The sequence below is a fragment of the Cyclopterus lumpus genome, chromosome 12, assembly GCF_009769545.1.
Source record: "Cyclopterus lumpus isolate fCycLum1 chromosome 12, fCycLum1.pri, whole genome shotgun sequence".
Taxonomy (NCBI): domain Eukaryota; kingdom Metazoa; phylum Chordata; class Actinopteri; order Perciformes; family Cyclopteridae; genus Cyclopterus; species Cyclopterus lumpus.
Genome location: NC_046977.1, coordinates 7,959,214 through 8,103,392, shown reverse-complemented (window position 1 = coordinate 8,103,392; position 144,179 = coordinate 7,959,214). Strand labels below are relative to the sequence as shown.

Below are 144,179 nucleotides of genomic sequence, written 5' to 3'. Positions count from 1 at the left end.
TCCTAAAATCAGAGCTAAAGCAACAGCCTTCTGAATCAATCTAATTGAGGGAGAAGGTCTTTGCTTTTGAGCCCTGGAGCACTTCTAAACATCGCTCCAGTGCCAGCATTTAAAAGAGTGCTTCTTGTGGTCTTTTCTCAAACCAATCCACTCCACCCTCTACCAAATCCCCGAGCTATAGTGATGAACTGGATTCATGGAGGCTTTATAATGAAAGGTCACAATTTTCTCAGACCGAAGAGGAGGTAAAACTCCGTTATGTCAAATTATGTTGTGGCCTTTGGCGGGCCGAAACAAAATTACATGGAGGATGGGAGTCAGCTGAAGCCTTTGCTGCTGGAGGACCTATGCTTTAAAATCTAGATAGATTTGAGCATATGCTCAGGAAAGCAAAACACAATGTGCCACAAAGTGACAGAGAGTGTCAAATCCTATGCACTGTATCAGTCATCATTTAATGACAGGCAGTGTACCATCTTTCTGAAAATAAATCCACTTGATTTCAGAGTACCTGAGCTAAGCAGCTATTACAAGAAGATAAAAATGTATCCAGAAACCTGGAGTCTCTTTGAAGCTGTGTGGATGATATCTATGCTATGGTGTGTCTGTTACGTTAACATCCAGTGGAAGGTCCGCCGTACTGATTCCTGAGATTGATGCCAAAGTAAAAGATATCATCCACAAAGGGCAACCTTCAAAGGCGGATCCTTACATGTAATTGCCCATCTTCCTCAGAGTGGGAGTCAGAAAGACCGTTTTCTAGGTTGTTTTATCTCGTTTTGTACCAGTCATAAGGACCAGATTGTACTGCTTCTTGCCGTTTTTAATCAATTGAGGCTAAATTATTAATTACTTATGGCACAAATTCATCCATGTTGAAATATGTTTCTCTGAGAGGTTCAACACATTTTCTTGGAAGTTGGTTTCTTTGACTAGATCCTGAGGCAAGATCTGCATTCTAAGCACATTTGTTTCATGGACAGTTTGATTTTACCCATACCCATATTTTTTTACTGTTGAAATGGCAAACACTTTAATCGTGAATATACCTCTATTGGAACTTTAATGTCTAATAGAGATGAAATCAACAGACAATAAGCCGTGTCAGCACCAAATGACAATATTGTTTTTGTCACCCCTCTCTTTGAACACATGCTTTCCTTTTAAACCACCACTCCTGTGAATATGGTACCGCTGCCAACATTTACCAGGGTCTGTAACACACATGCCAGAAAACCCATAGGCTCCTCTACTGTTCTCTTTTAACAAAAGTGACCAAAAAATAATTAAAAAAACAATTTGACAAATCAAGGCTTTGTACTCTCAGATGCATAAAAGAAACATGACTGCATGGAAACAGTGAGCTGGGGCAAACATAGTGCCAGATCTACCCTTAGCTTAAGAACAATCGGATACCTTTGAGATCACTACTTGTCATTGAAAGTGGTTTGGATTTTTGCACTTTAGTTATAATATAAGTGCAACTGTGTCAGCTCAGGTGGATTTTTGTGATGACGTCCGAGAAAAGCAGCATTTTTTATTCCTGCCTGTCGACAACTCTGCTGGACCTCCGCTTGGTCTCTTGTCAGGTGAAATATGTTTGTGAGACCACACATTGCTGTCACAATGTACAATGAAAAATACCTAGACCTTTATGACCTTTGGTCTCGGCATTACAAAGCAAACACTAAAAATGTCATTAGCGAGAGAGGTTTGGCTGAGAGGCTGACTCTGCAGGTGAGTAACATACAATAGATTTTTGAATAGGCTGTGCAGGCCTGTTTGTACTAAAGGCTTCAAAATGATGGACTTCATCTCTGGCACAGTGAGCATTCATTCTTCAGGCTTTCATTTATTTATTCTGCCCTGACATCTCCCATGGGAAGAAAATATGTACTGTATGTGTTCGCTTTTCTGTGAAAGAGCTCCTTCCTCTTAAGTCGAGTTGTGTGATTAGCTATCCACAAAATGCCATATTGTATGTGGCGAAGCCAATTAACTTTTTTTTCATGGCATGATTGTTCCTAGTGTAACTTGTCGTCAATTGTGTTGAATCATACTGCATTTGACTGTGAGCAGTAGTACACCGGTCCTCGAGTTATGGACAAAATCTTGTATGTTTCATTATGAGGGAAATAAAATGCGTGTAACCTACATCTGAGTGCATCGGTGTGTAAGATCATGTTTCACTTTTGTGAGTGATTAAATAATAGTGTCACTGAAAATTTGCTCTAAATTAAAGAGTTTAGCCTTAATCATATGCTTAGTAAGCCTCCATGACAGAGCCTTAACTAAGAATTGGGAGACATATACACAGAAACTCACATGAGGCTTCCCCTCCACTTTTATGTTGTTCTCCCACGACACCATTACGACGTCACAGAACATAAAATGTAACTTATAGCATATAGTTTAAGGCCTAACCATCAATTACATAACACTTCAGAGAGGTAGCTTTTCTAAATTCTTAAAGCCTTCAGACTGAATTCATCCAAGAAATGTACCTGTTGACTTAGTGTTCACTTTATTTATTGAGCTATTTACTTCACCAGCTATACTATCTCTGTTCCACTCAAAAGATAGTGTGAGACTTGACAAGCTGAGTAGTTATTAAAGCCCTTTGACCTGGCGATTGTTGATGGACTATTAATTTGGTATTAAACCAAGAGAGTAGGTGCAAAACAACTAGTAACAAGTAGTTCCAAAGAAAAATAGGCCACAAGAACGTACAGAACCTACAACATACAGCGTGTTGAGTGACAATACTCAATTCATGCTTCTCTACCTTTTTACACACAAATGGATGTTCCTTTCACCCTGAAAATGTCACCCTACATCTCAATTACTTCCAAAAGGGAGGATTTTTCATTTAAAGCTTGGATGTAAAAAGTACAAATATTCCTCACTGTCTTAACCTACTGTCTGGCTGAACAAGAATTGCCGTGTCTTGTATAAGATTCAAAAGATGGAAGGTTTTTTATTTTATTTTTATTCAACCCCTAATAAACAAAGAAACACGAGTCATCACTTTGCTTTTATTAGGTTTTATGCACCTGATAGCTAAGCAAGATGCAGATTACTTTGGACATGATATGCGCTGCATTATTCTTTTTAATTAGGGGGCTGATGTTTATAAGCCCCAAACAGTAACTCTAGATAATAGTGTATTCATGTCCAGTTAATCAAAATCCTGTTGGCAGATAATGGCTGCCAGGGGCTCCACCAGGTTTGCACAAATTTAATTAGCAAAGCCATGAATCTCTACTCTACGATGCTTGCTCAAGGGTGAGAAAGGACTAACACAACATCAAGTTTGTGGTTGACCGGTTTAAAAAGTTAAGAGCAGGTCTTGCTTAGACAAATAGGAAGATGTCTTTATTTTTAATTGCAAAACTAGACACATAAATGTATCTTGTATATATGGAATTGTCATGTGTACACCAGAGCTTGAGTTGAGGTTTTTATTGTCATCATTGAATAGCTTAGCTGTAGTGGCTCTGGTTGTAGATGTGTGGACTTTGAAGTAGAACTCTGATAAGGTTACAATGAGCTTTCCTCAATCTTGCAACAGGCAGTCAATCAGCAAAGGCAAACAACACAAAAAAAGCAGCAGGCAGGCAATAAAATCTAAAACAGATTGGAAACAAGAACAGAGGCTGGGAAGCTGAATGGCTAGAGGGGAACGATAACCGATCTGGCAGTGATTAGGTGAAGGGCTGCTTCATATACTAAGGGACTAATGAGCGAATGAGGAGCAGATGAGCAGGAGGGGTGGAGTTCAGGTAATGTGAGAAGGCCAGAGCACACTGGGGAAAACTGCTGGAACAGGAGGAAGCGGCACATTTTGAATAGGGGAGGGAAATGAGAATCTGAGGCTGAGGGACTCTTAGAGGTGTAACGGACCGTAGTTGATCTGTGATGGATCGGAACCCCCCTCACGGTTCGGCACGCATGCGAACTGCGGATTAATTACGCAGTCTAACCATCATAGTGTGAAATAAAGTTTTACTACCCATCGTTGACGGTTGATATTGTGTACAAATATGTGATCAGGCGATCAGCATTAATACAGTCTGTAATACTACATTGTGAACAACAAGTCTGTGTTGAAATCAGGGGGAGCAGAACATATATTGGCAGCACCGGAGCTAACAGCTAACGTACGGAGGTTCCAGTCAGTTACATGATGATGCATTCATGTGGATTTCAGTAAAAATGTGTTTCTGGCAATGGTCAATTTTAACGTGCTCATGATGGGTTCAAATTAATCTTATCAAATGTATTTGCAATATAAAATTGATATTAGAGAGGGAATTATGAACCGTTTAAGTTCCTAACCTAAGCAACCTTTAATACGTAATTTAAACTAATAATTCCAACATAGTTTTTCCTAATCAATTCAATTGACCACTATAGATAACAATAATAATGTAAAAAGTATAATATTTAGAACCTTTGATGACTTGTAATAATAATAATAATTGTAATAATAATTTTTAAAAAATCTAAGTCTAATCAATTCACTTGTGTGTTTTTGCAATTGACCACTATAGATAACAATAATAATGTAAAAAGTATAATATTTAGAACCTTTGATGACTTGTAATAATAATAATAATTGTAATAATAATTTTAAAAAAATCTAAGTCTAATCAATTCACTTGTGTGTTTTTGCAATTGACCACTATAGATAACAATAATAATGTAAAAAGTATAATATTTAGAACCTTTGATGACTTGTAATAATAATAATTGTAATAATAATTTTAAAAAAATGTAAGTCTGAAATGTTATCAAAGGCTCTATAAGGCAACATGCTAGATCGCTATCCATGACAATGGTATCAAACGTAAAGCTCAAACTGGTCTGCACCGTTCTGTGCGTGCACCCTCAAATAATAAATAGTGACAGTGCTAAAATGCTAATAGTCAAATAGTACAAATGTACCTGATGATGGCCCTGTACGGTCTGTAGGCTTCACCCTCTCAGCCCTACCGATATCTACTTTCATGGCAATCAATCCAAAAGGTGTCAAGACATTTCACAACAACAACAAAAAACGTCAACATCCTAGTGACACTACAGGAAAAGTGAGTGGGATCACCAAACTAAGTATAGGTTGCATCCGCTGGGGACCACGGATGTCTGTAAAATAAGTCGGCAATCCATCCAGTTGTTAGGATATTTCAGTCTGGACCAAAGTGGTGGACTGACTTACTCTCCAACCTACCATCCCTAAGGCCATGCTACCAGCGTGGCTAAACACTTACCCAGGAGCATTTTATCTTCCTCAAAATGTATTTTACTAATGCAAACAAAATTATGTAGTTGCTATTAATATTAATGCGTATTAGATACACTGCACACAGTGTTACTAAAGTCTTGATGCTCATCAAACCCCAAACTACAGCGCCATTGTAAGCACTTTGCCAGTCTGGTAGACTAATGGAAGGAGTCAGGGCTTCCTTCTTAAGATTTCTATGACCTTTTTTTTACCTTTATTGTTATCACCTACAGTATTAGTATGTATGGGGCCCTGTACAACTATCAAATTACAGAGTGGACTTTAAAGCATGCTTCTCATGGGCTTCTTGTTTCTGTAGAAAAAAAGGGAAACAGAGACCCCATATGAACAATAAAATGAAAGGATGTCCGCAACACTGAAGGGCTCATATATCAAAAAATAAAAAACAGTAATAATATTCAGGAATTCACTTCTGTGTACATAATTTACCTTTTATTGTTTAAAAAGCCTTCACAAGTCAAATTTCCTACCAACATTATTGTCTCATAGATGTTGAAACTTGTATGAAACCTTGCAATAATTAATTGCACAGCATGGAGGTAACATTTCAAGATTCTCCGACTGCATTCTGCTAGAGATCAAATGAGTTTGGATTCAGATCTTTGCTTGCACCCAGCTGCCATCCAGACAAACAAATGGAACCAGAGTCCAAGCAAAGCCTGGCCTAATGCACCACGGAGAGGACATTAGAAACACATATCCTGTTTTATTAATGTGGTCAATACAGTCCATTAGGCCAGGGATTTAAAAGCCACAGAGCTCTTCCACCTCCATTAATATTTCCCTCTGACCCATGGTACACTTTTTCTTTTTTTGTCGTAGAGGGCCAGGTTGCTTTCCATATTCACCCAAGAGCATCAACATCAATTGTTATGTTGCGTATCTGAAATGTTTAAAGCATCTGTATGTTTTATATATATATTGGTCATGTGAGTTAAGCTGTGAATAAAGGAAGGTAACATTGAGATTACAAGTTTAAAACATAAATTTTAAGGTGCATATGGTAACAAAAACGATTTGTGGCCCTTTGTTCCATGTCGACCCACTCGCTTCCCCCTTCCATGTCTCTCTTCAGCTACTCAAAGGCAAAACGCCTTAAATGTAATCTTTAAAATAAAAGGGCATGCCAGTTCTGAGTAAATTGAAGAGTTGGCACTGGAAGGCAGTTAATATTTAGTGGGCTGCATTACTGTTGTACAATGGTACTCTATAATCAGATACTGTGCAGTGTCAAATACACACAAATGGATGTTTATTAAGTGATAATCCTTCGCACAAGGACAGCCATAGTTTGTCTGAATATATGTTACTATGAAGTCTATAAATTGCTTATTTAAGACTTAAATCTTTCAATCGCAAACGCAGTGAGAAATGCTTGAGAATGCTTGTGGACTATCCACAATCCTGCAGAGGTTCAGAAAAGGACACAAACAGGGCCAAGGGTGTCACAAGGGGCTGAGTTATACTGATGTCAAAATGTAAATAGTTAGATAAGCTATTCAATATACTATGTATATTTTGTATCCGTTTTCTTTTCTTCTTTTTTATCAGCTAAGAGATTACTGACACCATATATTTCTGGCACCATTAGAGCATATCTTCGTCTCTTCACTATACAGCCATGGTTGTCAAGTTATTTGTCTCTGTGGTCCTTTTCATAGCCTGTGTCAGGCCACTCCCTATGACAGTAATGGTTCTTTAAAAGCTTGGCAGAGGTGTATTCCCAGAGCTGTCTGACAAGGTTGAGCAGCAATGGTCTGAGCCCACCTTGTCCCACACCTGCCCTCTACAGCCGCCCCTCTCACAAGAGCACCATTTCAGGTGTGTTGATGCAGAGCTTGTCCTGAGTCACTGAGACATTATGCCGCACAGAAAGGTTCATGGGTGCAGTGTCGTGCCCTCATTCCAAGGATCTGTGGTTTGCAGTTGAGAATGTTACACTTTTCTTTTCGTCCGTATTGTATCGTGGATCCCAGGGAAGAGTGGGACAAGGCAGATCGCATAAAGTGATAAGACACAAAACCCTTTTTATTCACCACCTGGTTTTGAAACAGGGAAATTAATTCAGTCTTATCATTCGACTCTTTCAGGAGCCAAAAGGACAACTGAAATTTGAATGCCGTTGGCAGACATTTTCCTAAACGGTGATCTAATGCAGCGACAGTATATCATTCAATTTCCATATGAAAAATGAAAGTAGGACTCAAATGTAATAAACTTGAGGACTTCATAACTGGAAAGATAATGGAGGTATTTGATGCATCTGCTCCAATGATTTCTTTGTTTTGTCACATAAACAGACAAATGAAATGGAAATAAGTTAGAAAGTCTCTCAGCATGAACATTGTGCTCCAAAGAAAAAAAACAATACAGGCTGCAGAGTTTTCAGTGTTATTGTAAAAATGTGCTTCCTCGGCAAAATATCCGATATGGGTAAGGTTTGACCCCGAACAGTTTCCCACAAGGTTAGCATGCCCTCCCTACCATGTTCATCCACTACCCCCATACATCAGCAGTGACACCGAGAAAATGAATGTCGCCGAGATCCAGAGACCAGCGATGCTACTGATGGCATCTTGCTCAGTGGCCAGAAAAGTCAGCTAAGTTCATCCTCAACATTGCATTATATGTTACAGTTAACAGGCCTTCTACCTCTGGTTGTGTCCAACTAGAGTTTACCCTAAAAGCAAGAAAAGACCTATTCTCCACAATATTCAAGAGCACCACATATTCTAACTGTTATTGTTAAAGATCTTTGCTGCGTTAAAAATATAATAGCTCTGTAAAGCAGTGAAATTAATAGTAAAGATGAATATATGTTGGGAGCAAACTCTGTATTTTGCATATAAAGAACATCCTGTTTGAGGTTAGAATAACTGAGTAACAATATGATGATTTCTCAGTGAGAGGCCCCACATTTTAATTATGTGATCATTAATAACACATTGTAGATCCATCTTAAGGAGAGACAATTTATCATGTTAGTTGAAGGGTCACAAACATGATGAAGTGATTAAAATACAATGTTTAGTTAATGATCATTTCTATACTTGGGATACACGCGCTCCTCAGCCATCTTGGCAGACTAGTATAGGGAAATCATGACTTAATAATACACTAAATTTAATATACTAAACTAATATAACCAAGTTATTAAAATAATGCAAATATCTGAGGTCTTGCATATATTGTGCACTATGGTGTTGTGTCCATTATTGCACATTCATGATAATATGTTCTATCTCCAACTGATGCAGTGTCTTTCATTATATTTCAGTAATCACTGCAGGTGGTGTCTTTTTAAAACTCAGATTTACCTTAAAATTCCTTGGATTTCCTTACACTTCGGTTTTACTTCGTATAAGTCGTGTATATTACCTTTTAACTAAGTGTTACTCTCTAAATACAATCTAAATGATAATAAATACAGTTAATTACATTACCGAATGTTACGTATGCCAGGTAGCCTAACTACTGCTACTATTAATTGAAACCCTTTAAATAGAAGCATTCGTAGTTTTATTAGGGATGCTAAATTGGATTTCTATTCCTGATAGCCGACTCTCGTTAACCGATCATTAACCGTAAACCAACAAGATCAGCTCCACTGCCTTGCATGCAGGGGTGCTGTGGTTGCCTGGCGTACACCGTCAGGGTTTCCAGCTTAACGGTTAGCAAGTGCCCGGTTGAGAGAGAGAGAGAGCATGCGTGTGTGTGTGTGTGACTATGAGTGTGAAAATAGTGTTAACATTAAGTTCCTGTGTCCTGCTTACCAGCCAGTGAAGCGAGCGGGGTTCGTCCCGAAGTTAGCAACAACTCCGGTTCAGGCTCTCTTAAGGTGGACTGACATATAAGGTGGATCAGCTATTCTCCTTTCATCTTTTTGTGCTAATTTAATATTCATTTTAACTGTTTAATTGATAGCATTAATCGGTCAAAATTCGTAGTGTGCCTCAATAATTTGGTCAAACAAAAATGCAATACAGAAACTATACAGAAGATATTTAGTTTACTTCTGTCTTCTATTCCGAATCAAAAGCAAGTCATTAGTGCTTCAAACTAGTAGTGTTCACTGCAAGTGGATTGATAAGATTTCCCAACTACTAACTAAAACCAAGCCCTTTACATAAATGATATACCAACAACTGGATTCTCACACAGAAAGACAATATGTGCTACAAGAGACGGTAATGAGGGATACAGGGGCAGAGCGAGGAGGAGGAGCGGCAACATTCCAGCCTGCAGTAACCTTGATGACACCCTTCATTACTATGTGCAAGCTGACATCCTGACAGAGGCATGCGGCACCAGATGGAGGGGAGGGACCAAGCGCCATTCCCACCCTCCACTCGTCCTTTGTAGTGGGGCAGCAAGACTGTAAGTTCTGGGTGGGGAAGGAAAGGAAGGGGTAGCAGTAACGTTGGTGCACAGCTTGACTGACACTGCACTGGCTCAGCTCTGCAAGGCAGACCTTGTCCTTGTGCTTTGACAGCAGGTGGCCTAAACTCTGGCCCGACCTTGCCATATCAAAAACCTTAGCCTACTACTCTGCATGAAGCAGGAGGACCCTCAATCCAACCCCCGTGCAATTTCCGTACATCCCCCATAGAGACGTCAACACAAGTCAGAAATTTAAAATCACAGCAGGGGATAAAAAGTTCCCCGACTTAAAGATGATGTACAGCTAATTATGTGAATATTATTAAAAACTCTATAAATTATCTTTTTTTTATTTTACGTTGATGGTCATAGTTCAATATAAAAATCCTCCTCTAAGCGTTTCAAATGCGTATTCCTGTTTCACTCATTTTAATCCAGAATTCTTACCATAAAAACCAAAGTGCTGTCGCCTGACATTGCCTGGTAATGGCATCATCTGTGGGATATCATCTGTGGGATATCATCATGTGACGTAGCGCTGAGCAACCAGTGACCTGGTCCGTTCACTGTGGAGATCCAATCACAGCAAGGTAGTGCCATCCAATCAAAAGAACACTACAGTGTGACCTGGGCGGGACAAAAATATAACGCTCGAGTGATGGATAAAAATAACAAAACATACTACAGCGTGCATATATTAGCTGGTATACTACAACTTGATATATTAAACTTCAAATATTGTCGGAAGTTGGCAAACATGTTTTCCATCTCAAGAAAAAGTGCACTTGATCGTTTCTATTTGTGCAAAAACTTCCGTCCAGTTTGTTCAATCCCGACGCCATAATGGCTTCAACATTAAGTTCCACGTCATCTGCAGCCAAGTCAAAAATGTCTCAACAGCGCTCCTCTTTACGGTCTTCATCTCAAACACTTCGAACAGTTGTGATTGGCCTGGCACATTTCAGGCTGCTGGGATTTCGTCCACAGAGGATGGGGACCAGATGTGTCTGCCATAAGAAATTAAACAGAAGCTTGCAGATTTGTCCGGTTAACAGACAAAAAGGTGCTAATGAATAACACCGGAACTGACAAGCTTCATCCAAGGATATAAGGTGTTTCCATAAGAGGCTACTTAAACTGAAAGACATAGTTGGTTTGAATGCTAGAGCAGGACTCAGTACACTAGCCAACAGTCCGGATGCTGTGGGGAATACAGTCATGGTGGACTGATCAAAGGTGGCATTGCCAGAAAGTCCCCTTTAAGGACATTGGCAGTTAGCACAGGGCAACCCAGCCTCTTTGTCTTCCTGGCAGCCTTTTGATGAGAGCCCCCTGGGTGATTCACTCTTACTTACAGAAGTGCACACGGCTGTTAAGAATTGGATCAAAACAGATTGAAAGGGGGTTGAATGCACAGAGAGGAAGAGTGGAGCAGAGGATTCAAAATGGGAGATAGATGGAGGGGATAGAAAAACAGTGTGTAAAAAGTCAGAGATGGAGCATGGTGCAGACAGAGGGTGACTTTAAGATGGAGGATTATAATGTTGAAATATTCACTTCTTGTCCTCGGTTCATTGTTGTCACATTGAAAGACAAAAGGTCACTGTATTTAATGGCCTTCCTGTCCTGGGGTAGGCGACCCGGGTTAGGCAATCAACTCATCAATTTGAACAGTGAATCAGTCACGCTCATCTTTGCATCGTTACAAATCTGATGCAGATAAATCTCTGCCCTACTTAACTCATCAGCCTTGACAGTTTTTGCGTGGACTTTGCCAGTCTCTGTTAGTGTGTGTTGCTCGAATTCTGGGATGAATCCAAAACGCTTTTCTGTTGTATCCATTAAATGGAGATCCATGCAAATGATGATGAGTGAGAAAAGTACAGAGGGTAGATTTTGGAATATTTCAGAAATATTTTAACAGCTGTGATGGGGTAATTTTGACAACTTTCAGCTCAATGTGCTTCATGATAATTTACAATAAGTTGCCGCTTTTAGCGGATGTATATTTTATAACATTTTATGCATTTGAGTAACACATTGCACACATACTGGCATTACTAATTACTAACCATTCACTAATACAAACAGTGAATGGTACCATTCCCACACAATAAATTGCTCAGATATATATATCTGAGCAATTTATTTGTAGCTGCACTTTGCCATGATGACTCACGAGGTGGAAACAATACCAGCGTCTCTGTCGAGGCTGGCATTGGTAGGATTACACATTTTTGTAATGATGCAAAACATTTTAATTCATCATATGAGGACAAAGGGTTGTGCAGTGTTCAGCCTTGTGGAGTCTTTCACATTACCACTTTGTTAATTTTAAAGCTGTATTAATTGATTATTTTGACCATCATGGGATATAAGTGCATCAATATATGCTGACAGACACACACCACATCAGATCAGCTTATAGATTCTATCGGTAATATGTTCGTAAAAAATTTTTCACTGACAACGGCTTCCATAAGGGGTCAATAAGAGCTGCTTTGGCTCAACCATAGAGTCAATACGGTCGGATAAAACCAAAGGGCTGCAGAGTTGGATGCTTGATTATCTGCAATCTCCACAATATGACGGGTCTTTTTACAATAGCCAGTCATACACATCATGGCAACATTTTTTATTAAATATACATAGGAAATGCAGCATAGTCTGTATCCTCGGCTACGTTTGTCAGTGGTGTAATATCTCATTATATCATTGATTGGCAGCAGCATTGGTTCCTGGCTGTAACTGCAGTGGCAAGAAGCACATATTAGACCCGCTAAATTTTGGTGGCAGATGGCAAAACTGTTTGCACTCCCATGGGGTGGTAGACAGCTGGCCTCTCGTTGCAACTGTGACTAGGGTGAGCAGTAAAGTTGCCACTTTATGTACATTGAAATTTGAAAGATGTTGCTGCTTCCTAAAGGACACATGAATAGACACTTGCACTGTGTGATATATGCAGGTAATGTCACGGTAAGGGATTTAATATGGTTTATTTGTCATGTATTATTGTTTATTAAAAGTTATATTTAATGTTGTTTATGTGATGCAAAGTTCAGTTGTATAGATGTTCAAGGATGCCTGTGGGGGGGCTTTGCTCTAAAGAAAATCTATTATCATTGATATTATTCAGTCTGCTTGAACAAATAAGCTTTAAAATGTCTAAATACATATTTACACAAATCTTTTCTCAAAATGGCAGCTTGTAACAAGTGGTGAGGCTCGACGATACTCTCTCCTTATTTGTTGTCATGTGGTAATTTCAGTTTCTATATAATGCAAATGAAACCAAGAAGTCCTCATAAATAATGCAAACGACCTAAAGACCTAACACCAAAACTAATGCACATGGTTGAGGTTGCTAGGAGACAGTCCCGTTAGCTATGGTGTACAGCATGAAGGTAACAGAGTGATCCCACAGCCATTTACTGTATGCTTCAGCCACAGAGATTTCATAGATGCAACAGTCTGGAGGAGGTGATGTAATGATTGCGGCCTGAGTTAAAGTCTATTGGTACTGTAGTGTGAGTGAACTAAGCACGACAACATGAATGGCACAAGAAGACATGTTTCTGATCTGTATGCATTTCTATTGTAAGCAGAGAGAGGGAGACAGATGCAATAAATGATAAAAAATAAAATAAAATGTTCAACTAAAGCTACAGTTAGACCAGTAAAAGTGTGGTCCATCCATCCATTTTCAATACCGCTTATCCTCATTAGGGTCGCGGGGCGCTGGAGCCTATCCCAGCTGACATAGGGCGAAGGCAGGGGACACCCTGGACAGGCCGCCAGTCCATCGAGGGCAAAAGTGTGGTGTACAGTCTAATTAATGGTGATACATATACTATTATAACAAATTCCCAATTTTAAAATAAAGTCCTCATTAAATCCCACAAAAGAACTGCCACAAACAAATCATCTGGTGTATGAGTTTGTATTGAAAGCTGTCTCAAGTACATTCTGCATTTTCATAATTAGTTTTTAGTGTCATTTGGAGTATATTGCATAGATACAATTTAAAAGCCAAAAAACAAGCTTCTCAGCCAGTATTACTTCACACAGGATAGCACATCACATCCAAAATGATAAATGATCTGCCTTAAAAGGCAACACCCATAAAGGAGCAACACACCATAGTTGAAAACTGTCTAGGATGACAATCAGATTGAATTGTCATTTCATTTTCACATTGTAATTAAGACTGACGTTGTGCTCACGTTAGCCATTTTTTCTTGATACCAAAAAATGTTGCAGTAGTGGTTGTGCCGCTAACATGGAAAATATTGGAAAAATTGGCATGTGTCCATCATCCAAGCTCAATCTGAGCAATAACTAATGCTGATGGGATGTGGGTCATCTTACTGAGAGCAATCCTCTGCATTTTAAGAAGTGAAGTCCTTTAATTAATGAAGCATACACATGTGTATGCCTTTGTGTTGTTCTTTAGATATATCACTTGGCAGCAAGACTGCAATGTCAAAAAATGACACATTTTCTCATTGTCTCACAATGGTGGGTAGTGTGGTATCCTCATTGACTAATTACTTGTCCTACAAATCATAATTTGTTTTGCCAACGATTCCTCTCAGTGGCATGCAAAATAAGGCCAAAGGTAATCCCATTGATTAGTGTCGTGTGAACTCAGCACCTTTCAACAATGAGGTGAGCATGCCTTCCCATTAAATTAATTAATTACCTTTTGCCATTTGGGAACCATTTAAAAGTGTGCCTGTGCCAGGCAAGGTTAATTGGGCATTTAGCTCTCAGAGCTCCCCTCAACACCCAGGAGGAGCTTGTCCCTAAAACAGAAGCAGGTCCTTAATAAAAGTGGAACAGTGACCCATCCAACAGACAATAGCTGGTTTCTCGTCTTTGACCCCACCCATCCTGATACTGATAAATGGGTGCATAAGAAAGTGTCTACATTATCTCACTCCATTCCACTACAATCCCAAGGAGAAGGCTAGAAAGGTGTTCCTGGCTTGTGTTTTAAAACTGTGATCACAGGATGTGTGTGCGTGCATGTGTGTGTGTGTGTGTGTGTGTGTGTGTGTGTGTATCTCCCCCCTGACAGAGACAGATGGAGTGGGAGCCACCAGATTTACCAGAGGAAGCAGTTTATAGAATATTGTCAAGGGAGAGCAGGCGGTTTCTGAAATGCAGCTTTCAAGTCCCAGCCATCAATCTCACCAGTGCCTGTCTAGATCAAGCAGGCTGGAGAGCTAGTTTGTTAGAGTTCACAAAAGATGAGTGTGTTATGCCACGCTATTCCGATTCCTCAGAGACTAAACAGCCGCTAGCAGTTTCAAGCAAAGAACTAAGTGGTGAAGGTGAAGCTGTCGGTCATCAGTATGTAAATAAATTGCCCCATTCTGTCAATCAGAGAGGGAAACTGGGGCAGTGAAACTGGAGGTCCTGAGTTAATGAACAACCTCTTAGGACTATTTGCAGTCACATATAGTTTGGGGAGTAGCAACATGGTAAACTAATTTGACCATCCATATTTTGACCCTGTTTTAAGGACAGTCCATACTAAGAAAGATCTCTATAATGATAACGATGTGAGCCTCCACACTGATGAACGATCTGTTAAACGGTGACGTCAAGCACCTGCTGTGTCGGAGCCCCAACACGGGCATTGATAACTAGTTACTGCTGTACAGTACCACAGAGAAAAATAAAGAAATTAAAACTAATGTTGTGTTTTTTACCTCAATGATCTGCAGTGTCATCTGCCATGTTGAACATGACATTTTGTATGTGAGGCCCAGTAAATTCAGATGAAGTTTGATTTGACTGTCAGTGATTCTGTCGTTCATTAAATCGCTCTGAAAGTGATCCAAGCGATGTCGTTACCGTGGTCATTGCTGTTATAATTGTGGCATGGAGGCCATCATCCTATTGCGTGAGAACAATTTTTAAAACAATACATTCATAGTTTTCTGCCAAAGATCTTAAGACCCTATTAACCCCATAAAAATAAAACAAATCCATGCTAACCCAATGGACGGACTGATATTCTTCCAAAGTTGTAGAATTATCTTGTTTTTTAGAGAGGTTGTTTGAAAATCAGAAGAAATGCAATATACCACTCAGGATAAGTGGAGACGAATGGGCATAGAGAGGAAGCACTATTTAAACTGGGATTAACAAAGTCATAGAATAAAATATTTGGTGGCATTACATTTTTTTCATGTCAACTCAAACTTATTGTTTATGTAAAATGGCGATAATTAACAAATTTGCAATGACAAACTCCAAACAGACTAGTACAACAATCCAAATAACATAAAAACATTATGCAACCCTTCAGACGTAGTAAGCAGAGTGTTATGTGACTTAAAAAATGAGTCAGACTTTCATGAGGCAGCACATGATACGACATATTTCACCATTCATCATTCGCTAACTCGGGGCTACTCAGAAAAAGAGAGAGTTGGTTTCCTTACGAACACCAAGCTGCACGGCAGTAACACTGGAGACATCATCCGTGTCTCCATTTCTTTACCACCAATGAGCTCTTCATGGATTGAACCACTGAGTTCAATATGGGACAACGGGAAAGTGTTCTCTTACAATGAAATAGAAATTTAAAATTCCATTACCACCATTATGTTCCTGCTGTGCAATATCCCGCTTATGTCAGCCACTTGGATCACCCTCCTACTATGATGGGACCATATGGTTTGTAAGGCTACCACAATAGAAGTTATTCTGGAAAACGAATGTTATGTTAAATATGCAATATAAATGTACACCAACCGGGGTCCAATAACCTTCGTAGTTCAAGTCGGAAACCATGTGTTACTACCACTGTGTGCTTGCAAAAGAGTCCAAATCCAAAATGTATTTTCATGCAGCAATTGAGACGCTCAGGAACACCATCAAAATGAAAGAAATAGTGTATTTGGTTCAAAAGAGGAGATCATATAAGCCCATCATATGGGTCATTCTGTAAAGATCTTTCATCTTCATCTTTCATCCGCCTCAAGTTCATTAAATTTGTTCCCGCAAAGAAAGGAAATGTTCACAACTCAGAACATTAAACAATGTAACATCACAACAATAAGAACATATGCAATTATCACCACCCAAACCGATCATTCCTACAGTTACACAGAAACATTCACAATTAGCATGCAGGAGCTAAAGCGTTTACTTTTTTAATTGAGCAAATTATTAGCTGGCACGTGATTATTCATGTTTACCGCACAAGACTGTGTAATGCTTAGGACTCATTGTTTCTTAATTCTGCACCTAAAAGGAGAGAAACACTGATCTGCTCAAATCTTGGTCAGGTTTTGCAGCTTTATATGCTGTTGGATTAATTATTTACCCGGCACTTGAAAATGTGATTCCTGACTCCAGCAACTTTGCACACGTGGTGTCATCGTCATAAAGCACCCAGGACATAACACTCCACAGAAGGTACTGAATCACAGGCTTTCATTTTAGTGCTCAACAATAGTAAGATGGAGCCAATGGCAGAGAAACAGAGGCTGAGATTGTTGTTGCTAACTTGGGCAAATAACTGCCTACTAAAACTGTTGTTAGTTATCAGCCCCCTCATCCAAACCCCACTATACTGTATGTGACAAGAAAACCAAGTTCAGCCATGGTCACAAAATAGTAAATGATAGATAATAAAACACTGGTTTGTGGTCTTTAAATGAGGAATTGCAGGGCTCAAACCAAAGCTTCTATTTTGCATGTAGAGATGCATTGTGCGCCAGAACAGACAAGGAGTTGAGAATAAACAGATCAGATCTGTGGTCTTAGGAGGCCGGTTTTAAATTCCACTCTCTAAATTTAGGTAAACTTGTTGTTCTGAATTGTTTGATTTTGAGTGCAACTTTGTATTTTCTGATTAATTGTTTTAGTCTTGTGCCTTTGTATTTTTTGTACAACAACACTGCAGTGTTAGTCGGTGATTTATTGTGCTGCTGTGCTTTGAGGTTTGCTTTGACTCATTATTTTATGTTTTCCTTGCAAATGTGTGCTTTTCCTCGGCACCTGAGGGCCATCATAAATAACACCAAACATAAACCCAAAACATAATAATATCAAGACAGATCCTCAAACCCCACTAGCTTTCACAGTGCATGGCACAAAACTGCATTCAGGTGTTTCAAGTCATTTTTTTTGTTCTAACTGTGAGCCAAATGACAACATTTTTGTACCTAAAATACTTCATGCCATTATTTTTGTGTGGCTTCACTATGTAAAAATGCCCGTAACATTTGCACTCACACACTTTTGTCATCCACAGCTGTTAACAAGATTCGAGAATAACAACAGCCTTGAGGTGTTTACAGTGTAGTGTCTTCCATTATCAGGAGAGCTACCTGCCAGGTTGCCTCTAATTCCTTGCAAGGCAAGAGTGTACACTAACAAGTGTGTTTATTCCTGTCACCTGTTTTTCTTCTCAGGGGAAAGTACATTAACAGTTCCTTGTTAATGGGCTTTATGTATTTGACATGTACTTAACTGAGACTGTATTGTTTCCTCCAGTTATCCATTATATAAGGGAGTGTGGTTGCATTGTCCCACTGTTTATCTTTCTAGTTGGCTTTCCTGATGCCTGCAGGCTCTGGTTTTGTGAAATAAAAAAAATTAAAATGTCTTTTCTTTTTTCTGTCCTTCAAAACATAATCAGTTCCTGTGAATCAGAGGCCAGAGGGGGTATGTGAAATGAAGTGCGTAGTAAAATGGGGATCAAAGTCTGATATTGCACTTCCCATGTACATTTCAAATTTAGATCTCCAATAAACCCTGTGACATATGCTGTTGCCACCTTCATTCTTTTATTTGACTTCAGTTAAAGAAGGTCAAGGAAAAGTGGTTAGGGTTAGAGGTTAGGAGGTCATTTTTTGACTATTCGACCGCAGCCTCCGTCTCTGGAAGAGGCATCTGTCTCCGTTAGTCTTCCTGTTCCTGTGATTCACTATCCCAGGTGTTGCCAATGCAATTCAAGACATAATAATCAAAGAGGCAACTTTTGCTCGTTTAATGAAACAAATATGTATCTGTGCCTACGGGAGACTATTGTTAACTGCTTGAATTCTTTTTTTTTTTTTACATTTTTCCTAGGTGTCAACATAATTACAAATAAAGTTAATTCTGGTTTTATTAGTTACTGTGAGACACTAGTTCACAGGATGCATCTTAAAATCAAGGTCCTTCCTGAAAGTTAGCTGTTTCATTAGTTTTCAAAACACATAACGCTGCACCAACGTAGCAGGAATACCAATGTTTAGGGTGCGTAGTATTATGGCTAAAGCTGTAAAAATGCAGTCCTGTTCAATGGAACAAATCCCTCAGGTTTACATGAATTAGATCAATGTAAACTATTTAAATTATGCTTGTAATGTATGATTTTAATATAATATTTTGTTAACGCAGTCATTCAGTGGCCACCTGCCAAGGTGATTTTAACTTATAAATAAGCTTTCGTTTGACTTTGGCAGGGAGCGGGTTGAACAGGTAAGATGTTGGTTTAGCGGCATGGAAAACGTGTCTAGTGAGCCTGTCTCTTTCTCAGAGAAACCGCTAGCACCGGCACTAAAGAAGTAGGTATGCATTCTTAGAGAGACTAGAAACTTCATTAGGTAGATTGATAATTTCATGTCTGATTAGGTCAATTATTTGCATTTGAAGAAGATTAAGAAGTTCAACGTGTCAGACATAATTTGCAGTAAACGCGTACAAGCGCAGGAGGTGGTCACAGAGAAGGTTTTGAAAAAGCTATCATGTCAAAAAGAAAGTAATGATTATCTGTATTAGCATTGATGAGTTCTGAGGTGGGAGGAGGGGAGGGCTCACATTTTCAGCTCTCACTCGATAGTGAAGCAATTATCATGAGCTGCACAGTGGTGCAGTGGCTGGCACTGTCACCTCACAGCAAGAGGGGCGTGGGTTCGATCTCCGATCTTGGGCGTTCCTTCTGTGTGGAGTTTCCATGTTCTCCCCGTGGCAGCGTGTGTTCCCTCCGGCTTCCTCCCACAATCCAAAGACATGAAGCTTAGGTTAAATGGAGTCTCTAATATTGCCTGTAGATGTGAGCGTGAATGGTTGTCTGTCTCTATATGTCAGCTGGGATCGGCTCCAGCGCCCTCGCAACCCTAATTCAGATAAGCGATTTGGATAATGGAATGATAAAGTGACCCGTAGACTGCCTATCCAGTATAGAAAATGTGATACAGTGTCTTCTAGGGCAGTGGTTCCCAACATGTCTTTCTTTGAACCCCCCCCCCCCCCTACTTGTTTCTATGAAAAGCTGAGGCTACGACAGCCTTCGTCCACCACTGCCATGAGTATTGGTGCTGTGAGGTCTTCTAACAGAATCTGCTGACATCCTTTATCAGTATCTTCATCGTTGTCTTTGTATTTTCAATGCTTTGTGTGGGCCATGTGCCTCATGTGGCTAATTAGCCTCCTTTGTCTAATGATGGGACATTTGACCTTTGATTGACAAAAGATCAGATTCAATGGAATTGAAAAGGATTGTCAAACTGGTCACCATCTTTACAGAGGTGGACTAACCTTCAACTACTCCAAGAGCATTTTCACATGAAGTCTGGAGAGCGGGGGGGGGGTCTCCTCATATTACAGGGGAAATGTTAAGGCAGTCGTTCTCTGCTCTGTCTTATCATGGATTTCATTTTGGACTGGTAACAGAAAGTATGTCTCTCCTTGTATAACCTTTTAATTATCTTGATCTTTAAGCTAAGCTGTTGTCTTTGTCCATCTCTGAGACGAACGAATGATTGAGATCTTTCCCCTTGAAATCACCTCTGTCTGCTGCAACGTGCGTCACACAGTCAGGTACGGCAAACAATCGTTTGCACAACTGACAATTTGAATTATGAAATGTGGGTTATCAAAGAAATGTTGGATCAAAAACAATCCGAAAAAAACTGGAACCCAAAGATTATCAAAGTAATGTAAAATGCAAAAAAAAAAGTGATATGCATCCATAATTACAGAATAAGTGTCTGTATTGCCTGTGTTTTGTATGTGTATCTCATTTATGGTTTCCGATTCATATATATGTTCTTTGGTCTTTCTTTGAGTTTCCGACCTTGGTCTTTACGGAAATTGTGTGTGTGTTCTATTCTACCAGGAACTTTGAAAATGATCACAGAACACTGATGCTAGCAATGGATCAGTGCAATTGAAATGGTTCCCATTGTCTATTTTTATTACTTATTCATGAAACCCCACTGCTGACAACGAACAATTCATTTGTCCAATTGTAGAGACCAAGCTCAGTCTCTACAGTAATTAAAGACCGAGCTCAGTAACTCCCATCAGATACCATCAGTTAAGGTGCCACTGTACTCCAACAAGGGGGTTTATAGATTTACTAACCGTTTTGTGTCCTACTTGAGATACTGGGATTACAATAGCTATTCAGCTATTTCATTATCTTAGTTGGAGTTTTGGGCTGCACGGTGGTGTAGTGGCTAGCACTGTCACCTCACAGCAAGAGGGCCGAGGGTTCGATTCCCAGTCGGAGCGGTCCTTCTGTGTGGAGTTTGCATGTTCTCCCCGTGGCAGCGTGGGTTCTCTCCGTGGCAGCGTGGGTTCTCTCCGGGCTCTCCGGCTTCCTCCCACAGTCCAAAGACATGCTGCAGGTTAATTGATCTCTAAATTGCCCATAGGTGTGAATGTGAGAGTGAATGGTTGTATGTCCCTACATGTGCCCTCGATGGACTGGCGGCCTGTCCAGGGTGTCCCCTGCCTTTGCCCTATGTCAGCTGGGATAGGCTCCAGCGCCCCCGCGACCCTAATGAGGATAAGCGGTATTGAAAATGGATGGATGGATAGTTGGAGTTAAAGAGAAAAAAAGGGGACGCCATACATGTTTTTCAATTTCGGTTGAATAATGAAGGAAGTTAGGAGAAGAAAATGTGTTTCCTTTTTTAGCTGGACCTGGATCTTTTATGGTAGTGTGGTAAATTAACAATATGGCAGTCAAGTAAATGTCAGTGAAGTAGCTATTTGAATGGCTGCTTCATTTATATTGCATTTAAATCAAATTATCCTAAAAGCTTTTCCTCAATTTATTTTTGTTAAACTTTTCCCTTCAGTGTAAATCACAGCATGGGATGACAGAACCATTTGGTTTGAAAGAAAAGGAGCTCTGAGGAACCAAGCAGTCAATTATGTCTATCAAAATAAATGTTTAAAACCCTTTAAGAATACGAAGTTCATTTCTCCTTTGCTCTCATATGATGTTTTTTAAAGTGTAGATGTCCAAAAATCTACTCGATGTGTGGTCTGCAAATAATGTAATGATTTAGTGAAGTAAAAATACTACTGTTACTGAAACACTTTTTTCATGATAACATTTTGCTCTAATATTTTAGTGCTATCACTTGACGGATATTGTTAACAAGTGATAACCACATACACAAGAGACATTTTAAGTTTTTTTATATGAATGTTTGTCGTACTTAAACTGCTTGTGCTAAATCAAGGACGCCCAAACAGAGGCAGATACGTGTCCAGGTGGCACAACACAACATACATCTGCTGGTTCAATTCCTCATTTCTTTGGCATGACCTGGCATTTCAACCAACACGACTGGAGGAGTTTAGGGGAAAGCCATTGAAGGATGACAGTGATGTCCAGGTTTTGTCATTTGGGAGCTGATGGTTCAGTCAAAATGTGAGGGTTGAGACAAAATCATATTTTTGTAAAAATGCAGGAATGCTATTCATGCTGATGCAAGACAGTTTTTTTTATCACAATTTGAAATGACCATTTCCCCATGAACCATAGTTTTAATTTGAGCAAAAAGACGATGAGGAATATCCAATAGACACGCGACACATTTACTGAACACTCCTTAAATGACACGATATTGTGTTAGATTTTGTAAAGAGTGCATATGATAGCACTGTTGATAGTTAATGTAGAATATTTCCATCTTTAATCTAATCTCTGTTTAAAGATTATTTTTAATTACTGTTCATAAAACATTTTGTTTATAAGCAATACAGTACACTGTATATAATACTGGTACAAATAATGTAGTTAAAAATGCTCAATTCTCCTATTCATCACTAATCATAATGTTAAAATGTCTATAAATAATTGGTGTAATAGTAACGATCATTGTGAATCAATAGATTGCCCTGTGTCTCCTCACTGAAACATCTTGTCTTGTTGGTCCTCTGAGCATCATTAAAATAACTACAATGCTTTTAATAATTCATAAAACGCTTGTAAGTATTGGATTGTTGTTTTTACAATATATGTCATGTGATTTTTGCGTAAACTGGCCATCAAAATCATATTGAAACAATAGTTCAGTACTCTAAATCTTACGCAGCATTTGGTATATACCCTATCAACAAAATATTAATAATAGTTTCTAGAATGGGAAATGGTACAAACAAGCCTTGCTCTTCTTATTAAATATAGCCTTTTAATGAGAAATAGATTATTATATGAAACATTCATTTGAAATAAGCTGATATAATGATGTCAACAGAACAGCAAAAAAGTACATAGGCAAGGTATTAGGTGTAAAAATCTTCAGACATATCCATGGATACATGTAAGCAACACTGTGGTAGCATAATGCCATACGAGTAAATGTGCTTGTTTTATGGACCTTGCGGTGGCTCAAAACTAAATCGTAAAGTACAGAATGTTTTGACAATATAAAAAGAGTCATACATTGTCATGAATCTAATTAGATACATTAGACATGAGTGCCCTGTTCTTTGTGCTGATGTACTCAAATGGAGGGCTTTTTAAGTAGTCTTTTTATTCCCTTTCAATACTGTTATATTTTATAATAATGTTACTGTAGCAGAGGCTGCTACTGTAACAGAGTGATTATTTACAGATACATTGTACAACAGGGGACAAAAAATGTCAACCATAACTTCAAGTCATCCTTTGACCCTCTATCTGGTGGTTGATTTCCCCACATGCACCAACCTCCTGAAAGGGGTAGATCTCAGGAGGACATGAAAAGTGTTTATTAGATCAGCATTTATGGTCTTAAATTCTCAAGCTAATTCAGTGTCACTCGTCTGTGTAACATCTAAAAGTTTTCTCCAGCTCTGAATGTGTTAAAGGGATAGATAACAGGCACTTAATAATAATAATAATAATAATAATAACGTAACAATTCATTTGGATACTCCAATGTTAATGCTGAACAATCAAGTCCCCAATTTACTGCATATCTATTGACTGCAAGCTTGTGGCCATCTCAGGCATCTTAAAAGGATCCATTAGGAGATACCGTTAGACATGCAAATGTTAGAATGGCAACGCTATGGACATATTTGCAAAAGTGTAAAGTCTACCTTATTATTATTATTAGCATGCTGAAAATAAGATCAACATTCATAACTTGGCCTGATAAACAACAATACCAAGAAGCTTTTAGACAGCTTACAGTTACCATCTACACCCAAGCAGATTGGTCACAGATGGTATACAATACATTTAAAAGGTATCCACTGGTTCAGATGCCCTCTCTCCCCTTGCTGCTGCTTTCCTAGAGGCGGTGCTGCCATCCTATGCAAATTTGAAACAATAGCATTGCAGCGGCAACTGCTCACTCACTAAATGCACCTTAACAGATGTATTGACCTGACAAAGGAAATAGATAGTAAAAGTATTGTACTGTGAGACTAATTTGACAACACAGAGCTGAGCCTGATAACCTGAGCCTCAGTCATCCTGAACCAGCCACCACATATGTGCTAACCTCTACATTTGTAAATTGGTCAATTACTTTGCAGATTACAGCATCACCTGTAATTGATTAGATTTGTCGTGAAACATTATACCTACATATCTGACTAAAATTGCTGTTTATAATGCACCTCGGAAGAGTCAAAAGGGCGTCACGAAAAGAATGACAACAGTAAAAAAAAAAGAAAGAAAACTATAAGAATAGTCATCGGCCAGAGATGATTCTGTCAGTTGCTTCATGGCCAGAATGCACATCAAAGATGTGATTGTGGAGGCCGTAAAATCTGCAGCTGACAAAGATACATCCATTAGAATCGGAAACAGGTTTCATTCCAGGGCTGCTGCAATTTCTTGCTTAATTCATGCCCCAAATATAACCACTGTTTTCAAGACGTGTTGGATTGGTTGAGGAATTCCAGCATGGTTCATGTTTATGTCACAACTCAACATGGTTGTTCCCATATTACATGCCTCTGCTTTCAGCTGACTGCACAAGACGAGTGACATCACAATGTAAAAGAACAACAATTATTTAGAAGAACACAAAATTAAACAGAAAGTACCAAGGGAACCAAACTATAGCTACAACAAGAGACCAACAGACATAACAAAACAATAAAACAATCGGAAAAATAGAAAATGTGTTAGATGTTAGTCTAAATGCTTGCAACTAGGCTGGCAGCTTTTACACTGGGAGGAAGGATTTTCCAGAGTTTGGGAGCCATGGCAGCAAATATGAAATCTCCTCTTTTTTTAAGTTCAACCCCACCAATGGCTAGAACAGCAGGGTTGTATGGCATTAGTGACCTTGCCTTTGTTGTTGTTAACAAACATGCCGATAATGGACTGGAACTACAACAACTAATCAGCATTAGCAATGTTTCAGCATTGGATTACCCAAATAAAGTGTGACCAACAATACATAGGTAGTGTTTCATATTTCAGTTTGATGATTTAGTGTTAAACACGGTTCCAGCTCTGTTGATGTTTCCAGCAACATGCAAAACAAGGTTAAATCTGGAGAGAAAAATCTTTACACGTGGTCATAAAAAGCTTACAGATTAAACACTGCCAAAAAGGTATTTTAAGCTTTAATATAACCATTTCTTTTTTTTCTTTTTTTTTTTCCTGTGGCACAACAGAGAAATTCAGTGGCTTTACAACACGATTCTTATCCAACATAATATGCCTTCCCTTGTCATCTCACTTTTTGCTGTGCTCTTATCTAAAAACTGAGAGAATAAAATAAAACCATAAAAATTTAACATTTTTTGAATTTTTTTCATGTACGGACTTTTGTGAAACAGGGATGAACTTTATGTCGTACTGTATGTCTACCTCAGGGAACTGTATGGCTTTAAGTTGTCTTGCAAATGTGCCTGAATGATGAATGTTTACATTTTGCTCTTGGTGCTGAATAGCTCCACAAATCAGCAGTCACAACATGTACATTTTGCAAAGCTGTACAAAATAGCATTGATTGTTAAATCTTCAGACCACAATATTGCACTCACGCACCAGGAGGTACTGCCTTGTGAAAAACACAGCTTGAATTTCAAACACGGGAAGAAGCGCTCCAAATGCAAAATGTTGCTTAGACTGGAGTCAAATCTCAAATGACACATTCAATTAACGAACAGCAAGAAGCATCAAGCCAAAAAAATGTACACGCACATTTGCACACGCACACACACATATACATTCACCCACATATATATGTATATATATAAACAGCTGGCTTTTGTTATTTGACATGACTATCCATTACTGCCCTGCTGTGTGCCTTATGTGTCAGAACTATGACAGAGTGCCTCATAACTCACAAAGAGCAATGCAGATTTGCTGTGGGTTTGAAATGTAGTAAAGAGTCTATAAGTAATGTGTTGACTACTTACACACTAGGGCTATTTAATCCTTACAATGTATAAACTTTTTTTTTTTATATTAAACTGTCCATTATGTCTGAAATATTTTGCACATTAGCTGAAATAAAAGGATATCCGGTCTGCCCTTGTGTTATATCATTATTCCTTTTAAAAATGTTTTTCTCAGTAAACAATGGCAGTTTCAGATATAACCTTTGATCCCTCAGAGTAAAATCAAGGCCTCTTTTTCACCAGTACATAGATTTTATATTTCTTTTTTTTCTCACTCTTTTAAGTTCTTTTAGGGAATGACAGACATGCTGGGACAAATATGATACAGTCTTTTTATAGTGGTTCCATTGATTTTCGTTATCTTATCTGAAATGCTTTTCATCAATGCCTTTTTCCTTTATCTCTTTAAGAATTATGCTTACAAAGTTAATATTACATCAAAAGGCAGAAAAGGTCCAAAAATGAAAAAGAGAAAGACAAATTAAGATTAATTTCCCCTCATAGTTCATTTGTTGGGTTTCAGGTTGCTGTCCTTATGTTATTATGTTCAACAGAGTTTTGCAGTCAGGTGATCTGATTGTTTTAGAATCTCTGTGCTGTACATGTCCAAGGCATGATTTACTCGAATCATCTCACTGTTGTTGAGCTTGAGCCTATGCTTTAGCATACAGGAGAAGAGGTCCAGCTGGGGTTTGCCAGGTGCAGACGGAGGGGCAAGGCGGTTAATTCGATCCCGAATGTCCAGTAACAGGAGCATAACAGATGAGGATGAGTAGAACTGAGTTCCTTGTGTGTACGACTGGTTAACCTGCTGCACAGCACTACGGAGCAGGTCGGCATTAAAGCGCAGGCTGTAGCCAAACACTTGAATATCAGATATTTTTATGTAGATCTGGCGCTTGTTTGGGTCTCCGAGATCCACTGGACCCTGCCCCGTGTCATTGCGTAGGCCGGTTGGGATCTTAGCACGGCTACGCAGGTAGATGTGCACCGTCTCAAAGAAGGTCTTCCACCGGTTTCCGAGCAGGAGAGTCCAGTTGAAGCACTGGGAGTTCTGCAGTCGCACTTTTTCCCAGCGTGGGTAACCATGTTCTCCAAAGGGCATGCTCCAGCCTTCTGAGTGACTACCACTGAATGGGTTGACATAAACAAAGAACATGGGGTCAATGCTGCTATTTCGCATCTGGCAGATCTTCATCGATAGGCCGATTATCATGTGGAGGTAGTCCATTCGGTTTTTGTTACTCTTGAGAGTCAGGGACATGCGCTTACGCCATCGAGGATCAAAGAAGGTCTCTAGTCGGATCTCATTACTGATAAAAGTAGTGTGAATGTACAGTCGGGAATCCATTTTCTGTAACAGGTATTTGAGTTCCAGGTCCTGAAAGTCCAGATCAGTTTCAAAGCTGATGAACTGCTCACTACGTTCTGAGTCCACATTCTGGGGCTCACAGCGACCACGGTACAGCTTATAGCCCTTGTTGCAGGAGCCACATTGGGAGATGTTTGCGAGGCTGCACATGGCACAGCTGTTGTTGCCCCCTATGACACAAGGGATGGGTCGCTGGCACAGGGTGACACCTGTGTGGCACACGCATGTCCTTTGGCTTTCCAGGAAGGTCCCCCAGAACCCATTCTCATTGCAGTAGAGGAAGGACTGAACCCTGTTGAGCCACTGCATCACAGATCTACAGAGAAAGGAGAAAGAAAATCAAGAAAGAAGAACAGTGGTCAGATTGAAAGTTCAGAGGCTTGTCATATTAGCACTATTTGTTATCCCATTTATTAAAATGTCTGTATGCAATACATAACTGGTGACGGATTTGACCAAAAACCTTTCATGCATCTCTATACATTCTAACAATCTACTTTAAACAATTTTTTTAACTCGATTTGATATCTATTATTGTGGACATCATGTTTGGTTTTAATTCTGTTCCATTATCTTTTAATTGGGTGGTAATGCACTTGAAATATTTAGGAATAAAACCCATCATTAAGTTAACTGGGGTGCATTACTGTATCTCAAGTAAGCTTGTACCTTGTAGTCAGTTGACTTAGCTTACTGAAATGAATGGACAGCAATGGTTCAACGATATAATACACATACAAGAATCAAACAGTCAATCAAATGCCTCATTAAAGGGTTGGCAGCAATGTACACTTGAAAATCATCTAGTCAGGATGGTCTGGGAATAGGATAATGTATTCCCTTTAAGGGGGAGGAGTTGCGTTATTCCCCTCAGGTGGAAGGCATTACTTGCTATTCTTATCGTGGCTCTTCTTTTCCCCTCAGGCATCTTTCCCTGTCATCTTGACATTTCAGGAACTTCTTTTCTGAGTGTAGGAGGTGCATTCTGAATCCTGACGGGCTGATGAAGGTTAGCTTGACATGTTAATGAAGCTAAGGCTTAACTATGATGGATGACAATGCATTCTCAGCAGGCCATAGAGCCCCCAAGCTATACCCAAAACGAACCTGGAACAAATCACCTATAGAGGACAATGGAAGCACAACGCTTGATTCCACTAACTTTGACTTCAAATTGAAGATGTGATAAAGTAAAGGTATGCTATAAATTATCCCATATTCCCAGACCTGCATTTTACGAAATGTAAAAATCAACTAAATATGTACTTAAAAGCAATCTGTCCTTTATTCCCCCACACAACAACGTTGAGACATGCAGTGGTCACTGAAAGGCTTAAATTTAATTTTGATTATAATCGATTTTAATAAAAATAATATTTCAATATTTTCTTAGAGCATTTCCTAAAACTATAATTTAAAATTAATTAATTCCTTTATTGTATTTTCATCCATTGTCCTCATCTGACACCTGAATATTTGAAATGGTCTAAAATTGTTCAAGAAAGGTAGCAGGATGTCTAGTGTTCTGCAACATATTTAAAATGACAAACTCTTTAAAGGGTTAATCTAAAAAAATAAAATTAACCATAATCAATAGGATAAACAGCTTTGTGGAATTTAAACTGTAAAACAATAAATCGTCAGCATACAATTAGACATTTCTTTTCTTTTTGGAAGGAACATTACATGAACAGAGATCACAAGTAGCTCAATGAAAGCATTAATAAGAGAAGGAAAGGGGCCAACCCCATCTGAGAAAACAGCTTGGTCAAGTGAAGAACTGGTGCTAATTAGCTGGTTGGCTATTAAAATAATGTCTCTTATAATCTTAGACCAGAAAACAAGTTATCTAATAAATGAAGTATTGGAAAACTCTAAACTATACAGTTATAACTTATATTGAACTTATATACTGTATATAGTTCAGGAACTTTTTTTATTGTTTGAATATCAAAATTCTCAACAAAAAAAAAAGATATTGATAAGTCATTGACGGGTTCTGAAGGATATAAATTCATATTGCTTTTCGAGATTAAGTGTAATCTGGATACAGTCATTGTTGTTTTCAACGTGAGGTAACAACTGAGTCGGAAAGCTTCAGTGTCATGTCAATCGTGAGAATGTGGGACCCTTAAATATAAGCTATCATCAGTTTCCTTTTACTCGTTGGCTTACATTTTCAAGACCTGTGTATTTTCTAAAGTAAAAAAAAAAAAGATCCACGTGGTCTTTCAAACACTACAACCCATCAGATCATGTCAATCACTGGTTTCTCTATTTGTTTGTTCTATTGCAAACTTAATATGTGCCCTGTCCTTTTTGAGCGTGTTATGTGCACTAGTGGGCTGATGTCTGCTTTTGCCTCTGCCCCTAGAAATAAGACATCTTAATCTCCTGGTGCAGAAACTGCGTTTGTGATTTTTATATCATTTTCCATTGCCTCTCTGTAGTATTGCAGTTTGGCTTGGAGTGTCTTGAGAGAGAAGAATGTATCATGTTAGTTGCCTCCAGCTTGTTTTTCCTGTCCATCGCAGTATGAATACTAAAGAGCCTGCAAGCAGAGATGTGCCAGGATACTGGTTTTACAATATTGAATTGAAACATTCTGATGTTAAATCAACAATTTATATTACCATCAATAATAATACGATTATTGCTATTTTCAGAGGGCATGATAAACACACCACAGCTTTTCTGCCTTTGTTAGCAGTTATATTTTGATTCGCTCTAAGGGCTAAAGAACAGTCACGGCAGGGCCAGCTAACTTTGCTGCATGTCTGTTTAACTCTGAGCTAAAGCTACTTTTGGTCATAACTTCCTATGATTAACCCACTGAATTACAGCAAGTTTATGTGTTTATTCAACCTGTTCTTTCTCCTGAAATGTTCAATGATGCAGCTTGTTCAGTGCAACTCAGTGTCTGACACAACGCTCATGTAGCGTGTGTATTGGGCGCACCTATCTGCAGCATTGCGGGCAGAATTACTGACGATATAAAAAAGTGCAAGAATGTGTTGGTGCATGCATTTGGGCTTTTACAAAGGAAACTCACTGCTTCAAAATTGTGCACATTCTGTTCTTCCTCACGGTTGAGCTTCACCTGTGGCCAATGCTGGCAAAAATAAATCCTTCACTATTTACATCTAATAGAAATAAGAATGTGTATGAAGACACGAATGGTCCATACAGTACAAATAAACTAATCATACAATCTTGGTAGGAATTTTTTTCTATACCTCATTTTTAATAGTTGTGTTTCAGGAAAGTGCCATTTTCAGGAATTATTTGGCCACAATAACCTTAATATTTAAATATGATAGCGACACAACCATATTACTGAGTAACACATCTTTGGAGGACTTTAACCACATCTTCATTGTCGAGAAGACCTTTGAGTTGCAAAGGTTTTAAAGCTAATTCAATTAGTGTTTTTTTAGGTTATTGGATTTAGGTATAAGAGATCAAACATACATATTTATTGTTTATCAAGTTATTGGCAATTAACAATGGATTTGACACAATAGATGTTTAAAATGTCAGATAGTGTAGAGTCCACAACCCTTTTCAAACACTGATTTTCTTTAGTTGATAAAAAATAAAAAAATAAATCCCAATTGGATTTGGCATACAGAAGATATTGGTTTTACAGATCCCTCAAATATAATACCATTCCCGTTATTTTTTTGTTGGCTATATGTCATTGCATTAGACACAAGCACAGTAATAATATCTAGTCTGATACATTGGAATGGACGTTGTTTGTTTTTCAAGCCTCAAACAGCATCGAGTAGAACTCAAACGACTATGTTATATGTTGGAATAAGGGGGAAAAAAAGAGAGAAAGAAAAAATCAGAGCAGGATAATGGAAACTGCCTCCCACAGATAAGGCACACCAATTAAAAAACAAGGGATTTATATTTCGTAATTTGAGTTGGTATCGTTATCTCTCACTACGTTTTCTCTAATCTAAAGAGAGACGTGTTATGGTACAGGTTGAGTTCTATTATGATATATTATCATGTATAATAATGTAGTGTAATTGTGGCTGGAGCCATGACTGTGCTTTGGCTGTTATGATCATGACGTGGACACAGTTTTTAATGCGGGACTTGTACGTGTGTGTGTGTGTGTGCAGTGAATGGAAATGGTTGTGCTGTCTGAGCTTTGAAGCTACTGGATTCCTGAACTCCTGTGGTTTGTAACACATCTGTCATATCTGATATAAGCAGCATGGGTTCCAATCCCATGTGGCTTAGCTATGCTTTCTTGGCGAATGTTAATAGGAGCAGCAAAGAGTAGTCATATAACAAAGCACCATAGTAACAACCTCAAATGCAGCAGCAGTCCGGGCAATTACAATATCCTCAGCGACAGCTTCAACCACATCTGCAGCTGTACACTGTATATTGTCAGAGCTTGGCCTTGTCAAAGGAGTAATGAGTAAAGTCTCATATCATCTCTCCTTTCTGGAGTATCTGCAGAGCGTTATCCTTAACTGGCAGTGTATCATAACACACTTCCTGTTGCTATGGATTGAGGGGAAAGGGGTGTTTGGGAGCTCCATAGGAAAGAGATCCTTTATGATTTCTAGTGACAGGGTATATGTTGTATCAAACTAAATGCAAAATTGAATTTGAATATGTTCAAGCAAAACTTGAAAAGCAGTGTCATGTCAAAATCAATAGAAATTAGGGCCAAGTAATTCATCACATGGAAAGCCTATTCATATTTGTAAATATGCCTGACTTGACATGAATAATTAAAGCCAATGCAAAGCCTGGATGCAAATGATTTGGCTGGGAGTTAAACTACTTCATATCTGTCACAATTAATCTTTCATACTAAAGACAAACGGCTATGTTTATCTACTTGAAGCAAGCTGCTATATTCATTACAGGAAATGCAATAGCAAATCCAATATAGTCCAGCTATAAGTTTGTCTGGGGTTTCACAACAGGAATTTACGATGCGTTAAATCAATGGATGCCTTGCAGTGAGGTAAACCTGGAAAAATTATAAGTTGGTGATATGCAATTGTAATTATGGCCAGGTAACAACGCATCTGATGTCTGTCTTTCATTAGCTGATATAAATGTGTTTATTGACTGACCTTTTGCAATATGCAATGGTGAAGGGGCAGCATGATTTAAAACTTAAAATCTTTTTTGGATAGGTTGAAGTTTATATGAATTTGACATTATAATAATTGCAATTAATAATAAGTAACTTGCCCTTACTTTGCATCCATAATTTAATCAAACTAAAAGCATTCTAGGAGTAGAACACTATGAATGCTTTGAGGCAGCATGTAAGAATTATGAAATAAAATGAAACTAGGAGCTGGTTCATTACGAATGCATCACTCTACTGCGTTGTATTGTCAGTCAATACCTTATTGGATAATGAATACCTCTATTTTTAACTTATCTATGAATATACAGTATTCATTCACATTAACATTTATGATAAACATGATTTACTGAGCAGCTATAGTACGAAGGTCATCTCCATGAATGAACAATCTTTAGTAGCTAGGTTGCCAAGACAACAAAGCATCACAAAGAATATGTTTCTTACCTTTTCAGCCCTTTACAAATGGCTTCAGCCACAGCCTTCTAAGAAGGTATCACGTTTGTATGTCCTCTCTTTGTCTTGCATATCAGTATGCAGTCCAGTTTTCTTATTAGTGTTAATACATCTGGGGGATGATTTCACAAACCAGTAATAGTACTCCACCATCTCTCTTATCCTGGTTACTATGAGTACTTGTATAGGCTTTACTCCTCTGATCCACCCTACTCTGCCTCCGATTGGCTTAACTGACACTTAATTGACACTAACTCTAACCAATCTCACTCCTTATGCCTTAACCTAACAAAGAGCATGCAAAAAAGAGGACAAATGAGAAAAATCTTGACAAATATACAAATATTTAAAATGTTAAAATGTTAAAATTCTGATGGTCATATAATGGTTCTTTTTAAAAACCACAGATCAAACTATTTCACAATAATATCAGCCAATAGCGTTGAGTGGCCGATGAATCGGTACACCCTTGTGACCTGATCAAAATATGGCAATAAACTTCAGCAAAGCCAACAGAAAATAAAATAAACGGCAAGACATTTATGACACAAAACAATTAAATTCCAGCACCTCTAATTAGTGTTTTGAAATGCTCTCTAAAGGTCATTGAGCAAAATTACATGAAATACAAGTGACATTCAGCTTTGTAATTCATGTAATTTTGCTTTATTTATTCATTATTAACCAAACTGACATCCCTAATGGGTGGGGTGATCTGTGTTCCAAGTGATCCACATGCATAGCTCGGGGAAATTCTCCAGCAGAGGACCCTGACTGGCGTTAAAACCACAGGAGATATCATTGAACATGGTTCTTACAGTACCTGTCCAAGTATGCAGAGTAACAGGTGGTTGACACTATCATCCTCCCCATTGTGGGCCTTATGTAGGATCTGGAGGGAATCTAAACGGTCCCTTGCAAAGGAGCTGGCCTGCTGTCATTTCGAGTCCTGGTGTGCCCATTCTTGGCCACTGGGGCCAGGCAGGATGTTTTTCACATCATCATCAGCACCCTCTGCAGCTTTACTGACAGGTGGAGTATGTGCTGGAAGGCCTCCCTGAGGTGGTTGGCACACACCTTGAAACCACTTGGGCTGATGGTTTATGGGCATTCAGCTTTACATCAATTACCTCATCCCCTGATCAGCTGTTATAAGCTGCCCAGAGGAGAGGAGAAGGTTGGAGTCCCTGTTGGAGATAGGGGCACTTTCCTTAAGTTGCCCTTATCGGCACTATACTGACTAGACACATGCATATGGCCGTTTAACATAGTTTTCATTAGATGTTAACATTAGACAATATAAGGAATGGATGGGTTGAAAACAAAATATGTTTTTTGTCCAACAGTTAATACTAAAATTAAAGCATAACAGTGTTTAGAACCCCTGGGTGAGCTAAAGACCACATCAGTATATGTACTTGCATATATGCAAAGCACACACACACAAAGAGACGTAATGAAAACAAATAAGTCCTCCATCTGATGCACACCTGTCTCACCCAAGCAAGCAAATAAACACGCTGCTCTTGTTTCCAGTGCCATCAGGCACCCTTGATGCATACGCCATGGAAGAGGAGGCGCATATCCTGGGTCTCTTTGATAACACTTCACAACAAACCTTTGCCAACTCTCACACTCACACTCTTACACACACACACACACACACACACACGCATGCACACACACGCTCACACACATCCACGCACACACACACACACACACACACACACATACAGTGCCTTTTCTGTCAGTGACAGTTGACAACCGCTCATTTTCAGACCACTTTAATAAATATTTAACGGATTCTGTTTCCATTTGTATAGCGACATTCTCTACATGGAACAGTTTTCAGGATGTTTCATGTGGCACCTGGGAGCATATTTTCCATAGTTTTTTTCTATATTTGCTATGGCGGAGGGGGACATTCCTAGCATCTCGGGGAATGCTCACACCATGGCACATCTGCAGCAAGGCTCTTGCTGTTAGCTGCAACTGCAGTAGGTGGTGACAGATGTGTGCAATGACCTATCGAGAAAACTCCCACAGCTACATTTCTTTTCAGACTGCAATGTGAAATACAAGAGTGAGCAAAAGTGCTTTGGGCATGTGCAAACCTCAGCACTAAGTTGGCTTGATGGACAGAAACAACAGAGCCATAAGTTGAAATGTATAATGGATGACATCCTTACTGTGCATGCTTCAAGAAGAAACAATCCAACAAAAAAAAACTCTACATCATCTCAAATGAGACATTTACGTGAAAGATGTCATTAAATTTTCACATCCCGTTGCTTTCCTTGCACTTGGAAAAGCAGATATCCAAAAATATCACCGCCAAACAGCACCGTTGCTGCATGTTGCTGATTAAATCCACATCTCATTTCCACTATGATGTGGAGGTCGTATATCTACCCACCTCTCCCTAGGCATCTGGTGGTTGGGGTTGTGGTGACAACGGATGCTGAGGCCAAAGAGCTTGCGGGCGGTGTGCTGGATCTTGAGCCGCTGGATCTCCAGGGAACTCTGCAGGAGCCTGTAGCGGGCCTGGAGGTCCCAGTCGCTGCCCCACAGGAGATGCACACTGCTGATGGGCAGGAAGTGAGTGGAGGGCAGCCTCTTCAGGAAGGACTTGAACTCATCTGGATGACAGAGAGGGGTGGAGTGAGAGAGCAGATTGCAAAACAGAGATGAGTGGAGAGAGAATATGAAGGTGCAACAAAAAAGTGAGAAAAAAAAGGAATTAGTGGAATAATCATTCGGACTAGAATGCTTCCAAGGTGCTGAGTTGGATATTTTAAAATAGTTATATTGTCCTTTTCAAACATTTAAGCAAATACGGTACACAGGTAAGAAGCAGGAAACTACACTGACTAACATGAGCTTACATTTCTGCCATTTGTTCCATTTGGTTGTAAATATTTATTCAAAGAATCCTATCAGTGAACCAACCGGTGGTTTTTCAAACAAATAGATAAGAATGTTAACAATGTTGGCCTATGGTTTAGTTTTACAAAACACTCATTTGTTCAACCCTAATCCAGTTAGCATCCTGGGTAGAATTACAAATAGCAACAGTAAGCAGCCGACTGTATGGAGGATTCATAAACATGAGGACCTTTTAGGACACAAAACCAAACATGCTCAGAATGAACTTTTATAGAATTATTATTATTTTATTTTATTTGTTGGTGCTGTGTACGATATTTTGTCACCTACTTTTAGATGTGTGCTTACAATCTGGCACCCCGTCACTACGTTTTTATAAATTGACGCCCAAATAACGTCTTGAACACAGCGAAATGAAAAAAAAAACAAGATAAAATGCACGCAAGATTGTAAGTGATAATTGAAAGGGATGATTTTTGTTCGAGTCTATACATCTTTTTTTTTTTTTTAAGGAAAATCCAATTAATTGTCCCTGTTGAGGACAATGATGGTAAGGTGGCAGTGGACAATGAGCACCCATAATTCTGACCAATCTGTTTCATATGTGGTTGGATGTATTTGGTTTACTTTTGGATTGCTTCTGTTTTGAGCATTTACAGAGCATTGAAACCCTCAGTTCAGTAAACACCCTTTTACTCTGTTCACACACACTTTCGCGAAAAAGCACCGCCCAAACAAATTTGTGTCCACCAGTGTTGATTATTGCCCTTATGTTCCTGCTACTGCTTCTGATATATATTGCTTTTCTCCTCCCCACACAAGCGTGAGCCCGGCTCCATGACCCTTGTTTTCAACACTAACTCCAATGTATTTATTTTTTAGCAACAAGGGGCATGATGCTGTTACTCAGACTCGAGCAGCAAATACACAAGGGCAGTGAATCATTTATTTGGTGTGCTAATTAACAACATATTGAGTTCGACTCAGAGTAGCTTATTACTATTTCTGAAGATAAATGTAAGCACATGATTATAAATAATATAGTTAACAATTGAATGCCTACAATGTCTCCTTAGCATTGTCAACAGTCAAAAAGCTACACACAATCGAATGCCCTTGATATGGCAGAAATCTGCGGTACTGAACAATATTTTTGTGAGAAATAAAGAAACACAGAACGAAAAGCTTCTCCACACTCAAATCTAAAAGGAAAAAATCCCCATATTCAAGAACTGCTCAGTAAGCCAGTCACCTCCTACAGACCTTTCCAAGACAGTTTAACAGCATTATAGTTGAGAGCTCTTTTTGAAGCACATCCGAGAAATGTCAGAACTTCCTCCACTCTCCTCCCAGACATGTCAGAGCTCCATTCCCCCCCATTTTCTTCAAAGACACACGATTTCTTCTCCACCCTTCTTTTGAACTTGCCATATTCCCCCACCCAGATGTCAGGCACCTACCTCGCCTTTTTCCTAGAAAAGCTGGGTGTTTCCAGCATCCAATATTTAAAATTGACTGATTTCCTCACCAAATTATGATCTCGTCATCCCTTCATGCCAGTTCAACAGTTGCCAAGTCCTTCTACACAGGCTTCAAAGCCATCAAGGATCTCTTCCTTGATACAGCTTCCAAAGAGTCCTAGTCCCTCGAATGACTCTTATCTCATCCAGCACTTTATCTAGAGATTACAGCTCTCAGAATGTAACCCCACTTCACCTCTGGTGCCATTACATCTCATTTTGTTGGGTCCAGGATATCTAATAACAAATCTATTTGATGTAAAAACAAAAAAATTCTGCATGTAGAACCTCAGAAAGGTGTATGAAACCAAACTAGCGCATATTCTTGTATTAGCTTTTCCAAACTTGTAATAAATAAATGTGTACATGTCTATCTGACGGGATCACTTTTTGGATAGATGCACAAGTGAAGCAATATTGATAGTATAAAATACATTATCTGTCGGAGCCGTGGATAGTGATATCGTTTGTCATCAATCAAATACCCTATTTTCCTTTCCTTTAAAAGGCAACTGAAGGGGTAAAAAAAGATTCTCCCAAGAAGAAACAAGTCTTTGTACAGGAGGTGCTGTACATAATTGCAATACGCGTATAGAAGGTTTCTCCTATGATTACCTTTTTACTTTGGTAATAGGTTAATTTTGTATGTATCATCATATTCCATTTACTGTTATTAAACACTAATTGTTCCTTGTTATGGTTATATGCAGTACATTATACAATATGTCTGTTTAATCCCTTTTTGGTGTAAAGACAAAGTGATAATTTTTTACAAATGCTACACACCCTGCCAAAGTTATCGATTCCTTAATGTCTTCTTTTGCTGAGTGTGTGAAATGCATTTTGTTTTCTGGGACGGTAATACATTTATGTAAATATCTGTGCCCTGTTTGTGTGTACTTTCCTTGTCCTCTTCACAGACTTGCTGCACTCAGTGACCTCCATGACTCACATTAACTTTCTTCTATCGTACATAAATATATTTATCTGTAGCTGGCAGGTTTTATTGGGACACTTTTATATCATTTCAATAATAGATAAACATGGTGACTTGCATGGTAACAGCTTGGAACTATCTGTGTGTGTCCAATATTTTAGCGTCCACTTTTAGGTCTTGCATTTGCATTCAATAAAAACAGAGACATTTGTATGGGTGAGAATATTACATGCCATGACTTTCAAAAGTTGTCATTTTGTTGCCATTCATTCCTTATGAATAACAAATAATAAAGTAACTAAATTGTGATTATTATATCCGCGTATCATGTGTGGCTTGCATGTGTGCGCGCTTGCATGTGTGCGTCCATCCGTCCATGAATGAGTGACTTTGCATCTCTGTGTTGCCCACTGCTAATCTGGCATTATGCGGCAGCAAACTGCAAAATAGTTATGTCTGCATGTTCAAGGACATCTTGTGGTAGCGGTGACTCACACTTGTATTGCCTGTTTTATACTGATATTGACAGCCTGCTGACTTCTTATTTTGCCCCCGGCCGGTAGGGGCCGCGAGTGATCCCACAGCTGCTACTCTGGGGCCAGAGACACAGTGGGGGAAATCACAGACTGTATGTCTGTGGGGAAAAAAGCTTGCTCACTTTTATTGTGTTGGACAATGTGTTTGGCTATCAGCTAACAGCCAACAGAACTAAACACACAGCTAACTGCATCATCGCACCTGCTGTTCTGCGGTCAGAGACAGTTATTCTGTGCTGTTTCCATTGGGCATAAACCTCACGTTCACATGTGTATTACAGTAAAAATAGTGTAATTTGTAAGTCCCATATTAGTGTTTTCTCAGCTATTGTATGTACAACGTTTGGTTACAGTTACAAAAAGACCACCCTGATGGTAATAGGAAATAAAAGATATCCCATGTGTTGGAGACAGGAAGCAAACACCGGTCTTTGGTATCAGAAAAAGAAAGTTGTATTGTCTGCCCATCCATTAACTACAACCTATATTCTATAGCATTATGAAAGTTTCACACTACTTTCTGCAGTGAACATTACAAGAAAAACATAGTTTTCTATTTATCATGTATATTTGGTAGTGAATAAGGAAGGACTAAGTCTGCCAAACTAATAAATATGTTTTTAAATGATCTTTGAGCAATAAGAAAATTGAGAGATTATGAGATTACCTTAATTTCCTGAGCTCTGTATGTGTTTCCATGAATACACTCTTAAGATGTAAGATGGCTAAATGTGTCAGGAAGTATTCCCTTGCAAAATAGTAAAACATAAATGCATTTATACAATATTTTCCTAACTTACCAGAGTTCTCAAAGTCTTTATAAGAGGATACCCAGGACTCAGACATCCCCAACAGGGTGTTCTCCATGATCTGGATGTCGGTGATGGGACAGTTGCATTGGGGATAATCGTCGGCACACTGACAGATGCACTGGTTGTTACTGCACACGTACTCCCCCTCTCCATTGCACATGATGTAGCTTAGGGCTGACTGGACAAATTTCTCCTGCAGGTAATCTGGGAAAATGACCTGAAGACCTGAAACGAGATAAATGAGTGCATAAATTAAACAGAATATGGGAAAAAAACAGAAAATGACAAAGTACAATTCAAGAAAAATACAAAAATGTTACAGTCCTTGTTCAATTTTCTTTGTGTTGTAAATCGTTGAAGCATTTGGGCAAAATCTGGAATGTGAAGCTTTCATGCTTTTCCTTGACACACCAATTTTTTTCAACAATGCCTGCATGCACTATGTTGATTTTTTTAATCACAGAATTTCACTTTTCTATCACATGCATTCCTCTATTCAATAAGTGTGTACCATTTGTATTTGATTGTGGTTTACAGATCCAACTTTGCAGCATTCTGCTTATTATATGCGAATGGAAGAATAATTTATAAACGTGAGGGCAATTTAGTGCTGAAGCTGAAAGTACCTCTTCACTCTCACCATGAACGTGGTATTTCTATTTGTTAGACTCCAAGACAATCCCTTTCTCATCTTGGGTGTCTCAAAGAACTGAAGCTTGATTAGCTAACAGTGAAGCCTTTTTCTTCAGTCCAGGCACAAGAAATAAACCCCAAGCTGCACGAGCCACTGGATTGGAAAAGAACTAAATAGATTTTTGTAGGATACGGCATTATGGGGAGGCAATATTTTCTTAATAGGTTTTACTTGAGCACAAACTGTGCTTCAGCAGAAAATAGGCAACCAGGAACCAGAACATAACAAGTTATTGAATGATGAATGATTGTATTATTTTTTTCCGTACACGTTTTATTTTCACCTTTGGGTGAAAATAGGAATCCATTTATGCAAAATCAACATGATCTAGCTGAAATGAAAGGGAGAATAAGCCTACAATGTTTTACTGTACACATTAATCATTTTGGGGGTATTGTCATAGAGTTGAATGGTATTTCTTATTTTGCATATGCATGTGGCAATTAACGTTCCTTATTTTCACCCACAACACACGCAAGAATAAAAACTGAGTGTGATTTTGAAGCAAATAAAGATCTTAATAGATGCCAAGTTTTGTGTCTGACATCTAGGACAACTTCCAGATTCATCGTCATGGTGACACCCTTTGAAACGCATTGCTGCATTAATTATCCAAACACATGCTGCAGTTTGGATGTGTTTGGATATATTGTTATACAATCATGTCAGTTCTAATAAGGACTGAAAAAAACCCCACTTTCAACTACGTTTTATTCTAAACAACCTGCGCTTGTGTACCTCTGTTTATGGATATCAGTCGATTCCCCATCAGGGATGAAGAGAACAGAAGGAGGGAGGGATGAAGGGCGTAAAAAGGGATGGATGGATCATGTCTGACCACAAAAGAGTTGGGTTGCACGGGGCTTTTTCTCCATCAAGTCTGTCTGCGGCCCCTGGATCCAATATTCATTTAGCTTGATGTATTCCTGGGTTTGAAACTTTAATGTGATTTGTGGGAGAATCCAGATGGCAAGTTCACGGATCAACGCTGCTCACTGACAGTGCTGCTGCCAGCGGCCGGGTGCACAATAACGCCGAGTGCTTCAGCCCTCCCTCTTTCCCACTGCTGTCGGACCATACCCCATACCCTAAACCCCCCACCCCACACACACACACACACACACATTTCCTCTCATATTATTGTGCTGGTACCAGCAGATTGCAGAGGGAATCGTTTGGGATGCTGACATTCAGTACACCGCTATCAGTCTCGCAATCTATTGTTTTCCACTTTCTTTTCCCGTCGATGTTTCTGGTACATCCTCCTTCCATGCCTCGTTCTCTCCACCTCGTACTCTGTCTCTGTACACATCTCTTCTGTCTTACTTCATTACACTCACTCCTACTCCCGCCACACTCATGCACATGCCCCTTGACTCGTCCCCCATCATCCTTTGGCTCCCATTCACTCAATCACTCTCCTCATTCCTGTTTCTTCACCTCTCCTGCTCTCCTCTACGTTCTCCCCACCGAGCACGTATTCAAGTATTGGAAATTTGATGTCTTGTCCTCCCACTGCAGTGTAGAAATGATGTCATGCAATAAAAGCAAATCAATCAACATTTGTTAGTGCAGTGGGGAATGAGTAAGAGAATTGGAGCCCTCGGGCCAAAAATGAAATGAGAAACTAATCAGAGAAAAACATTTATCCTTGTGACTTTCCTGGCTTTGCCGTGTTGGTGCAGTAGCATGTGGGCACATTGAGAATGATTGGGCAATAAAGCTCCAGTGTATGTGGCTCTGATGCAGGTATTGTTGAGGAAAACACTGGATTTTGGAGCAAGAAGGTTACACTTACCATCATTAAAGAGTTACTGATGAAATGAATAGGTGCATATTGTAATTCCCATGCAGCCATTTGATAACCTCCAACTTCATGCTCTGTCAGTGCACATAATTCCCAGGCAACCAGTATGCCTGACTTGCTCTAAATAAATAGCACCTCAAAATGGCAGTTAATCTAACTGCATACATCAGAGGCTGATATATTTCCTTCACGTACGTTGGAGGATATAGGCCTTCACACATTCCATGAATGCTAAAAAACGGAGACGCTGCAACTGTGACTTTTCCTTTTTATTGTGTCTCTTTCGAGAATGCTCTATTTTTACATGGTGATAGATGGGGAGTGTAGGCCACAACTGAGGCTTGTAACTGCCTTGGCAAGCATTTGCCTGCTTATTGCAATGCCACGCTTCGCCTCATAAGTTTCAGTTTCATTAAAGATTAATTGACCATTGTGTGGCTGCAATTTCGCAAAATAATCATTACTTAATCCAGTGGTGCAATAAAGTGCATTACTTGAATGGCGGCATTAAATTACCATTGGAGGTTATCGTTGCAGCCATGATACAAAAGCAAAGACCTCTGAACTGGATGATTGCCTGTTTCTCTTCAGTCCAGGTCTGCCCAGTCTGCTCTGCTGATCCCTAGATGCTTAAAACAGAAGGGGCACACAGCCTTATGATTTGCTGTGTTGGCCCATTTCACAAGAGAGCTGTTCTTCTACAACTATAAGGTAAAGGTGCAGCTAAAGCAGCTATTATCCACTTTTCATTTCTTTACATAAAGCGCTTGAGGTCTCTGACAGTGTGTGTGTTGGGCCTGACAGAGATAACACGTTCCACTGGAGCTATTTTCAGCGCTCAGAATATGTTAGCATTTTTTAAAGTTCTGAATGAGGTGTACTTAGCATTCAAATGGATAATGTGTTGCTGTGTCTGTGCTGAGTAGATTATCGTAGATTACCATAAGTGTTCCCAGCACACTAGAAGGCAGCAGCCTGTGTTTTCAAACAGGACTGTCGATGATTTTGTTGTACAATCCTACTGTAAGTATTTGTGTGTGGGAATAATTGCTCAGGACAATTTAATCAATATTTCCATCTCAAATATGTCCAAAGTGCTGAACAAAGAATGCTTTTAGTTAGTTTTTTTTCATCCCTGAGTGATCCACTGAGGTATGTGGAGTTTTTATGGTGCATTCATATTTAGGCATGCATATATTTGAAAAAGCAAAACAACGGAGAAGTGTCAAATCCTATTTTCTGAACATATTAACATACAAGCACTTGTGAATGCATATGTGGTACATACTGCTGTATCTATGTGGAACAGAAATAATTGCATAACACAATGCTTTCCACACAATGCCTCTATATGACGTTAGCTTAGAATAAACTCACTTATTCGCATTGTTAACACAAAAAGCACCACGGATGAAGGTTCAGTAATCACTGTAAAAGCATAAATTACATTTAAAAATGGATTTGGTATTTAGTGCTTGCCGCTTCAGCCTCTTGAAATTAATGAATTGCTGAAATTGCACATTGAAGAAATTGCTGGATTGAGAAGGGCAGGCAGTCTGGAGAGGTAGGCGAGCTAGCCATGGTGCGGAGTTATTGCTAGTTGCCCACTGGACACAGGCACACAAGTTGAGTCAGAGTATAAATAAGCTAGTGATGATTTTTCTTCTCCTTTGGCTGTGTGCGGGATCAAAGTTCGGCAAATGCTAATTTGTATTTTCTCTTTTTTATTCGGAGGAAGTATGCCCTCAAACTATTGCAATTTATGTACGTAATGTAATTTAGTTTTGAAACAAGAAAATACTCAAAATATTAGCCGTGTTTCAAAATATGTCTTGTGGTTACTGTTGGCTGCTTCTGCACTACAGTTGCACAGTTCAAGCTGTTCTGTCATGTGCTACCGTGTGTCCCCGCACAGCAGTCTCAGTAGGGCCTCGGCTGGTGAGATATACTGGTGTCACACTTTCTAATGCACGCACACACACACAGAAAGAGACACACGTCTAAGCACATCTACACACTCTTTGCAGGCTCTTGCAAAAATCACATGTTTTACAAGAACCCCGGAGAGAGAGAGCAGAGAGACGTATGACAAGCTTTGACATTTCCATTTCTGCTATAAAAGATACAACTGTCCTCAAAGTGTCAAAATGGTCTGTATAAACGTCTCAGATCAGAAGCCCAGATTCATCACAGAAATTACATCAAGCATCCCTAAATACAGCAATGTTAATCTATTTGTATTGGGAGACACATATTTGCCCTCGACTTTGCAGAAACAGTTGTACAGTAAACCGAAAGTGAACGCCTGTGTGGGTTATTTATTATGTTATTTGAATATTTAACATTTTCAAAGGTATGGTACACATCATAATTTCAACTACCTCTGAAATCTGAAACCATTATGATGCAAATGTATTATAGTTTGTGAGTCTACTGTAGTAGTGGTGAATGGATTTCTAACTAGTAAACTACACTCAGGAGAGTGCAACTCTCCGCCAGGTGAGTCTGCAACTTCCACTGCTGTATTGGGAGATTGAATGGAAACAAAGTCACTTTATTCAAACTCAAAAACAATCATTGAGCATCAAGTAATGGGCTCAAAGTCTTCATATATTACACGTTATAGAATCGTGCTAAAACACAAAGGTAAACTCACCCAGCTGTCTGCCCGCTTAGCAGCGGCTGAGTGGCGGAGAGGTACTTTGCGTGTGCACTGGTAGTTCTGTTAGATGTTAGCTGTTAGCCAAACATATCTTCCAAAAATATTTGAAATAAAAATACTGCAAAGTAGCCGTAGAGAGGTGCTCAAAAGTGCTTGTACTGGTAGTCACGTTAGCTGTGTCCCAAACAATTATAATGTGCAAACTGTTTCCGCCACACTGTTTCTCTGGTTGCAGAGTAGCGGCTGGGCCAAGCTATGTGATTACTAGCGCCCCCTACTGGCCGTGGTCTGGTTAAGAGTGGTGCTTGAGGAGTAAGCAGGCAGTAAACACTTGAGGTCTTTGAACATGCAGCCATAAATGGGTACCAGAAATATTGAGCAGTTTGCTGCAGCAGAATGCGGGATTAGCCGAGGACAAACACAGAGGTGCACACACACTCAGTCACGGGCAAACGGACTCAGTCACACACAACCAAACAATCACGTAAGCGCTGCCCAGGTTTACACCTGGCGGAGATAATAATGGCATCATAATACCTGGAAATACTATTTGTTCTTTTTTTTTTTTTAAACATAATCATCTTCTTTTGTCACAACAATTAAAGTAATGTGCAACACAAAGCGTTTTTTAAAAAAAAGAAAAGTTGAACACTACAAGGGCCCTTTTGAATGAAAAAAAAAGGACAAAAGTAAAGAAACCCCCAAACAATTTATGAAACAGAGTCTGTCAGAGATAGAAAAAAAAGACTGAGTGGAAAACCTGAAATGCTGAAATGGCAGCCTGGAGCTGGCACGAGTGAGTGGAAGAGAGGATTTATGGTTACGCTGGCTCAAATAGAAACTCACTCTTGATTGACCACTTCCAATTGAAAGCTGACCTCCAGGTCAACATGGGAAGATTTCATCAGGTTCTGGGTTTTCCAAATGTTCGAGAGAATTGAAAAAATATGTCCAGCTATCCATCTTGATGGAAATGATCCAGTGTTATCATTTCTCCGGGCAAAAGGACGCATGCTTTCATCAAGGAAATGGTTGGCCCGTGCATGGGCATGTCCAGGAGCTGGGTCAATACCTCCGAACACTGCTGTGACATGAGATATAGCACAAGCTGACCCTGATCTCTCTCGGTAAGAAGATTAAAAAAGATGAATAGTAAAGACCAGACTGTGATCTGTGTCTGTGTATAGACAAATATGGAGATTAAGGGAGAGATAAACTGAGCAAAAGAGAAGATGATGAAAATGCCTCTGTGTGTTTACTGTGATGCTCGACCAACATTTGCTCTCCGTGTTTTTCAGGAAATAATTATCTGGTAACCAAGGACATTGCATTTACTAATATACTTTAGTCTTCTAATATTTATTTTTTTAACAAGTCTGTCATCAAAAACAACTTAATTGATTTGTATGTTTGTTTGTCTTCCCATTAATGTTTGCAGCGCTTTCACTTGAAAAGAGGGACAGGCATCGAGCGACCGAGCAATGAGTATCTAATTCATCACTCTCCGCACGACTTGCCTACAGGGCCAGTTTAAATTATTTTCAATTCACCACTTTGAAAACTGTTGGCTCAGGCTATTCTAACATATTCATAAATCTTCCAAGATGGGCTCATGGCTCTTCAAAGATAGGCTCTTCTGTTGAGGAAACTGCAGAAATAGAAAAGAGAGACAGCATGTGCCGGTGATTGAAAGGAGCAAATTAGTTTGCTTTTGTTTTGGTGCTAATTTATGAACGCCATATTGGAGGCGATTGGGTCCTTACAAGGTAATGGCTTGTGCAGGGCCTTGGTTTGGCCCAGTTAAAATATGTAATCATTCTTTTCTTCCATTACCAGTGTGTGTTTTCTTTATTTGTATTGGCTATCAGATTACACCAATGATTTCTGCCCATTACATTGAAGGCCCCTGCGGTTTTGCTTTACAGAAATACCTCCGATTCTAATTAGATAATCAATGATGAATACTAACAGATGGAAGGAATTATGGTGTTATGAGAAAATAAAAAAGGGGTGGCGACTTTCTCCTTGCAACCTGAAACCTACTGTTTATTAAGAGTTCAAGTAAACAATGGCAATTCACACAATGTGTCTACCACACGCTAATATCCTCTTTCATTTTATTCTAACAAGTCAATAAGCTGTTTTTACTTGCAGGTCCCAGTGGAGGCAGAAAGTGAGAATCAAGCCAAAACAAAATATCATCGGGTTACTAAGCTTTAGCCTGGAGAGAGGACAAACAACTAACAAATTAATGTGGGAGAACAGAAGTGTATTTAAATCCCAATTGTAGTAAAGCTAAATAGTGTGGATCTTTCATTGCGATTTAATTCAAGAGAATAAAGAGAAAAAGAGTTCTTTTAAAAAATGTCATTGTTCTAATAAATCACAAAATCCATAAAAAGAGTGTGTTTACATTCACGGCTTTTGCTACTTATGCACAAAATGCTTTTGACACAGCCGATAATTCGAAATGCAAAACAGATTGATTACATAATGTTCAGAGACATAAATGTGTGCAAGGTTATAATATAATTTATGTTAGGTGACAGAGGAAGACTGGGCCAAAAAGAATGATTTCCTCTTGCATGCCAACAAATAGTCTCTCCTAATAACATACTGTATTATGATGCCTTCTTTTACAGTGTTTAGCTGCCAATAAAATTGGTCATAGAGAATGCACTTTGGCACTAAACGTGCAGAAATGTATTACTGAAACCTCCACAGTTTGTTTCTAGATCAAAGCTGTGCTAAGTTGTGCATGACATCTAATATTTAAAAAAATGTTCCAGTGACATCTCTAATTCTGATGATTGTCGGTGGATAAGGATAACAAAAAAGAGGGGAAGGGCGAGGGAGCGTTACATTGCCAAAACATTTCACGAAGAAAAACTGTGGGAGAAAAGGGGACTGATTAGGCTTTGATAGCTCCCTTGAGAAGATAACAGCATTTTAATCCGCATTGTGTTATCTGTGGCTCGCAGTCCTGCCGGCTCACAAAGACCAGACCGCAGTGGTTCGAAGGAGAGGGAAAAAAAATAAAATATTCTCTTTTTGAGAATTCTGTTATTTCAGGGAGTCAGTGTGAGGTGTCCCCAGGAAGTTTGACCACATCTTAATTCCCTGATGTGATATTTTAAACCAGAATGCTCTCTCAGACTGTTCTAAAACTAATTCCACCAAAGTGATTTGCTCAAAAAGCAGTTAGTGTTTGGTTACAGGTTTTATAGAATTTTCTTGTATATATTTTCCAACAAAGTTGTGCAGTTACACTTTTGCCTCAAGGTAGATAAAGTGCTGAGGTTTGGAGCGGATGAAATACAAATGGGAATGAAAAAGACATGATTAAAAGTTTAATTAGAAGACCGAAATGGAGTGGGTTTTCTATTACTGCATCCTTGTTGTAACTCACATGGCACTGCATACTAATATGATCCCCTTATTTAATTTATAAGCGGTTAAAATAGCTAGATTAAGTTTTTTCATGAATTTATTCATTTCCAAAAAAATTGAATTATACATAGGAGACCAGGATTTTTTGAAAGACAATCAGAAAATACATGGTCAGAGTGACTAAAATATGATCTGATCATAATATGGACCAATCTGTACACTGTAGACAGGGTGAATTCAGTTCAGTGAAGAGTAGAGTGGAAAAAGCAGAATATCAAAAGACCGTGGAAGAAAATGACAAAATAGGAGGAAAAGACACATGGACGGAGGAAGGGAAAGATAAAGCAACGTGGTGGATGTGTTTAAAAAAGAACAATTTTAGAAAGATAGAAAAACTGGATTTTAGATTTTTTTAAAAAAGTCTAAAAAGGAAAAGGCAACATGAAATTGCTATAAAACCTGAAAAATTAAAATGTTTCAGGTTGTCGTGTTAATACATTTACACATCTCTAGTTTTTGTTAGCCATTGAATATTTTAGTTCCGATTTAACAGATCCTCTGGCTGAAAGCTCGAGCAATTGTGCTGCATTATTTTCCTCGTGCTGATAAATGAGGAAGAATTCCAAACCTTTCAAGTTTATGAGTACAAAGCTTAAACACACAAGAGCAAAGAGGACAGAGATGCATTTTCATAGCTTCGATGCAATTTTGGTATTTCATGTTCTATGAATCAACATTTTTCAGTCTCAGGAAGAGAACTACAAATCATCCGGGTGACATATTGTCGCTGTCCTGTGAAAATGTAATTCTAAGAAGTCAACATTTCATGAGTGATTGAAAAACAGCCTTGTTTACAGACAATACACTTTTTAGGTAACCTGGTTAACCCCCAGCCATGTTTTCTCCAAAATTGAGAATGGTTTGCATACCCATACTAAAACCAGATTATCTCCTCAACCACAAAGGCTATTAGAATAATTGCAATGGTATAATATAAAGAAAACACTTGTGAGATTATTTAAGAAGTGTATATAGCAGTATATGTGTTACTGGTTTTTAAATGTAAACTATATCATAGCACAATATATTAACAGTCCCTCTGCAAAGTTTGACTTTGATGAAGTGATTTCTAGATTATTTTCTAGTACAGTGAGTTTAGGCGAATATAATCTATAATTTGTGTGTGATATTTCCATTTTCTCATATATTTATTTCCCTTTTACACAATGGTGTTCAATACATCCACATACAGCAGTAACATACAATAAATAAACCAAAATAATGCTCTGTGCCCTCAAATCATCACACATTTTGTCGGATGAATTCTTTCATAACTGTCATTTAGTGACATAAGAGACATATATTTTCCTCTGGAGTTAGTGGAGACCAAACATTTTCAGTCTAAGACCCTTCCTTTTAATCGTGCGAGCCTATGGGAGCAGTCTAAAACCATCCAAATGAAACTGCTGACAGCACTTCAATGTAAAAAAATGCCTCAAAGACAGTTCATGGGTTAACAGGAAGTTAGACTCACATGGAGACAACAACATGGCGCGTGTGTATAAGCCGATAGCCCAGTTTTTCATCACAAGGTAGGCCATTTTTCTGTACATTTTTGTAAAAAGAAAAGGTTTGTCTGGATGACATAGTGCTGATGCTTTGTCTGAGAAGAGATTGGATGGTACGTCTGTATCCGTAGGTTGCTGGCTTTATGGAGATGTCCGCGGTAGCGTGTAGCATTCTATTAGCGGAAATGACGTCATTTTTGGACAGTTTTGTTCATTTTCATCTATAAATATTTAGTTTTGTGTCGCTTTGGTTGTTGAGTTGTGTCTTTGTAGCATGTGGAAATACTTTGTATTGTAGACTGGGCGTTTCTGTTTAATTTGATATATGGCGTCATTGTATTCGTTATTGATTCATGAACACATGAACACAGTTTCGGCAAAAATCTTTGGTTTGATTGCCAAATGTGGATATGCATGGGTTTCACAGGACAGTGGAGATATGTATTGTGTTGAGGTGATTCAAATCTGTGAGCTCACAGTGCAAAATGAACACAGGACAATAACAAAGTCATTAATTCAGGACAGGCTGTGATTCAAAATAAAAATAAAATAAATACATGAATGCATCTCCATTAAAATAGCATATATGATTAAAAATGTTAAGGCAGGCATGCCTCGTCTTTTCCACATTGCAATTTTATTATCTGATTCCTAAGATGTGGACATATGGATGTTGGTAACCTTTCTAACGAATCTATCTCGACTGTTATGCTATGTGCCCTGTGATCTTACTGCTTTTATGCACCCTTCCTACGCACTACATACACAGAAGAGGAGGGGGTTTTAATCATAACAAAATATATGCGCAGAAGAGTTAATAGATTAAATTGCATCAGAATTAAAAGGGGTTCATCTCTCTCCTTCCTTTGATGTCTACCTGTGAACCATTACCTCACAAGAATAGCTGTGCACTTCCCTTCACTTCTTTATTTATTGAACCCACCAAACATTCAAAAATAATGAGTTGGTTGAGCACTGGGGAGTCGTGCCACACAAGTTCAGTGTAGGTTTACTTAAACTTTTGTAGGAGGTGAAAAATATAGAAAACACCGTCTTTTTTTTTTTAGGCTAAAATTATATTTTAACTGAAATGTTCCATGATTTGCATATTTTGCTATAAGATGCTGCTGCCAGTGATATGTGATCTTCTAGATTTGACTTCTCCCCACAGTTTAAATGCCAAAAGTCAGCATTTAAGCTAATTGTCGGGTAAAAATGAGACACATGGTGGGTGTTTATTAAATGTGCTGTGAGCTGCTAGTGCTTATAAGAGCAGTCCCGGGCCCATTCAATGTCCTCCTTCTCAAGGGATAGTTTGTGAAGTCCATTTATGGCTTGTTCTCAAAGACGTGGACAATGCTGTCAGAGCTGTTATTTTTCGGGCATTGACCAGTTAAGGGATTCAGTAAATCTGTCAGGGAATACAACGGTTTAAGAAAAGGCGATAAAGCTGCTTTTGGAACCAGTATGAGGTTCACAAGTTGTTCCAAATGGCTCAACCATTACTTTTCTACATATCCAATTTTTGCACCCAGATAAAAGAAAAACATCATTTAAACACACGCTGTTATAATGGTGCTTTATACCGTTCTTCTGTGGAGAGTATGTTTTTTTTCTTCTTCTAATCACAATTACAACAGTTCTAACTCTAAATAGCCTTGCAATCACAGATTAGATGGCAGCAACCACTTAACAATTCACTTAAGTGGTCAGAGGCACAGTATCGACCACATAGTGCCGCCCTAGTGGCCACAAAAAAAGCAGCTAATAACAACTATCTGGAGATGTCCCCACCCTGCATCGAACACCCGAGCAACCATCAAAGCATGCCCAACCAAACATTCACGCCACCATAACAACCACCTGCCAACAACCTAGCAATTAACCTGGACAGCAAGAACATACCTGCCAACAACCTAGCGGCTGCTTACCACCTACCAAGCAATGCCCTGCCAACCAAACCAAAGCCACGCACGGCTTGAAGTTTGATGCAAAGGCCATTTAAATATCTAGCGACAACTAATACAATTTACTTAAAGTAAAGAAAATAATGTCATGCAATATTCCTTTTTTTTGTTATAACAAATTGACGTTTCACTACTTTATAAAATAATTTCTTAATCGATACATGAACAACTCCACCAATGTTTTATAATCGAGAGCTTTCAATTGCATAACATATTGAACATCCAATTATTCCGACATTCTTTACAAATAAAGAAACCTAGATATCTAGAATAATATGTGTATATTGCACTGCCAAGTAGAGGAAGCTGATTGAATTCAGTGTTAACAATAGACAAAATCAACATGAATCCTACACAATTGGGGCTCGATGGAGACCAGAGCCGGTGACCTGACTGAATCAAAATGTTTAACCTTAACCATTTTTATCGGCGTAGGAGGACACATTCTTTATACATGCACATAACTAGTTTGATCTGAGAGGAAAATAGTATTTACCGGGGGATGAAATAAGACTAAATGTTACACTTGAGAAACTGTGAGGTAAATCAAATTAAAGTTTGAACAGCATAAAACTATCCTCTAATATTTCGATTTACCAACATGCCTCTCAATGAGCTGTGTGAAGTGCTATTGCGGTGAAGAGCACTATGATGGTTAAAGAAGTTCCACCATCAGTTGTCTTTCTAATTAAAAGCAGAAACGATAATTGCCTCTTGAAAGACCGTTTTTTCACCTCCTATAACACTTTGCCCACATTCAAAATGCATAAACACACACTAATATATTTTGGCTTATTGCAAAACTCTAAGCCAGAAACCAATCGGAAAAGCTTTTCCATTATATTGTGGTTATTATCAAGCCAAAAGAACAAATCTTTTCCAGGCCTGTCATCTATCAATTGTGTGTCAAAACAGTCTTCAAAGCAGAAGGCTATTACGTTTGGTGCGTGACAATAAAGCTTTTCCCAAAACCTATAGAGTCCTTTGAGTAAGTGGCAGCGGAAGACTTAAAAGTGCTTCTTTGACAAACCACTTAGTTCTCTGATTTTAGAGGACGAGAGAGAGGAAATAGAGGCAGGGGGATGATAAAATAAGCCTCTGTGATTTTCAGACTGGTTTTAATAACTTGCGTGAACTCCAATAAATAAAAGAAACCATCACTCTATTCAATCACTTGACCTCAGTTACACAGGCTTTCATCATTCCTTTTCCACCGGGTGGCTGTCACTGCAAGCATGCTTCTCTTATGCTAATTATTAGTTTCATCAATGTTTAAGACGTAAACGTTTTCCCTTCAAAGAACATTACCACTAATGTGTAAAAAATGCTATTCGCTTTGAAGACATTCTTGACATACATTCTGGTGGACTGCAAATCAGAGTTCGATATAACTTTTAATATACATTTTACCTTCATGGAGAGTGTTGGTTTCCACGCTTATGTCTTAATGATTTGCACACTTAATGCAACTGTTTTGTATTCAGGCTGGGCTTTGAACAAAGCTTGAAGAGACACTTAAGAAAACGATTAAGACAGCAAATATCTATAACCACAGATAATTGTATTGCAGTCCTCAGAGGATTGGGGAACACATCTATCCTAGACCCAATTAAAAATAATGCATTGCCATTCATTCTTGAGAAGGCACAAGTTTCCTTTTAGCAACTAAGAGTATTGTATGTATGACTATAGATGCCCATTTACTTTTTGAGGGTCAAATGGAAAGTTGACCCCTGTTGCCCTGTTATGTCCAACAGCACCCTCGGCAGCATGTGGACAATATTGATATGCTGGGATTGTTTACCTTGCAGATGAAGCTTGCTCTCAGGGCTCTGCAGGAGGATTGAGCTGACTGAGTCCAGATTGTCATAGCTACTGCATCCCAGTGGCCCCGTCCGTGTCTCTGTCACCTGCAATAGAATTAAGACTAACATTAAATTGATGACTATTTGAAGCAAACAAATAAACGTGTGCCATTTGTTCCACTGTGTGTGTGTGTGTGTGTGTTTCAGAATGCATGCACATTATGTGCATATAGAGGTGGACACATTTTTTCCATCTCAGTCTTCAGTCTTCTGTACTGCTGCACACTACACTTTAATACAACATATGCAAGGCCCCCCCCCCCAACACCGAGCCATTATTAATGTCAGGCGATGTGAACATCTGCTCATTACTGCTGTCAGTGGATAATGTAACGGTATTAGCACAGACTTAGACCACATGTGCTAATTGCACTGAGTTCACACAATATTCCTGTGGCTCACTGACACAGGTATAATGTGCAGTGACAGAATGTCTTGCTACAGGTTTTCACACATGTAGCCTAACATGATTCAAAATCTCAGTAGCTTTTCCCACAAGTGCTAACTCTTACATGACGCACCTTTTAAAGATACAGTGTATGGCATTTAGAGGGATTTATTGGCAGAAATAGAAGATCATATTATTTAGTGTATCACCTGAAAATAAAAAGCAATGTGTGTTTTCGCTACTCCAGAATGAGCCGTTTATATCTACATACGGAGTGTGTCCTCTTTACAGAGTCGGACGGCATGTTTTCTACGGTAGCCCAGAAGGGACAAACCTACCCTAGTAGTTGTTGTGTATTTGACCACCGTATCTCTCCGACACGCATGTCGCACAAGAGAAGTTTCAGTTGGTTGAGAAGTTTGCTAGAAGTTAGAGAAGTTTGCTCGCCGCCGCCAGATCCTTCACACTAGACCTTTAATGTCGCGGCTGGTGACATTTACAACGTGTTGCGAGGATGTTATTTCTTTAAGAAAAAATGTAATTTGAAGGAGAAACATGAATGGGAATTTTTCTGGAACTATGTCCTTGTTCTGTTCCAAACAACAGCTCTAAGACTATGGCAGTGGTTCTCGTTCCCCGTTCACAGACCTCTGTCAAATGAAATAATGACGCTATTCAGTTGAGAAGACGCTCCTTTAAAATCTACAGCTTCCACATTTGAGACCTTGAAGAGATTGCGCTTGAAAAGAGAGAAATATCTCCTCTTTTCAGTTGCCTCTGCTCATTAATTTGTTCACACTAGCTCCGTATAATACTTTTACAAGGTTCAAAAAAGCTTAAAGAGATCAGCAAAGGAGATTAAGGAAGATACTGAATGAATCTCACAAAAAGCCTCAAGTGTTTTATGCATATGCACAATAATGAAGAAAGAGTCGCAGACCTATAATTTGAACATGCCTGCAGACTTTTTTGTTGACAGCTGTTTTGTTAATGTTTAAGTACAGACATAAATATTGTGTCTATAATAGCAAGGAGAAGTTTCTTTAGTATTGTATTGCATTGTATTTAGTACTGTCGACAGACGGTGGCTCATGAGCTTTATAAATAATGTGTGATCTGCCAGGAAGACTCGGAAGTTCAAACCTCACTAACGGATTTTCTTGGCCACTCGGGGGCAGCGGAAACGAGCTGTTATCACATTTTTGATATTCGGTGTTATCATCTCTATTTTAGGTTGATATGGTGAATTTGTTAGCAGCATTATCATCCATTTAGAGTCTTTTTTTTTCTCTAGCTACTTCAATGTAAGTCTAATATTAACTCACATTTTTGCTGTTTTTGGTCTCCACTAACTCCAGAGGAAAATATATGTCTCTTATGTCACTAAATGCTTCACTATGTATAACGGCTACATTTTGTTTGTTAGCCATTTGGTGATGGTAGGTAGCGTACAGTGTTTTTACTTAAAATATAACCAATGAGCTGAAAGGCATAGCTATGTTCCACCATACAGAACTGTAGCGATAGGTGTTAATTGTATGTGCACGTGCGACCCACTTCAGATGAAAAAGTAATGTGATTCTTTATAAATATAAATCATTTCATCTAGCTGCTTTGAATTTGAACAAGAAATCCCAGAAGTGGGAAGGAAAATAGAAAGGATTACAAAGATAATTGTAGAAGTAAATAACACATTAAAATCTCATCTTAGACCCTTACTAATGTTCCTAAAATATATGTTTTAAGCTTTCTCTAGGAAATTACCATTACACTAATATGATTACAGGGCTTGGGTGCAGTTAGAGGGTGTTCCAAACAGAGGGAAGTGCAGCCATTTCTTACACAGGTGATCGTTTTATACTTCTTTAATAATAATACTTATTTACTTAAGGTAAGCCATTAGGCTCTCAGTACATCAGCTGTTAGAGCACCCATTGACACCAACACCAACAATTGACCAGCCTATTGTACTTGAAACTAATTACTGAAATCTGCTAAAAACATAATTGGGGTGTTGAAAAAAGGCTTCACGTCCCAGGCTTCACCTGACAAAAACATCACTTATGATAGGTAAACAAAAATGACCAATGTGAGTAAAATGTCCACTTCCTGTGGCCTCAGTAACTTGAGCATTCTACACGAGTGTGTGTGCGGGTGTGCGTATGTGTGTGTGTTTGTGAATGAGAGTGTGAAACTATTTTTCCTATCTTTAATGTTGATACTGCACCAGATGGTGGGCTGACAAGCAAGAAATTAGACGGATGTATATAGTACCCTTGGCATCAGGCTGTTGGGGGGGGAAAGCAAACTCATGGGGAGACAAACTCATAGGAGAATGTTACAATCTTAGTTTCAAGAATAAATTCACAGACACATAGTATTAATATGACAATGCTGTAACATGATTGCTGTGTGATCTTTATTTTAGTGTCATAGAAACACTAGTTACAGAAATATTTATCAATACTAATGTAATGTTATAAACAAAATAATAAAGTTTTCCCGATGCAATTTTGAACACACCCACTGAATTAATAGACTAGAATGCTGTAAAGTTCAGCCCGTTCATTTTTCTCTAAAACTTGTTAGCATAAACAGGCCTATATATAAGTGCAATTTAACTCAAATAAAAGTACATATTTTTCCTGGTTTTAGAACAACTATTGTGAATTATTTCTTGACAACGAGTTCATCGCATTTGACTGAAAACTGTATAATGAGACATTAATGAATATGTCATTGCATTTTTCACTAGATCAACAATTTATTTCCATCCAAGCAATGGACTTTTAAATGCACTGCATGGCCTTGCATAAAGTGCATGTGCAGATTGATTACAGAGCTAGACTAGCCTATCACACTCTACTATCTTGATGGCTGCTGACGGTGTTCTTTTTCCTCCATTTTTGTTGTTCTTATCGCCAAATGAATTACTTCCTTCCAGAGATTGTGTTGCATGATCCATGAGGACTGAGACAAGTGACTATCTGTCCTCTGTCACCATCGGACATTTTTCCAGGTGGCAAAGCAGGCATGCTCACAAACCACATTAGTCGTTGCGCACAAATCACACACTGAAATGGATGTGCATAAACATAAGTGCAGCTTGCCACATCCAGTTTACCATACAGTAATTTTTCTCCAAGAATTATTATTCCAAGTTGGGAACAGACATCCCCAGCTTTATGGATTAGAGACTGACCCTTGTAATCTGAATGACTTTAGGAGGGCAGTATGCAATGCTTGTTCGGCACTCTCTTTTTCATTCTCTCCAGCACACACCAAGAGTGCTGTGCACCAGATTATGAAAATGGAGTATAACGCAATAAAAATACAAGGAGCAATCAAAGGACCAAAGTGGGCCAAGGGGGACTTAGAGGATTTGGATTATTAAGCAGAACATAACAGTGGAATCCCAGTGGGCCCAAACTGTATCACAGCCCACAGTCAGAAACCAGGGTTCTGGAACATCCTCTCTAATTGTCATCTGTCATCAAGAAAATCATCTAAGCAAGTAAATAAGAGATGATGCACATGAGGTCCTGCGTTTTCTTGTTTCTATATTTTCTGTTGGCAACCAAATTGACGATTCCCCAAACGCCAAATGTTGGAAAACTAAGTTTCTCCTCTCTGGAATAACTTCTTTGTTTTTCAAAATGCGAAATTCACCCCGGTGACACACATGCAATACAGCTGCAGTGGTGTGTAGGGGGAAGATGTGAGTTGTGGACATTTTTTTATGAAGATTAATCATATATGAGCTTCTCAGTTACATACATCATCAGTAGTACTGTCGTAGAAGTACACAAGCTAGGCATATTATTCACTTCTCTCATTATACATATCCTATAATAAGAGTATGTTTATCACTTCAAGTGGTTCAAAGCGGCTCAGTGTATCCAGTCTCATTAGGAACCCACGAGCAAGCAACATACTGAATGCACCATATACTATATTCATCTTACATTCGATGCCAGGCCTGTGAATGTGTTTTTAACACACAGGTTTATTCACTTGTATGGATGACCTTTACGATGCAACTGCCTTCAGTAAAACGGCAATTAAAAATCTCATTTGAATCCTGGAGTTTGACTATTTAAAGCTCCTTAAATGCAGAGTTTGGAACTCTCAACAGCCAACATGGGAGGCAAAGGTTGACTTATGACAGAGAAAACACAAGCTGTTGTTTGTTAGACCAAGCAATGCAAATATTGTAACAGAGTAATCGCAAAATAGACTTAGATTATCTGTGAATCATCAATATGTGTGAGTCATGTAAATCATGACTCACACATGATTCACATGGCGCTGTGAATCATATATTTGTAGGCCTCTCAAAACATAAATTGTCAGACCAATGTCTCTTCATTGTGCTTAATCAAAATATTCCCAACAATTTCCAAATCAATACATGTTTCATGGAACTCTTATGCAAGTCTTTGCACATTTGCATATATATAGACCCATGTCTGAATAAAGAAACTCAGTAATAGACACTAAATAAAAAACATTGTCCTATAATGTACTATATTGTAAAAGCAAAAGGCTCTCCATTTCTATAAACTAAAGTATTGCAGCACTGTGAGAATGGAGAAGGAGAAAGTGTGTGCGTTAGAAATTCCGCTTGGATGTGTATTGACTGTCTCAGTTGTGCAATAAAACCACTTATCACCAAATTCATTAAAAATATCACATCATATGGAGCTCTCATTTCTATAATTCCTGCAACTTGTGATGGGAGGAGTGTCTCCTCACTTCTGATTTTCAAACCACACTGAGAGGAGCACACTGCATCTCCCGGCGAGCAAACCTCACATTATACTGTGTCCCCAAGTTGCATTTCAACTTGAAAGACCGAAGAGAATAAAAAGGTGGTTTGAAGCTATGTGAGATAAAGAAAACAATGGATGAAGGGAATACGAAGTGTGAGTGGGACGGGGAAGAATACTGTAAGGTTGAACTGTCTTCATTACAGCTTGCCTCTGCTGAGCCCTCCTAATACGCCCATCACCTGCCATTCTCTTAATGACCTGCTATTTCTGGATACGTAGAAATGAAGAGACGTGCTCCTCAGTAATTCTCAAAGCCTGATAGTAGAATATCTCTGAGGACATTTTTTTCTGCCTTGTTCATATCATATATATGGCTACAGTGCTACTGTAAGTCCCATTAGAGGGATAAGGCCACATTATTTGAGGAACACATGTAATAGCTCCTTGCTCTGATATTTCTATAGCCTTTCTTGTAATTTGGCATTCTTTGGAGAAGACATTTATTATTTAACTCATTTGTTTTGAATGATAGTAAGAAAATGAGCAATTTTGGGGCATTCTGAATAACTGTGGCACTCTCAAAAGCACAATTGAAGCAACACCGCACGTCATTCTGCTTGCTTGTGGCAAATGAAAATTGCTCCAAATCTGTCTTCAGCAGTGGATACAAATCTGGATCATATACATGTTAAATTTCCCTTTCACATTTCACATGAGGCTCACTTGACTGTGAAACCAGAAACAGGATAGTATGGCTGTGGCAACTCCACAACCAGCACCCTCAGCACTGCAGCATCATCAGGAAAAAAACGCATATTGAGCGTGGGTGTAAATCAGAGTAACTGTATGGATAGGTGACCTTGCGAGGGATGCAGTGCGCACACTCCCAAGTAGGAATGCACACTTGCACACTTCATGCATGACTGAATATACAGTTCACACGCCACATGCACACTCATGTGCCGCTGTGATAGCATGCAAGCCCGTATACAATTCCAAATCGTACTTCATCTTGTATATTTCCACATGAAGGCACACACTCGTGATTTTTTTATTTAATTTTTCCATTAAAATACCCCGTCGGGTATCTTATTTTCAATCCCAAATGACCCTCCCTCCCCACTGGAGTCCTTGCTTGCAGCAATCATGTTCAGCCACACAAAGTAAAACAACCACATGCCATTTATTTCTATCAGCAAGGTATGATATTGTTCTCAGTGGGAAAGGACCTCGCTTTGTATCGACAATATTCTTTCTTTTTATGTTTGAGAAGCCTACTGATGCAAAGTGGAGGACATTGTCCATATTATTACTTTTTTTTTTTTTCTAAATATTTGCTAAATGAAGGCACAAGGACAAATTGGTACACTAGTGGGAACATCATCAGAGATGTGCAGCCCAGTGGTTGGGTGTAACAGAATTTAAGTATTTGATTGAACACAAAGGGGAACTGAAGAGTGATTTATGAATCAGTAAGTCAGCATAATAACCCTATGTTAACGGATCTGGGATTTCTTTTCTAATGAAAGAGCTGCATTACATTCGTAAATAAATGATGGAAGGAATGTATTTGTTAATTACCTTTTGTTAAAATGTATATTTGCTCTACTTTTGACTTTTATGTAGTCTTCAATACGCAGCTGCGGTTTAGGTTAAGTTTTTCATCCAAAAGGTGAGCAAAAGGCATTTATTTCTGTCAATGTTTTTCTGGATAGGTGGGTCTCAGGTAAATAACAAGACTAAGATTCTGCTCAAGGCGCCAGCAGCAAAATGGGGATATGTCTTGGTTTTGATTAATGTTCACATGAAGCTAAGACCTCTTAAGTAGTGCAAAGGCTCAGGGAGACAGAACCGAATATCAAGGATGAAAGGTTTGATAAATTCAACCAGCCACTATGCACGTAGTCTATCAGCCCACACATTTAGTGGCAAACAAAGCATATGCACATGTAGAGAAAGCTATTCTCTGCTGTTCAAAGCATATTTCATGTTTGACATTTTGCATATAACTGATTTTGATTCCTAATGAATTTTCTTTAGCAATAAAATCAGAGCTCCTTAGGGACCAATTTTATATGTAGCACTCTATAAAGTTGTTTTCAGTATTCAAACCATTGCAGCTTGCACAGCATGTGAAACCTGTAGGAGTCCAATAACAATCAAACACTTGTTTGTATTTCTCACTGATGAAAAGACGACTGAGTTTATAATGAGAACACTTGGCATTACTGCCTGCACAGATGTCTGATGTCATCAAAGACTGATTGTTATATGTCCTGCTGGTTGCCCTGATGTTCACGTACTGTTTGGCTGCTTCATTAGTAGTTTGATAACGACACAGTTAATCAAATAATGCTTGCAAAAATTTGACAAAGCATGAAGGTTTTGAAATACTGCAAATACGCAATTAATCAAATTTTCAGGCGCATTGAATATGGTCTGACCACACGCTCCAAACAAATAAGGGGCAAAATTTGACCAAACTGCTAGATTTCTGAAAGCCGGTCCAAATAACTATAATAATAAGTGGTGTACCAAACCATTGTTGATCTGTGATCCATACGGAGATTAGAGATTAATTAAGAGCTGTTTATACTAGCTCTAAGCAGCTTATAATACATCATCAAAACTACTAATGACAATATTTGTTTTAATCAATAAAAATACAATCTTTTATTTCCTTATCATTTGAATTATTTGTTTTTATGAGTAAAAACACACTATAAATGACTATAACAAAGTAAAAAGATAACATTTAGACATTTCAGAGCAGTTAAAATGATTTTTGGGATGATGGCAACACTATAAATAGTCTGGAGCCTTGTCCACCAGCTGCTATAATCAAACAACAAAGAGATCTGTATCTGCCCATATGGATCATCAGTGATCTGCATTTAGTATTGGTGGCAAACAATCGTGATCAGGGATCTCTAAAAGTTTAATTTGCTCCCTTTTTGTGCTGATCCGATCCGTGATCTGATCCAAACCGCGATTTTCAGCTTTGGTAGATGGACAGACCTTCAGTTAGCAGAGCCGTAGCAACTCAGAGCTGTAGCAACTCAGAGCATGTAGCAACTCAGAGCATGTAGCAACTCAGAGCTGTAGCAACTCAGAGCTGTAGCAACTCAGAGCTGTAGCAACTCAGAGCATGTAGCAACTCAGAGCATGTAGCAACTCAGAGCCGTAGCAACTCAGAGCCGTAGCAACTCAGAGCCGTAGCAACTCAGAGCCGTAGCAACTCAGAGCATGTAGCAACTCAGAGCTGTAGCAACTCAGAGCATGTAGCAACTCAGAGCATGTAGCAACTCAGAGCATGTAGCAACTCAGAGCTGTAGCAACTCAGAGCATGTAGCAACTCAGAGCATGTAGCAACTCAGAGCTGTAGCAACCAGCGCTCCCTCCGCCAGCTATGACGACCGATGCTGTGGTTTCCCCTGCGAGGTGCCACAGCATTGGTCGTCATAGCTGGCTGATGGAGCGCTGGTTCCAACCGGCTGCAACAGAACATTTGCTGATCTGGCGGGGGGGTTGGGCGGTTCTGTCCTTCTCCCGGAGCCACTGCCCACCCTCCTTGTGACGGAGTGTCCTGATGGTGGGAAGTAAGAAACAAGTATGACTGACTTTGTTTCTTATGAAGCGTGAAGGTGGTTTCTGTATTGTACTGCTAGTTGTTGTGTGTTGAAAGTGAGACAGTATCACTAAAAACATAAAGCTTGCTGGATCACAAATTGTGTGTTATCTATAATTATATTAATGTTATATTAAAGTCTAAATACAGTTAATATTCATAATAGTAATCCTTCTTAATATATGACAGATTCTGTGTAATCTATTCCCTGATGTTTGTCTCAGGCTGATAATTATCTTTGCTGAAGAGAACATACAAATGTCAATGTGTTTAGTGTCAAGTGAAAAATATCACATCATTCATTCATTCATCTGCATACATTTGCTTATTTCTGGGCATACAGAAAAAATGAATAAAAGAAGTATTGTTGCTCATTGACGCCCTCGGGCTTCAAGTGAAAGAATACTGGCTTGTTTTAAGATTCTTCTTATTTAACCACTCGTCTTCTTTATCATTATTATCATCATATAGTATAGTTATATTATTGTTATTAATAATATTAAAATGTACTACTACAGTAAATGTACTGAATGTAATACTCCTAAATGAAGACATGTTAATTTTTCAGAATAACATGAAGCTATTCCAACATGTTTAATGAACATTGTTGTCTGTGTTAACTCTATTTGGTAATATGTTACTCTGGCCTCACAACATATTTCAGTCAACAAAGTGGCGCTGACTTTCAACATCTAAATGTATAAAACATTTCTGCTGTATTGACACGTGTATTTTTATCCTGATTGTAAGTTTGTACTCCAAAGCAGGTCTCACATCCATACTGAATCAATATTGGAGGAGCAAAGCCCCTGTTCTCTGTGTTTATAGATCTATGCCTTTTGCTGGACTTTTCCTCCTCTGCACATTCTGATCACTGTCTGACTGCTGGAGACGTGACCGGAGAACTGCAATTTATGCTGCCATTATTTATAGTTGACAGATAGGAGAGTGCAAGTTCAGCCTGAGACTATTTTGTATGCACATTTACACAAAATGAAATCAAATTGAAGATATCTTATATATCTGCAAAACGTGTTGCACATCATCTGCCGCTACTGTTTATTCTGTCAACTTTCATTTCATCAATATTGTATGCTATTTAAATTCTCATTATGGCGCTTTCTGAAGACATAATGATTACACAGTATGTACATCAATAAAGTGACTGTAATTTGAAGGTTGTGATATTTATATATTTTAAATGCGGCACAATTGCATTCCAATTACGGGCGTGCATTGAAATCATCTAATACAACTAGTACCAGCCTTGCTAAAATTTTTTGTGTACATCAAAATTGTCAATGCATTTGGCTCTCAAGTTTTAGGGAATGTAAATTATACTAGAGAGGATAGGGGAGAGTTATTTTTGAGAGGAGGTGCCCTGGACTCTAATCCCAGCGTATTACAAAGCTGTCTGTTACTTTTAAATGAGATGAGAAGAGTTAATGTGATTGGCCATTACTGAAGGTTGCGCCAACTCTATTCTTGGATAATTTATTCCTGAACAATGTGTTTATGCCTATTTCACCCTTTCCCCTATTTTTCACATTAGTATTCTGCCTGTAGTCACCAAAGTATGTTTGCACCCTATGTAGAAGGATATATTGTATCCTGGCGCTACAGTGACTGAGATTCACGATCACCTCGATGTACAAGTGATATTAAAGGAATGCCGGGTTGGAGCTAGCTAGTTAGCATTCTCAATTCAGTTGAAATCTCTGCCACGCAATCAAGGCCGCATTAAAGAACCATTGGCTCCGAGGCTATGCCTTTTTCAAGGCCGTACTGCACCATCACAACTCAACTATTGCCCCGGCCAACCTGCACAAACATCATCTGCCTTTAATTTTAATACATAATAATAATAATAATAATACTGCATCGACAATCACTCATGAATGGAGTTTATGTTTATGACTGTCATAAAGTAAGGCTGGGCAAGGGCTACAGACTACTTTGACATAACATCACAACTGTAACCTCTTCACATTATTATGATAGTAAAAAAGTCACTAAAAGTCTAGTCGGACAATATATATTTTACCTTTTCATTGCGCTGTAAAAAAATAAAATAAAGAATAACAACAAAATAATGACACGCACTGAACCTGGAGCTTTCAGGGACCCTGGGCCAGTTGGCCAATTTGATTAGTCAGTAATTGAGACTAAAATTGTACATTGTTAAAGACAGAAAATGTGGAAAAACTTTAATTCAATGTAAGAGACATCATCAACATTTATACCAGTATAATGATGTATTCTTAATCCCACTCATTCCTAGGTTTTCTAAACCAAGTACGTCTTATGTATAGGCCAATATCACATCCTCCCCCCTAAAATGGAGGACACAAAGCTAAGCTAAGAGGCTATGTGTGCAACTATTCCTACTGTAAAACCTACTTTATGCTATATGTGTACACAGTCATGTTTGTTTTGCTTGAAAGGGCAAGCACATTACATTGCTATTTCTTCCTGTTAGAAGAGTAAGAGAAAGTAATTGTGAGTTTCAAACAAGTCTTTACTAACTCACAGAGGATGCTATACCCGATAGCTGAAAGCTATCTTGCATGCCTGCATTTCCATTAACTAAATCACTAATTAACTCAATCACCAATCCATTCCCAGCCCATTTTCGAAACTCAAAGCTTCACCTCTTGACATCTGCTTCAGTTCCATCGGCCCTGATCAGCAGACATGCAGTCCATTCAGCTTTGCAGTAACCTTGTGTGTGTGTGTGTGTCTGTGTGTGTTGTATGGATACACTCTCCTCTCAACAGCTTCCGCCTTCCTTTCCTCAGAAACTGACTCAGCAACCACTGTCAGGTCTGCTTAATTTTGTCATGGTTGACTTCCTGCTACCTGGAGTCTCATATGCCAGAGCCCCTTAATCCACTTGTCACTCACAACAACTAAAAGCTAAGAAGGTGTTCCTTGAATGAAGACAGGGAGGTAGAGCATTGGTGGGTGTATTGGAGACGTGTGGGCATGGCAGCAGCATGTGGGAGTTTCAAACTTATGGAAAATATCAACACGATTCAAAAACTATACCAAGAGGAAGCCAGTAAATCCTTCCAAAGAAATAAAATGCATTATCCTACCATGTGAGCAAAAAGTTGCATAATACTAAACCTGTTTTAAAAAATTGAGCAATGAAAAAAAAGCAAAAGCTCAACTTTAACTTATACTTCCCTTTCTCATACTTGTCGTGCAAATCACTGTAACAGTAACACGTTCCCCGTTCCATTGCTATCAAATGCAGTTAAAAAATTTCACTGTAATTTAAAATTAATTTTATGAATGCTACTTTGCCAGACCCACTGCAGGAGTGCAGCGGTTGCCCTGGATGAAGACATGGAATGAGGAATGGCAGAATGGGCAGTCCTGAGGATGTTTGGTGATGTAGAGAGAAGAGATACGTTTAAATTAGTTTCCATGGATCGTTGTAGTTCTCTAGGAAGCCTGCACCCCTGCTGTTGTGCACTGCAACAAAGTAGCCGTTTGGGTGGAATAACAACGCAGTTTGGATAGTGCTCAGCTGAGAATGTAATGGCATTATTGCACATTCAAATGGTATTTTGAAGCTAATGCTAACAGTGTAATATGTGTGAAAAATACCAACATTCTTGTCCTGCACTATATCAACTAGATAAAACTCCCAGTCCTCAGATCAGACACATATTTAACCACATGTCAAAATGTCATTGAGGCCAACATTTTCTGTCATATTACTTTAAGAATGCTGGACATCAATTGAAGGCCCACATTGTAAATTCAGAAAAAAAGTCTGAAGCAAGACTCAAGTAGTAAAGTTCAAATGATCTTTTCTTTACTGTGATATTTCCAGCACCGGAGGTGATTGTTATTGGGATATTTACTGGAGGTGATGCACTGCTGCAGGATGTCAGTCTTTACAATCCTGTAGCGTTCCAATTTCTCTGTGGTGCACCTTATTTTGCTCCTGCAATCTGCTTTCCGCCAGGAATTGTGTGATTGGAGAATCGGTGAAGAAAACCACTAAATAAACATGCTCACCAGGGCTTGAAATCCACATCAGCTAACTCACTCAGTCTAGCTGAAATTTGAATGTGGCAGGTAACACAATTCTACCTGGAGCATGGCTTTCTGCGTTCCTCTGACTCTGTTTTCATCTCAACATAAAGCCCATCTGGTACTGAGGCTTCCACTGTGTGTTATTTAATCTATCTTCTCCCACTTACTCATTTTAAAATATTTTGTACTGCCTTATTGTCCATTCCTGTGTTTTGTGTTTCTGATTGTGAGGTAGAGTGACATGTATGAAGTGGTATGCGTTCAACTTTTTCATTTGCAGGTGTGTTGCAAAAATGTTTGCTTGTAAGTTAACATAGTTTGGTAGAATAATACCAGAAATAGACGGTTACATTTCAGAGTTAGTAATCAACGCTTGCTTCCTCTAGGTTATCCGGGTTCCTACTGCTATACTGGGAGCATAATAGAAGCAAACAGTAACTGCTGCTGAGCTCCTGACTTGTTAATCAAGTTGACATCTTCACACAACAAAACATTCCAGAAGCATAGCTGCACACCAAGGTTCACTCCAACTTTCATTCCGGCACATGTATTGCCTTGCGAACTAGATTCATACGACCAAGGTCATAGCAGACAGGGAATGTTGTCCAGGCCAGTATTATTTATTTGTCATACAGGTACACACATGGAATCATAATGCGTATCCCTGCCAGTTTGGTAAAGGAGTGATTCACTGTCAGGAGCTATGCGCGGCCTTGGTTGTTGCTTTGTTTTAGTACCTTGTGAGCAAGCATTTGACGAAATGTATGGTAGATATGATAAATAAGTAATTACATTCCGACATTATGAGAGTGGCTGTAATAATTAGCTTGCAGCAATAATTGCGTGTGTTTACTTTGCCATTTCATAATGTGATAACAAGGGCAAGTCCAGTTGGCAGGACGTAGAGCCCAGCTCAATGCAGTATTATTATTTTAAATGTTATGATTTTTATTATAAATAATTAATCAATATAGAGAGTTGTTTTGTGTCCAGCTCTGTATTTGCAGGAGTCTTAAAGCTAAACCTTATTCCAAGCTGATACCACCTCCCTCATCACCTGAGACAATAATTAACATTCGGCTAATTACTGAAACACGGTCACAAGAGAGGGATATTCCAAAACTGTGACCCGTGTGGTTTTACTTGATGTTATTTATACTGTACAATTACTTTACCAGGCCCTCTCACCTCAATGTCCCTGGGTGAATGAGCATGTGAATGACCACAACTGGAAAGCAGTCGCAGGCAGTAGACTCACGCAGCTTAGCTTTTTTTTCCCCAAGTCGTCTGACAGCCAGAACAGAAAGAAAAAACAACTCGAAGGGTTATCTTTTTTAAATGCTAATTGTTGTCCCGGTTCCTGTTGTCTATGTTCACGGTATACTTATTTTCAGAAACTTCTATTGGCACATTTTTTTAAATCGGCGCTCATATGACACTGGCATGTGATGAATACACATACAGGGAGGATGTGATCAGAATCACAGAGACTGCCATTCAGTATGTACATCAATGTATTGCAATGCAGCTGCTCATATCCTGCATATCCTGCGGTCTGTAAAAGCATCGGTTTCTTTTCATCATACCTACTCCTCTGCTCGAGTACTTTTGTGAAATGTGTTTGTGTATAAAAAACTATCTTATTTGTGTAATGCTACCTCACAACGTATGCTAATGTGGATTTATAGGGATGCACTTTTCTAGATATTGCTGTTTTGCAGTTTCATTTATTTCTTTTATATAGTCTGCCAACTGTCTCTGGAGGATGTGAAAGAGCCGTTTATCTTCCTCTCAAATCACATGGTTGGTGGGGACTGGTCTGCGTACACTGTTTTTGTTTCACAGAAAAGAAAGCTCTTTCTTTTATTTGTTGTCTCTCATTAGTAAAAGTGGAAGTGGAAGTCGCTCTACACTGTAGCCAGGAATCTTTATGAGGAATGAGGGCATACAAAGACAGTACTTTAAGGGATCACAGTTTACGAGACACAACGTGAAAGTGTTCTTTCCGTGCCTAAAAAAAAAAAAAAAGAGCAGGAAATACATATTTTTTTGTCGGACTTATTATGTACACAGTTTGTGTTGGAGGGCGCTCAGAGAAACCTACTACGTTGTTTTGTCTAACTAAGGTGAAATAGCAAAGAATACTGAAAAAGGTATCGATGATAATAATAATACATATTATTGTCCAAAAAAAGCATTATGTATTTATTCTGAAATCCAGTTGTCAGGTGTGTGTATATCATTGACTGAATACAATTTGTAAAATGAATACCCAGCATATCAAAAGAAATATAATTTATCGGGTCGCGCATCTGTGTTTCATCGTTCAGAAATATTACTCAATAAATGTGTACATGTTTAATACGCACTGACCTTGATGGCATTGGTGGAAATTTGGATCTCATGCAGCTTCCTCATCGTGCCGTCACGGTCAATGAAGTAGGATGAGGCCAGCTGATGAAGGGCTTCCACGTTCTGAGTAGCGTTGACAAGCTTCCTGTCCAGCTTGTTTTTGGCCAGGTACATAGTCAGTGCCTCCTCTCCTACAGGTAGCACAAGGACATGGACATATGATTAGGATTATACATACTTACTTTCTTGGAAGTGCTAGAGAAAAATAAAGTATTTAAGGTCTCAATTGAAGAAATGATCTTGATTCAGGTTCAGTGAATAAATAACGTGAGTGTACTGTAGATATCTGCGAATGGTCCGTTATCTCAGCAGCCAATGGAGCTCTTAAGGATAAGTCAGAGGTCTGAATACCAAGGCAAGCAGTTTTAGCTTGAGAAACCAGATGCCCCAGTTTTCCAGGAACAGTGTCTGTATTCACTGCTTTATCCCCAGCTGGCACCATCCCCGGAAATGTCCCCAGATTTACCCCTATTGGGATGGCATTATTTCCAGGAGAGGTCTAGGGATATAGGATTTTGAACTCAATACCACAGGAATTTTATCCCGTGGAGAACAAATATATCACATCCGGTATTTTCCTTTTTTTTCAGCCACCCCAGGCAGAGAAAAGTCAAATTGAATATGAAAAAGACAAATGCCAAATAACATTACCGATTGCAGATATTTAATTAGTGCAGAGAAAATTGGTCAAATCTGAATGAGTATAGGATTACACCTGTTGTTATGTCCTGTGGCATTTTGTGGCATGTTCCCTGATTATCACAGTCCAACTGTTTTTATTCTCTCTGTCTACTGGATGAAAAAAAAAAAAAGAATTACCCATGCATGGTTTAATCAAATTACTGACCCTGTCTGGTGATACTAACACTGCCTAGAGAGGTGGTAGAACATGTTTTTCTTTTCCTTTTCCCACTGTTTTGTACTGAATACTTCTGCTTCGATTGTTTCCAACGATGCTTTTAAACCACAGAAGAATACTCCACATAGCAAAGCTGTTGTCCCTTAAATCAACAACCATCTGTTTGGTGTCTTGCTGGCATAACTATCTGCCAGAATTAAGCCAATGAATGAGCCATTAGTGTTGTTGTTGCTGTGTTTTCTGAGATAGTTCGCTGCAGATTTGGGTAAAGTGTAATTTCGTACTCATTTGCTGAGGTAAAGAGGTCGTGCTACCACCTCTAGTGTAAAGTGATAGTAAAAATCCTCTCCCCTGTCAAAATGTTACTACTGTGAATGCACACAAAACAATCTGCATGTCTCTAATCTCTCTCTATAAATGCAGTGTGCTATGCCCAGCATTAATATTTGAGGGGTGATAAATGAAAGCACATAACACGCAGCCTCACTGTATTTGTGCACAGTATGTACTGTATGTCAAGTTTGAATGTCCACAAGAAAACAGGGTGGGGGAGATTGTATTAGAGTGAACCACTGACCTTCCTGTAAGTGTCTACCACAAAACAACACTTTAATCAGTAGATGGGCCAAATATTTACAGAGCACCAGACAATCTCCCTGATTTGCATATCATGTGTTTGTTGACTCGTTTATAAGGGTTGAGCTGCTCATCCTTTACACATCCTATTTTTCACATCTCGCATTCCTAGAAGCAGAAACTGACGCATACAAAGCAAACAAGCAAACACCAATTTGCTGCCGCAAGCTCACACAAACTTGCCTTTGAAGATTACTGTTCAAATGGCAAACCATATGCCTGGAATTCATTCACGAGCATGTCACATATGTTCAATTTTCTAGTGATGTGAATGGTTATTTGGCCCCCAGCGTTGCATTGGAATTGGTCACTTAACTTGTGGTGACCATGACTAGGGGTGGGTGGCAGTCGGGGCCAATGTCTCATGCCTGGTTAGAGTACAAGCACTGAGGGGACGAGTCCCCATTCTCTGATGGTACCATGCTCTCTCTCCCTCAAGGTTTAGCAAAGTTACTTACAAACACTTGACTTACACTACTGCACAGGAGTAACACTCCTACATTAGGCCCTTGATCTGCCCAGTTTTCTAAAATCTCCATTGAGACTTAGTGTGGCATTAAGGAGGTCCTTTGTACATAAACACTAAGTGGTTATTGCTTCTGGTCAGGCAAAAACCATAACCTCTGTGGCTTTAAAAAAATCATCTGCGTGCACCTTTCTGTAAGTAATACATTGTTTTACATTATCACGGGGCGCCTTGCTGGCACTCTGCCAGAATGAATCAGCTCACACAGAGATTCAGTGTTTGAGGCGGAGAGGTATTTAAAAACAATGAACTGTTTCACCTAAAAGGAGGATGTGTGAAAAGGCATCTCCTACGCATGTACTTCTTATTTTTCTCCTTTGTAGTGTGTGTGTGCAGGTGGATGTCAATGAGGGTTAGGAGTGCAAGTAGGGTTTTATAGAATGGCTGGGAGTGCTCAATTTGGTATATTAATGGTACATGTGTGGGTCACTTTATGGACAATGGTAAAACTGCGCTGTCGCTAATTGAATTGTTTTTTTTTCAAAATACCCTTAGAAGCCACATTCATAGCATAAATTCACAGATCCAATTGAATGTGTTACAACATATCCTGCTTTATTATTTTCTGCAGCTAAACTGTGTATGTTTTAGATATCACGTGTATTTCAGAACCAGCAGAGAGCAGTAAAACCCAAGCAGGGCAATATATATATATATATATATATATATATATATATATATATATATATATATATATATATATATAAACTATACACTTATTGTTCTTACCTTAAAAGAGAAAACATATGATAAACATCACAGATAAATGAACACTCATTGATGTATTAATATATCCTTAAACATATACTTTCTCAAATGAACATAATAACTGCATACACTCATTAAAATTTGTAGAGAAATTATTATCACCAATTTTTTCTACTCAACTATAACACGATTGTTCCTGCTTTATGCAAGAGATATTCTAAAAGTGGGGCTGTTGCTTTGAGATAGCCATGCTCTCAGTGCCCAATTGTGCCCTGTGCTTGTAATGTTGGCAGCAGAACAACAGCGACTACTAAAGTTTCGTGGCAAAAGAGGTATCATTGACAGCTTACACAGGGCAGCCTTCCACCACAACCTAAGGAACAGCCAGTGTTCTGCATGGACCCCAGCCTCAGGCTTCAGTGGCCACAGGGCATTTCAATAAACTACTTCTTCCTCTTCAGTGCTAAACGCATGAGACTGTTGCAGCGAAAAGGTCTCCGATCCAGCCATAAAGAATGTGTATTCGCTGTGGAGGACGAGGGCAAATCAGTTCTCCCAGCTAAGACAGTCCCTCCTCCATGTGGAAATCTCAATCTAGTCGGTTAGTTGTGGTTCAGGTCTGCCTGACCTAGAGGTGCTAAATTATGAATTGAGAGCATATCTCGTGCCTCCACAAGGCTCTTAACATGGAGACGGCTGAGCTGGTGGATGGCAGCTAACAACGCTAACAGCGCAAATAAAAGGCAACAGTGCTGACAGAGCTATCAGTGTCAACCAGAGGCCTTTTCAAAATTGTATTGGCTTTACAGCTTATTTTTCTTCCTACAATTTCATGCACATATGCATCTCCTCTCTCGCTCTCGACCCAAATGCTCTGGCCCTTCTGTACAAATACCAACCGGATTCACAGTGAAACAGCAGCAGTCTCACTCCAAGTGTAAAACTGTAAACATGTCAAACATGTGAAGGAGAGGGGATGACACATGTGGCAAAAAATGCAAATCTGCCCTTCACACTTTTCTTCCTATGCAGTCAGTACCATCCTCTTGTATTTATAGACAACACGGTTTTGAGTTTTCCATGCACAGCGTGAACCCAGGTCGCAGTCAGTTTCTATGTTGCACTTCAGAAAACACATCCCTTATTGCCCAAAGACACCACATATGCCAGAGACCTGACTACGAGGTAGTTAAAATGTTCAGACAGCTGAAAGGCAGCAGGCGATTTATAATTATTTCTTCAAACATCCTTAGCAGACGCTGTCAGTCAGTAATGTCAAGAGAAAGTACATCCTAATCTTCCTTTTCCTCACATTACAACAGCTTTTTATTTACACACATTTAATAACTCCTAGAGATAGAGTTTTGAATTAACATGGTCCAATTTACTAATTTAAGCTAAATCTGGTGTTATTATTGTTTTTTATAATTGTATATACACATCAGATATGATCATGTTTTACATTGAATGCAGACAAAAAATATACAAACCTTTAGATTCAGTAAAGTGTATCTCCATAAATCCAGACATAAACAACGGGTATTGTCAGAAGGTTTTCGCTGTTCTCTGAGCACGGTGTCCAGAGCTTTCAGGCTCCACAGAAAGCATTGTTTTTGACTTGAAAAGAAGCCAACGAACAATAAATACAAACAAAAAGATTCATTGAAAAAGGTCACGCTGTACTTTTCGAATCCAAAAGTAATACTCCTCTGAACTCAAAGGCTTTTGTTATAAAAATGGACTCAGGGACGGGGGTTACATACTCAGCGGAAAGGATTAAATGAGAGTGTCCTCGCCCACAAAACCACAGCACCGGTCAGCTGTTTAAACAGTGTCGGTCAATTGGCAATTGCAAAGGAAGTGAAAAGTTTTACTGTCGCAGTCTTATGGAAAAGGAAAAAAAATGATGGTTGGACATAAAGAGTGCATGACATCAACACAGGAGTCTGGTACATTCTTTTGTGTGCTACCCGCCTGATGTTTGTCAAAGGAATAACACAACCAGCAGCAGGACGGTATATTGTGTGATCTTGGGTGTGTTTGTGTGTCCTTTTACACATTCACAATACAAAGACATCAGGAACCCACTCGTAAACATCGCTCCATACCACGACTACCGGTCGAACACTACACCTGTCAGATCCCAAAACAGATTCAAGATTAATCGGAATTTTGGAACGCCCTGACAGCTGAATTAATTTACAATTCAAGTATGTGGACTTGTTAGAATTAAATATGCTTGTGACGCTGTGTATTTGTCACTTTTCCATCAATCAGATATCAACAGCAAACTATCCAAGTGATATATGGCAGAATAAAATAGAATAAAAAATAACGAGCTAGACGTGTAAGATGAGATGGCGGCTTTTATCTTGATGCTTCCCAAATATGTCCATTAAGATTTATATTTTTTTAAGAGTTTATGAGCTCAGACAGTAGTATTTCACTCAGTTAGATCAAGATGTACGTGGCACTTAAAGAAAACCACCATCCCCACAATAATGCACATTATCTGTATTACAAAAAACATTAGGCAAAAAGAAAAGAAAAAAACATTTCTGAAGAACCATTTCCACTCAGTTCAGAGGAGAACACCTTTTAATGGGACTCTTCACACTTGACCACTCTACTCTATGTTGGATGCGAAAGGGAGCATTCGATTCTTTCCTCTCAAGTGTAGAATGGAGCTGGAGACTGGAATGTGTAGGTCGCTAAAGAGAGAATTAGCCTCTTCTTCTTACTTTATCACTAGACGGATGTGCACATTTACTGCTTCATATAACTGTGTTCTTTAATGGGCAATCCCAAGATTGAGATAAGAGTGTACTGACCCATAACTTAAAACAAGATGGCCTCAAGGTTATAGATAATATGGTGATAACTCAGAGGCACATAAGAAGAGGCAGAGGTTAAAACTGAATGAAAGGCAAGACATGTATGACAAATATAAGGTGATGGAATACGATCAGATCAAGGAGGATGCTGTGGTTGAAAACGATACCGGGATAATTTTTGTGGCTCATTTGCCCCATTGTTTTCATCTGTGGCAGTGGCATCTTCCCTAACTGAGACAAACTTAATTTAATTTTACCTCCATATTATCTTTCAGGCCAATATTGTATTTCCAATTTCCAAAATGAGTGTCTCAGTATGAATTACCTTGCAGAGTAGTGGATGTGACATTGCACCTCTAACCCTTCACACCTGATATTCCTCTGCACCGTTTAGCTCAATTATTACCACCTTGTCTGACATTAAGTAGATTGTGAGATTTTTAAATAAAAGAAATGTCCTCCTGGATTTATGTTCTCTGCCAACAGTTTAAGCATCAATGGTTCTGGGTATCTATGTATAGGTTAACATAAAATAGCTGTTTTAATTTGTTCTGCAATTATTCATAAAGAGAACAGGACAATTAGGATTGACTCTTTTCTTAATATCTTAATACAAAGGATATCCATATCCTTTTGTTTAAAAAAGGTCTTCAAAATTAACCATAGTTTCCACACTCATTGTTAATGAGTGATCTTTCTTGTTAAATGTTGGAACAAATATACCCCAATTAAACAATTGTTAGCATGTGTTAAGGTCCAAGTTCCAATTATGCTTTGTACAGTTGTATACTAAGGAGAAGAAAAACATGATAACAGCATTATCAATATTTTTTAAAGGCATTTGATTGTGAGATTACAATGTGACAACTCTCCTATTACACAACTAGAGTAACTACTTGGCTGGTTTTCATGTGTATATAATACTGAGTTTGACTAAAAGCAAATAATCATTCTAATTATATCTTTAAAATGCAATTGGCAAATAAATCACAGTTAGTTGCCTTCATGTGTCCCTCAGAGCCCGAGATAAGATACGAGATTCGAGGGAGAAGCCATTTATATTTAGACTTCGACAGCAGGGGTGCTTTACTTTTATTTTGGGAAGCACATCCAAAATACTGAAATCATCAATTAGAGGCATTTATTTCTCATTTCTACAGTGAGTTTTTGTACTTAGTAATTTGACTAAAATATATTTCCCAACTGCGTCAGGGTTTTTAGTTGTTGTGGTTTATTAATCCCAAAATAAACCTTGTGGTTGTAAGCCTACGGCAACCAGACAAGTAATATTTTAAATCTATGTCTGTCCAAAATGTCATCACTTCAGAGTTTTAATTAATTAGGCAGTTGTGTGAAATTGTCATTATTAGCATATGAACTAATGGCCAAAAATATGTTTAGTGAGGTCACATTGACAATTGACCACCCAATTCTAATTAACAATGAGTCCAAAATGGATAGTTGTAGCAATTTTGTAGATATTCTGAGATATTGCTTTCACAGGAATAGGATGGACGGACAGACGGACGGACGGACGGACGGACGGACGGACGGACGAACAGAAGGATGGACAGATGGACAGACGGAAAGATGGACGGACAAACGGACAGACGGACAGAGGGACGGGCGGATGGACTGACGGACAGATGGACGGACGGACGGACAGATGGACAGTCGGACAGAGGGATGGACGGACGGACAGAGGGATGGACGGATGGACTGACGGACGGACCGACGGAGAGAGGGATGGACAGATGGACAGATGGACAGACGGACGGACCGACGAACAGAGGGATGGACAGATGGACAGATGGACAGATGGACGGACCGACGAACAGAGGGATGGACAGATGGACAGATGGACAGACGGACGGACCGACGGAGAGAGGGATGGACAGATGGACAGATGGACAGACGGACGGACCGACGAACAGAGGGATGGACAGATGGACAGATGGACAGACGGACGGACCGACGAACAGAGGGATGGACAGATGGACAGATGGACAGACGGACGGACCGACGAACAGAGGGATGGACAGATGGACGGACGGATGGACGGACAAACGGACCGACGGACAGAGGGACGGACAGATAGACGGACGGACGGATGGACGGACAAACGGACCGACGGACAGAGGGATGGACAGATAGACGGACGGACGGATGGACGGACAAACGGACCGACGGACAGAGGGATGGACAGATGTATGGACGGACGGACAGACGGACAGACCGACGGACAGAGGGATGGACAGAGGGATGGACAGATGGACGGACGGACGGACAGACGGACGGACGGACAGATGGACGGACAAACGGACCGGCGAACAGAGGGATGGACAGATGGATGGACGGACGGACAGACGGACAGACCGACGGACAGAGGGATGGACAGATGGACGGACAAACGGACATACAGACAGAGAACCGGACAGAGAACGGGACAGAGAACCGGACAGAGGGACGGATGGACGGATGGACGGATGGACGGATGGACGGATGGACGGATGGACGGTTGGACGGACAGAGGGATGGACGGATGTACAACCGCTTGGTGGAACAGGAGCACATAAAAAAAGGCTTCATAACATTAATGAACCGTTTCTGTTTCTCTGATTAAGAAATTGTGTATCTGTGCACGCTAGTTTCTAAAAGTGCTTCTCTAATATGAAATGTGCTCTGCTATTCTTCTCTAATGAGTCGGCGCTTGTAGATTAATCAGAGCAATACATATGATAATCACGCTCTCCCATCTACCTGAAAGCTCTGTAAATACTCATGAAGTAGATTATCTTCCGGTATTATGTACAACTATAATGGTCTTGGTGTGTTGCGAATGGAAGTAAAGCTGTGTCGTGCATTCAGGGAGCTGATTCAGAAAATGAATTCCTAAAGCATCCTGGATTCAGCATTTTGTTATCACAGGTGGTCTTTCTAACCAATATGCACAACATGTACATGTAAAAAGTAAAACTACTAATTTCATTATGCTCTTATCTGCATGCAATATTGCTTGGAGCAGTACATATGGTGGTGAATAAGGTACATGTATTGTCTGAGATACACACTGATCACTCCTCACACATTGTGAGTCCTCTATATTTAAAACCTCGCTTCCACGGTGTTTACGTTTGTGAGAATTCACATTATTTCTCGTCCGTTCAAGTTTGTCTTGCCTTTTCACTGATCAAATGTCCCCGTGTGTTCAGTGGGGATGGATTTTAGTTACATGTGGAATTACGATAGTCCTGTCGTAGCTTTGATGAACGTTTTGGGTCCCTGTCCTGCTGTAAAATCCACTTAAACCAGATGAGGTGGAGTACCTGTTCAGCATAGAGTTGTGCTTCACTTCAGACAGAGTGGAGTCGATCCTGTGCAAGTCACCAACCTTGAACAGCTGACAAATCCACACACCTGTGTGTAGCCATCGCTAAATATTCAAATGCAGGTCGTATATGCGGTTGCATTAATTTCTCATGAAGCAGACTCATCACATTAACCATACAATTACTATCATCTTTACAAACGTGAATCTGATTAAAATTGTAGCTTCTTAAATCTTGCGATCGTTTAGCCAGACGCACAACTTTCAGACTCACTTTATCATCAAGTAAATGGATTGGAAGCTGCTACCCCATTCATCAATGCAGTTCACTTGGCTTCGTTTTATGGACGCAAGTGCTGCACTGGTGCAAATATGTCTCATGAAATGGTTCAACCAATCTTTAACTGTGGTCACTTTAAATTGCCCTTATCTTGCTGAGAAGAAAAAGTCATTTGGTTCGTGAAAATGTATGGAGTATGCTTTGTCCTGCCCTCTTGTAAAGTAGCTGAATATTTGCTGTGGGAGAGGTTTTCCATCACCCTGGAGAGAAACATGGCCCCAAACTGCTTTACTTCGACTTTGTTGCAAAAAATGAACAATCCAGAACGCTGTGATGTTGCAGTTTCAAAGCATCATCATAAGGGGGTCATTGGATAGTGATACTCTTTTGTACAAATGAAGATATAAATATGTCTTCCTTAACTCGTTGAAAGGGTTCTGTCTTTTTTTTTTTTTATATATATGAAACGTGTGAGCAACCAACAGCCCATGTGTGGGATTCATTTAGCGCCGTGTGCAAAAACAGTTCATCAAACGTAGAAGTGAGCAAATGAAACCTCTCTTACCTCCAAGGGTGGCTGAGATGAGAATGTGGGTTCCATATTTTTTAATGATGGTGTCGATGAACTGTTGAGTCGTGGGTCTGCGGCCCAGCAAGCGTACGCTGTGCTGGAACTCGGGCATGAGCGGCACGGGGTTCCGGATCAAGTCCCTTCTCTCGATTGCCGTGTTCCTCACCTTCCAACGTGCAAATTCCCTGACGATGAAAACAAACAACTGTTCACACCAAAGCGAAGTAAAACCACGCTCTCAACAATGACAGTAGAGGGGTCACACACACAATTCGCTCGACCCCATCTCACCAAATGCATTTGAAGGGAAAACAATACTCATTTGGTTGTGAAAACTGTGGTCTAACCCAACAATAATGAATAATATTCTGTAATAAAGTAATAAAGACTGTAGTTATTCAATAATGTATTGAGCAGATCTGAAAATCCACTACTAAAGTTACTTTAAAGCAAAATGACACACATCTGAAATGAGGTGATGCAGAAGCTTTGCATTCAGCTGTGCTCACTAAACTCTGATTATATATTATAAAAAAAATATGGATTATATGTTCTGTGATGTTTATTGTTTTTCATTTAATATTCTCAAGGTCTTTTGCTCTGTATAACGCTCTTTCTTGTACAACAGTACAATCTGCTCAACTGCCCATCATTCCACTCTTGTTGTTTACTGCTGCAGCTAAAGATGCACTTTGCAGCGTCATTGTAAAAACATATAGTGAACATATTTGTGTTGATGTTCATGATGTTTGCTTCTGTTCCCACTGAGACGTACATCAAGAAGACATTCCCACAGACAGATGTTAAAGGCATCTCTGTTTCACTGAGGGTTCCAGAAAGAAACACATATCACTGTCCTTTGGGTTTTCTTGAAATGCAAAAAGATGGCACTATGTTATTGAGTCGGTGGCTAATGCTTGGCATACCAAGGTACTGAAAGCCAGCGATTAGGTATACATGCAAGTAGGTGTCTTTGTGTGAGAGAGTTTCATACAAATTGTGTTATTGTTATTAAAAAAAGCCATTCTTGGATGTAATTCAATGTATCATTTTATACACAGCACAAGAGGATTTCTGATGTATTGGTTCAGTCAAAAGAGGCATAATTTAATGCAAATTAAGTTGAAAACTGCAATTTGTATTACCATCTGTTCTTTCTGACAATCACAGAAATGTTTCTATTTCCATATGGACTGTGCACATTCTCACACAGCACTATCAAACATGAGTATTTGCATGCTGATCTCTTATTGCAGTTGGATATGTGATACATATGTTCACACTTTTACCTGAAAACATTCAGATGCCGAACGTGGTGTACACTCTCCACACTGCTGAGATGGCTTTGTTTTTAGACGGGGGGGAAATGTAATTTCCAAACTTAGTTTGAAAAGCATTTCCTCACAATTGGATTTAGATTGAATTTAGATAGGTGTAATGATGCAGACTTTATATGAACGATGAGCTTGATTACAGTAAGTGTGTGATTTAAAGTGCAATAAAAGATCCATCGCGATAATAAGGGTTTTTGTTTGTGCTAGATGCACAAACAACATTCTTTATCATCTCAATAATGTCACCCTAAAAGCCAGCTCTAATTGAAATCTCATTTCTGTTTAATAAATGCTCATCCAATCTTAAAAAATGTCTGCAATACACACCATCCATGTTTAGAAGATGTTAGCTATTCATTTGGCTTTTTAGATAATGCAAGAGAACATTAAAATCTCTAAGAAATCGAATGGGGTTTTGCTTTACTTTTTGAAAAGAATAAACCGTAACAATACAATAAGGGAAAGAGGGATTTTACTTTCCTTGTTATCAGTATGTAAATAGAAGAGAATGCCTTTTTTGAGATAGACCCTCAAGGTTGTTTTTGTGCACAAATCCTGAATCCGCTTCCGATGCTCTGACTTCCTTTCTTGTGATAAAAAGTGATGTTTCAGGGAAACATTTTAAAGAATACGCACACTGATATTAAAAGGAAGTCTACAACTTCGAGTTGAATGAGATTAACTCCTTGAATCAGTTAACTGAATAAGTAAAATATCTGTCGCGAAACAGTTTTTTTGTCATAGATTCAATGTCCGCATAACTCTTTTTTTTTGTTGCCATACAAAACAAACCAAGAAACACACTAGAGGTTTTAGGAGCTTGTTCAGCCACATACAGTACCATACATGTCAAGCTCCTATTATACTGTATATAGCTTACTGCAGCTAAGTGACATTTCACATCTTAAACAGCAAAACATTATAAAGGTTTGTCGATCTCGTTGTTTTAGGACCCAAAAGTGCTACAATCACATATAAAAGCTTCATCTTCATAAATGCTTCATCCTCCAAATTTTTTCCCTCACAGCCCTCAAGAAGTCCTAATGAATGATTTAGCCGTGAATATGGGTCCCCTCAAATAGATCATCGGATAGTTAATTTGAATTCTCTGACACGCAGTCAGCAGTGTGTCAGTCTGCCTGCGCGCGGCTTGACGGCAGCACTTGTTAATGCTCTATTCAGCACTCTTCATTAGCATTGAAAGTTGAATTCCTTTTGGCCAGTCGGCCGTTGCGTGATTACACAACTTCATAAAGTAGCCAACATTTCAAAAGTAATATCTTGACAGCTTCTTTCTAAGAAGAGGGGAATTTACACATTTACACTATCAAACGAGTGAACGAATGCCAATATTATGACAGTATATAATGTATAATTGTATAATATATAAATGCTTTCTGGCAGATTTTGCAGGGGCCTTCCTTCTTCCTTTGAGGGAAGGCCTCTTCAACATGGAAAAAAGAACACAAGTTCTCATCCGACGGGGGGGATGGTGGTGGGGGGAGGGGGGGGGGGGATATTCCATGATCTAGCCGTATAAAAACCACACTTTGGCAGGTATTTCTGAAATCTGGAGCAAACATTCAAGAGACACTGTCAGATTTGCAGCAGATGTACTAAAATGTCTCCCTTTTCATTCTTTGCCCATGCTCTCTCACTGTATCCTCGTGCTGCCATCTTGGATGAACGGATAAACTCTTGGATAGCTATTCATTTTTCAATCCTCCTCATGGCTTCGTCACTGCCAATTTAAATATGAAACTTCATATGGCAGCCATATGTACTTGAGCCCTTCTGCCCCAGATTAGGCATGCCAGATGGAAGCTGCAACATGATTCAGTGCTTTACTTCACAGCTCCAAGACCGGTTTAATGACCTTTCAAGGGAAGTTAAGAGGAGATAAATGGCATTGCAGCTGCATAGGAGCAAAATGGGAACCTGGGTGATTATTGCTTTATGGTGGTCAAGTAACGTGTGTGGGAGGTTGGGTACATTACATTTCCTTCTGTGGAAGTGTCTATGAGCTACAGTAAGTACAGAATACGTGATATGGACATGGAGGGCCTTAAATAAATACGTAATTAATTCATAAACACTTACTGTAAATGGTACTGTCATCCTTTTACATCTGCTGAAGCATTTAATGGTTTGGGAGGCCCATAGGACGTACTGTACACTCCTTAATTATCCTCGTAATTTGCAGTCATCGATTCCCACACACATACATTCATGTATTTACGAGTAACATTTTGGCATTTGGAGTTTCCTCGATGATACAGGAGTTTGTTTTTCTTCTGGTTAAATCCCCCTGGGCTCTCACCATTGCATCTGATTCCTTTCCAATGTTCATCACAGCCCAGTTTAGTCCAATAAACACGGACAGGAAATAAATCATTGAAATTGTAAAAAAAAAACCTTGATTAGCTAAATTACTTGGAAGGCATTTTTTGAGAATTAAAATGCAATGTATGACTAGGATGGCAGAATGAAAACAATTTCAAGGGTGTAACAAATCATTCTTCATCATGTATTAATTATGCCAATTCAACTGCACCACTATGCTAAAAGAAATAAACAAGACAAACTAATCTGACAACAGTAATTAATCTGAAATGCTTTGAACCAAACTATTTGCCAATTCAAATAGTTGGTCATGCTGGTAACCAGGAGATTAAAAAAAACGGTGCTGCTAAACATTGAAGTTGTAATCCATCTGATTGAACCATGTTTTAATTAGTATTTGGTAGCCATTGTAATTTAAAGTCAGTAATTACCTCTCTGTATCGTAGTTTTCATTATATTCCTGCGCTGGATTCCAGCGTCACTGTCCGGTGCCCTAACACTTTAGCTGTGTCACATGAATAAATCCACATCCCATTGACACTGCTTCAAATTAAAAGCATTCAAGGTGTTTTTTTTAATGTTATTGTGTAACAAATCCAATGCAGTTTGAAATATTGCAGGGAGTAATGGAGCAAGATGGACCAAGCGACTAAGCCACCAAGCCATTAAGCTGTGACATGAAATAGCCCAACCTCTCAGCATGGTGGCCACCCTGCATGCCGTTGCGTCGAAAATCACTCTTCCGATTTGTGCGGCAGGAAGTCAGATTGTGGTCCGTTTGTTTGGCTGCAGTGACGCATCCACTGTGATGGCAAAGTTGTTCTTCTCTTACATTATTGAGAAATCAGCTAGACATATCTATGTCTGACAAATCACCTAACATTCACGTTGCGTTTTTTTAACCAGACAATCCACAGCACTGTTACTGCGTATTTAAAAAAGCTACCTAAAATCCTTTCATCATTCTTAGTCACCCAGAAAAATATCAACTCCCAAATACAAACAAAACCTGCCATGCATGGAGTCCCCCTATATGAAGCCAACATGTATATCACATCATATAATCATACAAAGTGCATTTTCATACATACAGCATTGTCGTGAATACATCCGTATAAATCTGACAACGATGTCTTATAATTCCAAGATATCGCAAATATGATCACAATACTTTTCCATGTTGAGCATGATTGCTTAGACAGCAATTATTTGACTCATCCTACAAGGTGTAACCACATTGGCTGTAAAGTGTTGCTATGGCATGTCAGCACACCTTCCAGGCAGCATGTTGTCTGCTTCAATAAGAATTGGGTAGTATTGACTTTGAGTGAATATTCCCTACAGCTCTGACAGGGGCAGGAAACGACCATCATACAGTGTGTCACCACAGGCACTTTGTTGATCCTAGCACTAAAGCCCAGATTAAAAACCTTGAGAGGGCATGACAGACATTCAAAGTGGTAGTGTGGCAGCCCAGAGGAAAGAGCAGCGCAGTTTTGCTGAAAGACAATCTCGAACTAATTGAGTGGGAAACTGGCTGAGCAGGACCGAGAGACAACATGTTCTCGGATGCGTCAGAAATGACACCAGAAGATAATAAAAGCAGGAGTGTCAGTACATTTTGTAAATTACAGAACTTGGCTTTTTGTTCACCTTTGTCCTCCTTTCATACTGAATCAAAGTCCTTACAGTTAAATAAAATACATATTCAGAAGGCAATGTTGTTCAGATACAGCTTGACCTTTGTCAGCTTGTGGTAAGAATCATGAATATCTGTCAAAAAGCCTGTGCCATTTTCTCTTAACTTGAGGCACACAAACACCTCTTTATGATGAAACAAACTAAATGTAGCTGTTACACCTAGCTATCAACATGTCAGTGTTATCGAAATACGCTCGCTTTATTTGAAGCAGACAAGATGCTGTCATAAAGGGCAACAGTGTGGCACAGAGCATTTTACAAGGAAAAAGTAAAGGATGCACTGGCTGTAACGCAACAAAAAAACGGCCCAAATAATTATTTTATCTATATATAGCAGTGCAGTCTCTAATAAGACATCTGCACAGTGTTAATAAAGCAGTGTTTTGGGGGCATTTAAAGCACTGAACATACAGCAGTATCACTTAATTATAGTTCATGATATTGCATAATAATATGCACTTATTTATTCATATTTTCATCTCCGGTGCTTTAACTTGTAAAAGACAAATGATGGATCTTGGTTAATTGCACATTTCTTTTAATTGATGACTAATTTCTGGCTATATTCTGGCTAATTACTGAGCTGAATTTTTTTTTTTTTTAAATGATTAAATTGTAAATACAATTGTAAATACAATTGCGCTAAAATAGTTTGAGGTCATATATCGGCAGGCCTAAGCAGTGTGTGATAATAAATTCAAATAAATACCCTAAAATACGCTTTTTTCTCAGCTTCAAGGTTTTCATTTATAAAGATAAAGATACAATAATCAAAATTCTATGTTCTAGAAGTCTAAATATATATATATATATATATTTACATTACCATTATTATTTAATCTTAATTAATATTCCATTTCTATAGTTTCCACTGAATGCTTGAGCAGCCATGGGGCTTACCATACAGTACTCCCTTCACCTCCTTCACATTCACTCCACAGTTATCATGTCGTGTGTGTCATCTTTCACTCGCTTCATGTTTCAGATCTAGTTCTAAGTTTGTTCTTTTATTCTTGCCCATATTCCCATGATACATATTTAGATGAAAGGACTAAATAGGAAAAATAAATGTAGTATATCAACTTGGCTTTGCCTGTATCTGAAAACTAGTAACCTAAACTCATGAATCCAGAAATGGAAGCATGGACAGGATGCTCTCTATGACACGTTTTATTTTAGTTTAATGTTGGACTGGAGCAGACATTACAAAAGCTGTATCTGAAACAAAGACTTAAATTAAGATTTCTTTCAAATTAAACTTGAGAATTTGTGTTTTCCCCTCAAGATGTATGTTGTTTTCATGGACCCTGTGAAATACACAACTTCAAGGAATAAGCTATGTGTATTTGGTGCCACTGTGAGAAGAAAGCATCGATTGTATTGCTTTGATGAAGAATGAACCTTTTATTTTTAGTCATTTGTTCCACCATTTGTTTGTTCGGGATGACTTGACTAATACTTCAATTGCTGGTTGAAAAGGATACAAAACAACAACATCAACACTCGAGAGGGTAAATGTCCATTTCAAACAACCAATCAAAGGAATGGATACATCAACCTTCAGCTGAGTTTGGGCAGCTTCACGCTAACATGACCCCGATGTTACACAGGTACAACTAATTGTAGGCTTGCTTACAGTTAGTTCTGCAAGGTCATTTACCAATTCCAAATATCTGAATTAATTTATTTACTTCTAAAGCTACATTGTAACATAACATTGTGACACAGAAGCTGTGCTTATGCTAATGGCCTATTGCTATGATTATCATTAACATAATGATCCATCAAAACAACCATTAAAAAAGAAGAACAGCAATGGAAATAGCAGAGTATTTCCATGCTTAATCACTGCAAGAGAGTCATTTATAGTGGTGCAAATGCATCTTATTAGCTTCTGGGTTGTATATATTGTTCACTCCACTGTCTTACATGTGTATGTGTGAAAGACAGGTGAGGAAGTCTAACATCAGGATAATTCATGTAGGGTTGACATATTGAAAATCCATGCTTTACGGTTGTATGCCTCCTTCCTTCCACAAAGGGGATGTTTTTGCCATATTTGAAGAATTGTTTTCCAGCCATTCCTGAAATATCATGTTCACGACAATGTGATAGATTTGTAAATGGCCCTTGACCACTGAAGTATTTGATCCTGGGGTCGAAGTGGACGTTTGTGCAAAATTAAAACAAGAATCTCCCGAGGCATTCCAGAAATATCATTCACAAGAATGTGAGTGATATCTCCTATAAGTCACTTATACAAGTACGAACATTTACAACATTTGGACATAATGCATTAATCCAAGTCTAAAATTATGATTATTGCAACTATTTAGAAACAATAACGGTTGAGCCAAATTGAGCAACATTATGAGCCAAATGACTGTGGATGGGGGGATCATCCATGATGATCTCATTTGGCTTATACTATCTTGTTCAAATTAATTAGCAAATGATCCTACACATTGAGATTTTGCATTCTAGCATACATTATTTACAAAGGACCATGGAACATTCCTGAGACGTCATTGATTAAATCGTTGCCACACTGTTCTTTGTGGAGCCATGCTCAGCTGACTGATAGTGGTGCACCACGCGGGCCTCAACACAAAAATGCTGGCAAGCTGCAAGGACTGGGGGAGACTTTGATCCAATAATGGAAATTCCCCCATGAATGACTTTGTGAAGCGATTTTGTCTTCCCACACAGTATTGACTTATTCCCTTTCATTCTGTACATGGTGTTCCCACACAGAAACAGTGCTGCATGATCTCATCTAGGATAAGATATATTTTCAAGGATGTAAGTAAATGTTATTACAACTGCATCACCATGTGGCCCAGAAGGGTTTATGAATAACCATACGCGTTGCATTTTGGAAACTGCCTCCTGTGTAGAACAACTTGTCACAGCTACCAACAAGGGGCTTTCATGATTAACATGTTGCGGGAGCTTTTTCATTTGTCCAGCTCATGTGATTTGCCAGTGATAGATGAACGCATTAGGGCAAACACCTGGTAAAAAAAACATCATTAAGGCTGCCCTTAACCTAACAGGGATATGCTGCATGACTAACAAATGACATACTACTGAGCCTTGCCTACTACAGTAAGATATGCAGAGAATACACTGCTTGTATATTTAAAAATTATTATAATAAACTTATTATAACATATTTATAAACTACATTACAAGTCATTGGAAAGGTTAAGTTGTGTTGACCCATTTGTCAACATATCAGTTCTTGAAAAGCTGATTTTGCAGAAGTTACACACAATAACGCACAGCCTCTGGTGGACTTCATTGAATTAATGTTTGATTTTTTTTTTTATTCATCAATTAGTCTATTAGTGTATATTATCTTTCTTTGAATATTGATATGTGGATGACATTAAGGTTTACATTCAAAATATATCTAGCATGACATTTACACAGTTTGAACAGTCTGTCCTTTGGTATCTTGCTAGCTATAGCTAGCCGGTGAAGAGCTCATAAAGCACACCAACAGAACACTGAAAAGATTAAATTCCTATTATATGCAGTATCGTTTGACAGAATTTCCATTTCATCTTTGATTTAGTCTGACATTTACTTGTGAATTACTTTATTATTATGGTGGCTAGGGGAATACTATTAAATTGTTTACCCAAACCAATCAGTAGCGAGGGATTTATGTGCCCTGCCAACATCATTTGTGGCTAACACAGAAGTTGCAGCAGTAGTTCCTTAAAGCAGTTACATTTTTACAAACGTTAAAGAAATGTGTTAAAATGAGAATAGTTATTTCTGTTATTTTCATGCTTGTTGCCATTTTTGTCTCAGTTTTTCTGTTGCACATTTTTATGGAATTAACTACGTAGCAAGGCAGCTATGCAGAAAGATGATATCATCATGCTATAGCCCTCAATGGGAAGTATTAATAGGATAACTTATCAACAGTTATTTCTTTGGGGAAGTTCCCCTCAATCTGAGACCACAGAAGCCTTGTTCCTGTACTGCCTCAGTATTATGCTGCATCTTGAAGGAATGAAAGAGAGAATAAAATGCCTAGACTTTCATGGCAAGGCCCAGTAATAAATCAAACAGACAGAGATACAATTGAAATCCTGTATGAATTTCAACCACCAAGAACCATTCAAGATTTTATAGAATGAATCTTAATCCTATGCACCAGTGCACACTGATGCAGAAATAGGTGGGATGATATTGTGGATGGCCTGAGCTGTTTGCTTGTGCTTGTTTTATTTATTTTCACTTCAATACTGGCATGGGCCCGCTTTCTAAACACAGCAGTGTAAATACTGCAGGAAAATCCGAGGGGCTATTTTGAAATTCTGCTATAGTGCTGCTAAAAAAAAGTCGATACCATCAGCAGAGAGGCTATGTACAAATATCCAAGTGGCTGTTCCAAGCTAATGGGTTTGGATACAATGAGGTGCGTGTCAACAGTAAATCGCTTCAGAAACACTGTCAATGTTCCCACATGTATGTCAACTTAATGATCATACAGTATGCTGTCTAACAGAGATAGCTGCATATCTTTCATCAAATATAGAAAGATTCAGTCAGGCAACAGACATGCTTGACAAGTGTCCTTTCATGCACTTGAAATGATGAAGTACAGAATGACTTCCTATAATGAGATCTTTTATATGATATATTTCGTAATAGTAATAGTCTTAAGGTCAGAAGGCATTTAAAGTACAATATATTTGATGGACTGGACTGTTAGCTATTATATTGTTGCTAATCCTGCCAGAAAGACCAGTTATTTTTTCCATAATAGTGGAAACCAAAGTTTCAAGAACATAGCAAAAACAGCTTTCCCCCCTTAACCTTTGTTTAATTTGCAAATTGCAACATCTTTCAAAGTCATCAGATCATGTAACATGATGCCTGCAGAGTCCATCTGTGTAAAATGGTGGCATTTGGCCGATGCTGTTTTCATTCCAGAGGAACAGAAGGAAGAATAGACAGAGAGAAAGAGGGACATAGAGAGAGAGAGAGAGAGAGAGCGAGAGAGAGAGAGAGAGAGAGAATCAGTTGCGTTTTCAGGATTATGTCAAGGTTACTATGATGTACCAACACACATAAATAAATAAGGCCGCCATCAATCTTGCAATGTGTGGGCTGAGTTTGTGTCGATTTTTTTATTTCTTCTGCCAACTTTTGTGTCAGTTTCTCTTTTAAAAGGTTGTACTCATTCAGTAAAGCTAGTTGTGAGGTCTAAACAGAGATAGAGAGAGCTGAAGAGAAGGAAATAGAGACGCCTGCCCAAAGAAATTAATCTGTAATTGAATTGTCTTTTCATTAACTGCACTGGTATTTGTAATACGTTTTCTTAACATAATTGGGCTGGTTCATTATCTCATTTCATTTTGTGTCTGCAAAACGTTGACTGACCCCCCACAAGAAATCCTCGATAGACTTAAGTGAAGGCGAAGGGGAAATAAACAGCATACATCTATTTTACTTACCGCCACAATGACACAGTCAATGTAATAGATATGCTTTCGGGTTATTATTCTCAAAGCTGCTATATGTTTGAGATTCTTATTAAAACAGTAAAAGTGCTTCCCAAAATGTTTGACGGATTAACTTGATACCGAAAATTACACTTCGTCCATATTTCTACATCCTCCTTCTTACTACGTAAGTTTCTTATTTATTACCCATTATGGAGCATATCAGGAAATGGAATATGATTGCCTGAATGGAATATGATTGCCGGCATAATAGCTTTGTTAGTGCACTCTGTAATTGTGAGGAGGCAATGAAACGAAAATGGATCTAATCAAAAACAATCTCTTAATTCACTTTGATCTCAAGAATTTGATGGGACATGGTGCCGGAAGCGAATGCAGGGGTGAGTGACATGAGCATGTGTTTGAATCTAATTAACTGTGTAATTTGAGAAGTTCTGCTGATGAACTAGTCCGACTCTGTGGGCAAGGACTGAATAGAAATGATGAGCCCAGGACCCACACAACAAATAGCTAAATATTTAATGACAGAGCATTCATAAAAGGCAGTGCAATTCAGGAAATTATTTCATTTTTTCCCCATATGCTTCTATCTCAGAGCTCCTCTTTACGGTTCACAGTTGATGAAAAACTTCATCACCTTCTGCATCCTGTAATGAAATCCCCAACGATGCTTTCCCAATCTACATATAACACAAAACCGACCAAGGTCAAGGCATTCATGTAATAAAAAGAAACAACTCCTATTGCCAGTGCCCTAGATGCCGCTCATTGTATCCCATCTATATTCCGCTGAACTCAATTTGCCCCATAATAACAGTCAGTCATAATGCAAATAAAACAGCATTATGTTGATGATTTCTGTGAACTGTATTTATTGTTTGTGTAACACGTACAATAAGTGTCATCTATTTCAATTCAATAATCCCTTTGTCTTTTTAAAACACAGCTTCTTAAATTGAACTTCAGTGTCTTCAAGGATACCTAAATTATTTCTGTGGTGTCATAAGACTGGTACTTTGTATGGTGTCAAAACAGAAAAAAAGTTTAAATGTTTCTAAATGTTTTGTCACGTTGCAAATACGATGTTTGGACAGCACCTTGGATAGAAATAGTTCCCTAACAACAAAAAACCTTTGAATGCAGGTCACCCAATATAAGTGTTATTCATTGGAACATTCTTTTCGAGCTGTACTGAAAAGACCTCTCAGAAAAACAAGGATGCCACTTTCTGTTTGAGTTATGATGAATGTTCAATGTCACACGTTCAATACAGATACATTAGAGACATAGACCTGAGTGGATTTTGGGGCTTTTCAATTCAATCTCAACTCATCCAACAATCTCAAATGAGAGATATCACCTATTAAATGTGGATAACTTTTACTGGATGTCTACAGTACGGGAGACCCTGTCATAAAAGTGTTTAGGATAACGTGCCCAAAGGTTTCAAGTGTTTCGCTGGAAGTGAACTGACTCAGATCAGGAACCCGAGAATAAAGATCTGTGTGTTTGTTTAGGTCCCACAAACCTCCACAGCTGTGTACTGACTGCAGGACTGAGAAGAAAGTAAAGATAGAGATGCTGTGTGTGCACATTGACGCTGGGACTGTACATATTCCGAGCGGATATATTTTTAGACCTGTAAAAAATATTTGGGAATTTGTAAAATATCTCAACCCAATGAATGGATTTCCTTTCTCGGCTTTACTTGTGATAGTAATTCATCCTATAATTACGTGTGCAATAAAAAAGTCACATTACTCTGACAGATTACACTGATAAATGCGATCAAACCAAAGCTGTTTGGTGCAGGAGGTCCCTCCACCACGCCAAACCTCTCACGTTGCATTTGAAATTGTTGACTAAACTAAGTTTTATATGTGTGGATTAAAGGAAAGTAGCTCTCCATGCAGATTCCTAAGAGCAGAGCTCTTTCTACCAAATCTAACTGTACAACCATGTTCTATTCATCGTCAATGCTTTGTTGCAAGTGTCTCTGACTAAAACAACAATTTTTCTAATGACCGACCTCTCATTGTCACAACAATAGGGAATTCCAATCTTTGAGAGTTGAGAGTTGAAGATCTCAGCGACAGGGGCCTCAGCCAGACTTACCCAGTTCAACCTCACTACAATTTGAACTGCCCTTTGCTCGAATATCGCATTGGTTATGGACAATCCATGAGGTTCAGCACGAGGTTCAGATCAGGCAGGCCCTTCCTCCCTATCAACCCCCTTCATGTTTCTCCATCGCTGCCCATCAGAGCGTTGAAACCCTCCCGCAGTACAATAGAGTCACCAGTTGGTGCACCTTCCAGGATGCAACCCAGGAACTCAGAGGAATTTTGGCCTTTCAATATTAGTTGTGGTATCCCTCTGAGGTCAAATATAACACTTTTGATTCTGTTGAATATAGAGCTAGGGGATTTGAACTCCACCTGAGCATGTCTACGTGGTCTACACTAAAAATGAACCAACAGATGGGGTGATTCCTTGGGCTTTATTCTTGTGGATTAAACGTCAACAACTGCAGAGTGTAGTCCCTGAATGGCTTATATTCCTTCTTCTTTATTCTTATTATATTACGCACCTTTCAGATTGTCTCTTAAAATGCAGGCCTTATTTTAATGGAATATTTGATATAATTTCCAGCTTGGTTCACCATATCACATAAATTGTAATATGAGACATGGCTGCTCCAGTCACATTTCTTCAGAGCTTGTTGCACTTGGTGGTGTTGCAATGCCATTCTCAAGGGAGAGTAGCACAGGCGTCCCACGCAGTGAATTAGTCAGTGCTTAACCCTGACAGTTTCTTCTAGCCTCCTGTTTCTCCTCTAATTATCATCCATTCCTTGCCAGTAATTAAGTCGTCCCACAGCGGGGGCTTTTTACCACTAGGTATTAGAAGGGAAGTGGCACAGAGTTACTCCCCTGATCAGCCTATGGTGAGTCTCCCAAACTTATAGAGCTAAGAAATGCAGATTATCACCAAATACCAGCACTGCTCAAGTGATTGTAATAGCAGTGTAGGCCCAGGATAGCATGGTGGTCTCTGTATGTGTGTCTGTTTCCCATGAGTGTAATAGAGAAAGAGACAGAGGGAAATAAAAACATTGTGTTTCCATGTGAAGCAAATTCATCATCTTGCACACTTGGTCTTACAATAATAAAGTTTGAGTTGATCCTCATTTGTCTCAGTCTGTGACATTTTCTGCGCTCCACAGCAAACAACACTGACACTATTTAGAAGTGACCTTTTTTGTTTTGGAAAGAAAAAGAAAAAACTCAACAGTGACAAGCTGTGCTGGAATTTCAGCCTGTCTGATTGGCTGAGCCTCGTGGTGTTTGGAAGTGGTTACTGCTTTAGTCAGCAAATAAAAACTCACGTCTGCTGCCAAAGAGTGAGGTGACAGCCAACATTCACTATGGTGGCAGCATCTTCATGAGTCATCTAAGATGAAAAGCATGATCGCCTCGTAACAGTGCCACTTAGAAACTGCACAAAATTGATTTTATTTCACAGCAAATGTCTTCCGTGCTGCTTTCAAGAACTGGAGGGAAGGTCTAATGTCCTGGAAGTTGAAATGCTCAAAAGTTGTTTTATACATAAGAAATAGTTTGTTAAGTATAAACCATTTGCACTTTTTGGGGGAAATAACTTACACTTTCACTAACAATATTATATATTTTTATTTTAAGGAAATTACTTTTTTTAAAGTATAACTTGAGTATAACCGTAATTGATATAGAACAGTTTTTATTGTAGATTGGTAGAAGAAAAAAATCTAGTTGCATTTGTGTCATCGCCTCTATTATTGTTCCACTCCACCAAAGCATTAGTCCTAAAGAAACTGTTTCTAAAAAATAATGAATGATAAAGTGAAACATAAATAAAATTATTTTTTGTCATCCACTGAGCATTGGTGAATAAGTGCATGGATGAATAGAAATAGTGAAAAAGTAGGCAATTTTCCTGTTTTGCCCAGCATCCCTGTCTATGTCCTGGATATGGATGAAATAATATGATGATAAAGACAAGATTTAACCACAGCTATGCAGAAAAGGCAATAATAAAGTCTTTGTAGGTTTTTGTCTGAGAGGAAGAGGTGCACCTGAGTACATGTTTTTGTGAGTCATCTGAGCTACTTGAATGCTTATATGAGGCAGTTCTTCATCACCTTGACTATGACCTCTCTGCCAGCAAACCCGTCCGCTCTCCGAATCCATGTTTTGATACAAAACTCAGCGGACCGCCTTCATTGTCTCTAGCACTTATCTACATTCTCGTTATCACACACTCTTAGCACCTTCCTGTCTCACTGCCTATGCATCTCAGACCCCACGATGTCTCTGTCCGCTTTCTACAGTCTGTTTCATCTCCCCTGACTTCCTGACTGCCTCCCTCCTTCTCTTCCTTTGGCTACAGCCTGCTGAATTAAACATTGCTGCAGCCTCTCTCAGCAAATCTGCCGACTACATCAAATCCGCCTTCTCTCGCCCTATCCAATTACAGATGGCTCATCCGAACTAATTCCAGACCTGAGTCGGACAAATGTTACACCTTGTTTAAAGCAAATGGGGCCCAGATCAACACTTGACAGATGCATCCACACAGAACACAAGAGAAAACACATGAAAAGTGTTTTTTGTCACTGCTCGTCAGAGAATTTCTAACAAATTAGGCAACAGACAATGCTATGCGAATATCAAATAAAAAAAAAAAATGGGGATTAAAAAAAATTGAGTGAGTCTTAAGTTGCAGGGATATCTGTTTGTTGAACAGTTTAAATTAGAGACTGAATAAAAGAAGTTATTTGCACATGCAAATTAGAGCTGCAGATTATTAATTCAAGGTTTAGTGCTGATCAAGGGGTTGTCTGTGGGCTGATTATATTTAGGAATAATTAATATTATGAAGGAAATGTTCAGTCGGAGATATGCATAATGTGCTTGCATTTAATATAACCATGCTGTGCTTGTCAAACTTGGTATTAAAGCTGAGTGTTAAGGAATGAATACTTATTTCAACCTCAAAGGACACAGTTATATTAATGTATATTTCCTCATGGTGGAGACCAATTGGTAGTGGAGACATTTCTTCACCTTTTGCCACTTCTACCTCAACACTGTGTGTTTGCTACAGGCCAACATAGCTTGTAGCTCGCTTGTCAGCAAAAAAACTGTGTAAATAAGCCACATATGTTATGCCAGGTAGTAAATATTTTTGTTTGTAATTGTAATCTTGAATTTTTCTAGGCAAATGTTGCCCTCATTTTCTTATAGCTTAACATTTACAACATTTGACCACTTCCTTGTTGTCACATCGCTTGTCATAATCTCTGAGAAGTTATTATGGCCAAAATCATAATATTAACTATTAAAAAATTCAACATCAAGCAAACATTGTCCATCAACTTTTAATTTGTTTGAGGACCAAGCATCCAAGCACCACCTCCTCTCCTCCCACCGCATGCAGCAAGTGCAGCTTGATCCAAGGTGGCCCGACGGAGCCAGGTCTATGTAAAGATGTGGGCACAACAATCACCAGCTTCCTTTGCTGGGCTAGCGTGAAGTCTCAGTTCATCCATTTTATATTTCTGCAACTGGACATTAGCCACGAGTAGGATGGATAGTGAAATGGCCTCTGGTACTTGGTGGGTTGGCTTAGCTTCCATCTCGGCTCTCCTCCCTCTCATCCTGGGGTGATGGACTTCGTTCGGTCTGGCTGCGTGATTGGAAGATGCCGTGGGCGGTGATTGTCTCAAGGTCCATTGCACTTTATCCAATCCCTATGCTTCCTTTTCCGATGTTGATGAACATATCTCTTCCATTATTCCATACGTGCTCCAGTAATACACACAAACAGAGCAAAGTTCATGGGAGCTACCGGTAGCTGCCTCTACATTCAGCTCAGCACCGTAACCATAGAAACATATCATTTAATGAGGGGTGCTCACTGTGTTTGTGATCCTTTTATACCTTTGGACAGTATATATAGCTACAGTAGCTTTCTATTCACTATACTGACCTGAGAGGTGATCCAAATATGGAATATATTGAATTGGCTCATGTTGGAAAAGTCATAATATTCATAATTTCTAAATTAAAAAAAAGGATCTACTTTATATCATACATTAGTAAAGCTATATGATACTTTTATTTACAGAAATATTAACAACTCAAGATAGCCATGCTTCTTTACCCTGTGGTGTTCCAATGTTGTCATTTTAAACACAGTTCTGGAGGAGCTTCCTATGACGGGCGCTAAGAGGTGTATGGCTTGACTTCTTAGCTAGCTCGCTATTAACTTGGGGATTTGTGAAATGTTTACTTTTTATGACATACAATAGCTACATTTTGTTTTTATTACGTATAGAGCGTATCATTTTTAACTGATTCTGTCAGTGCTTTGCAAGCACAAAGTCAATCCAAACATGAAAAAAATACCAAAATGGGTGTTTTGTAATTACCATGAACAACGTGTTTTCATTTAATTTTCAAGTATTAATTTTCCACAGGACATTATACGGTTTTGTTAAATTGTTGAGGTTTTCATGAGCCCTGGTCCAATGACAAGAGTGGCTCTATCAACCTTCCTCTGTTCATTCACTTCAGCATATCTTTTCAAAGTGTGATCAATCAGAACTATTCATTTTCATAAATATTTCGATTCCAAATAACAACCCCCATCTCTCTTCTCTGATTACAGAGCAATGCTGATTTGAGGCCTTTAAAATGCATTAATGGCCACCATATTTGCATTTATATTGGTTTTTCACCCAGGCACACAAGAACCTGAGATGGAGCTCTGCGAACAAAGACCAAAGAGAGAACACGCATTATCTGAGACACATTCGACCCCATAATAGAGTACAAGCAACAGAAAGAGAGACGCTTGTGTGAGCAAAACAGGCCATCCAGTTTCACCACTAACTGAAGCACACATTGATACACATAATTCGACTGCAGGTCTGATACAGGAGCAGAAGGCAGCCAGCAGTGAAAGTGGCTTTCTGGTGACATAACGTATAGGAAATGTACACTTATGTATATGATAAAAGGGGAGGGGGGAGAAAGGAAGGAATTCAGTTTGAAAACTACAATCAGCAGTGACACAGTCATGACGATTACTTATACAAAGCACACTCCAATCATTTCTTTAGGAGACATATGTCTAGAGGGAGAGGATAATTGGTGCCTTGTGGTGTGTCTTTCCCCTTCAAGCGACTGTGACCTTTTCAGAGCACTGGCACTTCCGAAATCTCTGTTTATCCTTCAAATTAGGCACAATGCCCATGTCATTAAAGATGGGGGCAGATTTGTTTGTTGGTGATCAGGTTGGCATTGTCCACGCAGCGTGCCTCCGGGGTAATCTCTCTTGATAAGAGCACCCGAAAGGAATGGATGCTTTGTCTCTCCGCAAATCTGATTCAACCACTTTCTACCACTAAATCGTCGAGGCAGAGAAGCTCCCCGGGGAAATTTACAAAGCGATTCAGTTCTCATTGCTGGTTAGAGTAGAGCACGGCTGGGCAATCATGTGCCAAGGAGGACCGAGAGTATGTATGATTTCATTCCAACCAAACACTAGCACCAGCTGATGTCCCTGATGTCACCCCTGCTCTCAGGTTGAAGATGTACTAATCATTGAAATTAACTGGTGGTCCAGGTTGGGATTAAAATCCTTGGAAAACAATACTGTATGTGATTATTTACTAAGTATGCATTCCATGTTCAAAAGCATCTTTTATTGAATTCACTAATACAGCAGTAGAGTACACTACACTGTATTGTACCATATATACTGTATGGTAAAGTAATAGATATTTATACGTGGACAATCACTCAGAACATGAGGAATCGATCAAACTTGACATTTACACACTTTACAGTTTTGCAGATGTCTGTGAACGTGGATGGGTTAACATCAAACTCGTCACACTCTTAATGTGAAGTGTAATTGTCTTGTCATGAAGAAAAGGATATCTGGCTGAATCTGATGCCACCGATGGTTTATTAAGAAACAGGAGCCACCGGGGCCCGGCAACATTCCCATCAGGCCCCCACTTGCAAACACACACTCTCTATTTTAATAAATCACTGCGGCATCGCAGTCAGCGCGCGACGGCTGAGCAGCGTCTGTGCAAAGCGTCCTCAGAAGTTTTGCCTCGGAGATTAATGTCTCCGTGCAACATTCCGCTCTGTCAAGTTACACATTATGCAAATGCATTGTTTACTGTTCATGTGACAATATCAAGGCAAGGAAGCCAGTGGGGACCCGGGGCTGTGGCACGTTACCAAGAAAGAGGGAGGAGTGAGACAGTGAACAAACCCGGTGAAATAACTGCCAAAGGAATGCAGCAAATTACTCTCTTACTCTCTCCCCGTCTTTCCATACTTCTGAGCGAGAAGGCTATGGGATCGGGCATGCAAGGCAATCAAAGCACGTCTTTCTGAGAGAGAGGGTTTTCAATCTAATTTCTCTACCACTTCCTCTGTGCGTAACAAAGGATGCGACGTGCAATGAAAATGAATATTTAAGCTATATGGATATAATAGTTGAGCACTCATAGAAATCAGATCAATGGTTAAGATAAATGTATTTCTAATGGTTTGAATACAGAATTGGGTTAGTGTTAGCATAAACAATTCCGAACCCAAATAGTATATCTGGTTCTTATTATTTGTTGTGATGTGTGTGCGAGTAGAGGAATGGATGAATCAGAATACCCATTAAATATGATTTAACTTACTTTGATACGTTTATGTTTTGGGCACTGAACCCTTTTATTTTCTTTGTTGGTAGTGACTAATGTATGCATGTTCTAATGTGTTTATTTGTCAAACACATATTTGGTTTATCAATAGCCAGTTACAATGGTCAGGGGTGTCCTATTTTGTAATGTGAAACCAACTGTTTGATAAAACAAAGCTAGCGTAATAATAATATAATATTCAACATTGTGATTCGTTACCTGTAACAACAGTTATTTTGTGTTTTTCTAAAGGGTGAAAAATAACTCTGGTGATGTCATCGGTGTCGTCTCGGATTGGGTTTGAGGACAAAAAATACATAACTAAAGTCTCCGTTATGCATGTGACACTTTTAAACTGGAGAACACAAAGTGTAGGATCCAGTATTTTTGGATTGTGATCTATGACTTAGAGTGGTGTGAGAGTCCGAACAGAGTACCTTATTAATATAAGATAAAAAGAAGTTCACGGTGCTGAGAGTGGTTGCAAGACAGTATAAAAGAGGCACACTTAATAGGTTAAAAATGTACACAGTGCAGCTTTTTGCAACCAAAATAGAAGGAAAATAGAAAAACCATTAAAACAGACAGATTCTTAAAAAGCCTGGCTGGCATCAGTACACAGGCTGAAAGTGAACTCACCTATAAATTTTATATCTGGTCGTAAATCCTTGGCGGAATCTTTCCACAAAGGACAGATAACTCCGAGAGTGGTGGAAAGGTCCACGGTCAGAGATGAGCCAGTCATATTGCTTGGTGACATGTTGTTCAGTGGCCAACGGGTCCTGGCGGGAAGACTGAACTGTTATATGGTCCCATATAAACAGGAAGCAGATGACCTCAATAAACCTCCAGTTCATGCTTTTTTTTAAGCCGCTCTCTGTTCATTCTCGCTCCATTATGTGGAGACCTGATGGGAGAGAAAAGAGGAAGGGAGGGGGGAGGGGAGGGGGGGGGGGGGGGGGGGGGGGGGGAGACACAGAAATAGAGAGCTGTTACATGACAAAGTCTATTTTAGCAGTACAAGAAGATGTCACCGAGTTAGGTTAATTGTGTTGTACTGAACAGATAAGAACGTGCCCTTGTCATTGTCACTTTACTGGGACATGATGTGTGTTTATTTGCTGCTCTTTCTCAGATTGTTCACCCTTCGTGCATCCCTGGGGTTTTTCAGAAAGCCAAACACATCGTGCCGCTCCCCTTTACAGATGAGCAAGAAGTACATCCTCAGCTGTGTGGCTGCCCTTTTTAAATATTTTTTTTTTTTCATACAGATAATTGGTGTCATGATAACTTTTGACAAGGTTAGAAGACTACTTTACAATATGTTATGACACCCACCCGCTAATGTGGAAGAACACCATCTCCCTTTACCCAGTGGTGTCAATTACTGCTGGAGGAAACGTTCAACTATTGACTCGTGACTTCATGAATTGTTAAAACTAATTTGATACACAATATTGCCTTTTTTATCAAACTTAATTTGGTTCCACTAAAGCTGCTAGTGGAGGTTAATACAAGTATTATTGACCTAGCGTTACAAAATGTCACGAAAATACAAAATGTGACTTTATAAACAATGCATCATTTTTTAACTGGGCACAGATCAGCAAAGTAGCTAGGACGATACAGGCTATATACTATTCTGACATATATTGTACAGTACAGAATTGTCTCCTATGTGTTTCATGTTGTATTGATCTGAAAGTAAAACGTCACAGCTCCATTACATCATGTTTAATGGAAGAAATTGAAAAAGAAATCTTGAAAACATTTTAGAATTTCAGAAAGAACATTAAAATGATCCATTTTCCCATTTTGCATTGGCTGAGAACATTATTATCCACTCTGAAGTAAAATGATGTTCTCTTGCTTACTGATAAAGAAACGATTTTCATCAGTAATTGCATTAAAGAACTTTGGCCCCTGGCCTTGAAGCACCCAAAAGTGAGCTATCAAGTGATACTGTATGCAAAAAATCCTCCCTCTTTCATGGTTTATTAGACAATAACGCATCATAAAAGAGCTGGGCAAATTTAATGGTCCTAATCTTTTCCTCTTAAATAGATGATGAACTACTTGATTGCAAAAGTTAAAGAAATCCCAGTGGCATACTTAAGGGGATTGTGGATTGGGGATAATTGTGAGTTATATCACGGCTAAAATAAGTGTGTCCATTTCTTATGACACCTTAAACTAATTCAGTATTTCATTATTCACCAACTTGCCACAGGACCAGGATCAATCTGGGACGATTTGAGTATTCTACCAAACAATATTAACTAACTTTATTATCATTATACTGCCTATTTACAATAGTATAATAATGTAATCAGTTCTTAGGACTGATTGTAATGAAACCTCAGCTATCAACAGATGATTCTGCATTTCAGTTATAATTGCACATCTGACAGAAGGAAAACAAGCCTATGTTTCACCCTATCATCCAGATACTCAGTGGCAATGACAACATAAGACAGTTTCCTGAACAGGCCCATTTTAGGCTAATTATGTAAGACTAATTTGAGCTTGGCTGTCAAAACAAAACAATACATAATCTGATAGGGAGGGATGATGCTGAGCAGGGACTTGATATTAATATGCCTTTGTGCAAAGACAAAATAAAGTGACTGGGAATTTTCGTAGGAAAACAAATGTATGAGAAATGTATCAGTGAGTAAATACATGTTTCACAGACTTATTGACTTTAAAGTTCACTATGAAATCATTTATGGATGTTGTAATGAGTTCTTAAGAGGGTTGATTTGTAAATTATTTGTTCTCATGGACGGTTTATGAATATAACAAAAAATCTAGGACAGTATAATTTAAGTAATTTCGTGTATATTAAATGATTTTCATAATTTTCTAGCTTTAATACACCAACTATAATAACTTGAATTACCCTTGCCTATGTACATAACATTGTATTAAAAATGGTGGCTTTAAGAGGTGAAGCACACCTTTAAAATAACAGGGATACACAGTGAATATTGATTTTATTTTGTACTTTGAGGCAGCACCAAACACATTAGGTCACTGAACAGACACACATTTCATTGTATTTTGTGCTTGCCCTTGAGCAAGTCATTTCTATACCCCTAACTCTGATCTTCACTTTTACATCCCATACAGAACCGTAACCCCTCGCGTTGTTGTGTGCTCTTGATTGCACCATCACCATGACAATCAGTTCTGCCGTTGACCCGGAGGCTTCGTCAATTTGACCACCTGAGGCATCATTTCTGTCTGAATCCCTGAACCCTCCCACAGTGAGCACATTTACATTCGTATGGCCACATGATGCAAGTCAATTCTCAGAGCTATTTTCCTGTAAGCCTGTTTCTATTGTTATGCTAATATCCGCCTTTCTTCAACTACCATGAAACAGTATTCATGTCCTGCCAGAATCTTTTGCTTGTTTGCTTTGTGTTTTTTTGCATCTGAACATTATCACACCTTAAACAACGTTGTTTTGCTAGATAAAAGAGACTCTGGTTCAACAGACAGTACCGAGAGATAAAAGGAAACCGTGGCTAAGCTGTCATTATGATATGACGTTGATGTTGATGTCGTCATCTTTACGTTATGTCGGATATTTTCCCATCTGAAAAGAGGTATTGTGATAAAGAAGCAATCCTATGAAGACCAAAGGTTATGGTGTATAACCATAACCTTTGTTTTTTTTTGTACTGCAATTAAAAACACTCAAACTAGAAGATAGTGCTTCATCAAAATGAACGTGCTGCATGTCCCCATCACAATATGAAGGCCCCACTGAATCAATTCACACTGGGCGAAAAAAACACTGTCCACATGGGGTGGCGTGATTAACTTTTGGTATTTTGGGGGTTGGAGCCATGTGGTGCAGTGCACTCTTACATAATTCTTCCCTGTAAAATATGCCGACTCTACGCCACGCTGCTCTTTCAGCTTAAATACCGAAGCCACAGAGAACAGTCGGGAGCCTTTAAAAAAAAAAAATAAAGGAAATCTCTCAGGAATAATCGGATGTTCACTTGCATAAAGTGCTGACTCACCAAGAGCAAATATGCAGCACTGTAAATAAGCAACTGAGGGCAGATGATGTTAAATGAGGGTAGATAAAACATTTGGTTAATAATTGCTGCCCAGGTCCTACGAGAACTGTTGTCTGCTCAAGGAAACAGTTCAATGCCATCTCAAGGAGAGCCAAATAATTTGGTGGAAAAAAACAGGGGGACCAGTTTAACAACTGTATGGGGGCCGTCCACAATCGCCATTCCCTCACTGGTACTGATGATATGAATGCTTCTGCACACATCAAATGTTTTTGGATGAAATCTGGGGACCTGTGAGTGCCATTAACACACTCAGAGATTGTATCTTTCAGGTGATAAAAAACATCCTGGATTTAATGAGATTTTATTCAAATGTACTGACGTTGGACAAATTGAGAAGGGCTGCATTGAAAGGATGATGGTGCTCTGCTCTCCCCTGATCTCCAATGAAGTGGATTTGATTCGTTCAAAAAGGACATTGCTTTCTTGAGTGATGCCGCAGCATACGGATGTGTTCTCTAAATCACTCATCTTGTTTTCTTTTTCTTTTTAAAGGAAAACATATCAGAAACCAAAATGTATACTTTACATTTTTACATTTTTTTTTAAAATTGGTGCCCCTTTGTTTTGCAGAAATTCTCCTATATATATATATATTATTTAAAAAGTATAAAAATACATTTGAAAAAGTTTCATGCATAAACATGTAGCATTTGGTAATAAAACATAGTCATCGTTAATCAAAACCACATGCAGAAATGAAATGCATTGACAAATCCACCCTGATGTTAAAGGCCTTAATTTGCAGGGCTGGTCCAATCAATCCATTCTAATGTGTTAGTGCTAACAAATTACACTTTTTTCACATTTCGACAGCTCTTGTTTCATTATTTATTAAAAAAAAGAAAAAGAATTCATCAAATGTTGTGCACTCCCCTCCACTCAGATCCATCAACTTGATGGCAACATATTATTTTTTCAAACCCTCTCCATTTTGAGGTATTTGTATCCTGTTGGTGCATGAAATCATAACCCACACAGATCCCACATCTCACTTCGGTTCCAGACATTTGTTTGTTTGTCGGTCCGTCAGAAATATTCTTTATCTTGTGTTATTTGCAGATTGCTGTTATTTGAAGAGTGGATTAGTGAAACGGAGAGAGGAAGAGACAGAGTGGATCACATTTACCCTTGAATAAGCAGGGTAAAACGGGGAGGATGTCTGCTTCAGGAAATCACAAGACAGGACAAGGGAGGCTTGTTTTCTCCATCCCCTTTTTAAACAGCCTCATTCATGCCGCAACTCCTCCTCCATTCTGGTTCATTCAGGGAGATTCAATCTCCATTCTGGTCTCATCACTAGCTTTGCCAATCAATTCCTCCCTCCCCTGTGAGGGGCCCTAAGTGTCCCTCTTTATTCTATAAAGTTCATAAGAATGGGGAGGCTTGTTCTCCTTATTTGAATTCTAAATCCCAGGGAGGCAAGAGATCAGGGTAGAATGAAGCCTTTTGCGAGGAGGCAGGTAGCCTCTAGGGTATTAGAGCAGGTATACTGTAATGTATTCCTGCACAATCCATATATCCAATGCTCCTGCATGACACCTGGACACCAATATGTAATATTGATTTTCTAAATTCCTTTTATAAAAATATTTTTGTTGTAGTTTGAACTGTATTGGATGGATACAAGCTGATGGAGTTCTCTCTGAACTGTTATCACCATGACTGCCTCCGAGCGTCCTCACTTCCAGCGATACAGGTATAATGCAGGTAGTGAAGTAAAACCTTTGACGTAAGGTTATGGATGGTTGGCAGCCTAAAAATGCATTTTTATACTCCTCTGGGTTATTTTAACGTAGGTATATTAACATTACCTCAAAGGGTTATGTGAGACTAAAGCAGAATGAGGAGGGAGCGACCAGAGTTGCATCTAAATATGCCAAACCGGTGTCATATGAATTCTGAGAATTATTTTTTGCACATCTCACAGCCAATGTCTGGAGAGGCGTGGTAATGGTCTGCCAGTTGCAATTTCTGGGAAGCAACAGAGCAATTGCAAGGCTGGCCGTGGCTAACTTGGTTAGTAGTGGATTCCTTTTCCATCCGAAATCTCTCGCCTTGCTCCTGTCGTTTCTTTTCAAAAAGGACTGCAGAGGCACCCTGACCTTCAGAAAACATGGCCGAGCAAGCAACACTCTGTTTGATAATTAAATTCTCTGGTTGGTCAGTTGCAACCAATCAGCTCAGCCCGAGGATCAATGGCTAATTTTGAAGCGCAAACTAATTCCCTAATGGTCAGAGTTATTCCAATTTACCTGCTTGCTGAATTATTGTGTCCAAATCTATTCAGGGAGGATCAATGCAAGCCGGGGAGAGGAGCGGCACAGGGGAGCTGGGTACATCTGTGATGTGAAGCAGTGGAAGGAGTGTGCTGCAAGGGTTATTTGGTAGCTGCCTAGTTGAACAGCAGCGATGTGGGGGCGGTTTATGGCATGGTTTTAAACTGTCTATGTCATAAAGCAAACTAATTAATAAGGTCTCAGAGTCTCAAACACTGTGGATGGTATAAGGTTTTTGAGCATGTGACTCAGATAAATTAAGCCAACGGGCAATTACATTTAGCATAAAATACACATTTATTTGATTTGCTTCATGAAGAAATCTGCAGCAATGGAAATTTAAAAAAAACATGTGACACCTGGATTATTTATTTTTCCCCAGGCAAGTTTTTCCCCTTCAATATGTTATTTTATTACACAGCCCTCACCTTTTCATTACTGCTTTGAATAGGACAGCTGAACCGATTATCAGTAGTATAAGTCCCTTTAGCACATTAAAGGGATATTTCACATTAGTATGGAGTCGGGTAAGTTCCATACGACATCTCCCCAGTTTGGAAAGGCACAAAATCAATATCAGCATAGGCTTTTTTTTATTATTTTCACTGCTTTATCTTGCCATCAATCAGGCCTTTCTATCAGGGAACTTAACTAGTTATCTATTCAAAGCCACCAAGCTGCCAAGATTGGTTAGTGATATTGTGTGACTTTGGTGATTCCAAACTAAGCCTGTGAAACACCAAAGTCACACAATAACACAAATAAACTTAGCGATTGAGGCAGCGACTGCTTTGTTCTTTGATGTAAAATTCCTGTTTTTGTCAAAGGAGTCCGGTGACTTCGAAGAGAGTATAGATACAGTAGCAGCTTCCGGTCTCTGTCGTATAAACGTCTGTCTGACAGCAAGTTAAAGAAGTGAAAATAATAGTATGCAGCTAAAGATTAGATTTTTTTGAGGTGGGCCTTTCTTTCAGGTACAATATGTGTTGATGCTGCCCCAGTTCACAGCAGTATATTGCTTTGCTGCAGTGTGGTCACTACTTTCTGCTTCTCTAGGCTGATGGTGAGCCGACCGCCATACTGTAGGTATACCTCGGCTATGAATAAGTACCTCACAGAGCCTGACATTTAAAGAAATCCCGAACTATCCCTTCAAACTAAAAAAGAGCATAACAGTAGTGATTTGCTCTTGTGTTCATCTCATTCCAGGAGAAGGTGGTTTGCACTGATAGGAAAAGCAGACGTATTCTTCTCCTTTAGCCAGAACCAGAAGTCTTTCACCAAAGAGGATGAGATGCGAGCTGGAACAGGGAAGCCATCTGTCGCCACATCTACCACTGCTGCTGTATGCTACTGTGGCGGCGTTACAGATGAAGATTGATCATTTGTCAACTTGCAAATTGGCTTTCAAGTGTTTTCTCTAATTACTCTGTGGTTTTATTGATGAGAAACAACTGACTGCTTTCCTTCGATTTACCTCACTGGGCACCGTCTTTGTTGTGAATATGTTGTGCTCTTACATTCTTCTCCAAAGGCGTTATTTAGAGAGCAAATAAAACGAGGCAAAATGCTATATACTAGCTCTTGTTCTAACTTTCCACTGAAACAATGTGAGATTAAAGGGAGAAAAAAAAGGCCAGAGCAAATTCCATTCCCTGAGCTGGTCACACTCCAAATGCACCCAGAGGAACCCCTGAGAGCCTGAATCAGAGTTAGGGATGTAAATGACACACTGTTCGCACGGCAGTTTTACTTTGCCCATGCATGTAAATGTCAAGTGATGCTTTCCACTCTATGGTTTCTACTGAATGGACTCAAAAGGTTTTCACCGAAGGAAAGAATGAACAGGGAGAAAAAGAATGTCTCAGAGGACATTTAAATGTGTTTATAATCCAAGAGAGCACATGTAAGATAAGTATAAGTCTAATATAAATGCACCCAAGGTGCTGCTTTTAACCAAAGTGTCTGCGTGAATGTACACATTTGTTTGTATTTGTCGCATTTGCAACTGTGCATTCAACAACAACATCAATATAACAGCCATTTAATGAAGCTGCTGTGAAGTTCACCTCAGGCCCCAGTAATATATCTTTTTTTTTCTTCTTTTGTTGTACTGTAATTACCAGCAGAATTAAAAAGCAGACACTCCTTCCTCTCTTCTTCCTCCCGCGACTGATCTGTCATAATTGGTTGCGTCTGAAACATTTTATTCACATCTCACTATCAGTTGCGAGGGCGCAGGGTGTGTGATGAAGTGTTGTTGCGAGGCAACTGTGAGACTGCAATTGGATTGCAGGGCTGCATTTTTATTTTACAGACATATGTGAGAGAAGTATCGCCTCATCAGGACGAGCATGATTTGCTCGTCCTATTTCAGTAACCGAGGCACAGGACTCCGGGAGGGGAAAATAAATGTTTCTCATTTTCTCATCCTGGATGTTATCAGCGCATGTACACAAGATGAGGCTTGAAACAATGTGTTTTACTAAAACCCTGTCATTCCCCACTTTCACTCCTAACGACCGTCATTCTTGATAAATTTCTGCTACCAGGTGTTTATATATATATATATATATATATATATATATATATATATATATATATATATATATCACAGAAAGAAAAAATAGGAAAGATGAAGGAAAATGTTTGGCCAGCACATTTCGGAGTGTTAATGCTGCTTCACCTAACCTTTTCACAACAACCTTCTACTTTTGCACTTTTTTTTTAGTTTTTTTTTTCTCTGAAAGAAATACATAACAGCTGCTGCCGTCTCAGGAGACCGGACCACTGGCTTTGTGTAGAGAGAGATTTTGTCCAACTGCAGTGGGTTATTTTTGTTCGCCTTTGCTACCCCCGTTTGCTCCGAGCACTCTGATGCAATGCCGTACCTGTATTTATTGACCTCGTTCACCAATTGGATCTTTACTGTAAAATACGCCCGTAGACACATCGCTAATCAGGAGACTTTGTTGAAGAAGAGATCCATATCTGACCCACCGTCTTGCTCTCCAGCAACAGAAGGAATGGGGGGTGTTAAACTGATGGTCACTGCTCCAATTGTTCCTAATTCACAGCCATAAATTTGTGAAATGGAAGGAAAGCAGAAGAGCATGCACAGACTCAGTGGGTTCCATAAATCAGCAACATCCGCAGAGACGCAGAGCAGATGGTGGAAATAAAAAATAAAAAAAAGTGCTCCCGTCTCAATTCCTAGGATTAAGCATTGGAAAACTGAACTGCTCCGTATTACGTATGCCTCGTGTCAGTGCTGTGCATAAATATCAATATTCTGAGGGTGTTTGTGTTCAGTGCCTGGCTCAATCTCCCTCACAGTTAGAATGAACTTACTCTGTCAACTTCAATTTAGTGTCATCTATTAACCTACAGTATGTCATTCGCAATTTAGTGTTGCAATGTAGCTTCTGTACCACAAAGACATAAAGTACCTCTATATTTGGCTTTTTATATTCAAAGTGCACTCCATATATAATAAAACATATATAAAAATGAGTCTTTGAAGGAAGGGCTGTTTTATTTGCTTGTAGTCTCCAGATGAATTGGATGTGTCTGCATTTTAGCCCTGAGAGCATTTTTTGTGATTCTTCTGCAATGCCAAGGACAATGACAATTAAGCCACGGAAGGAATGGAAATAGTTCATTTGGATGTATTTGTGAGTTTGTTACCGTCTAATTGCAGATGCAAATACGATGAGCCAATTAATATCTGTAAAATGTATAGTAAACAATTGGGGGTCGCAGTTCTTTTCATTACAGTCTTTTCTATATGGTTAATGTAGTACATGGTATGTGCCTCACTGTATCTTAAAGGAGAGACGTATTGACATTGATGCTGCTTTAGGGGGGGGGGGGATGCTCTGTCACATACACAAGCTCGCTCACATAATCCAGTATATAGATACACGTGCGCAAAGTGCACCCTGAGCAAAGTGCACCATTTTCAGTCCTGATATGACTCAAAGGATTGTGAATTCTTGCTGAGGAAAGCTCTTTCTTTTCTGCACCACATTTCGTCTCCTGTAGGTTATCGTTTGCAAAAATGTGCCCTTGATATGTGTTATAGCAGCCAACTTGTACCCATTCCCCACGTTAAGATTGAAAATAGAGGGCTCTTGACCTCTTGCCTTTGGAATTCTACTGTTGCTGTATTCCTCCACTAAGCTGTCCTCTTTTCATCCTGTAGCTTAGAGGCTTTTGCCTCAAGGCTAACGTTTTCATTCCCCATGTTGCAGCGTTTCTGTGGCCTCGTTCCATAGACAGAAGTAAACAGTCATAAGCTATGTAAAAATCAATGTCCTTATATATTCAGATGCGTTTCTAAGCATTAGGTAAAATATTCGCCAATAACAACGTGACCACAGCTGCTTAATAATCCACAGACAATTTTTCCAAATTTGTGCTAAGCCACAGTAGAACAGGGGGGTATTTTATAAGGTCTTCTTCAAAAGTTTATGTTTCAATAAAGACAACGAACGCCTCTTCACAACTGAAAGTAAAATTAGAGTTTTATAGCTACAGGATAAACTTTGCTTCATTTAGTGTATGAAACACTTTCTGTATTTTAATGTCATTCATATTCAAGCCACTATAACTGTTCGTAGAATAAAACATTTATGAATGTGAGGCCCTTGGTGGTATTGTTAAAAAAGACGCGCTTTCACGAAATGTATAGTACAACCACTCAGTTCTCCATATTAAAGTTTACTGAACTCTTTCACTCGATCAAAATGTATGGCAAGAAATGAAAGAAATTATTTTTGTAACTGGCACAGGCTCGTGAATACTTTTCTTGCTGCCATGTCCGGATGAGGCAACCATCACATGTTCTATTCAAATAGCTGGTTGATTTAACAGTAAATCACAACTACTTACTGTGAGCATTTAAATGTCAATATTCTCTTTTTAAGCCCGGCAAGCTTGTGTGTGTGTGTGTGGGCGTCGGTTGCCTAATTTTCTGTTAATACAGTATTAGGCATCAGTTGTTCTGTCTGCATTCTCTTGAGTGTTAGCTCAGGGTGGTCCTCATAGATCAAAGACGTGGCTTTCCGAGAGAGCAAATGTGGAAATAATGTGCTCTACAGTAATGTTATGCTGTTGCGAAAAAAAAATATGCTTAAGTGTGGCTCCCACTGAGAGAACCATTTTTGTCTGGTCTGGAAATAAGCTTTTGTAATCCATTTCCTCTTTTGTGAAAAAGGGCTCTGGCTTGGTGGAACGATGTCTGTGTGCGTCGTGCCTCTGGTACCACTGCTGAAAGGGGTGGCGACAGGGTTTTCATGCAAGTGCCAACAAGACGACCGAAGGCACGAGGAAGCAGCGACCCTGAAGCGAAGTGAATGGGTTAATAAAGAGCGCCACTGATTAGTGATTAGCTCCCATGTGTAAGAGAGGAGGAGGGAATTTTAGGCGCACTTGATTGGTTGATGAACTAAGAGGAGGTTGCCTCTTGAATTTTAAAGTGATTTGATGATGAAGGGAGGTGTGAATGAAAGGGAACGCAGCCAAGAGGTGTGGCTTTTAAAGAGTAAAGAATGAAAGAGTAGCCTAGAGGTAAAATAATTAAAAATGAAGTAGTCTTCCATATTAAACATTCGCTAGGCTGAATTGAAAGGATAAAAGACTCGACTGATGAGCCAATCGAACAAAAGATCATTGGAACAGAGCATCAAAGAAGAAGCATATTTTATGGCATCTGTCCTGAGCTCAATAGTCCGCTGGTGGAACATAATCTAATATCACTGTACTCGTCTCTTTTAAATGTGATCTGTTTTTCTACTGTTGTTCCATCAATGTAGCCGGATTGTTATCCAGCCAAAGGTTACCACCATTGCACCCCCCCACCCCCGTGCTCACCGCTGTGACTTGAATATGCCGCGTTGCCTCTTCTCTGCCCTACATTGGTGTCATGTTGGTGTGCTGAGTCTGCAAAAAACACCAGAGAGGATGCTGCTCGGGCGAGCTTCACCTGGACCGGCCTCTCCATCATTAAAACTAACACCAGCACCATCAGCAAAGGCATCGCAGAGGTCTTTGAGGATGGTACACGTGTGTGTGTGTTTGTGTGTGTGTGTGTGTGTGTGTGTGTGTGTGTGTGTGTGTGTGAACATGTGCGTGCATATGTAAATGTGTGCTGGTCCTTGTCCTCTGAGATTCAATCAATGTGTTGTTTCTGTTTGCATGATGTATATGTATTTAAGTGGTTGGGTAAGTAGTGATACAGCATTATAGAACGGGATCAATGAAGCACACGTTGGTAATGTGTCATATTTTACAGAAGGCTCAACAAAACCACATACGTCCCCAACAACATGTTTAGGTAACAGTATGACAATTTTGACAATTCTAAGTGCATAGACTATGCATACGTTTAACGTTTAACTTTTATCCCTTGAGTTGAACCATTTATTTTCCGACACTAAGTTACCAGGCCTAGTTTTGAGGGCATTGTCAACAGCTTCCAAAAATACCAATTCACAATCGGAGGTGAAAAGAACATTTAAAGGCAGCCATGCAGCAAAGTGTATTTTCTTTACCATAACACACGATAAATGTCTAGCACGCAACATATTAAGCGATGATGTAACTTAAACATCACGATATGCAGAATGCCCACCCTATTGTATCGACATTCATAATCCATTCCATAATTCATTCGCTTGGAGTCAAACATAGTATACAGTGGCTGATTAAATCATATATGAGATGCCTCCGTGTTTACAGCGCACGCTGTGCATCTTCTCCCAGTCAGCACACTGTCAGCAGTTTGATTGAAACACAAATCTGACTGGAACACAAATCATTTCTCTGTCTGGCTCATGCATTCTTGTCAGATTTTGCAGTTTTTTTGTGATAAAACAGCATCTCAGTGTAACAAATAGGCCCTCTGCGTGCTGATTTGTGATTCTTTATTCATAGTTCAAACACCTAGGATCTGTCTGTGTCTGTCTTATTTGTGTGAAGAACAACATATAAGACAGATCATAATAATCCTGCCACTTGATTTTATGTTACTCCAAAATTAGAATAGGACTGTTAATGGAATGAGGTGCCAGGTTGGCACAGGTTGGGTGACAAAGATAAATTATTCATGTTTTGAGACGCAATCAATGTGTATTTCCGATGCCGCTGCCGTTTTGATTCAAGGCAACAATGTGTCACCCACTGAAGTGTTTCAGAATTTTTTTTTTATAAATTATGTCCTGCATATGGATTGATTTAGTAGAATTATCCAGTTTCACCCAATGAAGATGAAATAAACAAAGAAATAATGAACTGTATCTGTTGGGCTTCTTGGCTCTGGATGTTGCATGTCCATGAAAAATGCTTTTTTAATGAGGTGTTCAGTCAGTTTTCGCTGCCAGTTATAATCTTAAAACTTAAATCAAAAGGGGTAATAAAACACAACCTTGTGCCTCACTTGCGTCTCCATGAGCTGATTTATGTTATCTGATACACAATCATCCCAAAGCATAATATAATTACCCCTGACATTTCCTTGATTGCGTTTGACTCAGTGCAAAGTGAGCCCGGAGGGAGCAGCATAAAGACCTGCACTGTTTTACAACTGAATTTCACATTATTACAGTTGTTTTAGTTCATCTACAAAATCAAATAAGTTCACATGTCTTTCGGCGAGTCTTCTTTTTTGCTGCTAAAAGAAAAGCCCGCTGAAGATTTCCTAGATGTCCCCCTTAACCCCACAACCTCCCAAAACCTCTTGGGTCTAGAAACCCAGGGCCAAATTGTCCTCGTTGCCTCCACCGACATCTCATGTCAACCCCTTTCTCCCTCTCCCCTCGCTCATGCATCCCCATATGCCTCGTCATCTCCGTCAACCCAACCAGGAGAGAGGGCCCCCTCCAATTTCTCTCCACCTCTAATAGCCGCTTCCTTGTGTTACATGATCACCAGGTGTCAAGATTAAAGAATGGCTACTGCTTCGTGGGGCAGACGTAGATAGGAGACAGAGAAAATAGCGCTCCATAATTACTGATAAATCGAGCACACCGCCCCTCCTCCTTCCACTTCCTCCCTACCCACCTGGCCTCGATGTCAATTTGAGGGGCTGAGCGAGTTACGGTGGGGAAACAAGTTGACCACGCCAGCCACTTTTTTTGTACTGCTGATATTGCAGTTAAGTTTCGGGCAATTCAGGTCCAATTGACTGACTTGGAGCCCTCTTTGAAACGGGACTCAGGACTAGTCTCACTTAAGGCAGCTGCAGCCGTAGCACAATGGCTTACATTGCTTACACTTCACAAAACTACACCGTACAATGCTCTCCACCTAACACAGGTAAGCTGTGATTATCAACATACAGAATACGTCTTGGCTGCAGTCTCTGACAGGGTTATAACCTACAGAGGATGATGGATGCACAACAGAGCAAGCATTCTTTTCTGCTGAACACTACACAGGTGCAGTGTAAAGCACAGCGGCTGACACCAGAGGTAAAGAATGGCCAGCTGGTTGGGTCTCCTCCCTCCAGCAGGCAATCGCGACATGTTGCCAGGTGGCAACCCCCTGCCATTGTTTATTAGTAATCCCAACATCCTTCATGGCAACCAAAGTGGAGGCAAACGGAGTCCAGTAGGGCATGAAAGCCTCGGCTGCAGTGAGACTACTTTGTTCCATCCCGTCATATTGGAGAATTTTAATGATTGGTTTGAGTCGGCATGCACAACCAGATGGTGATGAGGCTCTGGGCATTAACATCACAAGCAGTCTACCTATGAAGCAAATATAGTGTGTAATACATGTGCCAGAAAGCTTTATCTTTGGATGGATGAGCTCAACCAGGCTAAAAACTGGGCCATGTGTTTGTACTGTATTAGCGTGATAATAAGACAGAATGCGCTGGTCGAGAGATCTGAAACCAGGCATGTGCTGTGTGTCTGAATGACATCTACATCGTTAAATAATGCAGACAAAAATGTTTGCGATTTTGTGTACGGAAACCATCGTTAACTACCCTCAATTATTTTGCAGCAAAAACAAAGTAAATTGTTGCCTTTTTGTCTAATTCAAAGTCAACGTGAAGATGCCAATCTGATAGTGAAAAAGTTAAAAATATTAATTAAAACCACTGTAAAAATGTTTGTTTGTTTTGCAATCTGGCATTAAGTCATCAATCTGTCCCAGAAACCTGTCCTACAAAATGTCTAGATAATTTGATTCTGAATATTCTTTCTGTTTTACTAGTTCTCTGGCAACAGTTCCTCTCCTACTTTTAAATATGCAACGCTTGATCCTATTTTTAGAAACCATGCTGACAGTTGACCTAACCTGATTTCCTACAAACTTTGAATGCATTTGTAGATACATTTTTTTTAAAGAAGAGAAACACTTATATAATAGTGCCCCAAAATAAGACTGGGCTGATTTTTCTCTCCCAAGATTGAGCATTATTTTTCTTTTATTGGGGAATGAAAGTAACGGTTACATTTATGTATTTCACATTAAAATCATTGGTTCTGTAAACTGTAGATTTGAAATAGATTTCTCAGAGTTTTTGAAGATGCACAGTTCTATCTGCTTCATTCAACTTGCTTGTTTCATCTTCTGGGGACATAACATGTGGGATTTGCCAGGTTTCAGTTTTAGTTCTTGGCTTTTTGAGATGTTTAATCCCACTTTCCTTCCTTTCGACTGAAAAATACTATTTTTACTTTAAGTGATCTGGAACAGTAATAGCAGAGACTATATGCCACATCAACCCATGTTCACATTTATTGATGCCACCTTTGCCTGCTATAAATACACACATTTTAAGGTAACTATATTTCAAACCACAATACTTCAATTATTTTCTAAAACATATAGAATATCTAGAGGCCAAGCCATAACAGTAACATGTGCATGCCTGGATGTAATGTATTATTGATTGTCTTTTAATTATATTCTTTATCCTGAGGTAAATACAATTTCTATTCAAAAATGTATAAAACAATATTTAAGCCCTCAGGTGTGAATGTGCCTCTAAAAGAAGAAAAAAAGCAGGCGTGACAATTAAAGCCTGATCAAACACACAAGCACCAGTTAAAGACATGGTGCAAGGTTATAAGAGTTACCATAGCAACACACCTGAAGGCAATGCCAAATGGTAACAAATATGCATGGATCTCTTGTGTCCCTCAGGCTAAGTGTGACAGGATGCCGTGCTCAGACAGTAAAACTCACATACTAGGAGAGCAAATGTAGTAAAGCTTCATCCAATGGGACATGCAACACTGACATTAGTGAACATGACGGATCTATGTTTAAATACTTATTAATATACATGTCTGCTGCCATGGCAGATGTTTAGCCTCAGCCACTCAAACGATTCACAAAGTGCAAGAGAGACACACACATACCGAGACAAGGCAAGGTCAGGTACATGGGAAAATCTATAAGTTGGTCCTTCTGTGAAAGTGCTGTGTCAGGCCATTCGTGTGCCACTTCTGTCGTCGGTAGCCTTTCACAGCAATAGACAAAGAGTGCAGCCCTAATCAACTTGGCAGTTGCATTTAAAGAGGAACACATTGCTGCTCGGATTATGTCTTCAGACAAAAGGTTTAGCACTGTATGTTACTGTACACCATTCACAACCAGTGATTTTACAAGATTGAGCCTATACGTTATCGGGGCAAATGAAGAACGGTTAGCGTCAGGTTGAGGATTGTTATGTTTGATCGACTGAAACCACTTCTTTAATGTTGTAAACAGACGGTGATCGTGTTTAAACTTGTGATGCCTTTTGGTCATTCAGACAACACACAGTGACAATAACGTTAATGATCCTTAAGAAACAACGCCTCCAAATTAAACAACATAGGTTGTTTCTCCATGCCCTCTCGCCCTCACTGTTCATTCGCTTTATTATTTGTTATGACACGACAACACTATTGTGACTGCTTTGGTGAAGTTTAAGAACTAACTTGGTCAGGTTCAAGGAAAGATCATCGTTTGGGTTCATTTTTGTCGTAATCAGTGCGTCAGGGTACATTACTGATCTAAAATTGGATTAGAAGTGAAGTCACAAATTGCCACTAATAGACACAAACTAAACCAGTATACACATGCTGATCCAGTGGCAGTTTATCTGCAATAAGAGTATCAAAGAAAGCTAAAATTGTGGAGTTAATGTATCCATCCACAGCAGCTTCGCCGGATAAGAAAGCTTTGCCGATCACATGATTTTACTCCAATTTATTATTATTCAAATCTGATCAGTCATTTGCCGCATTGTAGGCTGCTACTGCCCTGAGCAGCAATATAGGTCACTGATGCTGAGAGCCAGCGGCATTAGCCAACGGTGCATTGACTCACCAGCATCACATTGGTCATGGGTCAGCCTATGAATCTACCCTCTCTCCCAAATGACTGCTCAGCTGTTAAGTTTTTCCAAATTGAGACACACTGTTTGTACTCAAAATAGAAGCTTCTCATCCCCACCCAGGCGTCATATTATGAATCCCAGACTATTTGAAATGTTTTAGGAAATGTTTCTCTTTTTAGGAATAATTGGAGGTACCTAAAATGTTTCAGCAGGGAGTTCTTCTCGCTTGCTAGTCAGCATTAGGATGATTGGAAAAGATTAAACCTGCTCTGTGAGAGGCCTAATTAAAATTCGTCAGAAAGATTATCGTCCCGTGATTGTTCACATCCTAAATTGAGGTTTTTTACACTGGCAGACATTTAGCTGACTCATAGAAATAAGTAGTGCATTGGATTTGTTTATAAATGTTATCAGTAAATGTGAAAGTCCAGGATTAGACACGATGTTGCAGTGCAAATAAGTATATAAACAAAAAAAAAGTTTGTGTGCTTCTGTCATGAAGACAGGCAGCCTAAAAGTTACATTTTAATGTTTATTTTTCATGAAACAAAGCTTGAGAGCCGGGGCAAGTTTTGAGGCTCTCGTGTACTTCAACATGTCCATCAAAATGACCAGTTTTTTGGAGAAAAAAAATTCAAATCTGATCCTTTCAACCCTTTAACCGATTAAAAGTGTTCCCTGCTGCAACACACATACAATTTGTCCATTGACATCCAAACCTGCAAATAGTTTTTTAAGAAAGGCTCAACTTTCTTTAGATGTGAAATCCCCATCACAGCCTTGTCCGTCCAAAGGGACCGGAACCAAGACAAAGACTCAGACAGTACTGTTGCAGCGCTGGCATTGTTGTGTTGCTTGTGGTTTGTTTTCCATATGCACCAAAGACACCACACACTTCTAGACTGAGAGGGACTGTGACTCTAGATGCTCTCATAAGGTTGATTTGGAAAAATATATTTTTGCAATGAGCAGACATATGCTAAATGCTTACTGTGTTTACCAGTTAGTTGTGTTGGTGCAGATAGCATACCGTGTCATTTAGTGCTAATCTTTTGTTTTGTTTCTAAACACAGCCTCCTGCATCTGTGAGGGAACCGTAACGCTGCCGGCCCTGAGACCAAAACAATGAGCCCTGTAAAGCTGAGGGGAACTGGAGAGGAGGGTGGTAAGTCTCTGTGGGTTCATCCCAACCAGCGACCCCTCTCACATTATGTGTAGCCATTTCTTCCATTGTTAATATTTAACTAATGGTTGAAGCAGCTTTAACAATATCTTCCTCCTGCTTTAGTTACCACACGTGGATATGAGTGGATAAATATATCACTGAAACATGTTGATAGTGAACTGTAACATATGTTGAAAGTGTGAACGTTTTGGAGGCTCTCATGTATGATATAGCAACATGATCCACCGATATGTAACATAATCCACACTTTATTATATTGTGGGTTTTTTTTTGCTGAGGCTACCCAAAAAATTACCAAACAGATGCAGGATGTAAAAGAAAATCTCGACGACCAGCAGCTGCATTTCATCTCCATACAGATTGAGGCCTGAGAAAAACTACTTTGAGATACCTCCGAAACAACTTCTCAACTGGAGCCGATCACATTACATGGCTGGAGGGAATATGGGAGGCAACAGTGAAGCAAATGAAGTTAAAAGGTTTTAAGTGTAATCGCCGACCAGTGCAATCTTCTACTGCTCAGTGATGTGAAAGACCACAGCAAATCAAAACATCTCTCTCCTACTCAGGATCACTGGGCAGACAAGACTAATGGATGTGCAACACACAGCTATCACCAAGCCAGCAGAGACAGAGGCTGTGTCAATTAGGATAAATGTCTGTAGTTATTACTGTGTTGTCAGAGTTGGCATATTTTTAAAGAGTAATAACGGAGCTCTCTAGCAGCGCTTGGTGACACAGGGGTCAGGTTTGTACGGGATGAATTTAGCTCCTCCTATGAATCGCCACCTTAACGTGGTGGAGGAGTTTGAGTGGCTCAGTGATCCTGGGAGCTATGTTGTCCGGGGCATCAGCCCCTGGTAGGGTCTCCCAAGGCAAACAGGTCTCGGGGGAGAGCCCAGACTAAGAGCGGTTCAATAAACCCTGAAGATAAGCAGCCCACGGACTGAAGCTACCTTGCCCGGACAAGGGAAACCGGGGCACCCTCCCGGAGCCAGACCCAGGAGGGGAGCTCGTCGGCGAGCGTCTGGTGGCCGGGCTTTCGCCCATGGGGCCCGGTCGGGCTCAGCCCGAAAAAACATCATGGAGCAGCAGTCACCCTGTGGACCCACCACCCGCAGGGAGAATTATCGGGGTCGGGTGCTATGTAGACCGGGTGGCGGGCCAGGCGGGAGACCTGGGCGGGCCGATCGCCGGCGGCATAGACTAGCTCTAGGGACGTGGAACGTCACCTCACTAGCGGGGAAAGAGCCGGAGCTGGTGCAGGAGGTGGAGCGGTACCAGCTAGATATAGTTGGGCTCATCTCCACGCACAGCATGGGCTCTGGAACTAAGCTCCTGGAGAAGGGTTGGACTTTGTCCTTTTCTGGAGTTGCCCAGGGTGAGAGGCGCCAGGCGGGAGTGGGGCTGAGCGCCGCTGTGTTGGAGTTTTCCCCGGGGAACGAGAGGGTCGCCTCCCTGCGCCTACGGGTTGCGGGGAGTAAGGCTCTGACTGTTGTTTGTGCTTATGCACCGAACAGCATTTCGGAGTATCCGGCCTTCTTGGAGTCGGTGGGAGGGATCCTGGAAAGGGCCTGCCGACTCCATAGTTCTCCTGGGATTCCGTCCCGGTCGTGGAACAGTGGACCAGCCCTCCCCCTCGCAAGATTACTGGAGGGGTCCTGGGAGTTTGCCCAACCAGTTTACATGTGCTTTGTAGACCTGGAGAAGGCTTTCGACCGGGTCCCTCTGGGGTTTTTGTGGGGGGTGCTGCGGGAGTATGGGGTGCCGGACCCGTTGGCACGGGCCATCCGGTCTCTGTACGCCTGCAGTAGGAGCTGTGTTCGTCTCCTCGGTAGTAAGTCAGACACGTTCCCGGTGGGTGTTGGCCTCCGCCAGGGCTGCCCTTTATCACCGGTCCTGTTCGTGACCTTCATGGACAGGATATCTAGGTGCAGCCAGGGGGCGGAGAGGATCCGGTTCGGGAGTCTCGGGATCGCCTCTCTGCTGTTTGCGGATGATGTGGTCCTGTTTGCCTCCTCGGACCGTGACCTCCAGCATTCACTGGGGCGTTTTGCAGCCGAGTGCGAAGCGGCAGGGATGAGAGTTAGCACCTCCAAATCTGAGGCCATGGTGCTCTGCCGGAAACCGGCGGATTGCTCCCTCCAGGTGGGGGCAAACTGCCTACCCCAAGCGATGGAGTTCAAGTACCTCGGGGTCTTGTTCACGAGTGAGGGTAAGGTGGAGCGGGAGATCGACAGGCGGATCGGTGCGGCTGCAGCAGTAAAACAGGCGCTGTACCGGTCCGTCTTGGTGAAGAGGGAGCTGAGCCGGAAGGCAAAGCTCTCCATTTACTGGTCGGTCTACGTTCCAACCCTCACCTATGGTCACGAACTCTGGGTCGTGACCGAAAGAACGAGATCTCGGATACAAGCGGCCGAAATGAGCTTCCTCCGTAGGTTGGCCGGGCTCAGCCTTAGAGATAGGGTAAGGAGCTCGGACATCAGAGGGGAGCTTGGAGTCGAGTCGCTGCTCCTTCGTGTCGAAAGGAGTCAGCTGAGGTGGTTCGGACATCTAGTCAGGATGCCTCCTGGACGCCTCCCATTAGAGGTTTTCCGGGCACGTCCAACTGGTAGGAGGCCGAGGACACGCTGGAGGGATTATATCTCCCGGCTGGCCTTGGAACGCCTCGGGATCCCCCAAAATGAGCTGGAAAGTGTTGCGGGTGAGAGGGAAGCCTGGGTCGGCCTGCTGAACCTGCTGCCACCGCGACCCAACCCCGGATAAGTGGGTGATAATGGATGGATGGATGGAATTTAGCATCACTTTTCTATCCAGTGTCTCCTACCTGGCAACCACCAAATGTAAGGTCAAGATGAATAATTTGCAGAGGACTGGGTGTTAAGCAAATATCCAAGGGTCTGCTTGTGCACATTTGAAAGCAGAAATTAAGGAACAAGTATGTAAGGAGGATTTTCTGGTTTTACTCAAACATTCAGCAACCACTATTGATAGATATCAGATCAATTATTCCAGTTCATACTAATAAGATCAAGGTGATCACAGATCTTCTTGTTCATGAACACTGCTGAGCTCAAAAAAACAAGAAAATGTGGCTCCTGCAAATGAACTTAATAATATGAAAATAATCATATTCAGGTTCATCAGCAGTCAAGACAAATGCAAGCCAAGATAGGCTTTAATTTCAGGAACTAAAAGTGTATGTACATATTTATCTGACAGATAATTGATATTTGTTTGCAATTCATTTCTTGATTGTATCATAAAATGGTGTTTTTGTTCATTCACAATCAGACTGCAGTCCCCTGCTGTGAGGGAAGAGAAAGAGGGAGACGCAAGAGACTGGACAGAAGCCACTGCATTCAGAAGATGAATTATGTGTTTCGAATGCCAAAATAGTTTCTAACAATAAAATTAACACTCTGTGCTTTCTGAGCCTGCTTTCAGCTTCCGGAGGCTTCACAAAGAGCCCAACATGTGTGTCTCCAGTAACTGACAAAGATGGCGAAGAGGAGTAGATGCAACAATGAATTTTAAAACATTGGTTGCCTTCGTCTGTGTTTTCATGCAGTTTATGATATTTGCATGGGGGTGACAGGGCTGATATTCAGATAATGGTTTTATTTTGTTAAAGGCCATTGTAAATAAAAAGAAGAAAAGAAGACAACATTTTCTTCTGAAATTGTTAATCGAGGCTTAACGTGGTTTGAATTTCCTGGCGTTCAAGAAAGTAATTAACCAGCTCCCAACCCTTGAAATGTGAGCCTAACACGTGATCATTCGTTTTGAACGTCATACTTCACGAGGGTAGTTCGGCTCCATGTGGTCTTGCGGGACTGAGAGCAGCAGCACATAGGTCAGAGAGCCCCTTGCGGAGTTCAAATGATCAGCTGTCACTCCAAAATAGTGTAAGCACACCAGCATTTCTGTGAGATTTTGCCTCTTGTCAGGTGACCCTGTTTTTTTATTCCGGATAAAAACAGCTTTTTTTACTTTTTCAAACATCTTGGGAGGCGGCCTTCTGGCCACCACAGCTGCAGCCCCCCCCCCCCCCCCCCCCCCCATCCCCTCCACACAAAAACAATGCAATGCTAATACCAGAATACAAAGACAGTGACAGAAAGAACTGGTGGGTTCTGCCAATACAAGACTGGTAGTGCTCTCTGTGCATTTCAAACACTGTTTGTAAATAATATCCTTATCTATACACTGTGAGCAGAAAATGTTTTTATTGTATCAGCCATTCCTTCTGATAATGCTTTTTTTCCTCGCCATTCAAGAATCAATGCCACATGCTTTAGAGATAATTCATCAGTAAGTTGCAATGCCAAGTTCTGTAAAAAGACCTCTGCTGCTGAATGCTGCTGAATGCTTATTTTCCGGTCCTTGAAAGAATCATTAACATTGGGGCATCTAAAGCCATGACACAAATATAGCTTTAAGCTACTACTGGCATTTTCATTTTGGCAATGTGATGTGGAATGCCTTCCCTCAGAAAAATGATTACATGTTGCAGGCTTTTTGCCATTGAAAAGGCCACAAGATTGAATGAGGCATACTGAAAAGGGGAACTTTCATTCTGCTATTTCCGCTGCTAATGCAATTTTCTGCACTGCCCATGGAGACGAAGGCCGAACAACACTGCAGTATGCATTGACATGCTGTCAATATAATGTCGATTTCAACCATTAAAAGCTTCACTTTAATTTTAAATTCCGTATGCAGGATCATTGTGTTGAGTGCCACACAGATAATGTTCAACTTCCTTTTTAAAAGGCAAAGCTACAGTGTTTCAGTTGGCCTATTAATAACTTTGAAAATGAGAATGATATCTTGTGCTAAATGATAAATGCGTAAAGTATAATTTTGTCTGCATACATATATAAATACTACATGAATGAAGCTAATTAGGACTCCCAAAGAGAAACAATGACAAACAAAACAAAAACTGCAGTGGCAGTCATGGAAGTGCAGATAAATGCTTCCGGACTAATTTCAAACAGACGCCGGGTCTCTAATTTCACGGAGTTGGTATCAGCATCATAGTTATCTCGCCTTTAGCCACATTATGACACCTAGTGTAAAAGAGCATGAGCTCCCCTCGCAGTTAGTCAGTGGAACAGCAATCAAAACAACTTGAGGGAACACGCAACGGCAACTTTGCCTCACTGGTGACACACGCGCGTGCAAGCGAGCGCGCGCGGACGCACGCATACAAGAAAGCAAGCATGTACGTGCTTGCTTTCTTGCACGCGCGCTCAGAGCCACGCACAGCACGGATCGGCACGTACACTGAAACACTGACACAGCTGACTATCTGCTTTCACGGAATTCATTACAGACAGTAATTCAACCAAAAACACGGAATCGACAGAAATAATGAAAACAATAACGGGAACGCGTGGCCGCAACTCATTCCATATCCGATATCCCGGCTTCGGGTGACACTCACTTTGTTGTTAATGGACCATGCCGTTTCCGGGATGAATTGATCAACATTGGTGTAAAAAGCCACGACTGGACTGCAAACGGGAATTATAGCTTGAATACAACTATTGATGCTGACTGCACCGGGATCTGAAGGCCTGCTCATGCACCTGCACTCTAACTGTAATCTCTGTAATGCCACTCACTGAACAGGTCTGTGTGAAATGCGAAACCCCCCAAAATATGTGTGGGATCATTGCTTCTCCCGGTGTTTTTTAATGCTGCTTTTCATCCGCACTTCTGCGCCACCACCACCGCCGCCACCACCTCGGGAAGATGCGGTCTCACAACGTGCGGAGAGAACGCGGTCGGGTGCACATAATCGAGAGAATAAACTCATGTGCATACTGTTTGGAGATGATGGGTTTATAAGATTACGAGAGTCATGGTATTATTTTTAATAGCCTCTGAACGCCCCGTCGACATTCGGCCCGGGCGGAGCTTGAGAGGACTTGCACACCGACTGTTTAAAAAGGTAGCCGCACGGTGAGAGGAACAAATTGCCTCCATCCTGAAAAGGACACCACCGGCCACATCAGTGACATGCTGACCACGCAACATCGCCATAATTGTGCCACAATATAGTCCTGCCTACCCGACAACTACCTCATGGTCAGTGATGAACAGAAACAAAAGAATATATTATATATATTTATTTAGATATATACACACAGTATAAATAAAAGATACCTTTATGTTAGAGGTCCAAGACGGGATAACCGTACTCACCTAAAACTGACTCTCCCCTCTTAGCTGTATTTGTGGTCCAAGATGTGTTAGTTCTCTAGCCAACAACTTCTGCTGGAGCATATGTATCCAGTGCTCATGCTGGTGGCTCAGTCGGTGATGTTGGATTGCGGATGATTTGGCAATCCTTTTCATGCTCAAGGGAAAAAAATCCTTCGTTTCGGCGTGGTCTCGGGCATTGGCGCGCAGAGGAATAAAGTAATGAAGTCCGTCAGGAGGGGAAGGAGAAAAGGGAGCTCTGGGTATGAGATTTATGCCGACGTGTTTCAAACTGTTCTGTTCTGTTCTCTCCTCTTTTTTTTCTCCCCGTAGGAGCCGTTTGCGAGTGGAGAGGTGTGGGATGGATATCTAGGAAGGGAGGCTGGGATGCACAGACTGAGGGCGAGAAAGGGGAGGTACAAAGAATACAGTCTCGTATTGTAGAGGACGGTCATGGCAGACAGTAAGGGGTGGGTCTGGACTGGATGAGGCGGAAGGCGAGGGAAGTGAGGGTGGATGAGGATAAGAAACCGTGTCGTGACTTTTCTTTGATGATGGGTAAACACCAAGGCTGCAGGTTGACCGCCATAAAACAGCTTGACCGTGACTAATCAACGGGGCCAAATGGGGGAAAGATACGCTTCATGATTATAGGCGTGGGAGATTTTATGGAAAACGAAACTGCAAAAAAGTGAAGGCGGTGAATGGCACAGAAGGTGCCACACATATGCCACGTGTAGGCTGTGTACTTTGCATAAAATACAACGTGACTGTATCACTGTGTTATTGTAAACTTGGAGTGACTCGCTGTGAAACGCTCTTCTAAAAATCCCCCAAAGCCCAGGTCCTGTGGAGTGTGTTTAACTCCAGCTAAAAGTGAATGGAACAAATGCTGCTTTCTGAAACACTACCAAAAGGGTGAATTTCTGTCCGTTGCTGTCCATGGTTCTGAAATCCTAGAACACCACTGAAGTTGGGTACTGTTGGTTGCTGTCCATGGTGCTGAAACAATGTCACGTCAATCTACAAGCAGAATAGGTCGCCTGTGTATGAATGTGTGTGTGAATGAATGCTGACATGTACTGTATAGCGCGTTGGATGGGAAGTCTAGAAAGGCTCAATACAAATCCCCTTTCAAAGTCCATTTACCAATGACAGAGCCATAGCATGTATATTGTTTCTTGAAATTGGGGGTTTTCATCTGATTTGAAATATACATTATACAGGTACATACATTTTGGTGATATTTTAAGGTTTGATTCAATATTACTAGAGTCCAAACTCTTAAACATGTTCCTTTAGGACGGAATACATACAAACAATTGAATATAGAACAAAAGGGATACTACCATTTTTCACCATTATATTTTGGGCATTGAAGGGAAGGCTTGGGAAACACATTTAGACTAAGTCTACAAAAAATATACCTTTACATGTCAATTAATCTCTGAGAAAAAAATATATTGTAATAGCTTTTTGGTGATTGCCTAGGGAGGCTCAAGAAAACTGATATCAGATTTTCCAAAAGCAGAATCTTGAAAATAATGGTCTGACAGTCTTCGATCTTATATTATTATGTTAGGTGAACACCTGTCATAATTGAAGCAATTTATTAATCATACATCCATTATTCATGTATTGCCTACACTGTAAAAAGCGAACAGTTGGACCAACTTAATTGAATTACTTCAATTGGTAACACACAAATGAATTAAGTTTTCTCAAATTAAGTTAACAAGTTAGATTAACACAATTGCTTTAAGTCAAGTGTATGTAATAATTTTATCGTTTTCAAATCAATGGTTTGCATTACTTCAACTTAAAATGAAGGCAACTCAACTTAAAGTCTCCAGTTTTTCCAACTCAATTATTTGCTTGATACTTAAGTAAAATACTGCTCCTTTACAACCTAATAATATAGTTTCAGGTAAGGTAATTTTTATAGTAACCATATTGTGGAATTTTAGTTTATTCAATCTAATTAAAATACCTTTCCCGAAGTTACAATTTTAAGTTGGCTGAAAGAAAATGTATACACTCAATTTTGATGTCTTTTAAACTTTATTATATAAATGTAAAAAAAACACTATATGCTTGTTTTCAAGAAAAACAAATATACACAACATGTGTAACAGTACATAGCAAACAATACAGCGAGTATCAATGTGAAACCACAAATGTTATTGCTTGAATATCAATTAAACAATTTGTTCTACAAAGTGCCGAATAATGCAACAAAATGCTATGAAACCAGTATTAAGTACACAAAAAATTATGAAAATATGAACAGGCACTTATCTTAAGATTTTTAAATCAACTAAAACAAAAAGAGACAACCGTATTTTTTGAAAATGAAACCATCTGTCTCAAATGGAAAGAACAATAAACAAACTCCTGCACCTCCTTACAAAATAAGTGTAAAAAGCATTCAACAATGTGGTTTGCTACCACAATATGGCACTAGGCTAGACAGTCTTCAGGTCCATTGTAGTGTTATTAGTTTTGAAGTCTGCCATAGAGATTTTGGACTTTGGGGGACATCTTTTGCTGCTCAAGATGCATGATAATTTTCTGGAGCACTTCAAAGGTGAAATGAAGGGGTTTGGGATTTGACAGGTTGAGTGCATATATCAGACCCAGAAGCAAGGCACAAGCTGAGGCGACAGAAGTCAGTCCATGCAACACCTGCACGCCCTCAATGACAATGCCAATGTCTTCAGGTAGCTCCTGCAGTCCTTCCCCCTCCTTCCGAATGACAAACACAGCCAAAGTGAGCTGCTCCAGGTCCCTCTGAGCATCATTGGCGCCAGAGTCCTACAGAGGGCATGACAAACACAAACCATCACTGGCATCAATTGGCACTGTTATTCTATGCACTAGGTATGGGACAATAATACCACTGGCGTCAGTCCTGCACTGTGATAACTTGATTATGCTAATTCTTCATCTTAATCAGAACACAAGATTTATATTCACCATTGCTGTTAATGAACGACTATGCTGAATAATGCCAAAAGGGATTACACTATATGGATTTGGTACAGGTTCAGGCTCACATCTCAGGATTGGCCATGTCTAGTATTAAGACAACCCTGTGTTGTAAAACAACAAATAAAATGCATCCTGAAACTTGACAATGTCCAACTTTTTGGTTGATGTGCCAATGTCTGGTATGTGCTGGACTATTTCTTGGCTGGGTGTCGCCACACCTCAACCAGCAGAGAGAGGTGTATCAATTCGATCCAATATGTTGTGTATTGTTAAAATGGCATTGCTTTCCCCATCTGAAATATCACTGGTAATATTATTGGCATTATTGGATTCAACAGAATTTATCGCAGGTTTGAAGATATTAGCTGCACCAGTGTTTTCTGTATCTAATTATACTTTAATTATAGTTTGTCTTATAGTCACAGTTTTGGAAGACACATGTTACAGTCTCTTTGTTTTTAAGATGCTGGAAAATGCTGTGGAGAGTTGAGTATGACTACAAATATGGCAGGTGAAGGTTGATATGGCTTTGTTGACTACTTGTTGGGCAGGATGATTTCGTGATAAATGGCTCAGTAGGGCATTCCAAGTCTTGAATCTACAAGGACAATTTGAGTAAGTTTATGGATATGAATGGCCCCGTCCGTAATGCCTATGAGTAAGCTTGTAGTGCTAGAGCAGTTCAGATCTTCTTGTTAATGCCTTTCCACAGTCCTTGCATCTCCACATGAAGCGCAACACTGAAAACAGAGATGGCCTTTACTGGGCATGTGGAGACAATCATTTAAACAGAAGTCCATCTCATGTAGCAAGCCCTCTCTGAATACTTAAATATTAATTATATATATATATATATATATATATATATATATATATATATATATATAAATAAAAAAATCTGATGTTAAAACAAGACTTCAGCATAGTTCAATGATTTTGTTCCGACTTAAAAGGCAGTTCAAGAGAGCGTGGGTTACAAATCGATGTGTTTTAAGATAAATTTTTTCCAAAACCATTAGTACTCATACAAAAGTAGTGTTGAAGCAGAGGTAAAAACAGTCCCTCTAACAATCATTTACTGTAACCGTTCAAATTAAATAAAGCCACATTACTGCCTTGTCAATAGCACTTTATTCAAAGAGTAAACCTTACCTTAGATAGTGTTCAAGTCTGAAGTCACCCACCAGTCATGGAAAAAAATCTGAAGAAAAATTCAAAACAATATTTAGTGTTACTCATTACCCCACCCGGTACTAGTTTATGTTAGGACCAAGTGAGAAGACTTCACAGCAGCTAAAAAACAATTCAGCAGCTTATTAGCACACTGGCAAAGCAATACTGAGCTGGGTATCGCGTAGCTTAACGTTAACCACCGCAACATGTCACTGTGGCGCTTAACGTTAACCACCGCAACATGTCACTGTGGCGCTTAACGTTAACCACCGCAACATGTCACTGTGGCGCTTAACGTTAACCAACGCAACATGTCACTGTGGCGCTTTCACACAGCGAGTATTTATCACCGCGGCCTACCTCATTTCCAACTTAAACCGAAGGCAGCCCTGTCACCGAGGGCAGCCAGCACACCAAGTTTGATGTTTTTTTGGTCGGCAACAAGAAACTCCTCCACGCGTGCGCGAAAGAGTCACGTTACTTAACTACATAGGAAACAACGCAGGTAGCGGCGGTAAATACAGGTTTTCTGAAGCAGCTAAGTTAAGACACTATTCCAGCTTCCGCATCAAAGTGAGGTTCTGTTGTAGCCCAAAATGTGTGACTGCGCGCGCACCAACGCGTCAACTCCACGCGCCAAAGTAGTCTGAACAGAACCGCGGTCGCAGACCCTTTAAATCGCTTGGCGGCAAGCTAATGTAAGCCTTACCAGCTCATTATTGCTGCGCTAATGTGCCAATAAGCAGCTAACCTTACACCAGTACACAACACGAATAAGCAACTTGAACCACGCGAGTCCTGGCCACATAAACCTAACCCTACGTCTGCTAGCGAGCTACCACCTGCTTTGATATGTAGCTAACCGCTAGCTTGTTCATGCTACAGGCTCGCTAGCAATATGCTGACATTGCAGCAGGGTAGTTAATTACATAATAGCAATTGTAATAGCTACGCGCTGGTGATTATATCGAGGCTATTAATGTTACGAAAGGTTAAACATGTTTCACGAAACGAGTAAAATGCTTTATAAATGTTAATATAAAACATGCTAACATTAGCATGACAAGGCTGGTTTGGTTTGTCAGTTTACTAACTAACTTAGTTAACGTTAAATACTTACTAACTTAATACTTAGCACAATGTAACTAATTCAGGTGGACCAATTTTATATATGACATATTACATTAATTGTACATACAAAACTAAATTTAGCACTAGACTTACCTTTTTATCCAAGTCACCTTCACTCGAAAAAATGGCGGCTCGACTCCTGAGGAAAAATCTGGAAATGATGTGGACGTCATGACGTCAGACGCACAACCCGGAGAGAAACCTAATTGATGTGCTTTTACTCAAATGAGAATAGTAGGTTAAGGGAACAACGTGTAAATTCAAATTGATATAATCCACAAAAGTAGATTGACTTCACTAAAGCAGAAATCTGATTGAGACTCATTAAAAAATTTACGTTACTTCAACTACTACTGAAATACTCTTTTTAGAGTGTAATGATATGCATGGTACTAGCTTGTTACTAGCTTATTCATTACATGATGTTCAGCTTGCAAGGTGGCAATATTAGAAGAAAGATTTTCTTCCTCGATTAAAGTTAAAAGAAATTGAAATCCATATCAAAACTAAACAAGAGACCCGGTAATTTCACTTATTGTGGGAGTAAAATTACTATAATCAGTCTAAAGTGGCACCTAGAGAAAGCCCACATACTGTGTGGATATTACTATTCTTAAGTTTCTACACTTCACCTTTTGTAAAAGCATTACAATGCAGCGAACAATTAGGAACATTAAACTCCTGATTTCAATATGTGGGCCATTTAAAGTTCTTAAAATTATTAGTCAGTTAGTTTTATTTTTTGTGGTGTGTTTTTTTTTTTATTTGGGTCCAATAATTTACAATAAAGTAGTATAACAACTAGTTATAATACTAGTGACTAAACCACCACTACTACTACTACTAATAGTAACAATAATTCAAGTAGCAATAACATATGGTAAGTTAGGCTTTATCTTTAGATTGCAGGCAAATACAATTTTTTTCTCAAATCAGATCTTGAAGACAGATTTTCAGCACTCTTATTTGCAAGTAATCAAATTGGATTTGTGTGTCCAGACATCACCAATATACTGTATATTTATGGGTTGCTCTCTGGTGGGAACATGTAGTCCTCAGGACGATTTGGACTTTTAATCCGTTTAGTTTTACAAACTGAGACGCATCTATAGGACGCCAACACCACATTTCAGATGTGGTTTGGATTTCTTTTGCAGAGACTGTGTTTAAGAGGTTGAGTGTATGGTTGTGTATTGTTATACACTACCATATTGTTTGCCTCCATGGTATATAACAATGATGAATAAGAGTGCACACTGTTGCTTACCATTACATATACTTCAGTATTACAGTAAAACGTAATCCTCAGGTGTTTATATTCCTCTAAGTCTAAACTTAGTAGCGTCTGTTCCTTGCTTTGATACATTGATGCTTGTGCTAGTCTGGAGGCCTCCTGCTGATTAAGACACAACACAGTACAACCTGATGAGCAATGGATGGGTGGCAGTATGTCAGTTCAACTTAATTGAACCCACCAATGCAATTGACACATTAATTATTTATCTTCCTCCTTAAATGTAAAGTAATATGTATGTTGGCATGATACCACACCATATTATGAAACATTTCAATGCAACTCAACATATTAATTATCATCACAATGAAAGTTATTAAGGGAACTTAATGTAATCCCTTGTAAGTTTCCCATTAAAAAAAAAAGACATGAGTATATTTGACAGCAACCAACAGTAATATGTTCATTTAAATTCTTTCTCGTAGCTCAAAACCCAAGCATGTATAAACGATAACTTTTGAATTGATTTTGACACCACTACATCGACTGCAGCCCAGACAGCTTTTCAACTCCACTAGCTCTCCAATGGTCCACTTGCTGTCAAGTGTTAGAAGCATCCACCAACAGGCAAAGAACCTGGCGGGACCAGCATTGCATAGAACTCAATGAGGCTAAATGGATAAATGGGGCCATTACAGAGTCATTAGCCTGGAAGTGGTGGTGACACGTGACAAGTCGCCTTTGCAATAAAATTCTACAGGGATCATTGAAGTCTTTACTTTCTATAATTCTATTGGTCGTAGCTTTTAATTAGAAACTTCCCTTCAACTTTGTCCATCATAATAGTCTGAGACTTATTCACACCTTTTATAGAAGCTTGATTGTCCCTTAAACAGAGTAATTGTCAGTCTATCTATGATACATAAGCCACTACAGTATATGAGATAAGACTGGCTTTCCTGTACTGTCTGTCTGTCAAGGCTTCATCAAGCACACCAAAGCAAGCTGCGATTTTTAGGTCATAGTTATTCCATGTGTTACTGAGGCTGGTGCAGAAGTACTGGGAATAAAATAAATAAATATGCGTGTTATGAGCATGATAGTCAAGAATGCCACAGGGAACCATCAATACCACTGTTGCACTGGGTACACCTGTCTGATGACATGTGCAGCATTGAGTATGAATATGTGTGGGTGATGACAAGCTGAGTGTTGATGTAATGCATATTTTAAATGTCCTATCTCCAGAGGGAAGGTGTAGGTAAGGTACTGTTGGCAAACTCAAAGAAAAGAGGAGGATAAAAAGGCAAAGCAATCACAATGGAAATAACAACAAAGATTGTGAGAAATGGAGGTCATTTTATTATTCTAAAAATGTTACCTGACATCCATTGTGTACCAGACAATCAAATCTAAATCAAATATCCTGTATTACAAGACCACCAAGCACATTATAAACAGGTAACTACAGATTACGAGCTTACTGTATTTCATTTAAATTGTTTAATTGTCTTTCAAATAGCCAGAAGGGGGCAACTCCTCTGGTTGCAAAATATATATGATTTTTAATAAGTCTGAGAAAATGACCCTACTTTGTACTTTATTCATCAGTAAACATTGTAAACACAATTGTATGGTCTCACTGGCTAGTTTTAAGTCTTCTTCAATACACCGTGATGTTCTTTTAGGAAATGATGGTCCAATATATAGTAAAATAGACCATGAAGCAGGGTATGCTTTATGACGTGGTGACCTTGTGATTGACAGGTTGCTACCATGACGTTATCTGGTCTGAGTGTTGTCTGTGTTCAAACTTTTACATTTGACAGTTTACAGTAACTCAGCTTCACTCTCTTGTCTCACTTCTAGTTGCAAAAATCAAGATGTCGACGGCAAAAGAACAAGAAGGCAACGGCCTCAAAAAGCCAACTCGAGATTTCAAAACCACAGTCGACAATCAAATGGTGACGTCGCGTTGACTACTTGTTATGTACAGTTTATGGTGATGACAGACACTGGGGAGCAAACTGACTTATTGGGCATTTGCCAAATCGGGTATTAGAGATAAAATGAGGTGCTCTCTTCTGATTCGATATCATCCTTCAGACTATTAAGTTCAGGGACTGTGTGCCCCAAGCACAGGCAACTAGACAGCCGTTTATCAGACGTATGAAAGTTGTATTGAGTAAATAAGATTAAGACACAAATCAAACTGTTATAGTCCAACTTATAGTTATTTAATGCAACATCATACATACTTTCCTCTTTAAATTACATGATTTGCCAGAAGTGGGGTCTAATTATTTGGGAATAATGTGTGAATGCTTCCAAGACATACTTCTCAGAATTATTTAGATATGGCTTGATAATAATAATAATAATAATATAATGTAGTCAGCTGTAGCATATTGATCAGCTTTAAACATTACTTTACTACATGTTCACATATGTCTGTTTAGATACTTAATGGTTATTTTTCATTAACACTGCTTGCTTTTCTTCCTTTCAGTAATAAAAAAATATTACAACTATTCTTTTGTTTATGGAATCCATTAAAGATTAAAATACATGGATGTTTGACTTAGATATTTGCAATCAAGTGTTAGATCTTTTGAAACACAACATACAAAATGTATGGTAAAGGGAGACTTTGTCACTTAGAAAAAACAGAGTTAAGCCCAGAGGTACACTACTTTGGCAAAAAATAAGCCATAACTGCTCATGCGTGACATGGTGTAATATATTTGTGAAAAAAAAACTGAGGTGTCTCAGTGACTGTATTTAAAGTTATCATTGCTTAATTAACAGCTCTTTGTATATTTTAGTGCTATGCTAATTTTAGAAAGTCTTTCCAAGGTATATAAGAGTGTGAGTTGTTCTGATGGTAACACCTTAGTAGCCACAAAGCCGAATGTAAATGTGCATCAACATCCTAAAACAGAGAATTAAGGAGCAATATTCTAACATGCATGCCATTCAGCATCTCATTATTGGTGAGAATGTGTTCGTTAATGTCAAATATGACCCGAGTTTATAACTTACAGCCTTCTGGGAATACCACTGTCAAGTCAATATATACTGTTATACTGTGCAGATTTGACTCCATTATCCACATAACTACAATCACTGTGTCATATTCACCACAATGAGCCCTTAAAGGAGCTAAATTTATCTGGACTGTAATAATCTCACATATACCTCCTTGTTGGAAGCCATGGCCTGAATCTCCCTCCTGCCTGCCCAGAAGACTGTTAGTGCTTGCCAGATTGACAACCTACTAATGGCTGATCTCTGAGGCTTAGGCCACGGAGATGTTACTACCTGGTCTTAGTACACACTGCTGTGAAAGCCTGTCACACTGTACCCGGACCTCTCCCTGCCAGGGCTATGAAGGAGACAGATGTCTAAATATCCAGCAGGTCCATCAGTCATGAGGATGTTTTCTTTTGCAGGGTGAGGTAAGGAGGGTCAAGTGGGGGAAATGCAGATGAATGAAGATGACACCATTCTAGTCTGCTACTCTAATGAAAAACTAACTAATGTTTAGGTATTTTTCTGGGTAATGAGACAGCCAGTTCCACCAGATCTAAAAATAGAAACAATGACTTTTAAGTATTTTTAAATATTTTAAGTATTTCCTTACCATCAAGGCCACCTCATCACGTCCTTATTCAAGCAAAAAAACGTCTCCTGAGTATTAGGAAAAACAAACATTTAACCTTGTAAACATTTCTGCATGAAATGGTGACATGGTTCAGTGTATTTGTTGATCAATGCTTTAAAAATGCAGGTAAATTAGATGCATGCAATTAGTGTAAAGGAAGGAAAAGACCAAGAAAATGGCAAAAGTCCTCCAAAAAAATTAAAGGACAAAACAGGCCATTTGTCTTTGCGCTCTAGAACAACATTTTCTGATGTGACAGCCCGAACCGCAATTCCACATCATTTTGTCTGTGGTGCTAAAAAAATCACTATTGAAATAGTGATAGCTGGTATTATAGCTGATATAGTGATAGCTGGTATTATGATGTGACAACACTATGTTAAACATTTAGTTAGGTTTTAAGCACAGAGACAACTAGCATTAGGAAAAGATTATTGTTTGGGTTAAAAAGAGACTTATTATTTTCACTTTTATCAGATACTGCAGTTCCCATTACAAAGTAATTGGGATACTGAAATAGTGTGGGTTAAGAAATTCGGGGGGATGTTTTAGTAAAAAATAAAAGTTTTATAATTCTGACTATCGGTTGGTAATAGGAAACAAACAGCTGTCTCGCATGTTAAAAATCCGACATTTTATTGATCCATCTATCAACCCTGAGATCTTCTCTCAACAGACTTTGTCAGTCTTTAATAAGGTCACTTGTTTCCACCTTCGCTCCATCATAATTACTGTTCCAGTTAGAAGACCTTTTCACTTGAACATAAACGTCTGTCATTTCGCGGAAAATTGCTCAAACGATGAATGCCGTCATTCTTCTGTGGAGGACGGTACCTACAAATAAAGATACGACAGAGGAGAGGGACGGAAGGTTAATGCTTTTCTTACAAAGAGACGGAAAAACTGCCAACATAAATGAGAAGCCATGATAAAAAAGGGCATGTTCCGAGATGGGGAGTATTTCAATTGCCTCTCCACATGTTGACGGCTTTCAGGCGGGTCTTAACTAACAGCGCTAACAGCACTAACAGCGCTAACAGCGCTAACAGCACTAACAGCGCTAACAGTGCAAACTACGGTGAAGTGCTAACAGCGCTAACCATGTTTACTCGATGGGGAACAAGAGTGGGCGAGGACACTTTCTGTCGGGACGGCATTATCAGCTGTAACCGACATATGAGAGCTAACCAGTACGGCTAAGTACTGCTCGGATAACAACACACACACAACGGGAGAGTGACCTAGTTCTCTGCTCAGGTAGACATTCCTACTCTATTATCTTTACATAGCAAATTGTTGTTTGCTGCCATATTAATGCTCTCATTGTTAAATAGACCCCCTTTAAAGATTATTGTAAATTGGTTTTAACCAAATATGCTTCTCAAAATGTATATCAAAGAGGAATACATTTCCAGTTTATGTACAATGACATAGTGAAAGTAGGAATAATTTGTGGCAGCTTTCTAAGACTTTATGATGTTGTGACTTAACTGTTTAAACCTGTGACAGATGTCCGCTGTGCTTTTCGATTGGCAATGCACATAACGTTTTAAGCTTAGTGACAAGGACCTTGAATGGGGAATATAATATGAGCTCTATTACAGGTAATCTCACCACATGTGGCAATGTTGCAGACAGTGTGTGGGTGGCTGCTCAGCATGCAGTAACCATATTTGTAATTGCCCATATGGCACAAAAGCAAAGGATGATGCAGAAAGAGGGTGCACGCCGAATCAAAACGCTTCAGAGAACATAAAAACAGTTTGAGGCCTTCTTTGAAAACATTCTTGAGTACCATCGCAAGATCCAACAACCTGGAATTGTGTTTTTGAATGACTTTGCTGAATACTTAACCGAGGAGAGTACTTGTCTTCTGGAATATTGCTTCTTAGGCTCCATTAACACTTCACTAACAAAATGTTGTCTGGCTGTATCATCACATCCCCTTGTATTCTTAAAAACGGTGTGGGATTGCTCACAATATGAAGTACAAGTGATAAATCATAAAACCAGGCAGTATGTACGTGGTGCCATTGAAAAGTATTCTTCCAAGGATGTGTTCTGGCAGAAGCTGAATCAGTTTAACCTTCTTTTTTTTTTGCTGGATGACCCTGCTTTTGGCAAGAGGTGGTAAAAGTGAATTGTAACCATTCAGCAGGAAAAAAGATGTTCATTGGGGAATCCAACTATTTCCATTGTCTCATTCCATCCAAAGACACTGACAGAAAGAAGCTATGTATCCAACATGTTTATATCGATTCATCCATACAGGAAGTCTTTAAATAATCTTATTTATACACTCACATAATACGTATAAGTTATCTATCCGTGTTTATTTGAAACCCCCTTAACTCATTAAGTGCATAGTATATTTAAAAGAAATGTGTTTTCTGTAATTTCTGTAAAAATATATTTTAAGCAGTGAAGTATGTATGTTTATATATCATCGAATCACCCCTATAAACCCACTGTGAATGGTGTCAAAACACTAATAATAATTTCTAGCATTATTCTACATTATTTTGTAACATTATTCCAAAGCCGTTTTATTTTCAGGTGCTACATCTGTCGGTGAAGTTATTTCGTGATTAAGAGATGTAGAACCCACACTCTATCTTGACAAGTTAGCCAATCATTCACCGACATAATATGAGATAACTATTATCACATGGAATCTCCTGAAGAAACGTGCGCCAAATTAAGGAAGAATCGAACTCTTGTGACTGCTGACTACGGGGAGTTCGCTCCCCTCTTATTGCTCGTGGCAAACAATGTAATTTAAACAAAAGATGAGGGCTTTGTTTGTTTCTCGTTCCAGACAGAAGAAGAGAATAAACGTATGCAATAGGATTGCTTAGGAAAAGAAAACAAAGCAGCCTTGAGAGCAGTTGTTCAGTCTAAATAATTAAACAGTGATTAGGATGTGGCCAAAGGCTGTCTGATGGGCTCAGTGGCATGATGTGGACTGGGCTGAAGCTCTCCATTCTCAAAATACGCATTATTGAAGGCAGCAGTGAGGAAATGTCATGCCTCCCACTTTTCCATTTTCCACTTGACAGCTACTCCTACTGTCCTTAGCGTTGCCTTTCTGCCTCTAACTATATATCTACATGTCTTTCAATCCTTTTTTAGAATATATTTTGCTCCTCTGCCTTTTTCATGTGTGAACCCACTCATCATTCTACATAGCACTGTGCATTGCTCAGCTCTGGGCACTTTCTAAAGCATATTACACTTGTGGCACTTTGTTTCCACATTCATTTAATCATTTCGACATTTCATTTCATGCCCTGCTCTTTCATTTGCTAAAACCCTGTATATTCCTATTCTGGTTGCTCCATTGTGAAATAACTGTTTTTGCTAATGAAGTGCTTATTCAAGCTGTGATGATATTTTAATCACCCAAAGGAAAAAGAAGAGCTTGCAGATAAGCCTGCCAGAAGTTGAGTACATGGTCCCACATATATTAAGGTGTTTTTCCAGTGTGTTTGCCGTGTCTTTTAAGTGAAAATATATTCTCAATTCCCTGTCTCTGTGTACCTGTGCATACTCCTAGATTTACAAAACACCATGTACACCTTGTGTGTCATTACAAATCACAGCATGAAGACAATCAGCCGAACTGCACATTTGAAATAAAGATTCAAGTGCAGACAGAAGAAATGCAACATTACTGGATGGGAGGCTGAACACCTCTGAAAATAGACAAAAGAAAAGCAATATTGTTTGGAGGATTGAGTTTGGGGATCTCTGATGAAATAAACTGCAGAATGACAGACGGTCAGTGAGACTGTGGATTCTGTAAGTTCAAAGTTGTGCACTCTTAACAAGATAAAGGCAACACTGTCTGATTGCAAAATACAGACTGGAGAACACAAAGCAATCCAAAGGTGAGAAATCTCTTTACAATTGACCAAAGCATTGTCAGTGGCATTGTGCTTGAAAAAAAAGGGGTACACAAAAGCCACACTGCAGATAGAATTGGGCATGCGATTCTATGCCATTTTGCATAAATGCACAAATCAAATGAATGGCAAAACATCATAGTTGAACAGTGTAAGAAATATTAAGCCTGTTGGCACACTATAATGTAATCAGGTGGAGGAGGGGGTCTCATTGAAGAAGGTGCTGGTGTGCAGGAAGCTTTCCTAACTGACTGCCCGTGAGTGTCCTGCTCCACGTGGACGGGTTATAACAGGTGCAGCGTTAAGGATGCAGAGAGAAACAACACCAGCTCTAGTGAGGCATCGAGGAAAAGCAATCTCCCTCATGGTCTATTCAACAACAACGAGCAATATGCGCTGCACTGCAGTGTGCTTACTATGTGGACTAAGGGTCTGTCACTTGAGCATAGAGGTATTTGAATGGGGCTTGGAGATGGAATTGACCCCTGGCATTAATAAACCTGTAATAAACCTGCAGCTGTAAACTTTTATAGTAGCAGCGAAATCATGATTCACAGCAACCTCTTTGAGTCTATCTCTCATTTAAAATAATAAATCCATAATGTTTTGACCTCTGGCTTATGGTAAGAGCAGCTTGTAACTGGAAGGTTGCGGTTCAATCAACCGATCACCGGGGAAGACCTGAGGAATGTGAACGAGTAGCAGCCTTGCCCGGTGGCCTGCCGGGCCGAAGTTGATCCCCCAAGTGGGCCTAAGCATTGCGGATTTTGACAAATTTATTTCTAAGATGTAGTTTAAGCCTACTTTTAGTCCTATTTGTTGTGCAAATGTGTTGACATGGAAGGCTTCTATTTCTATTTCTTTTTTCAGTTCACTCCTATTATCTGTGAGTAGTCACTGACTTATATATTAAGCAGCGTATCAACCTGTGCTTCAACATATAATGTATACTCAAACATAATGATGAACAAAGTCACAGTCCTCAGTAAAGTCGTAACCCTTTGTTTAATATATATTCTAAAATCCAGTCGTTGCAATTTTCTAACTAAAACTAAATTGAGCAATTTGCAGAGATTTCTAAGGAATTTGGGAAAGACGTTAAATATTTGCCACGGTATAGTATACAGTATATAATAGCTTAGTATTTCATGTCCCTTGCCTCATCTCACAGTTTCAATTCTGCACACGTAACTGCAGTACTTGCAAAGTTTGTGAAACAGTATGGAAATCATGGAACGTTTGCCTTCCTAGCAGACAGGTAGCACAGAGGCTTTGAGGGATTAAGATATACCTTCGGGAAGATGAGGAAAATAGATAAAACACTGGTGTGATCTGAACGTTGGATTAGAGAGGGATGACATGGAAATGAGACAAAATGTTTGGACGTAAGTAATGTTTTTATATTTCAGAATATGTATGTGGTTAATTGTCAAAAAACACAGAGATACCAAAATCATTGATTTAAAAAAAGCATGTATATTGTTTTATGATCGAGACTATATTTCTTGGTTTATTTCAAAAGTTATGATCGAGTCTCTTTCTCTGTCGACATAGGACATCATGACATTCTTTATGTGCGAATTCAAAACTTGCCCTGACTTGTGGTCCCATAACTTTCTAACTCTGTTATTATTATTGTTTTGTCCTCCCCTATTTTCGTCCTCATGCCACTCGATTGGTTAATTACGAGGTCTGACTAAGCGTCTTCACATGAAATACTTCCAGAAGATGGAGAATTATCCGCCAGTCATGTTACGCACATCATTTGTACAGAATTTAAACGATTTGTCTCATATGTGACTATTCAACATTCACAGTCTCAGTCTTTTCATGCCGACAGAGCTGGCATCCTTGAGTGTTTACCTTTCAAAATCCAAAATGACTAAAGACATGCTTCTGCAATTTTCTCTTTTCAAAAACTGCAAAAGCAGGAATTCATGAAGAGGCAAATGTTGTTCAGTCCCCAGTGTAATGTATGCTTGTTAGTGGTATAAATTGTATGCAGGGCCCCGAGGAACGTCACTGCAAGAAAAAATGTGTTTAATTCAAGTAAGGATCCAAATTGGCTCTGAAGAAAAAATGTACAGACTCAATAATTCAAATCTACGAGATCGTCACACACTTTGACTCGTCTGTAGGATCATTTAAAGGGACACTGCGTAACATTTAGGCGGGTTTATTGGCTTTTTTTTAAAATTATTTAGTCATGTAGAAGGACCGAGTAATGATAAGAGTAGCCCTTAATAAATCCTAAAAATACCTATCCCTAGCTGTAAGCCACCGTAGTTTTCTGACACGCTTGGAAAGGGAGGGGCTGAGCTGAGGGGTATTTAGTTGGTTGCAACCTGCCACAAACCACTAGAGGCCACTAAAACGTACACGCTGTCTGTTTAATGTGAGTTCCAATGTTTCACCAGACATGTCAGCCTCATTAGAGTTGAGACAAAGCATTTCACACAGGTCTTAACTTGCATTCAATCAAACACAACTACAGTTGGTGTGTACTACTTTACTTTGATCACAGCTTGAGCTTACCGAGCCACAATTTTGGAGTTCAAAGAAATTAAAGGTATTCTATCTTGACAGGTTTGCTTAAACTGCATGAGATCCCGCTCAAACGCCTCAGGTGTGTTAATTGCTACTTGGCTAGTCCTGACATGAATAAGTAAATATTTAGCATATATAAAAAATAAATGGTATTAATACAGAGATCACACAAATGCTGATCATGTTTAGTTGCTTGCGTTAGATTGAAGGATATACCTTTTTACCAGCTTAATCCTGCAGAGCATTATTTCTGATGGCATATAATTGTGCTATCTTACTTGGTTGATCATGTTGAGTTCATCCCTCACACACTGTTTACCCTCCAACATTACTGCTGGCTATCTGTGCAACTGCACAGTTAGGTTTACCCAGCCAGTCAAATTAATCCTCAGGATCAGCTCTGAATATACCATATTACAGCGGGATTTGGCACATGCACATAAGAAAAATGTCATTCAGAGGGAAATAGCACAGTTTGATTGGCAGTAATTTGCAGACAAAAGATACATCAGCTACTCATATGGTTTCCCATTCATCTCCCAACGTGCCTATCCTATTCATATGGTTTTACATGGTGTACATGACTGTGAGTACAGACTTCACAGTAGACCTGTCTGCCTAACAATACTGTATGAGGCCTGATTCATATTCAATACCTCTCATACCACTAATACACAGACCCGCATCCGTATGAGAGTGGTGCAACATTTAAAAACTGAACAAATCTATTTTATAATCTTTACTATATCTACCTTCATCTAACTTGCTTTACTCATTGAATTAAACATCCCTTTTCATTCCTTCTCAATCTCAACCATAACACCAAGACAACCTACCAGCATCTCTGTGTGTGTGTGTGTGTGTGTGTGTGTGTGTGTGTGTGTGTGTGTGTGTGTGTGTGTGTGTGTGTGTGTGAGAGAGTGCATGCATGCAATGTTAACCTCACTTCAATGGGAAGTGAGCTGAGCCCATTTTCAGCCACTTTGTTAATGACAATGACTTTCTTGTCACAGCTTTCAGACTACAGAGGCCTTAGCTTACTGATGCTCGTTCTATCTAATTACATTTATCAAACAACAAAAGGCCAGAGCAGGCAGAGGAGATCCACACTAATTATATTAGAGCTGGAGGAAGATTGGCACATGTGATGAAGTGATTTGGCCACTCGCAGCCCTTCCCACCGTGCTCAATAACTTCAAGCCCATCCTAGTTGTTTATGAGAGTGAGCTGTCATTCAGACATTACTCACTTAAGATGCTGCTTACGTCGCTATGTTACAGACCCTTACCAACACGAGTGGTGCATTGGGGCAGCAAGAGATGAGTAAGGATGTTATTCAGTGAGTCAATCAAATTAGACAAAGACCTGGTAATAAATGGTCAGCTAATATTGTCACAAGGCCATACATGTCTGTGAATTGAATATAAATATATTGTCTCAAAACTTGTCGCAAATTCCGTTCAGTTTATATTCTGCATTATATTTTGTCCCAGATGCTCGGCGCGGTGAGCTCCAGGAGCACTAGGCAGCTCAATCAGGTCCCAGACAGCAAATCCAGCATCTCTTTCATATGTCAGTTTTCCCCCAGAAGACAGAGTGTTGCTCTTACTACTGTACAAGCTTTCAACACAGCTCAGAATCTTATGTTGACACAAAAGGTTTGTGTGTGTGTGCGTGTGTGTGTGTGTGTGTGTGTGTGTGTGTGTGTGTGTGTGTGTATGTGTGTGTGTGTGTGTGTGTGTGTGTGTGTGTGTGTGTGCGTTTGTGCGTGCCTTTATGCGAGTCTCCGTGTTTGTCTGTTTGCTGAGCGGGTACAGACAGGAACTTAGGAGTTTGCAGCTGTCACAATGAGATGTCAATATTTATGACACGTTGTTTGCTATTTGTTTGAACTCTTTCTCCTTCAGACATCTGCTTCAGATATTCACACACTTGAGCATTGTGACTAGAAATTCAAAATCCAGTAAAACCCAATTACAATTATATTAATTTCAGTGTGCTCTGTACAGGTAAACAATTTCAACCGTTATTTGTTCTGTCTTTTATTTATTCCCTAAGAGCTCTGGAAAACAGGTTCATACTTAAACTGTTACTCTACATGCATTCCCACCTGGAAGCTTCCCAGTACAACCACAGTCTTAGCTATTTGAATAATTGTTCAAGGTAAAGAAGGAGGGCCAACTGCTGGTCAATATTTGATGGCAGCCTTCAGGGTCTAGGCTTAGATGGTATTACGGTATTACAGAATTAGGTATATCAGAGTATAGTATCAGAGGTATCAAAAGCAGTCTGTGACTTTACTCGCTATATTACTATATTACATTCACCTTCCAAACAAAATCTGCACAGAAAATAAGCTTTAATTAGGTTTAAGCAGGACATTCAATAAATCTGTTTGCATTGATTAATGAATAAATGTAGTTGATTATCAGAGTATCTGCTGCCCACAGTTGCTTTATAGCATTTGAAAAGCATTTACATAAACGAAACGGAAAGGATAACCTTGAATGCACAAAATCCCCTACCGATACAGATAGATGGTGTCATGGTCCCCTATTTGTCATGTATGTGTGTGTGTGCCTGGGCGTGGCCTTCCTCCCCCCGCCCCCTCCCCGAGTATATGGCACTAGAACCCCCCCCCCCCCCTCCCCTCCTGCTGCCACACACATGAAACCCATTCCCTCATCAAACCCTACAGCATATCTACCTCAGTTCTCCCTCAACTCCTCGCCAGATCGTCAGTTCACATTCCCGGAACTACTATGGCCTCTTGGATTTTCAGTATATTCTTGTCTGTAAACTTGTGCTTACCCAGCCACAGCCTCTCTGCTGGAGAACTGCCTAGTCTCCCCAACCGGCCACCAGCCCTCAGAGGACGCCTTCACGGATCCCACATCTCTTCCATCTCTAGCCTTGTAATAAATATAATTGTGTATTACTCCTGCTCTGTGTCCTTTTTGGGTCCCTGAGTACCTGGTAATGCCTTTCGGCCTCACTAACGCTCCCGCTGTTTTTTAAGCCTTGGTTAACGATGTGCTAAGAGATTTCCTCCATCGTTTTGTTATTGTTTACCTTGACGACATTAATATTTTCTCCCTGGACATGTCCGACCAGGTCCTCCAGAGACTCTTTGTCAAAGGAGAGAAATGAGAGTTCCACACCTGTTCAGTTGGCTTCGTGGGTTACATCATTGAGAGTGGGCGGGTAAGGGCCAACCCAGAGAAGATCAAGGCAGTGACAGATTGGCCCCGACCCTCCAACCGAAAGCAACTACAGCGCTTCCTGGGCATTGCTAATTTCTATCGCCGGTTCATCAGAGACTACAGCAGGGTTGCAGCTCCCCTAACCAGACTCACGTCCACCTCCATCCCCTTTGTTTGGACCCCTGAGAAGGAGTCTGCCTTCTCTGACCTAAAGGGTAGCTTCACCTCAGACCCCATCCTGATTCAGCCCATTTCCTCTTTTCAGTTCATTGTTAATTTTACCCTCACCTATCGGCCCGGCTCTAGAAATACGAAACCTGATGCCCTCTCACGCCTTCACGTCTCGTTGGAATCTCCCCCCAGCCAAGACGCCATTCTTCCTCCAACCCATGTGGTAGCAGCAGTTACATGGGAGATCGAGTATATGGTCAGGGAGGCTCAACGGACACAGCCCGACCCAGGTAACTGCCCACCAAACTGTTTATGTGTTCTTAACTCTGTCTGGTCTCAGGTTCTCCAGTGGGTGCACACTTCCCATTTGGCCTGCCATCCAGGGAACGACATTTCTGTTGGCCGTCCATGGAATCAGACACCCGGGCCTATGTTTGTGCATGCACGGTGCATGAGGGAAGACCTCCCATTGTCCACCGGCTGGGTTGCTACGTCCACTTTCTGTTCCGGGCCGTCCCTGGTCCCACATTGTTC

General features: G+C 39.6%; 1 protein-coding gene across 1 annotated transcript; it reads right to left on the bottom strand.

The window, feature by feature from the left end:
* Window positions 1-25,543: 25,543 nt before the first annotated feature.
* brinp1 (bone morphogenetic protein/retinoic acid inducible neural-specific 1) lies at window positions 25,544-124,088 on the bottom strand. The gene is made up of 8 exons (XM_034547076.1): window positions 123,630-124,088; window positions 99,150-99,417; window positions 78,883-79,073; window positions 69,108-69,277; window positions 53,836-53,941; window positions 39,932-40,168; window positions 35,669-35,891; window positions 25,544-27,981 (listed from the first exon to the last, which is right to left on the bottom strand). The coding sequence occupies exons 2-8, from the start codon at window positions 99,365-99,367 to the stop codon at window positions 26,841-26,843; spliced, it is 2,286 nt and encodes a 761-aa protein (XP_034402967.1). The 5' UTR covers window positions 99,368-99,417; window positions 123,630-124,088; the 3' UTR covers window positions 25,544-26,840.
* Window positions 124,089-144,179: the final 20,091 nt, after the last annotated feature.

Bases quoted from the DNA above. Each gene is read 5' to 3' on its own strand.
- brinp1 (XM_034547076.1), bottom strand. From the start codon at position 99,367: ATGAACTGGAGGTTTATTGAGGTCATCTGCTTCCTGTTTATATGGGAC. The intron at 35,892-39,931 runs GTAAGTTAGGAA...TCTGTCATCCAG, and splicing joins TAAAGACTTTGAGAACTCTG to ATGAGTTCAAGTCCTTCCTG. The intron at 27,982-35,668 runs GTGGGTAGATAT...CTTTCTCTGTAG, and splicing joins CACCAGATGCCTAGGGAGAG to ATCTGTGATGCAGTGGCTCA.